This window comes from Peromyscus maniculatus, chromosome 13 (genome assembly GCF_049852395.1).
Source record: "Peromyscus maniculatus bairdii isolate BWxNUB_F1_BW_parent chromosome 13, HU_Pman_BW_mat_3.1, whole genome shotgun sequence".
Taxonomy (NCBI): domain Eukaryota; kingdom Metazoa; phylum Chordata; class Mammalia; order Rodentia; family Cricetidae; genus Peromyscus; species Peromyscus maniculatus.
This window is the reverse complement of record NC_134864.1, coordinates 3,353,327-3,497,505: the sequence shown is the minus strand read 5'-3', so window position 1 is coordinate 3,497,505 and position 144,179 is coordinate 3,353,327. Positions and strand designations below refer to the sequence as shown.

The 144,179-nt window shown below is 43.9% G+C and overlaps 1 protein-coding gene, 1 long non-coding RNA gene and 1 pseudogene across 10 annotated transcripts; 1 reads left to right on the top strand and 2 right to left on the bottom strand.

Annotated features, from left to right (window-relative positions):
- Positions 1 to 7,103: 7,103 nt before the first annotated feature.
- Positions 7,104 to 34,119, top strand: LOC102918178 (nuclear autoantigen Sp-100-like; annotated as a pseudogene). The gene is made up of 9 exons (XR_013043939.1): positions 7,104 to 7,325; positions 13,476 to 13,734; positions 22,163 to 22,319; positions 23,066 to 23,234; positions 25,059 to 25,136; positions 26,590 to 26,655; positions 27,151 to 27,270; positions 30,968 to 31,072; positions 31,731 to 34,119. The product of XR_013043939.1 is annotated as a nuclear autoantigen Sp-100-like (transcript).
- Positions 34,120 to 37,574: 3,455 nt separating this feature from the next.
- Positions 37,575 to 113,171, bottom strand: LOC102916734 (nuclear autoantigen Sp-100-like). 8 transcript variants are annotated; one of them, XM_076549475.1, is made up of 27 exons: positions 113,035 to 113,162; positions 109,561 to 109,663; positions 101,766 to 101,922; positions 98,994 to 99,162; positions 98,016 to 98,087; positions 95,622 to 95,687; positions 93,875 to 93,964; positions 92,179 to 92,313; positions 91,754 to 91,828; positions 85,772 to 85,912; positions 85,280 to 85,426; positions 83,998 to 84,069; positions 79,993 to 80,046; positions 76,550 to 76,603; positions 68,089 to 68,142; positions 63,742 to 63,816; positions 59,733 to 59,786; positions 57,186 to 57,290; positions 55,870 to 56,012; positions 54,076 to 54,114; positions 53,789 to 53,827; positions 43,896 to 43,993; positions 41,966 to 42,083; positions 41,627 to 41,698; positions 40,829 to 40,972; positions 38,407 to 38,509; positions 37,575 to 38,095 (listed from the first exon to the last, which is right to left on the bottom strand). In XM_076549475.1, coding segments are annotated over exons 2-27 (2,280 nt in total). In that variant the 5' UTR covers positions 109,563 to 109,663; positions 113,035 to 113,162; the 3' UTR covers positions 37,575 to 38,093. The 8 variants fall into 8 exon arrangements, with proteins under 8 accessions (XP_076405590.1, XP_076405595.1, XP_042115672.1 ...); XM_076549480.1 differs by lacking the exon at positions 109,561 to 109,663 and having other exon boundaries at positions 113,035 to 113,139; XM_042259738.2 differs by lacking the exon at positions 37,575 to 38,095 and having other exon boundaries at positions 38,238 to 38,509.
- Positions 113,172 to 122,279: 9,108 nt separating this feature from the next.
- Positions 122,280 to 130,488, bottom strand: LOC102917659 (uncharacterized). Its single transcript, XR_013043938.1, has 6 exons — positions 130,353 to 130,488; positions 129,993 to 130,152; positions 127,576 to 127,744; positions 126,613 to 126,684; positions 124,208 to 124,273; positions 122,280 to 122,519 (listed from the first exon to the last, which is right to left on the bottom strand). It is a non-coding gene; the product is annotated as an uncharacterized LOC102917659 (long non-coding RNA).
- Between the last annotated feature and the right edge of the window lie 13,691 nt (positions 130,489 to 144,179).

Here is a 144,179-nt window from a genome sequence, read left to right as displayed (position 1 = left end):
TGGCCTATGTAGACCAGGCTAGCCTCAGATTCTTTTGTTCTACTCCCTGAGTACTGGGACACCCAGTATGCACGACCCCACCTGCCCGGAAGGTGGGTCCGTGCTAATTGCCTTGAGTTCCTGGTCACTCTCCAAGACTCACTTCTCCTTCGGCATTCCTCCATTAACAGTGTCCAACTTTGAGGTCTTCTGACTCACACCAGCTTCCTTCTAGCAATTTCTTCCCAGTTGCCCTCCATCTCAGCCACCACTGCAATGACCCAGCAAAGCCAAGGCCACAGAAACAGGCATAACCCAGAGAGGAAGAGGGTCTTTTACTGGCCCCTTATTGGCTCTCTTTGACTTCCTTACCCCTAGCACCGGCAGGAAGGCAAGCCTTTGCTGATTATGAGACAGCTCATGGCTGTCAGTTCTGCTTGAATAAACTCCTTTGTCCTCGAGAATTTTCCCATGTCAAACATTCAGTCGGCTGAGCTCTGGGTCAGTGAACAAGGAGAGAAGGCTGAATTTTTAAACAGCTTTATAAATGCAAGACATCTGTCTACAAGGCAGTCATACAACATCTGTTGCACTGTCCCTAGCTTTCAAGACCCTTCCTTAAAAAGACCATTATTCTGTATCTTAGATGCTAAGAAATTATGATAAAAAGTAATATATAAATTCTTGGGAGATGGAAGTGTACCATAACTACCCTCCGCCATGGAGTGCTTGATTATTATTAATAGTTTGGTGTATATTTCTCAGATTTGTTTGTTTGTTTGTTTGTTTTTTCTTTTTGTTCTTTTTGAGACAGGGTTTCTCTGTGTAGCTTTGGCAGTCCTGGAACTCGATCTGTAGATTAGGCTGGACTTGAACTCACGGAGATCTGCCTGCTTCTGCCTCCCAAGTGCTGGGATTAAAGGGTGTGCCATCACTGTCCAGCTATTTCTCAGATTTTTACCTCTGAACACAGATATTACTATTTTTATCATTACTATCTTTATTATAGTAATTGACATGGCAGAAATGAGGATATTCTAAAGACAAGATAGTGTTTCTTGATCTATCAGATTATTGAAAAAATTGACATCAAGAAATGATTATTTTTCCCCCATGAATCTCATGTTGGGGGAAGGCAAAAGCATTGTCTTTCAGAAGAGACTTACAACTTGTCTGAACACCTTACAGGATGAGAGTGAAGTCCAGACAATGACTGTTCAGTGGTGGACAGGACCACATCTTGGTGGGGACTGCTTAGCTGTGCATATTCCTAGCTCTCTGAACTTTAATCTAACTTAAGGACCCCAAAGATGGACTTGAGGGGGCTTCATGGGATCTCTTTGTCTCTCCTCCCAATGCCACCTGGAATAAATCTCCCCCTTCTGCTTTTTTTTTTTTTTTTTAAATATTTATTTTTTACTCAGGCCAGAAGAGGGCACCAGATCTCATTACAGATGGTTGTGAGCCACCATGTGGTTGCTGGGAATTGAACTCAGGACCTCTGGAAGAGCAGCCAGTGCTCTTAACCGCTGAGCCATCTCTCCAGCCCCCCTTCTGCTTTTTAATATTGATTTGGCTGTTTTAATTGGACCCTCAAGGATGGGTGGCTGACCTTGACTTTTTCGGGTACAGGCTGTGGCCTCAAGTTTGGTAACATTATGTTACCATAGATACTAGTTGGCAATTGCCTTTTGATGTATATCAAATTTCTTTTAGTATCAGAGCCTCATTGTTTCTTCAGTTGTAAGATATTCTATCGTGTCTATGAATGATCACTTATTTAATGAGTTCCCTGGTGATATTTGGAATCCGATCCCCTCCTATTGTGGGATATTTGATCACACTGTGAACCCCGAGTTTGCATTAATTAAATAAAACCTTGGGTCGGGAGGTGGAGCTAGCAATTAGTTGACAGGAAGTAGTCATAGAGATTAGAGGCAGTCAGGAAGATGAATAGAGGAACACACAGGAAGTAGAGGGAGTTTGGTGGCCTTCTTTAGTTTGAGACAGCAGAAGAGAGTCCATTTTGCTTGGTCGCCAGCGAAGGAGGAAGGCCAGCTGGCACATTTTCACCCCAGCGTCTGACTTCCGAGTCTGTCTTGGTAAAATAGAACGACAGAGACTTAGTTACAAACTACGTTTGGCTGCAGAGGCAGAGGAGGTTCTGGAGGGACACAGAAGTCCTGCCAGGCTCAGGCTGAGCCGCTGGGCAGTGACTGTGGAGCCAGTCAGCGGCTGAAAGGGCAGTGGATTCCGGTGCCGCTGCTGCGCCGACAGCACCCTCCTTCCCAGTGCCTCCATTGTACAGACATCACTTCAGTGTACACCCTTGGCCATCGTTCACTTATGTGTTCTATGAACACAGGAAGCATTTCTAGATGTAGTTAGGCAGCCCCTGGGTACTATTCTTAAATACTAAAGCCAAACAATGGAATTAAAAGGAAGAAAAGATTTATTACTTAAAAGTTATTATTATTATTATTATGTCTGTGCACTGTGTGAGGGGGGACACCCATGGTGGTCAGAGGACAGCTTTGTAGAATTGGTTCTCTCCTTCACCTTTACCTGGGCTTCAGGGGTCTAACTTGGGTCAGGCTTGTGACCCACTGGACAATCTTTTCTCCCCCAAAAGATTTCTTTTCTTCACTCATGGCAAATTTCACAGCCGATCCTCCCACAACTAAGGCCAGCTTACTAAAGGAAAAGCACACACTATTATTAGCTAAAATTTTATGTGAAACAGGAGCCTTCAGAAATGAAGATGCACAGACTCAGGGAGAAGTGGACCTTTATGCTTAGACATGATGGATGGACAGCTGTGTGCAAGTATGAATGGACAGAGAGGAAGTCTAACCATTGATAACAAACTGGAGGGTGGGTGGGTTTAGCCAGGCCTCTTTGTGCAGATTCCTTTTGTCTTCCAGGTCTGAGACAGGTCACCTGTCACATGACCTTCTTTTTCAGGGACACACAGAGGCTTCTATCCACGGCCATGTGTCAGGAGAGGAAGGTTGGAGTAGATCAGAGAGAGTCCATTCTAGGATTTTCTTGATTTCCTTCACTGAAAGTTCTCAGATTGCCAAAGGGTCATGTTTTGAGTGGCTTTACCTGTACCTAATAAGGATCAATTCTTACCGGGCGGTGGTGGTGCACACCTTTGATCCCAGCACTTGGGAAACAGAGGCAGGCAGATCTCTGAGTCTATGGAACAAGTTCCAGGATATCAGAGCTGAACAGAGAAACCCTGTCTCAAAAAAACTATATATAGGGCTGGAGAGATGGATCAGCAGTAAAAACACTGGCTGCTCTTCTAGAGGTCCTGAGTGCAATTCCCAGAAACCACAATCATAATCATCTGTAATGAGATTTGGTGCCCTCTTCTGGCCTGCAGGCATACATGCGTACAGAACATTGTAAACATAATAAATGAATAAATCTTAAAATAAAACAAACAAACCAAAAAAACCCAATCTATCTATCTATCTATCTATCTATCTATCTATCTATCTATCTATCTATCTATCTATTACCTATCTTGATTGTACTGGTAGTTGTATGACTTATGATTTTTAAATTAAAAACAATCATTTATACTATACAATGAAAAGGTTAAAATCTCCCAAAACTTGTCTTTAAGATGCCCACACCCATGCTCTTGGGTATGTTTCTTTCTTCTGAGCACTTCTCTTTTGTACTTAAGGATATGTTACAATGTCTTCATTAAACCACACTTCCACATCATTAAAAAATAGTACCAGAGGGTGGTGGCGGCGGCGGCGGCGGCGGCGGCAGGGCGGCGGTGGTGGTGCACGCCTTTAATCCCAGCACTCGAGAGGAAGAGCCAGGAGGATCTCTGTGAGTTCAAGGCCAGCCTGGTCTACAGAGCGAGATCCAGGACAGACTGAAATTTAACCTCAGGCTACACTTCATTTGACAAATATTTATTATTCATTACTATATATGTGTGTTTGTGATGTGGGGTCACCTGTATGACCACTGGAGGACAACCTTGTGAGATGGCTCTCTTCTTCCACCTTTATGTGAGTTCTGGGAATCGAACTCAGTTTTCTAGGCTTGTATAGCAAGCACCTTTATCCCCTGAGCCATCTCACCAGTCCAGTGAGCTATACTTAAATTAAAACAAATAAAGTGGCTGGGCTTTTGGAAATTAGGTCAGCCACCAGCCCCACCTTTATGACCATTGCATTGTGTGAGCTCTGCCCCCATGTACGACTCACTGGTTCCTGGGGCATTATGGGAGGAAATGGAGCATTTCAGAGGCAGGAAGTCAGAAGAGATATGTGATGAAAATCTATCTTCTGCTTCAAGATGTGGTAAAACCCCTACTGCCTCCCATCCCCAGGTGTCAGGCAGGAAACTCACTTATGAGTAAAACCAGAACTCTGGTGTTTGGTTTATTGACTGGACAAGCAGCAAGATCTCCCTGACTTAACCCAGCCCTGACTCTGACTCAAACCTTTGCAATCATCCTGTCTTTTCTGGATGTCTTGGAAATTTTTATTTTGTTGTTTTATTATTATTATTTTTTTCCAAGACAGGGTTTCTCTGTGTAACAGTCCTGGCTGTCCTGGAACTTGCTTTGTAGACCAGGCTGGCCTCAAACTCACTGAGATCCGCTTGCCTCTGCCTACCAACTGCTGGGATTAAAGGCATGCATCACCACCACCTGGCAAAATTTTATTTATTTATTTATTTATTTATTTATTTATTTATTTATTTATTTATTTATTTATTGGTTTTTCAAGACAGGGTTTCTCTGTGTAGCTTTGCGCCTTTTTTGGAACTCGCTTTGTAGACCAGGCTGGCCTTGAACTCACAGAGATCCACCTGCCTCTGCCTCCTGAGTGCTGGGATTAAAGGCGTGCGCCGCCACCACCGTCCGGCCAGAATTTTTTTTAAAAGATGTATTCATTCTTCTTTTCAATGTATTAGTTTGTCCATATGTCTGTATCTCATACCCTTGAGTGCATATTTGTATGCCTCATGCTCTTGGAGGTTGAAAGGGGGGTTGGATTCTCTGGAATTGGAGTTACTGAGCCACCATGTGGGTGCTGGGAACTGAACCCAGGTCCTTTGCAAGAGCCACAAGTGTTCTTTCCTGCTAATCCACCTCTCCACTCCCTGGTGTCTTGGTTTTGATCTCCTCAAGAAACAGACACCAATATATGAATTTCATTGCAAAATTTTGGCAAGCAACCAGGACATGGCTCAGCAGATAGAAGTATTTGTCTGGTGACCTGAGTTTGATTCCCAGAACCCACATACAAAGCTGATGCAGTGGCCTGCATCTGTAATCCCAGCATTCCAATGCGAGATGGGAGACAGAGACAAGGGAATCAGCCAGAAGTTCAAGGGTTATCTAGCTTGCAGAAACTCAAGGGCCAGCTAGCCTCAAGCACTTGGTGGGTACAGAAACAAGAAAGACTACTTCAGTGACATGGAAGGTGAGAAGTGAACACTGAAAGTTGTCCTATGAGATCCACACGCAAACAGGGTGTCTTGGCTCATGCACACTTACACTCACATAGCACATATGCAAAAATAACTTTAATAAGATTTATTTATTTTTATTTTATGTGTATGAGTGTTTTGCCTGAATACATGCATGTGCACTGCCCACAGAAGCCAGAAGAGGGCATCAGATTCCCGCCCCCCCCCCCCCCCCCCCCCCCCCCCGCCCCACACTGGAGTTACAGATGCTTGTGAGCCATCACATGGTTTCTGGGAACCAAACCCGAGACTCCCACAAGAGCGACATGTGCCCTTAGCCACTGAGCAATTTTATCAGCCCTGTAAATAAGTTGTTTTAGAGTGAGGAAGTAATAGAGGGAAAGGAATGAGATAGTTTGGGAATTTTCAGGCCAGGGGTGGGAGTTATTTCTACAGTGCTCACCCAAGAACTTCCTGCTCCTCACGGATGAGCACACTTCTGGTTACTTGAAAACTCCAGCACACAGTTTGGGTTGCTTCAGGGTTCAGCATCCTGTCTGGCTAGATAAAGCCCCACAGCTGTAGGTATTTGCAAAGCACAGCCCTTCTGTGCAGGGTACCCCCGCAGATCTGATCACCTTAACATTGCTAGACCCGTTAAAATCCCTGGCAATACCCTAGTCTTCCCAGATTCATTTAGTGGTAAGAAGGGATTCCTTTTGATAACCCCGTGGGCCACAGAGGAAGCAGATTGACTGTTTTTCCTTCTTGCTCAGCGTCTTCTCCTTTGAGTCCTTTATTTCTTTTTGGTCTCTGCAGGACTCAAGGGGTCAAGAGAGGGCAGGTTAGGCTTATGAAAGGCTTTTTTTTCCCCTTGCACCATTGTTTTATTTTAGTGCTCTCTGGATGGGCAGATGGCCAATTGTGGGATCATTTACCAGGGGAACATTTTGGGGGCATCTCCAGGAAGTCTGACATTTCTGGGTCTGGTGATTTGAATAAAAACGCCTCCATCCCCATAGGCTCAGATAGTTGAGTGTGTGGTCTCCATTTTGAAGGTGCTGTTTGAGAGAGGGTTAGATGTGGCCTACCTTGAGGAAGTACATCCCTGAGGGTAGGTTTTGAGGTTTCAAAGTCACACACCATTTCCAGGCCCCTTTTTCTGTTTCCTGCTTGCAGTTAGAGATGTTGAGCTCTGTTCCTGCATGTTGTTCCTGCATCATGGCTGCCTCTGATGGCTATGATTCCCTGCCATGATGGAACTGTATGAAAGCCCAAATAAACTCTTTTTCTTTTTTCTTTTTTTCTTTTTGTTTTTCGAGGCAGGGTTTCTCTGTATAGCTTTGCGCCTTTCCTGGAACTCACTCTGTAGCCCAGGCTGGCCTTGAACTCACAGAGATCCACCTGGCTCTGCCTCCTGAGTGCTGGGATTAAAGGTGTGCGCCACCACCGCCCACCAAATAAACTCTTTTATAAGTTGCCTTGCTCATGGTGTTTTATCACAGCAACAGAAAAGTAACTACTATATATCCCTTCTCCAAGATATCTCATATGTAAAGCAAATATCACCAGAGCTCCAAAAGTCAGAAAGCTAAAAAATGCATAAGGTCCAAAAGGGGACTATGTAGTAACAAAGTGATGCCACCAGAGGGCAGGATAGACTTTGCAGAAACCCGTGGGCGGGAAAGGGGTAACCAAGTTCCTCTGGGAAAAAAGCCTTGTTAAGGTTAAATGCAAATTTCATTGACGTTTTTCCTCGCTTACCTACTAAAATCCACCCCAGCCAGCGGTCCCATCTTTTTCTCTACGTACTGTTCTCTGTACTTGCCGTTGACCAGAACCGACTCTTGCCTGGAGGAAGGCCGCAGCATTCTCCGAGGATCCCCAGACCCAAGGTGGCTAACGGAGGAGCTGGGAGGGGGCTGGGGCGGCGAAGGATGGAGGGAGAGCACGGAAGGGTGTAGGGAAAGGGAGGCCTTGATTCCCTGAGGACTCCTTAACTGAGTCTTTGAAATAGTCGGACAGTAGACAGGTTAATGTGAGAACAGGTGTTTGGTACCTGTAGGGTGCACCATAGGAAAGCAAAGAGGCTACCACAGAACAAGAAGGGCGCCTAAGCATCCTCCTGGGAGAGAGGGACGGGCTGTAGACAGCCTGCGAGGTGCACGGGGAAAATGAACAGACGGGAGGATCGAGTTCCTCTGGCGGTGAGCTGACTTTGAGTTTCCTCTCCTGGGACAAGTCTATCATTCTTCCCTGATGAAACTCCCAGGGAAGCATTGATGATGTAAGGGAATTCTCTCGAAAGCTCTTTCTCCCTGCTCATCTTAAAGGATTCCAAAGTGGTACACTTTGGGCCGCCGTGTCCTGTACCGTGCAAGGGGGTCAGGGCAGGAGATATTTACCAACCAGGTCTTTCCTAATGAGCAAGCCTTCAGAGGTCAGCTCCACCAGGGAAGGACAGGTACCGGAGGGGAGGAGTCTGCTCCCAAAGGGCGGCTGCTAATTTCCAGTTAGTGCCCCGCCTCCTCCTCCAGCGGCCTCGACGGTGGCGGGGTGGGGGTGGGGGTGGGGCACTGAAGGTGCCACTCCCCTGTATCTGTCTACATGTGTTTATTTTTATTGCACCAGCGGCTGTAGTTTCTGGTTCAGTAAAGGACTCCAGCAGTTTTTTCCTTCTAAGGGGAGAGCTAAGGGCACTTCCTCTTTACCCAATTTTAATTCTTTGTTTCATTTTCTGTTAAACTGTTAAGTTTCAAGTATACTCAGCCCCTGCCTTCTCACCCCACCCTCATGCCCAGTTGTGGCCTAATCCAGGGAGGAGGGCAGGGATCCCAGAAATCCTGCTTTGTCAACACCCAGCATTATTTTGGTGGCACTGCTTCTTTGTAGACCCTTTAACCCCCGCAGAGTAGAAAGCTGGACTTTTCTGATTTTTGTCCGTGGTCTGCAATACTTTGCTCTGACTGGGCCCGTTTTGCCCTTCTCCAGCTGGGCTCTCTGTCACCACTGCCCAAAGTGATTGCAGAGTCAACACAACCCCTACGGAAGTTCCAGCAGCCCTTCCCATCCTACCCGCCAACTGCTCATCATTTTTGTTTGTTAGTCTATAAAAACGGAAACGCTGACCCTCGGAGTCATCTGGTACCATAGGGGCCCCTGAAGAGACCGAACAATCTTGGAGAAGAATAAAGATGGATGACTCATATGCCCCATCTTTGAAACTCACTTCAAACCTACAGTTATCAAAGCAGTGGGGTTCTGGCATAGGGACTAACAGATAGATTGAAGAGATGGAAAGCCCAGTGAAACATTTACAGACATAGGTACATTTACAGCAGGGATGTTAAGACTAAACATTAATTAATTAATTTTTCTATTATCAGCTTGATACAGTATAAATTCTTTCCCTAATAGTGAAATGTTTCATTGAGGCTTGCCCAGTAATTGAGTAAACCCAAAACTTATTATAAACCACAGTCATCCTAGGGATCCCCCTGCTATGTAGCCTCCCTGGTTCTGTGGGTTGCAGTCTGATTGTCCTTTGCTTTATATCTAGAATCCACTTATGAGTGAGTACATACCATGTTTGTTCTTCTGGGTTTGAGTTATCACACTCAGGATGATATTTTTTAGTATATGTGCTGCTGAAGCGAGCACTCAGGATGATATTTTTTAGTTCCATCCATTTGCCTGCAAATTTCATGCTGTCATTGTTTTTCTCTGCTGAGTAGTACTCCATTGTGTATATGTACCTCATTTTTTTGATCCATTCTTCAGTTGACGAGCATCTAGGTTGTTTCTAGGTTCTGGCTATTACGAATAATGCTGCTATGAACATAGCTGAGCATGTATCTTTGTGAATGATTGAGCATTCCTTGGGTATATGCCCAAGAGTGAGATGGCTTGGTCTTGAGGTAGATTGATTCCCAATTTTCTGAGAAACCGCCATACTGATTTCCACAGTGGTTGTACAAGCTTGCATTCCCACCAACAGTGGAGGAGTGTTCCCTTTGCTCCGCATCTTCTCCAACACTGACTGTCATTAGTGTTTTTGATCATAGCCATTCTGACAGGTATAAGGTGGTATCTTAGAGTCTTTTGATTCGCATTTCTCTGATGAGTAAGGATGTTGAGCATTTTTTTTTTGAGCTGAGGATCGAACCCAGGGCCTTGTGCTTGCTAGGCAAGTGCTCTACCACTGAGCTAAATCCCCAACCCCGAGCATTTCTTTAAATGTCTTTCAGTCATTTGTGATTCTTGTTTTGTGAATTCTCTGTTTAGCTCTTTAGTCCATTTTTTTTTTAAATTGGATTGTTCAGTATTTTGATGTCTAGTTTCTTGAGTTCTTTATATACTGTGGAGATCAGTCCTCTGTCAGATGTGGGGTTGGTGAAGGTCTTTTCCCACTCTGTAGGCTGTCTTTTTGTCTTATTGACCGTGTCTTTTGCCCTGCAAAAGCTTCTCAGTTTCAAGAGGTCCCATTTATTAATTGTGCTCAGGGTCTGTGCTGTTGGTGTTATATTTAAGAAGTGATCTCCTGTGTCAATGCCTTCAAGATTACTTCCTGCTTTCTCTTGTATTAAGTTTAGTGTAACTGGATTTATGTTGAGGTCTTTTATCCACTTGGACTTGAGTTTTGTGCATAGTGACAGATATGGATCTATTTGTAACCTTTTACATATTGACATCCAGTTACGCCAGCACCATTTGTTGAAGATACTTTCTTTTTTCCATTGTATAGTTTTGGCTCCTTTGTCAAAAACCAGGTCTTCATATGTGCATGGATTAATGTCAGGGTCTTCAATTCGATTCCATTGGTCCATATGTCAGTTTTTATACCAGTACCAAGCTGTTTTTATTAGTATAGCTCTATCATAGAGTTTGAGGTCAGGAATGGTGATGCCTCCAAAGGTTGCTTTATTATATAGGATTCTTTTAGCTATCCTGGGTCTTTTGTTTTTCCATATGAAGTTGAGTATTTTTCTTTCCAAGTCTGTGAAGAATTGTGTTGGGATTTTGATGGGGATTGCATTGAATCTGTAGATTGCTTTTGGTAAGATTGACATTTTTACTATATTAATCCTACCTATCCATAAGCATGGGATCCCTCCATTTTCTGATATTTTCTTCAATTTCTTTCTTTAGAGATTTAAAGTTCTTGTCAAAAAGGTCCTTCACTTGTTTAGTTAGTGTTACCCCAAGGTATTTTATATTATTTGTGGCTATTGTAAAGGGTGATGTTTCTCTGACTTCTTTCTCAGCCCTTTTATCATTTGTGTATAGGAGGGCTACTGATTTTTTTGAGTTGATTTTGTATCCTGCCACTTTACTGAAGGAGTTTATCAGCTGTAGGAGTTCCCTGGTAGAGTTTTTGAGGTCACTTATGTATACTATCATATCATCTGCAAATAGTGAAAGTTTGACTTCTTCCTTTCCGATTTGTATCCCTTTGATCTCCTTTTGTTGTTTTATTGCTCTAGCTAGAACTTCTAGTACTATATTGAATAAATATGGGGAGAGTGGACAGCCTTGTCTTGTTCCTGATTTTAGTGGTATTGCTTTGAGTTTCTCTCCATTTAATTTGATGGTGGCTGTTGGCTTGCTGTAAATTGCCTTTATTGTGTTTAGGAATGTTCCTTGCATTCCTGATCTCTCTGAGACCTTTATCATGAAGGGGTTAAACATGAATTTTTAATGTTATTGAATTTCATACATAAGCACTGTATTTACGTCATTTCTATCCTAACCTCTCTCCTGTTCCTCTCACTCCCTTCCAAAGCATTGGCCTCTTCCTCTTTCTTTATTATTGTTACACCTCTCTCTCTCTCTCTCTCTCCTCTCTCTCTCTCTCTCTCTCTCTCTCTCTCTCTCTCTCTCTCTCTCTTCTCTCTCTCTCTTCTCTCTCTCTCTCTCTCTCTCTCTCTCTCTCTCTCTCTCTCTCTCTCTCTCCCCACCCACCTACCTACCTACCCACCTACCTACCTATCTTAAAGGAACTGAAATTGGCACAGGACACACCAAGACCAAGTTCTTAGCACACAGGAAATTTATTTACCCTAGAGAGACAGTGGACAAGGAATAAGAGACCAAGGAGAGTGGAGAAAAGGGGCAAGGGAGATGGGAAGGGATCTTTTCCCCGAGGGACAAAGGACTGTGTTGGGGAATATTATTTTAAGGTGTGTTACTTTTGCTTGTGTTGCATTTGTTTAACTCTGTGAAGCTGTGTTACTGTGCCTGTCTAAAACACCTGATGGTCTAGTAAAGAACTGAGTGGCTAATAGCAAGGCAGGAGAAAGGATAGGCGGGGCTGGCAGGCAGAGAGAATATATAGAAGGAGAAATCTGGGAGGAAGCAGCCAGAGAAGGAGGAGAACTCCAGGGGCCAGCCACCCAGGTACACAGCAAGCCACAGAGTAAGAGTAAGATTTACTAAGATTTATGGAAGTAAGAGAATGGGAAAAGCCCAGAGGCAAAAGGAAGATGGGATAATAAGTTAAGTAAAGCTGGCTAGAAACTAAGCCAAGCTAAGGCCGGGCATTCATAAGTAAGAATAAGCGCCAGGCGGTGGCGGCGCATGCCTTTAATCCCAGCACTCAGGAGGCAGGGCCAGGCAGATTTCTGAGTTTGAGGCCAGCCTGGTCTACAGAGTGAGATCCAGGACAGGCACCAAAACTACACAGAGAAACCCTGTCTCAAAAAACCAGAAAAAAAAAAAATAAGCCTTCATGCATGATTTATTTTTATTTGGGAGCTGGGTGTCGGCCTCCCCCAAAAGAATAAAAGAGTTTAATACCTGATAGCTGGACCTTGGTGGTTAGCCTCTGGAGGAGGAAGTGGCCAAATAAGGGAATAGACCTTGGGGGCTAGCTTTAGAAATGTAATCTATGGTTTAGTAAGGAGGGGGGAATGGGGAAGGGCAAGGCCTGCCAGAGCCATGTTTGCCATGCTCCAGCCTACTAAAGCCCTTTGTATGTATGTATGTATGTATGTATGTATGTATGTATGTGTGTGTATGTATGTGTGTATGTGTGTGTATGTGTGTATGTATATATGTGTATGTGTATGTATGCGTGTATGTGTGTATGCATGTATGTGTGTATGTATGTATGTGTATGTATGTATGTATGTATGTGTGTATGTATATATGTATGTATGTGTGTATGTATATATATGTGTATGTATGTATGTATATATGTATGTATGTGTGTATGTATGTATGTATGTATGTATGTGTGTATGTATGTGTGTATCTATGTATGTGTGTTTGTGTGTATATGCATATACACACACAGCAGCTGAGTCCATTTGGTGTTGTTCTTCTGTGCTTAGGGCTGATCTTGGGATCAGATGACCTATCGGGGCTAATCCTGGGAGAAGACTGATTCAACCTCTCTCAGCAGCTCTTAATTGCAATTCTTGATCCAGGGTGGGGCTCTTGTGTGACAGAGTGTTTCCTGGGGAGATACAACACACACATCTACTCACCCTAGACAAGGAGTCCGTGGTAGGTCTGGGGTCATTCAGAGATTGACCAGTCTGACTCAAGTTTTGGTTTTAGTAAAGTAGAGGGTTTTTTGTTTGTTTGTTTGTTTGTTTTAAATTAAGAAACTGGCCAGGCAGTGGTGGTGCACACCTTTAATCCCAGCACTCAGGAGGCAGAGGCAGGTGGATCTCTGTGAGTCTGAGGCCAGCCCGGGCTACAGAGCGAGATCCAGGACAGGCTCCAAAGCTACACAGAGAAACCCTGCCTCGAAAAAGCAAAAACAAAAACAAAACAAAACAACAACAACAACAACAACAAAAAAGAAACTGGCCGGGACCCAACCAGAATAAGGCCTTGGTTATTGTTAGTCTGGGGATCGTAAAGGCAAAAAACCGTGAAGCTGTAATTTTGGGGAGCCAAATCAACTCATAACCTATCTGGGTGTGGGCAAGGTTTGATTTTGTAACAGACATCCAAGGAGGTGCGTCAACCGTGGAAACAAGTGTTTCACACAGAAGTAGAACTTAGCCTATTTAATCTTGTGACATATTACCTTGTAGGAATAGCTGAGGCTGTGAAATACTTTGCAACAATCTGGGAGGTGGTGGCGCACGCCTTTAATCCCAGCACTTGGGAGGCAGAGGCAGGCAGAAGCCTGAGTTCGAGGCCAACCTGGTCTACAGAGTGAGTTCCAGGAAAGGCGCCAAAGCTACACAGAGAAACCCTGTCTGCAAAAACAAAACAAATCGAAACAAAACAAAAAGAACAGCCCAACCAGGAAGTCTCCCGTCCTCGGCCAGCTGACAGATTACATTCAAGGTAGGAGAAACTTCATCATGGCTTATAAAAGCTAAAAACAATTTTGTTTTTTGCAAGCCTAGCACTGTAAGTTTAGCCTCTAAACATAATGTTCACCATCACAGAATCCATGACAGACCAAAGTATGTGGACACCACCAAAGTCCAGCTTGGTGAATCACTGAGTTTTATTGGGGTTACTTACAGGAACGTGAGTAAGGAGTTACAGGAGCAGAAATGACTCAAACACAGTTGTATCACCAAATCCCACCCCAAGAAGGCTAACAGCTCACAAAGCCAGGAACCTGGAGCACACTGCACAGCCTGCAGGCAGCTCAACATGGAAGAGTGTCCTTTCCAGGTGCCTCAGTTGGTCTAAACCTCTTCCAGGCGGCTCAGCTGGTTTCTGTTTCTTCCAGGAAGCTGTTCTGGTCTCAGGGTCCATTCTTTGCAGCTTTTCTATTCTCAGGGTCTTCTTTGCAGCTCAGCTTCACTTCTTCTGAGACGGACTCTCAGCTTTTATTGCTGACTCTGGCGGGGAGGGGCCTAGAGAATCCAGTCAGTTTCAGGGACTTCCTGAAGCTATTTTGAGCTGTTTACCTTCCTGCTTAAGTAGCTTCAATGCAGGATGGAATGTTTCAATCTCCGAGGAAACTGTTACACAACATTCCACCCCTCCCTTAGCTCTTCCGTTACATCCTTTCCACCCCTCTCTTGCAATGATCCCTGAGCATTAGAGGACGTGACTACAGATGTCCATCTGGGGCTGAGAAACAGGCCACCATGCCACAGTAACACTTCTTCTCTGGAGCTTCACCCGTAGTTATCAGTTGAAGTTGATAACAACAGTGATCTATGGGTGTCAACACACGTTTAGAAGGCAGTTGGCTGTCCACATCCATCTAGAAAAATCACAGTAGTTGCTTCCCCATTGGGGCTTATGACTTCCTCAGCTGCAGCTTTTTGTCCTGCCTTACAGTACCAGATGTGAACTCCTTTTTGTGGAATGGGCCTTAACTCCAATTGGAAGGCTGTTGGTCTTATCCATGATAACTGGGCCACTATTGTACAATCAGGTACACCCTGCTGCAAAGTCAGTATTTCAACAAGCAGGAATGTTGGTGACAGGTCTCCACTAGCAGCCTGCCTGGCCCCTCTGGCACTGTGAAAGCTAGCTAGCAGGGTGGGGGTTTCCATTTCAGTCACAGCTTAATTTCTCATGCCTTATAGTGAAGCATGCACATGTGGTGTCTTCGACAACAGGGTCTTACTATTTAGTTCTGCTATACAGCCAACAGCAACAGCAATAGCCTATATGAACTGAGGATCCTCAGAGACTCTCCTAGTCAATAACTCACAGGGATGTAGCTCATCCTTGGCACTAGGATTTTTATTCCTTTTCCACCCATGTAGGGTGCCTTTTGTATATAAACTCTTTAGCCATTAGTTCAGTCACTGGGGGATGCTCAATGGCTTTAAAAGACACTGGTCCTAGGACAGCCTGAAGGGCCTATGACCTTAACTACCACAAGCTTTAAAGAAACTTTAAAACAAAGCTGGTCATGGTAGCACACGTCTTTAATCCTAGCACTCAAGAGGCAGAGGCAGATGGAACTCTGAGTTCTAGGCCAGCCTGGCCTATAGAGCAAGTTCCAGGACAGCCAGTGCTATACAGAGAAATCCTGTCTCAAAACAAAACAAAAAAAAATTTTTTTTTTTAATTTATAGTGGTGGGGGGCACACATAATGCTGAGATGTGAATGTGGGGGTCAGATGATAACTTTACGGGAGTCAGCTCTCCCACCACGTCGGTTCCAGGGATCACTCAGGTGGCCACGTCTTTACCCACTGAGCCATCCCACTGGCCCTCTGCCTTAGGGTCTCTACTGCTGTGAAGAGACACCACGACCATGGCAACTCTTATAAAGGAAACATTTAATTGCGTGGCTTACAGTTCAGAAGTTCAGTCCATTTTAATCATGGCAGGACATGGCAGCACACAGGCAGACATGGTGCTGGAGAAGGAGCTGAGAGTTCTACATCTTGATCCGCAGGCAACAGGAGGCAACTGTGTCACACTGAGCATAGCTTGAGCAAAGGAGACCTCAAGCCCACCCCCACAGTGACACACTTCTTCTAACAAGGCCACATTCCTAGCAGTGCCACTTCCTATGAGGTTATGGGGGCCAATTACATTTAAACTACCATACCCACTATCAGCTTTTGACTGAGTCTCCAATGCTAGATGTAAATTCCCTCCTGTGGAGTGGGCATCGAGTCCAATCCGAAAGTGGTTAGTGACCCTTTCTGCTAGTTAGCTTCCTCTCTCAATTTAACTCAGTTCAGAGCTGTCTGAGGGAGCCTCAACTGGGGGATTGCCTCAATCTGATTGGTTTGTGGGCTTGTCTTTGGGGTCATTTTCTTGGTTGCTGATTGATGTAGAAGGGCTGAGTCCACTGTGGGCGGGGCTACTCCTAGGCAGGTGGGCCTGGGCTGTATAAGAATGCTGATGAGCAGTAGGCAGAGGGAGCAAGCCAATTCGCAGCATCCCTCCATAGTTTCTGTTTCAAGTTTCTTCCTTGCTGGAGTTCCTATCCTGATGGAATTCTTGTTCTGACTTTCCTCAATGATGTATTGTGACCTGACGTGTAAACTAAACAAACTCTTCCCTCCTCTGACTTGGTTTTGGTCATGACATGTATCACAGCAACAGAAAATGAACTAGGGCACTCTTACAACAGACTTTCTACTACCAAACCAGTGTGCTCGTCTAGCCTGGCGGGTCGTTATTGTTGCACACAGCGCCTACCGCTAGCTGTTGACGGCAATTCTCCCTCAATGACCTGCATAGCACCTTCCTGCACTGTGAATGTTAGCCAACAGGGAGGAAGCTTCTGGCCCAGGTTCAGTTTGGATTCTCTAAGACCCTTCAGTAGGAAGATCTTACCATCTAGTTCTGATGGGAAAACAACGAGATTGGCAATTCCCTGCATTGTTTTGAAGGTCTCAGAGGCCTCCCTGATTAACGAGTCATAGGAAGGTAGCCAATCAGCACTGAGATTTTTGTTTAATAACCCATGGCTTCTGAAAGTACCTGATCCACCCACACAGATTGCTCTATTCAAACTTTCGTTTTAATTTAATCTTCATTAGCTTAACAAGGATTAGATTTCCTTATTGTTCTTCCACACATAGTATTAGTTGATTCTCCCTCTACCCTTCTCCTCTCTCCATCCCCCACCACCGCTCCACTTATACTTTTCCAACCCTAGGATTCCCCCTTCCACTTTTTTTTTTTTTTTGGTTTTTCAAGACAGGGTTTCTCTATGTAGCTTTGCGCCTTTCCTGGAACTCACTTGGTAGCCCAGGCTGGCCTCGAACTCACAGAGATCTGCCTGCCTCTGCCTCCCAAGTGCTGGGATTAAAGGCATGCGCCGTCGTCGTCGTCGTCGTCGTCGTCGCCGCCGCCGCCACCACCACCCAGCCTCCCTTCCACTTTTAATTTACATTGTTCTACTACACACAAAGACACCCAACACACCATAAGCTTATTTCCCTCTCCCCCAGGTTCTACACTTTCCTGGGCACATAGTCACTCCCACATAAAAGCACACATAAATGGTAGAAACCAGGATCCAATCTGAATGAGAACATGTGGCATTTGTCTTTCCAAGCCTGAGTTACCTCACTTCATATATTATTTTCCATTTCCATCCACTTCCCCGCAAATCTTATAGTTCCATCTTTCTTTACACCTCAGTGAAATTTCATTGGAACATCTACTATATTTTCACTATCATTCATAAATTTTAAAAGTCTTAAAAACAGAATAAAACAAAACAAGACAGGGTCTTGTCGTGTAGCCCATGCTGGCCTTGAACTCCTGGTTCCTCTGCCTCAGGCTCCCAACACAGGGATTACATGTGTGTCCCACCCTGCTTGGCTTGTGATTTTCATTTCATATTATCACTAGTTTTTTGATAGATTTATCTTCTTTGGTGATGGCTTTTTTTAAAATTTATTTTTATTTATTTTATTTTTTATTTTATAATTTGATTTAATTTTACATATCAGCCATGGATTCCCCTGTCCTCCCTCCTTCTGCCCCCCTCCCTGCAGCCTACCTCCCCCCATTCCCATCTCCTTCAGGGCAAGGACTCCCTGGGGATTCAGCTCAACCTGGTGCTGGCTTTCTTATACTGCTGGAAATGGCTTTTCTATTTTATTTCAACTTTTTATTTGCTAGTATTTAGAGATGCAATGGACCTTAGCATATTGACATTGAATCCAGATACTGTGCTGAAGTTACTAATTAAGTCTAATAGTTTGTTTACAAATTATTTTAGCTTTTCTAAGTATACAATCACCTGCAAATAATGGTAGATATAGTTCTTCCTCTTTTCCTTCTTCCTTTCTTTCTCTTTCTTCTCCTTATCTTCTTCCTGTAACACGAATTGCTAAACAGTCTTATTAATGAAAAACTGGAGCCAGATATTGGGGTAAATTCTGAAAGATCAGAGGAATAGGACAAGCCAAAGCCAACCTCACCTTACCAACCTCCAGCTTCCAAAGAGACCTACTTCCTGTATACCCACACCTATATTCCTTTCTGTTCTGCTAACTCATTTCTTCTCTCTGCCCAGCTACATCACTTCCTCTTCCTGCCCAGCTGTCACTTCCTGTCTGTCTTACAGACCTCTAACCTTTATGATTAACTAGTATTGGAATTTAAGGCATGTGCCGCCGCATCTGACTCTATTCCCAGTGTGGCCTTGAACTCACAGAGATCCAGACAGACCCCTATCTCCTGAGTGATAGGATTAAAGGTGTGTGCTACCATTGCCTGACTTCTATGTCCAATATACTGGCTGGCTTTTTCCTTTGATCCTCAGATAAACTTTATTGGGGGACACAGATAAAATATCACCACATCTTCCTCCTCATTTTCTTTTGAGATAGGTTTTCTCTATGCAGTCAGTCCTGGTACCCTGGAACTGGCCTCAAACTCACAGAGATCCACCTGCTTCTGCCTCCTGAGTGCTGGGATTATAGGTGTGCACTGACACTACTGGAAACTCATTTCTTTTTAAGTTTTTTAAAATTAATTAATTAATTTTTAAATTACACTCATGATATTAATCACATTTGTGGTATTCATAGATTACATTCGCAGTATTCATTCAATTATGTATATATAATTTTAAACGTTGAATGTCATTTCTTGAAGGGGGTAGGAGGTCTTAATTACAGGCTTACAGCACAATGGGAGGACCCCGGAGGGCAGAAGTTCGCTACTGATGTTTTACAATCTTGCATCTAAGCTGTTAACGCCCATTATTCAGGATACACAGACAAGGAACTTCCCTTAAAGCATTCAGGAGGGTGGAACCTGGCAGGGAATTAGCATTGGGAGGATATCAAGGTCAAGGTCCACAAGCAAGGCAACAGTTACCCAAAACGGAGGCCAGGGACCTGCAGGTCCCCCTTTTATTAAAAAATGAGCTTCTGACTTGGGTTGCGTGGGACGTCAGCAGGTCACCTTACCCATCATGGAGACACCTGCCCAGGCTACACAGGTGCTCTGTCTTAGGTTGGTGAGTGCCCCCAGGCATTACCCGTCTCTGAAAACTCATTATCATACCGGCTCAATCGTGTGTGAGCTGCATGGTTAATTGCTGCCAAAGATCTCAAAGTGGCACTGGGCTTGCAATCTGTGTGTTCGATACAGAAAAGACCAACAGAGGTCCTATCTCACCCATAGCCAGTAGGCTAAAGGCAACTGAGCCATTCCCTTCCTTATCAAGCCATACTGTATGTTGGAGTCCTTGTAAGATAGTATCCCCAGCTGGGCGGTGGTGGTGCACACCTTTAATCCCAGCACTCAGGCAGATCTCTGTGAGTTCGAGGCCAGCCTGGTCTCCAAAGCGAGTTCCAGGAAAGGCGCAAAGCTACACAGAGAAACCCTGTCTCGAAAAAAACCAAAAAAAAAAAAAAAAAAAAGTGACAAGATAGTATCCCCAAAGTAACTGGAACTTGAGTTTATAAATTTATAATTTTCAAAGCCAATCAAGATGTGTATAACTACTGAATTAAATTTATCATGCCCAATAGAATGAAAGATTAACTAACTGTAGTAGCTACTTTTGTTGCCAGGGTCTCCACTGTGCTAGCTGTAGTAAGCAATTATAAAATGGTAATCCCAGAAACAGTAGCAGCAATGTCAAATTCTCTTCTGGATTGTGTGGACATCCACTGGCATGGATACAACTCCAGGAACACGAACCACCAAGGCCCGTTTTTCTTGATCCCAGCATGACTTTGGCTGGCAGCTCTTCTGGAGAATCCAATCTCATGGCTACAGTTCCTAGGCTTACATTAATGCTTGCCAAAGCTGGCCATATTGGGCTCTCAATCTCCATTGGCATCAGAAGGGTAGATTTTTTTCATGATGACCCATTAGGTCTCTGTCATGTTGGGCTTCAGCAGCAGCCACAGGATGCATTCAATGCTCAGGAATCCAAAGAGGAACCTCATTGTCCTGAGGGAAGACATAAACCAAACTCCGGGGCCACACCAACACTAGATTGGGTCTCCTCCACGTGCTAGTAGAAAGAGCCTTCCATCGCTCCAGAGGGTGATTTGCAACAGGAGCCCTCCAGTGCTTATCTGCATCAGATCCTCCAGCAGAATCCACCGATAAAAAAATTTAAAATATATAAAACAAGGGAAAGAATAGAATGTGGAGAGGAATGATGAGTCCCTAGTACTCCCTTTTTTTAACTTTAGTAAAATACATGTCAGGTGGAAATGGTGACAGTGGATATCTTTGTCTTGTACTCAGCTTGAATGGGAAAATATTTAATAGCTTGTCTGCAAGTGTAATGTCTCGAATATTATTCAGGACCAGCCTTAAAAATCTTTTCCCCAGGGGCCCAGAAGAGAAGCTATGAATGGCTTGAATTATTTTCGGGAAAAGAATCTAAGTACACTGAGCTCTTTCATCTGTCTACTTAATTCCTCTGGGATAAAATTCTATCTACATAGCTTCAGTTCTGTTCTCATGCCTAGCTCCTTTTTTGCCTGATTTCTCTCTACATTTATCTGCTGACTCCTCTAAATTCTATCTTAATTCTCTCATCTTAGTTCTGCCCCATCTTGGTCTTTCTCATCTCATTCTTACCCATCTGGCTCTTCCTTATCTTCCATCCCATTCTTCTAGTTCTCTAGTCCAAATCCTCTCCATTCCAAATCCTCCTCAAATCTCTGAGGTTTACAGTTATATACCCATGCTCTAGCTACACAAGGTCACCAGGCTTGAGTTCTTACAGGGTCATAAAAACTCTTGTCTAAGAGTTTTCCTCAGGCAGTGACTGTTGGGCTTTCTTTTACAACTCAAAAGGGGAGTGACAAAGGAGGTCAACTAAGAGCTAAAATCAGTTAATATATTAGAAAAAGGGAATTTATGTGCTCAAACTACATTCCTAGAAGTGGTTAGGGAAATGTTAGGAGTCTATAAAGTTAGTATAAATACCACTAGGGTTGTATAAGAAAGGTAGGTCTGAACTTAATTTATCTTAATTCAGGAGATCATTTGGCTTGGATGCTTGATAGGTATTTCAGATAAAATACACTGTTAGTAGTTCTTGGAAGCATACATAGTATGCAAGAAAATCATTGCAGGAATCGGCTAATATATATACAAAAGCTAAAATATCACCAAGAATTCTTAAGCCATGACTTGATCTTTGGAAAAGTCCTTGACCTTTCCAAGTAGTAGCTTTTGTGATAGTAGCTGAATTCTATTACGTTTTCCTGCAGCTTGCAGAAGTACAGTTGTCACGGGGTTTTGTTTGTAGGCATGCCTACATACTTCCTTAAATTAATCAATATACTTTCTTTCTTCTTTTTTTTTTTTTAAAAGATTTATTTATTTATTATGTATACAACATGTATGACTGCAGGCCAGAAGAGGGCACCAGATCTCATTACAGATGGTTGTGAGCCACCATGTGGTTGCTGGGAATTGAACTCAGGACCTCTGGAAGAGCAGTCAGTGCTCTTAACCTCTGAGCCATCTCTCCAGCCCCATAGTCTTGACTGTTAAATGTTAAATAATTCTTGCATTGCTGGAAGATCTTCCTTGTGAACACTTGTGGTCTGGCTTCACTGTTTTGTTGGCGTGTCCTGGTTTGTGTCCTCAGAAGAGGCTGACTTGTAACCTTTCACTCTGTATATCTTTTTAAATTAGAGTGTCAAGATTTTTCTGTCCTTCTGTAGCAAGTTGACAAGTGTTTCTTTTTCTTTGTTCACTGGCAGCATTTATGTAAGTTTTTTGAAACTGTACATCAAAAGTCATTTGGGCCTGAATTTTGTTGGTGGGGGAGGCTGGGAAAGGTGCCGGGAAATCCTTGTTGTTATTTTCTCACTGTGTTCTCTCCTCCCTGCCTTAGCATGCTTGCCGTGATCCAGAAAGAGAAAAGTTTTAATGAGATATTTTCCAATTACTTCAAGGAAAATAAAACAGAGATAGCCCATGCAATCCCCAAGCTGTTTCCTTTCCTAGAAAGCCTAAAGGACCGTTCCTTCATCACCGACAAAATCTATGCTGTAAGTGACCTGTATTCATGACTCTGTGGAAACCCCGCCCCACATTAACCGGCGTTCTGCATCCTGAATGCTAGACTTCTCTAGCTGGCTAAAAAGCCTTGTGTGTTTTTATCTCTGTTAATTGTCCTATCATGTAGAAGGTAACAAGACGCTTCTGCTCCTAACTGGAAACCTTCTCTTCCCAGGCAATTGTGGGAATGGGTGAATGATAAGGCAGTGTGGCTGAACTGCAGCAGGGCTGGGGATGTAGACTGACTGCCTAGCATTTGCTCTCATAGCCACCCCCACATTTAGTACCCCTCTGTGCCACCCCCCGTACCACCCCCCATACACACAAAAAAAAGTGAAGGAAAGAAGAAATTGTGAAGGCCCACTGACGGATCGTGACTAGTGACTGACAGAGAAGCTAGATTAAGATAATGAAAGAACTAGCACGTGACCGTTGCCGGATCTAAGGTTTGTCAATTAATGCTTTTTAGGAAAACTGAGAGACAGGAATTGGTGGAGGAAAATAGGTTGATTTATAAGGAAACAGAAGCCAGGAAATATTCATATGTAGATTTAGTGGGGAGTGCAAGTTATGAGAACTGAAAAATAAGTCTTTTCTGGACTGGCCACAAGACTGCCAGCCTGGGATTTCCTGGAGAAACTGGAACCCATAGGTCCCAGGACAGTATTTCATTATGATGTCTACTGTGTCAGAGGAAACTGTGCTTTAATACTCTCTCTGTTGAACTTTTTAACAGCATTCTTACGAAGCCTACAGGAACTTGGTTCCTGTAGAGAACGTGGTGTACAATGTCCTTGATCACTTGGAGAAGTTACCTGACTGGTCATTTCTATGCACTCTGTTCAACAGAACAAACCTGGATGCATATCCTGGTTTAAGAGAGATTCATAAAAGCTTGGAAACTGGTAATTCCTTCTCTCACCTCCCTTTTGCAGTGACATTCTATCTTTAAAAAAGTATTTTGCTTATCCTTTGACAACCTCATACATGTACACAGAGTATCCAGATCTTATTGAGCCAGACCCCATTGAGTACCCCACAACCCTCCCAACATGTCCCCCACACTTTCACGTTCTTTGTTGTCATCTTTGTCTCCATCTTTTTTCTATTCCTTCTCCTCCTTATAACCTACTGAATCCAATTAGTGCTGCCCATGTGTGCGTAGGTGTGGGGCATCCAGTGAAGTATGAACAACTTGTCAGTAGCCACACCCCCAAAGGAAAATGATGCTCCCAGCAACCATGAGCAGCCAGTAGTAGCTCAGCTGTGGGTGGAGCCTCATGAGTCCCTCCCCATCAGTGCTGAAGTGCTGATTGGCTTGTTCTTGTGCAGACCTTGTACAGGTATCACAGCTGCTATGTGTTCATGATTTCGGCAGTTACATCATGTCCAGAAGACAGAGGTTCACCACACTCCTCTCCATCCTCCAGCTCTTGCATTGTTTCTGGCCTCCTTCTTCAATGTTCCCTGAGCCTTAGGGTAACGGATTGAGATAAATGTCGATACGACAACTTTATTTCCATTCATTTATTCAGTACAGCTAAATTGCTTTCTGTGTCCCATTGTCTAAACTGGGCAGTGTGCTTTGTCTCATCTGTGGGCAGCCTCTCAGGGTCTTCTTGTGAAATCTTGGAGTTTCCTTCAGGGCAGTTGTCTTCCTCCCGATTAGCTTTCAGAGCCCTTAGTGCTTGGGCCTGGGCTGCCCCTGGGGATTCCTTTGCTCTCTGCTCATCTTTCTTCTCCCAATGAAGCTCAGACTCTCCTCTTTGCTAGCCCCGTCTTTGAAGCTCTTGGGATTATATATGTAATATGTATATGGGTCTTTCTATGACCTTATTCACGCTACTCCAGAGGGAACCCCTGTTCTTCCCTGAGGTCTGTCTAGCCCACAGGAGCACTCCTTCTGTTGGAACTGAAGTAAGCTTCCACTACACTTAATTAAGCAATTAATTACTTAATTTTTTAAATGATTTTTCCCTTGTGCCATCATCCTTAGAACCTGAGAGAGGAGTTGGAGAGATGGCTCAGCAATTAAGCACATCTGCTATTCTTGCAGAGGACCTGAGTTTGGTTCCCAGCACCTACATTGGGTGGCTCACAACCACCTGTAACTCTAGCTTCAAGGGATCCAACGCCCTCTTCTGGTCTCTGCAGCTCCTGTACTCACACGCACACACTGACAAGAAGATGCACAGACATGCGCATAACTTGAAAACAAAATAAATCTAAAAATATCAAAAACAAAACTGCATGAGGTTCATTGTCTATAGCAGTGGTTCTCAATCTTCCTAATGCTTCGACCTTTTAATACAGTTTCTCATGCTGTGGTGACCCCCAACCATAAAGTTTTTTCACTGCTACTTCTTGACTGTAATTTTGCTATTGTTGGGAGTAGTGATGTAAATACCTGTGGTTTCCAATGGCCTTAGGCGATTCCTGCAAAAGGGTCATTCCACCTCCTGCGGGGGTCATGACCCACAGGTTGAGAACCACTGGTCTATAGGGTTTCATTTTTCTTTCTTCTCTTGGTTGCCTTGTAGGAAGGGAAAAACAATATCTAGACATAAGCCATTGATATCCAGAGCGACCCAAGTGCTAGAAGTTCCCACTGACATACGATAACTCACAGATGTTTCATCTGTGTGATTGTTCCCACTCAACCCCACTGCCCACGAGGTTGAGATTTGTCACTTGTCTACAGGGACTAATGATTTTCTCCCTCTGCTCAGAGCTACAGGACAAATATTTATCCCAGAGAAGTAAACACGACCAGAAACTTGCCACCATACAGCCACGCTATGAGCAAGGTACTTAGAACCGAGTGGAATTTTGGTTAGCTAAGAGGAAAAGGAGATATGGAACTGAGCTTCTTGGGTGGTGGGGTTAGTAGTGAGAGTGGGGGATGGATGGGTGGTGCTCTGCAAAGAACTCCCAAGGAATAGAAAAGGTAGATGAGTGCTACTTAAAAAAAAAAAGAAGAAGAAGAAGAAGAAGAAGCCAGGTGGTGGTGGCACACATCTTTAATCCCAGCACTCGGGAGGCAGAGGCAGGTGGATCTTTGTGAGTTTAAGGCCAGCCTGAGATCCAGGAAAGGCACAAAGCTACACAGAGAAACCCTGTCTCGAAAAACAAAACAAAACAAAAGACTTATTTATTTTATTTCATGCATATGAGTGTTTTTGCCTGGCGCCCACAGAGGTCAGCTGGGAGCCAAACCTGGGCCCCCTACAAGAGCAGCAAGTTCTTCTAACCTCTGAGCCATCACTCCAGCCCAGTGCAGCTTTGTGTGAAGTTACAAATGACCTGACCCTAACATGGTTAGGATGTGGTTGAGACACATTCTGCTCAGTCATATTGAATGCATCTGATGTTACTAGGCACCTGAAGTGGATTCTAAGAAAGAGTTCTTTGGTGGAGAGCTGTGAGGGGCTCAGAACTGTGGGTCTACACTGAACAGCATTGAAGAAGAGACATTTGCTGATAGCAAAAGCGATCAGTACATATGAATCTGGGACTAGTGCTCAAGAGTAGGGAAATATAGACATGGAGGTAGTAGAGATACAAGAACAGTGCACGGACACTTGGAGAGTCAGAAACAGGAAGAGGGAAGTGGGAATGAGAGGCGGAACAGGAAGGACAAAAGACATATAAATAAAAGGTACCAGTTGCTGACAGCTCACTTGGACTAGTGTCTGTCTTTGACTGCTGTGGATTCAGCATTTGAGTTACTACCCAAGATTGGTGTCACTTGGGTGCACGGTTTGAAGGTGAGGACACAGACCTCTGGAGAGAACACATATGTAGTTTTCATGGGTGAGGCACCCAGAACCCAGAGCCTGCATTATTAACCCTGTGCGGCTACCCAGAGGGTTACTGGACAAGGCAGAAACAGACAACTTTAAAAGCAGGGGGCACGTGGAGAGAGATCCTGGAACCAAAGAACAGCAAGAGCTGAGGTGGTTGGGAATGACACTGAATACTCATGAAAAGGCCAGTGGGCTGTGCCTTCGGGCGCCCCATAGCCATGGATATGAAGGCAAGTCACCACCAGGTGCTAGAGTGGCCCAGGGAAGACTCTACTCAGCCAGGGGTGAGCCTTGCACCCTACTCTCATGACCTGAGTCTGACCTCACGAATCGGGGGGAACTTGTCATCTCCAGATGAGCTCTGAATTGATGCTTCAAGGGGCCTTTGCATCATAAAGACAGAAGAGAACCCCTACTTCACTTCTGAAATAAACATCTACTTTTTGCTTCATAGGAGCTGGTGATGGTTGTTCTCAAGGAAGACTGACCCGGACACCCTCAGATCCCTCCTCATCTAATGGTCTGTTCTTGTTGACTCTGACTGCTGAGGTCTTGTCTCATTTCATCATGTGCTTTGGACCATCTGCTTGTGTTACTGACTGTCCAGAATGCACCTGTCATATCTCCAAGTTCAGGGTTTAAACGCCAGAGTCTGTCCTCTGGATTGCTTGGGAGGGTTTCTGTACCTGTCTGTTTAATTCATTAATGCACTTAACTAAAAACTGCAGCTTATTTTATTTATTTATTCATGTTTATTTGTATTGGTGTTTTGCTTGCATATATGTTTGTGCATCATGTGCACGCAGAATCCTTAAGGCCAGAAGGTAGCTTCAAATCTCTGTAACTGGAGTTACAGGTGGTTGTTAGCTACTATGTGGGTGCTCAGAACTGAACCCAGGTCTTCTGGAAGAGCAGTCAATGCTCTTAACTCCTGGGTCATCTCTCTACCACCACATTTCAGGTTCTTATTCATAATGTCACAGTGTCATGTTAATGAAAGTACATTGTTGTCTAGGGGCCATCCAATCTGGAAGTAGAAAAAGACTGTCAGAGTCTGCATGGGACACGAATACAGACCATTCGGTTTTCCGTCTATGTGAGTCTCATCGAATCAACTGTGAACGCGCCCAAGCAGGTGAGGCTGGGACAGTCTGGTATCTGCATGGGTGAAGGGTGGCAGGTGTCTGCACATATCCAAGAGCAGTGGAGGTGTCTTTGCTGTTCCACATGATCAGTGTTTAAAGACAAAGCTCCAATCACAGCAGAATGGACCAGTGTCCGCAGCAAGGGGACAGTGACATAAGTGAATGTCGTATCTGATGGTTTCTCTGGCGAGGACAATCATAGAAACAGAGGCTGGGATACAGCAGTGAAGGAGAAACAGAGACAGTGATGAATGAACTGGAGAGTCCCACTGGCGGGGAAGGAGAGGCAGAAATGGGGGTGACTCTAGAAGCTGATGGAGCCAAAATGCACCACCACCTCCTTGTGGGAGAAGCCACAGTACCTGTAGATGGAACCCCAGAGGAAGCTGGGGAGACAGAAAGAGCGCCAAGACAGGGAGGTGAGCAGGGCTTACTGGGGGAGAGTGGTGTGTGTGTGTGTGGTCCTTGGAGGGCAGAATTTTCTCACTGTGTCTTCAAACACCCGAGCTCAGGATGGTCACATTTTCCCAGCCATGGCTCCTGGGACCCCTCTCTTTTTCTGCCTCTTCAGTTCCCAGTAAACCTAATGCTCCCCCAACTCTAAAAGGAGGGAAGGTCAGACAAACCCCCTTCCTGCATCCACATGAGGGACACGGCTTGGATTGGGTTGATTATCATTTTTAAAAATTACTTGGTTATTTTTATTATTGTCTGTGTGGACAATGCATGTGTGCGTGTGTGTGTGTGTGTGTGTGTGTGTGTGTGTGTGTGTGTGTGTACATGTTAGTACAGCACGTGTGTGGAGGTCAGATGACAGTTTGCAGAGATCAGTTCTCTTTTCCAGTGGGTTCCAGGGATTTGACTCAACTCACAAGCAGGCTTGTGCAGCAAGTGATTCACTCCCTGGGCAATCATACAAGCCCAAATCTCACATTCTAGATGACTTGTGTATTAGACCATTATGTGGAGGGGGGAGATACTTGTTTTCCCCTCACTCACCCCTTGCCTGTTTCACACACCTGAGCCAGCTTCTGGCCGCATCCTAAGATATGAGGGAGGCAAGTTAGCTGAGGCCGGGGAGATGCTAGAAGCCCTGAAATCTGGTCCCTCGTAGGCTCTTGCTTGCTGTTGTCTGCTTGCCGCTCTCATCCTGCCTGGAGGGAAGGGACAGAGGGACCCACATAGAGGATGAGGATAGAAAACATAGATGAACCATCAAGTAGTGAGTTACAGAGGTGAGTCCGGCCTTGCTTTTCCAGCTTGGCAGGCGTTGGTATGGAGGTTCTCTCTATCCTGGGTGACTGAAGTCACCACTGAAGCGTGAAAGTCTGGATGATCCTCAGACTCACAAGTAAGAAAGATCACAGTAGAAGACGGGAGGGGTGGGACTCTGTGGGTGTGACAGAACAGGAAGAGCCCAGCCTTTCCTGTGTGTGTGTGTGTGTCCCCGTCCTGATTACCTCTGTTTCTTGAATACAGGATGTTTTTAGGTGTGATACTGAAACTGCTTGGGGTGGGGAAGCTGGAGCCATAACTTTGACCGACAGCAACCAGCACCACCCTGCCGAAGGCCTAAACAGCCATGATAGCCCAGCCTATGAGTAGGATTCAGAACCAGGCATCATCACTGCTGCCCCTGTACCTGGCAGGGCCATCATCCTGGCAGCTGCGTCTGCTCCAGCCTCTGTGGCTGCTGGGGCAACCCTGTTGCCATAACAACCATTAACTTCCGTCCTCGGAGTCTACCACTCCAGCTGCCACTCTGGATGTCCTGCTTCAGCCCAGATTGAGTGGCCAGCTGCTGTAGCCACTTGAGCAGCTGCCTTCACAACTTCTCAGCTTAGACAACTTATTCAGTTGCCAAGGCAACCCCTGCAACCAGCTGCTGGCATGGCCCTGTGGCGTGAGGACAGGTGGCCAGCCTCCTTTCTGACTTGAGGTGGATTTTCCTATAGCCTCTTTCGGGGAGCACAGACCTGCCTTCTCAGCTCAGGAATCTCAAGTGTAGTGCATCAAACTGAGCACAGCCTCTTCTTCACAAACTTCCCTCCCTTCAACTCCTCTTCCTTCTTTGCTGAAGATCCTTCTTGCTAAGGTGGACACGTGCCCAGGGCTTCAGCAGGAGCCCCAGGAGTCCTTTTAGCCCTGCTCTGTGAACATGACCTGACCTGAATGTAACATAAGGTCTGCCACATAATAGCACTATTTCTGTACCCGGAACTTGGACATGCATTTTGGTGCCATGATAATCCTGGTGTTTAAATCCTGGTGGAAAACTTCAGGGCCAGCAAGATGGCACACCAGGAAAGGCACCTGCCATCATGCCTGGTGACCTGGGTTCAATCCTTGAAACCCACATGGTGAAAATTGAGAACTGGCTCCTGAGGGTTGTCCTCTGACCTCCACATGCGCTCACACAAGCACTCAAGCACACAGGCATGCATTCAAGCATGCAAGCAAGCATGCATGCATGCAAGCATGCACCCGCACACACATGAAATACAAAATTAACAAAAGTTGAAAACAACAAAAACAGAACTACATTTATGCAGATAGGTACCCAAACCCACAGATGTTCAAATCTTTAATGTAACCTACACACATTCTCTTATTTATTTTCATCATTTCTAGATTGCTGACACTATATAATACAAATATAATATGAATAGTTGCCTTGTTCCATTGTTTAGGGGACAGTGACAAGAAGTAAATGTGTTCATGCTCAGTACAGATGTAATACATTTTTCCAAGTGTTTCTGATGGTGGTTGGTTGAGTCTTTGGATACAGAACCTGAGGTTGGGACAGTCCTAAGAATTAAGTTGAGAGCATCAGGTCTTTTGTTTTCTTTCTTTCTTTCTTTCTTTCTTTCTTTCTTTCTTTCTTTCTTTCTTTCTTTCTTTCTTTCTTTCTTTCTTTCTTTCTTTCTTTCTTTCTTTCTTTCTTTCCTTAGACAGGGTTTCTCTGTGTAGCTTTGTGCCTTTCCTGGAGCTCACTTGGTAGCCCAGGCTGGCCTCGAACTCACAGAGATCCGCCTGGCTCTGCCTCCTGAGTGCTGGGATTAAAGGCGTGCGCCACCAACGCCCGGCGTTTGTTTGTTTGTTTTCAAGACAGGGTTTCTCTGTGTAGCCTTGGCTGTCCTGGAACTCACTCTGTAGACCAGGCTGGCCTCGAACTCAGAGTTCTGCCTGCCTCTGCTCCCTGAGTGCTGGGATTAAAGACATGCACCACCACACCAGGCAGGAGAACTTCAGGTCTTAATAGAGTTAAAAATTAAATTAATTATGTTAGGAATACAAACTGTAGCTGAGAAGTTATTGGTTGGTAAATGATAGTAATAGGGAAAAGAGAAAACAGAAAAAGATGGCACCGGAAAGAACCTGAGGACTGAAGAAAGGTGTACTGTAGGGTCAGGTAGAAAACTAAGTGAAGGTCCCTCCCTCCCTCCCTCCTCCTGCCCCCACCAGGTCCTAATGTAGCCATGTTGACCTTGAACTCACGATTGGCCCTCCTGTCTCAGCCTCCCGGTGCTGTGATGAGCGGTGTGAGTCACACGCGGCTAGGGTGGTAAGAGTTCAGCCCTATGCTTGTGCTCCGCAGTCAAGTGTCGGGAGAGAGGACAGCATTCCATGGAGCTTTTTCAGGGGAGTGGATGAGAATTCTTCAAGTAATACTCCCTTCTTTTTCAGGGACAAACCTACACACACATGAAAACTGGACAGGACCTTGTTTTGTGAAACAAGAAAACCTACAGAAGCCTGGGACAGTGAAGAACCAAGAAGATGAAGTCATTGGTAAGGAGAACTTAAGATGCCTGTGCTGATGGGTGACCCTTCTAAGCCACAGTGGAGATGACTGGCTGACGTGTGATCAGAGGCCAGCTCGGTAGCTCTGGGAGCCCCAGATAGATGCAGGGAGCCATGGGCTTTGGCATTCCTTTAACTAGGAAATTAGGCAGGAAATGGGGAATTTTTAAGAGATATGGGAGGTAATAGTCACAAGGGATATGTTAGACAAGGAAGCCAGGAGGGTTGGGTAGTAAGGGTCGGGGAGGAGACAAAACAGGCAGAAGCAGAAAGCGCTGGAGATCCACAGAGTGAGAGACGGCAGAGGGAGGAGCCAGCAGGGGCGGAGAAAGGGGCGGAGCCAACAGGGGCGGAGAAAGGGGCGGAGCCAGCAGGGCGGAGAAAGGGGCGGAGACAGCAGGAAGCGGGACAGGAGAGTAAGGAGATGGAGATGACAGGCAAGGCTTTGAGACACCACAGCCAGGGAGGTGTCCCTCAAAGTCAGCACCGAGTAAAGCACTCCGGAGGGACCAGCTACGGCAGGGCATTGCTACCGAAGCAGTACCCAAGCTTCTGGGTCTTCCTGCTGTCTGCATTCTGGGCTTCCAGTGAGTCAGCTTTGAGGTAGTTCTCTGAGAGCCCCAAGGAGTTTTTTATTGCTGTGCAGTGATCAGCAGTGAGGGCTCAGAATGCAGTGATGAGGACGACGAGAAGGAACTCCTGGAAGTCTTCGCCTTGACACCAGGAATCAGGAGGCAGATAGAAGAGGAGGGTGAGGATCATGTACCCTGGGCTCCAGAACTCAGAACTTCCCTCAGGAACTCACGCCTCCTGTTTCCTGACTCACCACCCTTGGGGGACATCGAAGAGCCCAGCCGTCCATTCTCTGCACCTTACTTTTTCTGATGCTGTGAGGATGTGGAGGGTTTAACAGGGTTCCAGACCTTAGTAAGCCTCAAGTCCTTAGCACAACTGACTCCATGATGGAAGCACCATTCAAATGTAAAACTCAGCATGTGGACAGCACCACCCACCAAAATGAAAACAAAGAACTACTCCATCAAAGCCCACAGTTCTGGAAAAGTCTCTAAATGTACTAACCTCACTTTTTGGCTTCTGTAGTTCTGCTTCTGGCCAACTGTTCTTGTAACCGAAATATGTCAACCTAGGACATGGTTTCTTGTGCTTAAAAGCTCACCTTGGGCCTACACTGGGATCTGGAACACCTAGTGTAATAATTGGTTGGCTAATGGAGATTTTCATTGGCTTAAATACATGTCCAAGCAGTCTTGTCTGGTGGATACCTCACAACAGGCAATGTTCTCTGACTTTGTTGATGTATTGATAGTACAGTCAAAAGAAAATTATGTACTTACAAGTTTTATTTTGATTTTTCCCTTTCACATAACCATGCCTATCTGAAGCATAATAAAACATATATTTGGCCTTTATCCCCATTTCTTTGCATAGAGCTCTTGGAACTTCCTGGGTGCTCACTAGCTGCCTATATTTGTGAGTATCTAAGAGGATGAGGCAGGAGGCTAGCTTGGACTACAAAGTGATGTTGCTGGGAGTCTCTGTCTGGAGCAGGTGTTTTTTCAGGCATGCTGTTCAAAGAATTGAAGAAGCACAAACAAATAGAAAAGTAGAAAAGGGATTTTATTTAGAAACAAAGTTGTAAGTTCCCAAGACCTCCCTGGGCAACTGACATCCTGGGTGGCAAGTTGAGGCATGAATGGTGGGTAAGCCGCCCTGCCAGGCATGAGTGAACCAACCAATGAGAACAAGGTAAGTGGACCACAGGACAGTGTTCCTAGGAAAGTCCCTAACCTTTGAACCTTGATTGGTGGGAAAAGACAACTGCAGCCTGGTGCAGATGTTTGTGGTTTTTGTGCTTAAATGTTTGCTGACATGAACATCTGGGGATGCAGTCAGCTCCCAAGTCTGTGCTGCTTTCCCTGACGGGTCTTCTGTTGTGCTGCCCAGTAATACAATCTTGCTTTGCGTGACCTCTTGTGTGTGCTTGGGTTGTTCCAGAGCCTCAGACCCACAAATATATATATTTGTATGATAGTTTTGTTTCCCTGGTTTTGAATGAGTGGGTTTATAGCAAGCCAAAGTAAAAGAATAAACAGTAAGTGATAGACAGACAAACAGATTGGATAGATAGATAGATAGATAGATAGATAGCAAAAATCATCTGATTGGATGCTCAAACAGCCAGCTGACATAGACTGAGACAGTCATTTGGAGTTCCACATAGACAGAGTCCAGGCCAGAGCAGGATTTCTTCAGGTGAGGCTTCCAAGCAAAAGAACAGAGAGCAGCAGTGTAGGATATAATGTTTCAGGAATAATTTGATAAATTATGGGAAAAACCAACCTGCTTATCCATCAATAGAGTCAGGGAATGTTCAAGAAAACCTTTGCCTGATGGGCCCAAGTTTTGTTTTGTTTTGAGACAAGGTCTTTTTAAATAGCCCTGGCTGTCCTGGAACTTTCTCTGTAAACCAGGCTGGTCTTGAACTCACAGAGATCCACCTGCCTCTGCCTCTGACTGCTGGAATTAAGGTGTGCACTACGTCCAGTTTTTACCTGAGGCTAACCTTTGGGGTTCATTTTGAAGACAAAGTATATGTCCCCAGTTGGTTTATTGTTCTAGTCTCCCTTTTTTATATATTTTTATTTTAAATGCTTCCTAGAAAATAGGGTTTAATCTTGAACAGGTGAACTCAGTAACTTTATAGAATTTAACAGAGTGTCTTTTTTTGTTTGTGGGGGGGTGTTTCAAGACAGGGTTTCTCTGAGTAGCTTTGGTGCCTTTTCCTGGAACTCACTCTGTAGCCCAGGCTGGCCTCAAACTCACAGAGATCCTCCTCCCTCTGCCTCCAGAATGCTGAGATTAAAGGCGTGCGCCAACACCGCCCAGCCCAGAGTGTCCTTTTAAAACTGGCTGAAGTTTGGCTATGGGAAAGACAGTTGTTTTGACTATTCTTTCCTTTTGGGTATTTAAGATCATGTAGGTGGCCAAAAATAAATCTTCCTGTTTGTAAAGTCTGTCGAGACTCTTGTATGTGTTCTTCTTGGGGATTTAGAATTGACCCATCGACGCCCTTCGCTTTCCTCTATCAGCCATGTCATCTGCAGGGCCAGGTCAGAGTCCCGATGGCCATGTGCCCTCCTTTGGAAGCATAGGGAACATGTCTCTCTCCATTGATTCTCCTCCCTGTGGAATGTACATGGATCAGAATTTAACTGTTAGAGACTCTGTGGTCTGTCTGATCAAGAGGCCAGGAGACTTAGCAGGGCTCCCTGTCCATGAGGTACTGGCTGGCCTTGGAGTGTAAGGGTTTAAAAATTGGCTTTCTTTTTGAGCCCCTTACCTCCACAGAAGGACAACCTTACCTGTTTCATGATTCTAAATCGTGTGTAACATTTCGAGAGAGTTTAGACAAATAAACAAACAAAAACTCACAAAAACAAAACATGTCTTGGTTAGGGTTTCTATTGCTGTGCTAAACACCATGAGCAAAACTGACTTGGGGAGAAAAGGGTTCATTTCAATGTTTAGCTTGGAGACTATCATTCAAGGAAGTCAGGGTGGGGACTCAAGGCAGGAACCTGGAAGCCGGAACTATTGTAGACCCAGGGAGGGGAGCTGCTGACTGGCTTGCTTCCATGACTTGCTTTCTTACAGCACCCAGGGCCACCAGCCCCGGGGGTGGCTCTGTCTATAATAAGCTAGGATCTCCCACATTATTCCTCAATCAAAAATAGGCCCTGCAGGCCATTCTGGTGCTGGCACTCTCTCTGCTGATGATCTCTCTTTCCAAATAAATCTGGCTTGTGTCAAGTTGACATAAAACCAGCCACCACAAAGCAGTTTTTAACTAAGTCCTAATTTTGCTATGACTCACTTTCAGAAGTGATTAAAAGTCTAACAAAGTTGGAAAAACCCAAGCAACCATCTTGATTAGACACACATTTTTGTTGTTTAAGCTGGTTATTCCAAATGTTGCTATAAGCAGATCAATATCTTCAGGAATTTTAATAACCTTCAAAACAAGAACTGAATCCAAAATACATACATGACACAGCATAGCAAACCGAGGTTTTGTGCCGGTACATGTTGTTGAAAATCTCAGACAAAGCTGCTGAGCACTTGGATTTTTATCTTCTTCTCCCTGTGATCTCACAGTTTGGGAGTTACAGAAAGTTTTACATTCACCAATGAGTCTGTCTGCATATCAATGACTTTGAGCAGCGAACACTCTTTGTAAAGAAAAAGCAGAGGAGAAAAAGGTTAGCATCCAGGCCCTTACACACCTTAATAACGTGCATTTGCACACCTTAAAACACCTTCTTAGGCGGGTGGTGGTGGCGCATGCCTTTAATCCCAGCACTCGGGAGTCAGAGGCAGACAGATCTTTGTGAGTTCGAGGCCAACCTGGTGGTCTACAGAGTGAGATCCAGGAAAGGTGCAAAGCTACAGAGAAACCCTGTCTAGAAAAACAAACAAACAAAACAAAAACAAAAACAAAAAAACCCCAAAACAAAACTAAACAAACAAACAAACAAATAAAAAACACCTTCCTAGACCCTAAAACGTTTTCGTGGATCCTCAGGCTTTCATATCTTCACATAAACGCTACACCTTAAAATACCTTCTTTCTATCTCATTCTCCAGGAGATACGGGTGGTTGATTACTGAGGGCAGTCATTGTAGAGGGAGGTCCTTTAAATAAAATGAAGAGTAAAAAGTTACATTGAAATCTGTTCTGTGAGTTTATCTCTTGTCTGAGTGTGGTAACAAGGTTAGTTGTGTCTAGACTTGGTCGTAGCTCTAGGAGAGAGAGGCCTGTGGCCCGAATTTGACATACAGAGAACTGAGAAGGCCTCTGAAGCCTTGGTTGCTGCCTAGTCATCAACACCATCAGAGCTCTGAGATGGATGAATTTTACCTGAGTAAGTACAAGTGCAGACCAAGCAGCTTCTAAATCTATTAGAAATGACAGAGACTTACTGGCTACTGAGCTGGTATTTTACAGGTCCACTCTTTCTTCAAGAAGTATGCCAAGGCTAACCTGCAGGGGCCTCCAGATACACCAGTCCCTGCACCAGCTCAGAGAACACCAACTGGGTGAGTACTGGCAGGTTGACTTCACCCACATGCCCACTTACAAAACGCTCTGCTATCTCTTATCTCTTATTGACACCTTTATAGGATGGATAGAGGCACTCCCGTCTCCAGGGAAATAGCAGATGTGATGACTCAGGTACTCCTGGAACTCATCATCCCCAAATTTGGCAAGCCATCCCCCCAAGCTCCTGGGATATCAATGCTGGTACCACCTCTCCAGGCTCAAGTGGGCGCCTTTCCAGGATGGATGGTCTGTCCAGCAACTGGGACCCTCTACCCTCTGGTTTTCCAGATTGTCCCAATGAAGGGCCTATCTGCTTTTCTGCCCTGCTCATTCATCTTTGTCAGTACAACCAGGGCACATCTCTTACTGGCAATCTTACTGGCAATCTCCACTCTCCCCATGACTAGTCCCATTCATAGGGCCGGTGATAACAACCTATTTTTTTCTCCTAGCAACTTGCCTTTTCTGTTTCCTCAAGAAACAGATCCCTGAGGCCTCCAGGATGGCAGTTAACAGAATGCTTCTTCACCCACAGCTCTCTTTGAGCATGAGCTCACTGACTCCCGGCTCCTCCTCCCCACAGCATCCCATGCCAACAGAAAGTAGCCAGACTTGAACTAGCACCCATACATCCAGGAAGGTTGGGATATTCCAATGGAAGCTCCACCTCCGCTTTCCTTCTTTCTGGCCAAACACTGACCTTCAGAAAGCCTGGTAAACCACAGCTCCTCCCCCAGAGCCGCTCAAGACCACGCCTACAGGGTATTTCAGCTCTGGTCCATAGACCTGCCATGTGCTGGGTGGGGGATGAGGGGAGTGGGGGTGGGGGGGTGGAGGTGGGTGGGTGGGGGGGTGGGGGGTGGGTTGTGGGGGCCCACCTCACTTCTTGGGGGACTTGCGAGTCACCGCAGAGAGCTTTGCTCATTAAATCTGGACTATTAATTCCGCTTAGTCTGGCTTATTGCTTCAGCAGAGAAACCTACTGCCAGGGATACAAAAATACTTATCAAGCTACAGTGTCACATCTTGGCTGCTGCTGCTGCTGCGTCCTGCTAGGTCCTTGAGAGCAGGCCAGTGTAAATGCCTGAATGTTAACACTGAAAGTCCCTGGAGTGCTTCTCTCCTGACATGCTCACCCTGTAAGCTGCAGTTTCAGACACAGAAGATGTTTGTTCCTTTATCTAGCAGTCTGAGCAGAGGCCAGATGTCTGTGGGGTGAATCATCATTCCACCCATTGTCTCGTCCTCCTCCCTCTTTCACTTTTTATAAGAGCCACTACTTTCAAATAGAAATAGCACCTTGTAGAGATCGTTGACCCACCCTATTATGTTCTTCACAGTCCTGAGAATCGACAATGACAGCCATACTTTCAGTTTTGAATGGGTGAGTTTATTAAGTATGTAACAAGCCAAAGTACAAGAGTAAATATAAAAACAAGAAAGTATCATTAACCATGTGCTTGAAATATCCAGGGGGAATTGACTGGGGGCGTCCTCGGGTGAGGAGGGGGATGGCAGAGCTCCCAGTGGAGTTCAGGGCAGAACAGAATTAGCCTTTGGTGAGGCTTCCAGGTTGAAGAATAAATAGCAACAGAGAGATAACATCATCAAATTGGATGCTCACAACAGCCAGTGGAAACTGTCTATGGGAGCCAAGCAGTCAGCCACAGTTCCTGATTGAGTTTTCTCTCCATGGCTGAGCTCCCAGGGCTGAACTTCTGGCTACTCATTCTCATTTTATATCACAGGAAAAACAGTTGCTATGTCTGTTGGAATGGCTCACCTTCCAGCTGTTCCCAAGCACAGTGTTTTCACTCTGGGCCTGTTTTGCTAGTTTCTCTGCTCAGTCACTGGGTTAGAGGGGCCAGGCCATCCTTAGAAAAGATGCTCTGGAGGACATTTGGAGACAAACAAACTTGGGTTTAAAATGAGGAAAGGGTACAATCTTGCTTCCAGAGTCATCTTCTCAGTGGGCTCCCTCAGCACCTGACAGTTCACCATTATGGTTAAGTTTTATTTAGGAAGATAATTGAACAGGACGGGCACTATAGAAAGTCAGAGGCTGAAGTGTGGCAGGGTGTTTACAGAGAAGGGTGGAATGGACGGTGGGCTCTCTGAGCACTGTGCTGTTGATGGCTGGAGGGATGGGTAGTGGAGAGAACAGAAAGAAAAGCCTATGTTAACAAAACAGTGTGCTTACACGGCTGAGGCTGTTTGCTTGTATCATTGATAGAAAAAATTATTTTGAAATTCTTCTCAAATAGGCTTCCTACTGTGACTCCAAGGTTGTTGAACTTGCTGTTCTGAAAGAGAAGTAGGAAATCAGTGATAGCCATCGCTTGGTAAGCGTGGCCAGCTAGTCCCCGGGTAACCCAGAACCTTGCTTAGACTGTTCCAAGTGGGGAGGTTTAACCCAGTTAAGAGGAGGTGAGGTGGTGGTGGGGGGTGGCTTCCAGATGGCTTAGTGGGTAAAGGCACCTACTGCTAGGCAGACTGAGTTCAATCCCTGGGACCCACATGGTGGAAAGAGAACTGACTCCAGCAACTGGTCCCCTGACCTCTACCCATGCACCTGCGCCATGACATGCACTGATCCACAAAGTAAATCAATAAAGTGTAACCATTTTTTTTTTTTAAAGGAAGAGGTCATAGTCCATGATAGTTTGGTTTTTGTCTTTTTCTTGGAAAGACAGAAATAAAACTAGTATTGCAGGCTGAATATCCCTTGCTCTAGATGCCTGAGATCAGCAGTGGTTTGGGTTTTAGATACAGGATATTTGCCTATACAGAATGAGATACCACAGGAGTGGGACTGAATTTGAAATCCAAAAATTCACTTGGTTTGCATAAATATTTCACAGATAGCTCAAATGCAGTTTTATACAGTATATTCCATATATTTTGCATGAAGCAAAGCTTTCGTGGTATGAGATTTTCCACTCCTACTGTGTTGGTGCTAGGTGAGGTATGACAGCATACAAATGCTTAGAGAAATTGACGGGGTCATCCTTTGCCCTGCACTTTTAAGCCCTTGGAAGGATACAGAAGGAGCTGTGAAATTTGGAGAAGAGGCAGATGCTCAAAGCAGCAACTTAAAACTCTGAAATGCTAGCAGGGCAGTGGGGCGCGGCCTTTTGTCCCCAGCCTGGGGAAGTGGGGGCAGGTGGAGCCCTGTGAGTTCAAGACTGTCCGCAGCTACATAGCAGGGCCTTCCAACTGTGTCCTTCCAGCAAGCCACTTGTCCCTGCCTCATTAAAAATCAACTGAAAGGGCTCAAACTAGCCACAAAAGCTAAACTGACAGGAGGTTGTTCTTGTTAGGCCGAACACTAACAAGGAGTAGGAGGTAAACTCAGCGACAGTGAATTCACTTAGCTGTATCTTATCTCATACACTCACCCTGAATTTGGGCGCAAAGAACAGTCTTGACTACAGAGCTAAAATAAAAAGTAACGGAGTGACATTAATTGTTCTTTCTAGGTTGATCAGAGACAATGGAGTAGAGTTTCTACACCCCAAACTCACGTCACCCTGGACAAAATGAAGTTTTCATGCCCACTTCATGCCATATCAGTTTTCTCCAATGGAGTGTCACTGGGTATATCAACATTTCCAGGACAGGCCCCATGCCTGGGAGTAGTTGGTCAACATAAAACAGACCCTGTGGGTTTTTGTTCTTGTGTGTGTGTGTGTGTGTGTGTGTGTGTGTGTGCGCGCGCGTGCACATGCACTTTTTGTATTGTTTTGCTATCTTTTGTCTTGGTTTATCTGTCTGACTTTTAGTTTGTTTTTATTTTTATTTATTTGTTTTTTTTTGCTTTTTCCTTTTTTTGAGAGGGAGAGAATCTGAAGTCAAGTGGATTGGGAGGTGGGGATGATCTGGGAAGAGTTGGGGGAAGGGAAAGAATATGGTGAAAATGTATGAAAACAAAATTTTAAAATAGAAATTTAATTAATTAAAATATACTTACTATCATTGTCGTTACTAATGTTTGTTTGTTTGAGACAGGGTCTCATTGTGTAGCCCTGATTAGCTTAGAACTTGCTTCTTCTTCTTCTTCTTTTTTTTTTTCAAACTAGAACTTGCTTTGTAGACCAGGCTGGCCTTAAATTCACAGAGATCTGCCTATCTCTGCCTTTGGTGTCTTTATTATTTTTAAGCATGTGTACTGATGTGTGGTGTGTACTTGTGAGTGCAGGTGCCTGAGGAGTTAAGAAGAAGGTGATGAGTTTCCTGGTGAGCCCCCTGAGGTGGGTGCTGGGAACCGTACTCTGTTCCTTTCTGAGAGCAGTCAGTGCTCTTAACTACTGAGCCATCTCTCCACCCGTGGGGCACGAATGTTTTGCCCCAGCACTAGGACATTTAGATACTAAAAAATTTGAGGTTTTGCAATGTGAGAAGTCTGATTTTCTCTCTATAGATGAAAAATGCTGGCTGCCTTTAAAATACACTTCTGTTCCCTGCAACACGGAGCAGCTCTGTAGCCTGTTTCTCTGCACGGGTGAAAGTCGACTGTTGAGCGTGAGCTTTCGGAGGTCCCATGTGAGTCACAGCTAATTTCCCCTCCTGCAGCATGGGCCTTTCCGAATCCCTGCTCAGATTTGACATGCAGAGGCTCTTACTTTATAGATGACGCTGTGGTTCTGAAAGATGCGGCGCATGTCCTCCACAAAATGTTGTACTGAAGGGTATGCCTTCTTGTTCAGCCTGTACTTGATTTTGCCTAGCCACATGTGCTCCCGGAGCTCTGGAAAGTTCTCTCTCCTCTGTTGAGGAAAACACCAAAGGGAGGGCTGTCAGCATAGTCCTGAGTCGGCCTCCCTTCCACACACTCTCATGGTTATGGATTCTGAATGTGTATCTCTACTGCCTCTAACTCACAGGGTGAAATCCTAACCCCTGGTACACTGGAACTAAGAAGTAAAGCCTTTGCCATTAGGTTATGAAGGTGCAGCCCCTGGGAGTGGGATCAGTGCATTATTAAGACTCCGGGAAGCTCTTTCCATCTCTTTTCACCATATGAGAGAGCAGTCAGAAGTGAGCCGTCTGCATCCCCGAAGACTTTTAGCCAGTTGTGTTGGCACACACCTTTATCCCAGCATTTGGGAGGCAGAGGCAAGTGAATCTCTGGGAGTTTGAGGCCAGTCTGGTTACATAGTGAGTTCCAGGCCAGACAGAGATATACAGTGAGACTCTGTCTCAAACAAAGAAGTCAAAAGCCCTCACCACAACCCAGTTTTTTTTCCTGTACCTTGGCCTTAGACTGTCAGTCTCCAGAACCATAAGAAACAAATTTATATAGTATGTACTGCCTCAGTCTATGGTGATTTGCTTTGCATGCCACCTGCACAAAGATACCCATCAACAGGCAAAGAGGAAGAATAAGAATCACAAGATTTCAGTTTGGTGCTGTTACTCACTTTCTTTGGTTTGGGGATAAAAAAGCGACTTTTTGAGTTGCAGTAGATACTCAAGAGAAGCAGCTCACATTTCTGCAAAAGATGAAAGACAATTTTAAATGGAAGGTAACTTAGAGAGAAAAGGCCTGCTTAAATTCCAAGGTGCAACAAATGACTCACAGACCTTTACCTCCTTGAGACAAATACGAAATGCAGCTACTCTCTGGAGTATTAATTTTACCATTGGTCACATGATCAAAAGCACATCACGATTTACATTGGGGTTTTGTTCCTCACCATCTGTGAGACTGTTCTTTCTGCCAAGCAAAAAGAGGGGCCTTCAACTTCACACTGACTCACCAGCTGCTCCTCAGGCAACATCTTCCTCTTCAGGACCTCTGATTCCTTATAACGTGCTTGATTTTCTTGGCACCTTAACTGATTCTTTATCTTGCAGAAGACACAACTCCACAGGTCACTGAGAGGTCAAGCATAAAGTGAGCAAGGGCAGAGTCTGTGAACCAGCCTCCATTCCTGTGGCTGATAAAGACCTCTGTTCAAGAATGGCAAGTGGTTTCCACTTTGCATTCAACTTCACTCTTGGAGGACACTGGAACTCCATGTGGGTTTGATATGCAAAGATAACCCCTTCTATCAATAGTGAGTATGTTGAATGAGGTGGTACCCAAGGAAGTGATGAATTCCTATTGATCTCAAAACTAGAAATTTCCATCTGAGTACTGGGAGCTTGACAACAAGCCATATTTGGTCATAACAGTGAACTTGGTGCCTTAAGCACAGGAGTCTTGAACCTTGATGAGCTAATTAGATGAAAGTTACAATCAGGAGATCAAAAAGCAACTCTTGCTTCTCAGTCTTGCTGAATAAGCATAGCAAAAGCTACAAGTGTCCTTTCATTTGACATTGCTGGGTCTGCAGCTAGAATCTGGGTTATGGAAACTTATTGGAAAGGAAATTTACTGATGGTGTCAATATTTTCCATTTTACCCCACATGCTGGCTAATTTTATATCAACTTGAGTCCATGGAAGAGGAGACCTCATTTGGGGAAAATGCCCCGACCAGATTGGCCTTGTGGAAAAGTTATGGTGCATTTTCTTGGTTGATGATTGATGAGGGAGTGTCACCCCTGGGCAGGTGGTCCTGGGTGCTATCAGGAAACAGGCTGAACAAGCCATGGGATACCAGTCAGTGAGCAGCACATCTCCATGCCTCTGCATCTGTCCCTGCCTCCAGGTTCCTGCCTGGACTTCTCTGGATGGTGGATTACAAACTGTTAGTTAAAAAAGTCTTTCTTTCCAAAGTTGTTCTTGGTTGTGGTGTTTTATCACAGCGATAAAAACTTGACTAAGACACCCTAAGTTTCATTCATTTCAATGACCATTCTTAACAATACTGGCTCTTCTTGTCCATTCAGTTTTTTCAAGGTACCCATTACGAAATGCTCCTGGTGGGGTGTTAGGAGCTGCATGTGGGCAGAGTGAAAGGGCTGATTCATTTTGTGCCTTGGTGCCTTGTCTAACTAGTCAGAAGAAAATCCTCTGAGATGGTGTCCTGGGAGCAGTGGGTGGTCTTATGACTCCTCCTGTCATCAGAGGGCAGTGCTCTCTTAGAGGATATCAGGTAGAGATTAGTCCATGGGGCACGGTAGTTCCATCCATACCATTTACAGAACTCATCCAATCCCTTCTCAACCTGTTGGAATCTCTGCATACTATCTGCATACTAATACACACATACTATCTCTGTCCAGAGTCACAGATAAAGCAAAGGAGTGCTCTGGTGGGGTGGGGGTGGGGTGCTGACACACAGAACTTACAGATCTCATGCAGGGCTCTGCAACCCAGAATCAACTAGTTTGGTAGAATGCTGAGGTGGATTGCTAATGGCTCCACACAGCCCAGCTTTAGCAACTTTGCAATTCAGTAGCGGGGGAAGAGGAATACATGGTTAAAGCCAACAACCATGACATGGTGCTATTTTCCCAGTGGAACACATAGGTGAGATGGAGGGATACTTCTCTCGGTTAACCGCTTTCAAGGTCTTTATTTCCATTCATCTGCTATGAGTGCTGAGAAACAGCTCTGGATACTTTGGGTTTTGACACTAACTTTCTTGTTCACATTGTATCAAGACACTCCAACTGGAGACAGCAACCCAGCAGTGTGTGTGTGTGTGTGTGTGTGTGTGTGTGTGTGTGTGTGTGTGGTGTGTAGGAAGGAAGTGTGCCCTGAGGAGGAAGGGCCAGGGGGCAGGACTGTCTTACTAACCTCTTGTCTTCCACAGGCGGGATGTGGCATTTCTTATGATAGAATTTTCCACAAGTAGCACAGTGGCACAATCTCCATCCTCGGCAGCACACTGTACACTGTTTTGAAATTTTCAGTTACAAGAAGAAATGTTGCAGACATCATCAAGAGCAGTCTGAGCCCAGAATGCTAGAACATGTTGACTTTGCCTAAACCAAGGTGACCCAGAAATCTCTTTGCTCCAAAGTATATTTCAAATATTTATTTTATGTGTGTGTTCCTGAGTGTATATACATGCACCACATATATGCAGTTGCCTGCAGAGGCCAGAAGTGGGAATCATACGCCTGGCCTTGAATTTGCAGGTGGTTGTAAGCTGCCATGTGGGTGCTGGGAATCAAACCTGGGTCCTCTGGGAGAGCAGTGTAGTACTCTTAACTATTTATGTGTCTCTCCAGCCCCTCTCCTCAAAATATTAAGGACTAGTATTAAACAGATATTTTAGAAGAAGGAATTCTGGTATGAAATGAAGTTCAGGGAATTGCTGGGGTATGTCAGACTAGAAAGGTTTACATTGTGAAAACAGTGATTCTGACATGGAAATACAAACCCCATTGTAGTAACAACAGTAACAAAAGAGGTGAACTAAAGATAACCTGACAAATTTATTACCCAGGTAAGCCTAACTCCAATATAATGTCTTATTTGGCTTAATTAATTATTAGTTAATTTCATCATTATCATTTTTTTGAGAGGGGGATCATGTAGCCAGGGCTAGCTTGGGTTCTGATTCTCCTGACTCAGTTTCCAAGGTGACATTTCTAATATTCAAGGAATGTGGTCAGGGGAGCCTCCTAGGGTTGAAGAGCTGGTTCTGCTTTAGAATGTGGGGTTCCTTGGGTTCTGCCCTGTACCCTCCACTCACTGCATTTGCCTCAATATCCACAGCCCTTCCCATGACCACTCCTCTTCTAGTCTTTCAGATCTGCACTCTGGTCTTGTTTTGAGCCTCCAGCATTCACTCTCTGCTTCTCTAGGGAGGTCTGTATTGTTCTGTAATAATGCCCATGTTCCTCCTTTACAATGATCCTTTAACCTCCCATCAGATGAAGCCGGGATATGAACCCTGACTCATCTCTGCCCCTCCCTGCTGTGGATATCGTTCTATATAAATAAAACACTGATGGCCAGTGACCAGGCAGGAAGTAGGTGGCCAGGCAGGAAGTAGGTGGGACAAGGAGAGAGGAGAATTCTGGGAAGCAGAAGGCTGAGGAGGGAGACACTGCAGCCACCGCCAGGACAAGCAGCATGTAAAGACTCTGGTAAGCCACCAGCCATGTGGCAAGGTATAGATTTATAAAAATGGGTTAATTTAAGATAAAAGAACAGTTAGCAAGAAGCCTGTCATGGCCATACAGTTTATAAGTGATATAAGCGTCTGAGTGATTATTTTATAAGTGGATTGTGGGACTGCGGGGCTTGGGGAACCTGGAGAGAAGCCCTCCAGCAACAAATGGCGCCCAACGGCTCGAGTTTCCACCTTAAACCTGAGAATATTTAATAACCAATTCTAAACAGAGCCAAAACCAGGTTCCTGCTTCTTGTCTCATACGGGCAGCTAGACGCCACGAAACTCAAGTTTGAACACTGGCGTGTTCCTGGCGTGTGCGTTTGACTGGCAGTATGGCGGGAATGAGGCATCTGCCAGCGGCACATTACGCTGTGTGGTAGATTTAGTCTTTACTAGTATTTAAAAAAAAAAAGAAAAAAAAAAAGAGGTTTCTGGGCTACACGCTGCTTTGATAAAAGCTTAGACCCACTATTTCTGAGACTTGATGACTCCCAGAGCTGGGGAAAACATACCACTACCATGTTGGAAAGCTGAAGTGGACGGAGCCAGCAGCCACAGCACCATTTCAGTCTTAGAATGGTGCAGTTTAAAGCAATAGGCTCAAGGTAATATAAAAAATAAGCCATGTAAAGATGGCTACCACACAGAGAATCTGGATTATGTTGTCTTTGATATTCGTAACTGAAGAAAAACATTTGATTGCAAAAGCTGTTGAGTTATGCCAAAATGTATATTTTAAAGGTACCTTGACTTCAAAATTTGGATTTAAGGATATGTTGCTTTGGAAAAGAGGGTCTGCTTTTGTTTCCACAGAAAGCCAGAGGCTGTGGATTTGTTCCAGATTAAGATACATCAGGTTTCACCAGCCAAGACCCCCTGAAAGGTCTCCGATGACACCATGGCCCAGATGATCCAACATCCAGAGCGGTTTCAAGGCAACTGGTTCACACAATACAGCTTCACGGACTACCCCATAGGCCTAAAATTTTCTTTGCGTCCCCATAAGATACAGCGTCCCCCTCCAGCAGGAAGTAGTAAGAGATGCTATGCCCAAATTCCCAAATATACCAAGCTGGCTTTAGAGGTGGAATTGGCTCACTCCCCCTCTAAACCCAGACATGTTGCTTTAAAAAAAAATGGTTAAGAGATTCTTGTGTCCCAAATCAGAAGAGCCCTCTGGTGTGGGACAGAGAAAAACCAATATTTTTATTTAAAACAGGTTGATTATAAATGTGATCTCTTTCTAAAAAAGAAAAGGGGATATGATATAGATAGATAGGAGGATATGGAGATGTTAAGATAAAAGGGTAGATTAATGAACCTACTTTTAAAGAACAACTTGTTTAAAAGGTTTTACATTGGTATAGATTTTAGTTTATGTTTAAAATGTTTTACATTGGTATAAATTTTAGTTTATTGATACAAACTTGAAGTTAATTTTGTTATACTGTATATATATATATATATATATATATATATATATATATATATATTTCTATTCTTGTTTGAGGTATTATGTTTATGTAACTCATTTAAAATTGTAATGGATAGTTAAAAATAGATTAATAATTAGTCATCTATGATAATCATATTTGTAGCCATGTTAGTTAAGTCTTCTAGGTATACATAGATATATTTCAGATAGATAGGTAATCTTCAAACACTTCATAGACCTAGAGAATATGGCATTTAAATAACTTAAAATTCTGTTGACGTGAGACACAATTGCTCCTGGCTGCACCAATTGATCCCGAGAGAATGTTGGGCTTCTAAGACATTTCCATTTGGAAGTTTGTCTTTTTGGCACAAAATGGCCTACTGGGCAAAGAATTGCCCTTGCCTTGACGGCTGACAGTACAAATATAATGCTGTCCTTTCTGGACAAGAGGGACACAAGGAAAGCGACTACTGTACTCTGCCAAGACAGGGAAAGATGGTCTTTCAGAATTCCTGCTTCCAAAAATGGTCTGTCAGATACTCTAGGCCTGTAGCCAATTTGAATGCACCAACAATGCTGAGAAACATTAGGTGACTGTCCAGGATGCCAGCTGTCTTGGTCTACTTTTGCAAGATTCCCGAAAGTTGCTTGCATCCATCTACCATTTCTCAGGTACCATTATATTCCTTCTCAGGTCTTTGATGTGGTTGAAAACTAGATAGCTGAAGTTTCCTCAGTTATGATAAAAGATAAGTTAGATATAAAACCTTAAATTCACAAATATAAGATAGATAGGACATCTTCTTTAATATTGTAACTGTAATTCTTGCTCTATAATTGTTTTGTTATATGTAATTTTACCATGTTAAAGTTAAAACCTCACTTTTTAAAAAAAGAAGAAAAGGGGAAATGCTGTGGATATTGTTCTATATAAATAAAACACTGATGGCCAGTGACCAGGCAGGAAGTAGGTGGCCAGGCAGGAAGTAGGTGGGACAAGGAGAGAGGAGAATTCTGGGAAGCAGAAGGCTGAGGGGATAGACACTGCAGCCACCGCCAGGACAAGCAGCATGTAAAGACTCTGGTAAGCCACCAGCCATGTGGCAAGGTATAGATTTATAAAAATGGGTTAATTTAAGATAAAAGAACAGTTAGCAAGAAGCCTGTCATGGCCATACAGTTTATAAGTGATATAAGCGTCTGAGTGATTATTTTATAAGTGGATTGTGGGACTGCGGGGCTTGGGGGACCTGGAGAGAAGCCCTCCAGCAACACCTCCCTGTCTCAGATACCCAGCTCTACACCAGTCATGCTCACCCTAAGTTTTAAGTCTCACCTCATGCTTGTGCTTGTCTAGGGCCTGATGCTATTGGGGTGCAGAATTCCTTACTCATGACATCACTAGCTTAGGAAAACCTCTAACAAGTCAGGGCTGAAGTGAATAAAATAATTTGTGGTTTCTCTCTTCACCCAGACCATTTACTATGACACAAGAGCTACACACATTGTTCAAATTCTAGGCTTCAAACATGAAGCTGGTCCATGGGATCTCTTTCTATAGGAACCCTGAATGGCCCATGAGGGACATTTTTGGAGGCATCTGTCTCCAACAGGGTCCCATGGCAGGTGAGACTATGTTTGCTGAACACTATTTTCAGGCTTCTGGGTCAAGATTTCTGAGTCATTTATTAAAAACTCTGCAAGTGGGGCTGGCAAGATGGCTCAGAGGTTAAGAGCACTGGCTGCTCTTCCAGAGGCCCTGAGTTCAATTCCCAGCAACCACATGGTGGCTCACAGCCATTTGTAATGAGATCTGGTGCCCTCTTCTGGCGTTCTGCATGTACAATGGGAGAACACTGTATACATAATAAATACATCTTTGAAAAAAAAAAAACACCTCTGCAAGTGAGTATTGAGAAAGAGCATTTCAAAGGCAAATCTACAGAGTATCCCATTGTCTAGAAACCTGGAAGCCTGGGATTTATCTTTTTAATGTGGGTGTAGAACCCAGGCCCAGGCAATCACTGTACCACTGAGGTCAATCTCCATACACCTCTAGCCCACTTTTAGTGGCCTTCCCTCCATGGTGCTGGAGTTTGAACCCAGGGGACCTGGAGTGTGATGGACAAGCGCTCTACCACTAGGCAAACACTTTACCACTGAGCCATGCCCTCGCCCCTTTGGTTTTTTGTTTTTCTTTTAATTTTATGTGTATGGATGTTTTGCTTGCATGTATGTCTATGCATCTCTTGTGAGCCTGGAGTCCACAGAGGACAGAAAAAGAAGTCAGATTCCCTGGAATTAGAATTAGAGATACTTGCAGGCCACCATGTGGATGCTGGGTTTTGAACCCAGGTCCTTGGAAGGACAGCAAGTGTTCTTAACCACTGAGCCTTTCTCCAACCCCCCCTTTTTTAAAACAAGGAATTTGTTCTCTTATTTAGTTGTGGTGATATCTGTAATCTAAGAAATAAAGTTTGCCTGAAGATCAGAGGACAGAGCCAGCCATAGAATTAGCCACAGAGGTCAGGCAGTGGTGGCATACACCTTTAACCCCAGTACTAGGAAGGTTGAGACAGGAAGTGATATGGCTGGGCAGAGAAAGGAATATAAGGAGGAGACAGGAATTCATTCCCTTGCAGAGGCTCTGTCAGACTGAGGAGTTGGTGAGGTAAGATCTTTCAGCTTTCACCCTGATATGTGGCTCCAGGTTTTTATTATAAGACCATTTAGGATTTGTGCAATATTTAGTAGTAATTGTCTACATATTACAGACTAAAATATGTAGCTGGAGAATTTCTCTCCAGCTCCTGCTGCCAAGTCCCACCAGTCCCGGAACCCACTTATAAAATAAACACACAGACTTTTACATTATTTAAACTGCTTGGCCATTAGCTCAGGCCTATCATTGTCTAGCTCTCACTCTTATATTTAGCCCATTTCTATTAATCTTTACTTTGCCACGTGGCTCGTGGCTTACCGGTACTTTACATCTTCTTTGTCCTGGTGGCCGCTCCAGGCAGTCTTCCCTCTCCTTCCTCCTTTCTCCATTCTCCTCTCTGTTCGTCCCGCCTATACTTCCTGTCTGTCTATTGGCCAGTCAGGGTTTATTTACATATAGCGATATCCACAGCACTTCCCCTTTTTTCTTTTTTAAAAAGGAAGGTTTTAACTTTAACATAGTAAAATTACATATAACAAAATAATTATCAAGCAAGAATTACAGTTACAATATTAAAGAAGATATCCTATCTATCTTATATTTGTGAGTTTAAGGTTTTATATCTAACTTATCTTTTATCATAACTAAGGAAAATTGTAAGTATCTAGTCTTTAACCACATCAAAGACCTCAGAAGGATATAATACTACCTGAGAAATGGGAGAAGGATGCAAGCAACTTTCGGGAGTCTTGCAGGGTAGACAGAGACAGCTGACAGCCTGGACAGTTATCCAAAGTTCTCTTGTAAAGTTGGGGCATTTGTCTTCAGCCCACAGGCCTAGAGTCTCTCATTCACTTTTCTTTGTGTCCTGTAGAATGTCTGGCAGTTTCCTCTGTGAAGCAGGAATCTGAAGGACTATTTTATCAAGCAAAGTTCAGTGGTCACCTTCCTATGGGTCCTGCATGTCCAGTTGATCAAGCAGTCCAGGCAAGAACAGTTTCTTGCCCAAATGGCTATTTTTGCCAAGGTGAAGATAAACTCCATATGGAGTGCCTTCGATGCCCATACTCGTCTCTGAAGTAAATCAGTGCTGTCAGGAGCAGACATGTCTCACTGTCCAGAAGGTCTAAATTTTTAAAACATTTTAAATGCCATATTCTGTAGGTCTTTGAAGTGTTTGAAGACTACCTATTTATCTGAAATATATCTATGTATACCTAGAAGACTTAACTAACATGGCTACAAATATGATTATCATAGATGACTAATTATTAATCTATTTTTAATTATCAATTACAATTTTAGATGAGTTACATAAACATAATACCTCAAACAAGAATAGAAATTATAATATATATTTATATTATATATATATATATATATATACATATATATATATACAGCATAACAAAATTAAGTTTAAGTTTGTATCAATAAACTAAAATCTATAGCAATGTAAAACATTTTAAACAAGTTGTTACTCTTTAAAAGTAGGTTCATTAATCTCCTCTTTTATCTTATCATATCTAAACTATCCCCTTTTTTTCTTTAGAAAGAGATTGTATTTATAGTCAACCTGCTTTAAATAAAAATATTGGTTTTTCTCTGTCCCACACACCAGAGGGCTCTTCTGATTTGGGACACAAGAATCTCTTAACCTTTTTATTTTAGGAATATGTCTGGGTTTAGAGAGTGAGTGAGCCCATTCCATCTCCAAAGCCAGCTTGGTATATTTGGGAATTTGGGTGTAGATTCTCTTACTACTTCCTGCTGGAGGGGGGCGCTGTATCTTATGGGGACACAAAGAAAATTTTAGGATTATGGAATAGTCCATGAGGGTGTATCGTCTGAGCCAGTTGCCTGAAACCGTTCTGGATGTTGGATCATCTGGGCCATGGTGTCATTGGAAACCTTTCAGGGGGTCTTGGCTGGTCAAACCTAATGTATCTTTTTTTTTCTTTTTTTTTTTTTCTTTTTTTTTGGTTTTTCAAGACAGGGTTTCTCTGTGTAGCTTTGCGCATTTCCTGGGACTCACTTGGTAGCCCAGGCTGGCCTTGAACTCACAGAGATCCGCCTGGCTCTGCCTCCCGAGTGCTGGGATTAAAGGCGTGCGCCACCACCGCCCGGCAAACCTGATGAATCTTAATCTGGAACAAATCCATAGCCTCTGGCTTTCTGTGGAAACAAGAGCAGAGACTCTTTTCCAAAGCAACATATCCTTATATCCAAATTTTGAAGTCAAGGTACCTTTAAAATTTACATTTTGGCATAACTCAACAGCTTTTACAATCAAATGTTTTTCTTCAGTTATGAATATCAAAGACAACATAATCCAGATTTTCTGTGTGATAGCCATCTTTATGTGGCTTATTACCTTTATTGTTTTTTTTTAAGATTTTATTTTTAAAAACTATTTGTTTATATAATGGTATATATTTCTTTTTTCTCTACGTACACTTTTATACACACTATAAACTATTCTATCTGAATCAGTCTTATTGTGAACCTATTGCTTTAAACTGTAGCCTTTTAAGACTGAAGCAGCGCTGTGGCTCCTGGCTCCGCCCACTTTAGCTTTCCAACATGGCGGTGGTACGTTTTCCGCCAGCTCTGGGAGCCAAGAAGTCTCAGAAATAGTGGGTCTATGCCTCTATCAAAGCAGCATGCAGCCCAGAAACCTCTCTCTCTCTCTCTCTCTCTCTCTCTCTCTCTCTCTCTCTCTCTCTCTCTCTCTCTCTCTTAATACTAGTAAAGACTAAATCTACCACACAGCGTAATGTGCCGCTGGCAGATGCCTCATTCCTGCCATACTGCCGGTCACAAACACGTATGCCAGGAACCCGCCAGTGTTCAAACCCGTGTTTTGCGGTGTCTAGCTGCCTGTATGAGACATGAAGCAGGAACCTGGTTTTGGCTCTGTTCAGAATTGGTTATTAAATATTGTTAGGTTTAAGGTGGAAACTCGAGCTGTTGGGTGCCATTTGTAGCTGGAGAATTTCTCTCTAGCTCCCGCCGCCAAGTCCCGCCAGTCCCGGAACCCACTTATAAAATAAACATATAGACTCTTACATTATTTAAACTGCTTGGCCATTAGCTCAGGCCTGTCATTGTCTAGCTCTCACTCTTATAGTCAGCCCATTTCTATTAATCTTTACTTTGCCACGTGGCTCGTGGCTTACTGGTACTTTGCATCTTCCTTGTCCTGGTGGCCGCTCCAGGCAGTCTTCCCTCTCCTTCCTCCTTTCTCCATTCTCCTCTCTGTTAGTCCCGCTTATGCTTCCTGTCTGTCTATTGGCCAGTCAGGGTTTATTTACATATAGCAATATCCATAGCAAAAATCACTCATGGGATTAAAAAAATTTCCAAGCTTGAGAATGTAGTTTAATGTTCAATCTAGCACAAACAAGGCCCTAGGTTTGTCCTTAACACCGAGGAAGAAAAACAAAACAAGTGTCTAGGATCCCATCAACATCAATTTCAATTCACGGAGTCTGGGCTGGAGCCAAGCACTGGATGCTTAAACATTCTGAGGGGTTCTAATGCATAGTCATCAGGTGAGATCTCTGCATCCTAAGCAGTGGTCCATGGACCAGAAAGCTCAGCATCAGCCTCAGTCATTCAATGAGTTATCTAGACTCTAGAGATGAGAGCTGAACATGTTGTCTTAGGAGAGGAATAAAAGAAGTGTGGTCGTATCTAAATCTGGTACCTTCGGAGGTCAGAAGAAGGCATTGGTAGTCCTGGGACTGGAGTTACAGATGGATGTGAGCTACCATGTGGATGCTGGGAATAAACCTGGGTCTTTTGAAAGAACAGCTAGTTCTCTTAATCATTGAGCTGTCTTTTCAGCTCCTAGGTTTTTAAAAATTACATTTTATTTATGTATTTGTGTAGATGCTCATGTGACACTCAGGTAGAGAGCAAAGACACATTTTGGGAACTTGTTTTCTCTTTCCAGCACATGATTCCTGGGGGACTGAACTCAGATCATCAGGTTTGGCAGTAAGTACCTTTACCTCCTGAGCCATATTGTCAGTCTGTTGTTTTACTTTTTTTTTTTTTTTGTTTATTTTTTGTTTTTTCAAGACAGGGTTTCTCTGTGTAGCTTTGCGCCTTTCCTGGAACTTCTTTGGAGACCAGGCTGGTCTCAAACTCACAGAGATCCGCCTGGCTCTGCCTCCCGAGTGCTGGGATTAAAGGTGTGCGCCACCACTGCCCGGCTTGTTTTACTATTTTTAAAGATTGTTCCCACCTCAGTCTCAAATGTTTTAACGTTAAATGGAGCACTGACCTTTTATAAATTGTATAATATTTTAAAATATCAACCACAACAATATCATATTATAAATTCCATTTTTATCATCATCAGTGAATTTAACAACTATAATGTGACAGAGATGGACAACTAACAATTTGTGGTTGATGACCTCAGACATCATAGCAGAAGGTCATGAGGCAGTTACCTTTTTCTTTGTTCGCTGTGGATTTTGTGGGTTTTCCTTCTGAAAGACAGAAAAGATCACTCATGTGATGGCTCCCAAGGTTTGTTCCCATCTCTATCTCAAATACTTTGATGTTCAAAGAAGCCTTGACTTCTTTCTTACACTGGTTAAAACAACAACTATGTGAGCACCATAGAATAAATTCAAATTTGGTCAATTTTAAAACTTAAAAGGCCATGGAGATGGAAAACAAATAATTTGTAGACAGTAGGCTCAGACATCATAACAGGAACTCCTGGGATAAATACCTTTCTCTTTTTCCTTGGTGGGTTTGGTAGATGCTTTTTCTGAAAGACAGAGAGGTTAATGATGGTGGGGTCTTTGTTTTTACTGTGTGAGCAAGGTATTTCTAACTGCCTTCTAGGTATTTCTGTCTGGATGTACCATTGTTAAATACAAGGTGTCTTCATGGAAATTACTCCCTATGTTCCCCATAGTGAGTCAAGGAGACATTTAGACTTCCTCTTTCTGGCCTGGTGGTTTTCATGGTGAGCTCAGACAAGGGATGCCACTTGAGCGCTCACAGCTTCCTGATACCCTGAGGGCTGGTTTTTCATGCTCTTCGTTCCCTATGCAGAAAGCCCCATTCTACACTTTGTCAGAACTGTCTTCCTTTATGACCCAGATCAGTGAAGACTGTTCCATGACATGTTTTAATCTGAAACCCAGAAATAGCCATCCCACCTCTTAGCTACAGCATCATTTCCTGCAGACACCTCTCCTCATAGTAGTAACTGCAGGTAGGGTATGACGGTTTGGCTTGCTCCTGGCCAGTACACCTGTACTCCCATGACTTTACCTGCAGCTTAGTCTATATTCCATGAGCAAACTTTTTGCTTTATTGTGAGGATGACACAGGGAAAGGCCATCTGAGATTCGTGACAGAAAGATCAGTGTACCTTAAGCCAAAAGAAATAGATTCAGCTACCAGGGAAACCTCCTGATTTTCCCAATTCAGGGGGTTGATATAAATGAAAAGCAAAGAACTTATTTCAAAATACACTTTGAAAATATTTTTCTTTTATGTGATGATATTTTGTGTATGCTTTAAGAAATAAAGCTTGCCTGAACCAGCTACTAGTTAGCCATAAGAGGCCACAAAGCGGTGGCACACGCACCTTTAATCCCAGCACTAGGGAGGTTGAGACAGGAAGTGATATGGCTGGGTCGGGAGAGGAATACAAGGCAGGAGGAGACAGAGTCAGTCCTTCAGGCTGAGGATTTCATAGAGGTAAGAGCTAGTGTCTGGCTGCTCTGCTTCTCTGATCTTTTGGCTTTCACCCTGATATCTGACTCTGGGTTTTTATTAATAAGACCAATTAGGGTTCGTGCTACACTTTTATTTTGGGGTAGATGGAGTTGAGTTACAGGTCTCACCCTGTAACCTGTCCTGGAACTCATTACAGAGTCTAGGCCAGCATCAAGCTCTGAACAATCTCCCTGCCTCAGTCTCCCAAGTGCCAGGATTACAGGTGTGGCTCACCCCGCTCAGCTGTTCAAGAGCAAGTGTGAGATGACCATCTGGAAGAAGTGCTGCTAGAACATTCTGTAACTCAGGCATCCACATGGGTGCATTATTTTCAGATATGTAATCATCTATTATTTTCATCACTGGCATTCCAAGTTTAAATTATATTTAAATTTAATTTAAATTATATCCATGCTACCAAATTTTATGCAACTAGTTAATGGTAAAGGTCAGTCTTTTCTTCTACCATCCAAAGGATCCAAGTTAATGCATTTAACAGGATTAAGCTGTAAAACAAGCCAGCCAAGGTGACACCTGAGTGGCATACTGGCAACAACCCATGCCCTGGGACCTGGCTGAGAAGAATGTAGTGGCATTGTGGACACAGACATTCTGCTAACATCTGGTACCAGTGAATTACGACAGTGAAATCCTTGCTTGAAGCTACCAGTTACAGAGAGAGGGCTTCTAATCAGTTGTTTTACCCCAGAATAATTGAAGGTACATGTCACATAGAAGCTTTTAATCCACCATCTTACCCAGGAACCAAGGAAGCTATCTGCCCCCAGAATACCTTTATCAGTTCTTTCAGAGTCCATCCATAGCAACGTATGCTTTGCCTCCAGTTCTTGGATTTTTCACGGCCTCCTTTGATTTCAAACTGCCTGAGGGTGAACCATTGGCCAGTCTCACTTTGTATACTCTTCTCATGGATACCTGTAAGACCAAGACAGACTGAGCCACCAGCTAGAGAAACACATGCTCTTAGCCCATCATCATCCTGAATGTGAGGCTCAGGTTTAGTCTCAGGAGGGGGTGCATTTTTCCCTCAGTCACCAGGGGCCACACATTCAACCTGATAGGCAAGGACAGAGAATGACGACCACTGACATTACTTTTTATTCTTTCTCTAAAAATAATTCATTTCTTTCAGGTGTATTGGTGTTTTGTCTGCATGTGTGTCTGTGCACAACATCTGTGCTTACCTCCCACAGAAGCCAGAAAAGGGCATTGGATCTCCTGAGACTGTAGTTACAGATGGTTGTGATCCACTAGGTGGTTGCTGGGAATTCAGCCTGAGTCCCCTGGAAGAGCAGCCAGTGCACTTGACCAGAGAGGCATCTCTCCAGCCTTTAACATTATCTTTAAAAATATTCTACTGTTGGGATGGAGAGATGGCTCAGAGGTTAAGAGCACTGACTGTACTTCCGGAGGTCTTGAGTTCAATTCCCAGCAACCACATGGTAGTTTGCAACCATCTATACTGAGATCTGGCGCCCTCTTCTGGCATGCAGGCAGAATACTGTATACATAAATAAATCTTTAAAAAAAATTCTACTGTAAGATTGAAAGATTAAAAAAAAAAAAAAAGGAATGGCCTTAAAACATGACCAGGATTCTTGCTCTTCCTTATACTGTGACCCAGTGTAGGACCAACTTGCATTTCAGAAAGGTGAGTGAGGGCAGAAAATTCCCTGCTGGGCTTGTGAATCCAGCCTTGAGGAAGCTGTCACCACAGCTACTTGTCCAACATTGCTCTTCCAGGTCATGAGAGCTAATTGTTATTTCTCATATTTTAGACTTGGTCCTGGGCTTGGGCAGCCCCTTAGAAGAAAACCTTCCACATTTCTGCTGCTGGGGTAATTAATTGCACTCTGCGTGTCCCACTTGGAAAGTAATATCAGGAGCTTCTGGCTCCTCTGGACTTGTCCTCTCATGCCCTCTTCTCATCATTTACACGGCCTCACACCTTTCACTTCAGTGACGGGTTAACATTGCCTATATCACGAATCCCGCAAACTAGAAATGGGATGAGATACCCACAACACAGGTGCCCACTCCCTACACAGTGCCACTGTCCAGGTGAAGCGCACAGATCTGGAAACTCACCTTGCTGATATTTCTCCTTATACAGAGTCCCTGTAGCACTACCACAGGTCACCGGAAGCTCAGGACGGTTAAAATCCACATTTCTTTGTCTGGGAATTCTCCGACCTGCATGGACACGTTTCACTTTATTCTAGAACTGTGCACGGCCTTTCCCCTACCCACTTTGGTATCTTGTTTCTGCAACTAAAAATGCACTGGGGTTTCCCATGGATTAGTTATACTTGAAGGTATTTCTTTTGTGAATGATTAGATGCCTATAGATAACAACACGCTCTGCTCCCAACCTCTGAACTCCTGCATAGTGACTGGAGCTGTGTGTGGCAGAATCCCAGCTCTCAAACTTGGCCATAGTGGCCACTGTATAGTGACTTTCCTACGAATATTTTGAAGAAATAGCTCTCATTATATAATGGCTCTGGAATTCTGTAGATGGGAAAAATAACTCTCAGATTTTGTTCTGCTGTTGGAGGCATCTACCTTAGAAGGGGATGGAAGGGGGCACCCAGTGAGTGGTGTTATCGTTCACCTTTCATCCGATTAGCTGTCTTTCTCCTTTCCTCAGCCTGCCTGAGGACTCAGCAGTACTCTAGAAGATTCTGCAGGTGCTAGAGGAGCCCTGCATAACACTTTAGTGGTGTGTGTGTTAGAAACAGAAAGCCATGAGAGCGTTTATACTCAAACAAGATGGTGCTGATGTGGACATCTGATGTAAGTCAGCTAACACACACGCAGCTGACGCTGGACATGGCGGGAAGGCTAGCGGGCAGGGGGCGACAATGAGTTAGCACAAAATGGCCGACACCAGATATCTGGAGACCCAAAATAATTAGTGATGCCATCTGTCAGATAATCAGATCTGGCAGAGTGTCACTTTTGCATGGTTCTGTATAAATATGGCCTTGAGGTCTCCTTTGCCAGCTTGCCTACCTGTGTGTGTCTATCTTCAGGCCTGTGTGCCTACCTCCACTCAGCCTGCCTGCCTGGATGCCAGCACATGCCTGGGTGCCTGCTGATGTCTGCCTGCCTAGCAGCCTCAGTGCTGGTGAATAAAGTATGTCTCATTTGCCTGCAGCTTGTCAAAAATCTCTCCAACCTCCCAGCCTTCCAAGATCATTCCCATTTCCTGGCATCAGAGCACAGATCTCAGAGTGTGTGGGATTCAATTCTATTGAATCAGACACTGAAGGCCTGAAGATGAACTTCTGCAGCAGTGGCTCTGCCTTTCCAGCTAGTTAAGGGATCCATCAAAGACACTGTGGAGCTGGGATGGGGTAGAGCATCCCACAATTGCTTCAGAGCAGTCTATCAAAACAATACTGGCCCCGGCAGAGCACTCAGCTGAACTCACCTGAAACCCCATGTCATATCCTTTTTTTTTTTTTTAAGGTGCATTGGTGTTTTGCCTGCATGTATGTCTGTGTGAGGGTGTCAGATCTTGGAGTTACACACAGTTATGAGCTGCCATGTGGGTGCTGGGAATTGAACCTGGGTCCTCTGGAAGAGCAGTCGGTGCTCTTAACCACTGTGCCATCTCTCCAGCCCCTCCTTTGTCACCTCTTTACAGATAAATAAATTGAGTTAGAAAGGACAAGTGACAGGCTAAAGTCACATAGGATTAGGAATTAGAACACAGGTCTCGTATTACCATTAAGGGTTGTGTGTTTCTGTGGCTTTCTGTGTGGGCAAGTAAAAGGCATGCTAAATATCACGTGGGTCACATACTTTATTTCCTCCCTCAAGAACCGTCAGCACATAGAGACACACACGGCTCTGGGTCCCTCCCAAATCAACTAACTAACCAATGGATTGGGAGTTATCAGCAATCTGTCGTGCTGCTGAAACTGACCAATGCTGATGATGCTCTTAAGATTTGGTACTGATTTCACTGCACGGAGTGCAGAATAGAATTCAGTTACTTCATCAACTTTTGTTGTAGCACTTCTGACAAGCTGTGGACCCACCCTAGGTGCCCACCAGCAGAGGAGTAGGTAAAGAAACTGATTTATGTACACAGTGGAATTTCTTTCAGCTGTAAAAAGAAAACCAAAATGATGCCATTTGCAGGAAAATGAATACAACCGAAGATCATAATTTTAGGCAAATTAAGTGAGCCTCAGAAAGACAAAGGCGTGTTGCTCTTATCTGTGGGTCTTAGGCATTCGTACAGAGAGATAGAGTTATATGTACAGATGACATGAATGTAGGAGCAAAACTGTCCAGGAGACAAGGGGACCAACAGGAACGGGGAGTGGAAGGCCATGCGTCCTGTGGAATATGCTCAAAGAACGCCTATTTATATGCATGGAAATGGCCTATGTGACCCAGTGTAATACATTAAAATGAAAAAAACATTAGGACCAGGCATGGTGGCATATGCCTTTAATCCCAGCACCCAGAAAGTAGAGCCAGGTGGATCTCTGTGAGTTCAAGACTGGTTTATATAGGGTATTCCAGGCCAGCCAGGGTTGCATAGTGAGACCTTGCCTCAAAAACATTTTTTAAAATATTCTTATTCATTAAAAGTTGATAAATCACATTTTTCTTTACCTCTTTTTCTGCTTCTTCGTGAAGATGAGTTGATACGTCTCCTTTTAAAAGCAGCTGAGAAGACAACATACATGTCTCTTATTTATACATCACATTGCAAGCAACATTTTACAAAAACACCATTTAAAAGTAACTTTCCTGAAGTCTGTTTAGTACTTTCTGAAAACTGTTGGAATCCAGATCAGAAGTCAGGAACATTTACTATAAAGGCCTAGACAGTAAACATCCAAGGTTTTGTGGTCCATAATTTCCTTTGTGATTCTTCAGTTTTTCAGTCATATTAGGAAGCATCCACAGACTATATGTAAATAAAAGGGTGTGTTCTAATAAAACTTTATTTATAAATAGCTGGCAAGTGAAGTTTTTTCCTCTGGGCTATAGTTTGCTGACTTCTGATCTAGATTTAATTACAAAGGTGATAATTAGTAGGGTTTATTTGTTGACTAGATATCACACACACACACACACACACACACACACACACACACACACACACACACACGTCATTTCATAAGCATTATTAAAACTATAATGGCCAAATCTGTTTAAGTGGTAAAGTTGGGGAACATAGATGGCTGTTTGTTCCTTCTCAGTCTGTGCCCACAAGGCATCACTACAAGGCCATACTTTAGGTAGTGCAAACCTGGGAAGGGGGACCTCCTCCATATACTCGGTCAGAAGTGCCCCTTCCTCTGAGCAGGTTGTATCTAGATTGGACTGGGAAAGAATCTTGCCTTAGTGAGATGTAAGGAAGTCTTGAGATCAATGCTATTTCATTTTTTGGGTCTTGATCATAACAGTTACTCATCCTTTAAAAAAATAATCCTATTGAGATATAAATGGCCCCAAGAAACATCTATTGATTGACTGATAACAAGCTTTCACTGTGTAGCCCAGGTTGGCCTCAAACTTGCAATCCTCCTGCCTCTGCCACTGCCACCTCAGTCCTGAGATTTGCATATGTGAGTCATACGCCCAGGCATGTTTTGATGAGTAACATCTCAAGAGCTGGAGTGTTATGCCTCACAACTTGTTACCCTTATAAATAAGATAAATAAGACACTGTGGAGATACAAGGAATGAGAGCTTCCTAGCCTTGCACAAAAGAAGAATCACCTTGGTTTTTTTCATACTAAAGGTTTCAAGAAGCAGGTAAAATAGGAGGAAATGGACATGTCAAGGACACAAGTAAACCTTTCTTACCACCTTGTTTGTCCCCCAGAACAAATTGCTCTGAACTGATCAGTGATTGGACCAAGTTTGGTGATAGCTGTGTGGTGGGTGGGGGTGATTGGTTATCCACACTGGGGTGGGGGGGGGAGTGCTCAGTGTGAGACACCATCATTCATGATGCTGAAGTCCTAGATATGCCCAGGGAAAACTCCGCACTCCCTCCTCCCTTCCCTCCACCCTGTGGTCTCACTCAGAGCCACCTGTGCCCTGTCCGCTCTTTCCATTCAGACAAAGCGACCAAACTGGAGCCTGGGCTCGCTGGGCTGCAGCCTCAGTGTGCTCCACAACAGCCACTGCTGAGCGGGACGGGTTCTGTCTCAGCTCCTCTCTGTGTAGACATTCTTGGACTTGTGGGCTAGCTGGTCCTTCTATCAATCAAAACCAATTGAAGACAAATAAAGAAACAAAACAGTGTTTTACTCTCTCCCAGATCACATGTGTTAAATAAAGCGCTGGTGGTCTGGCTCCTGCTCCCCACTGTTACACTGCATTTGGGAAATGCCTGGGTAAAGCAGGACTTGACTATTCTTGGCTCTTTTTTTTTTTTCTTAAAAGCTTTGAATATCCACTTTAAAAAATGATTTATTTATTTTATATACATGGGTATTTTGCCTGCATGTATGTCTGTGTAAGGGTGCTGGGTCTCCTGGAGGCAGAGTTACAGATAGTTGTGAGCTGCCATGTGGGTGCTGGGAATTGAACAGCCAGTGTTCTTAACTGCTGAGCCATCTCTCCAGCCCAGCTCGTCTAGTCTTAATAGCCACTTAATAATACTAAAACTGTACACCCATCATTTAAAATAATAATGCAGCTACAATTACCACATGCTATTTAAAACAATTTTGGTAATACTATTAATCATTCTAAGGGAGAGAGGTTGTCAGGGTATGAGTCCTGGGCTTTCTCAGAGTATCAGCAGGTGTCTGGATGTCTATGAACAATGTAATAGGATCCCAAATCCTGGATCAGGGCTCTTGTCTAAGCATGCTGCACAGAGCACAGAGTGGACAGGGGGTGTGGTCCTGCCAGCATCAACCTCCCCTACTCCAGGCCTCCGGAGAGGGCCTGCATTTCTTTTCTGTCTCCTTTTGCTGTTGCTGTTTATTTATTTACTTGTTTGCTTGTTTTTTTTTTTGTTTTTTTTTTGTTTTTTTTTTTTTTTTTTTTTTTTTTTGAGACAGGGTTTCTCTGTGTAACTTTTTGCCTTTCCTGGAACTCACTTTGTAGACCAGGCTGGCCTTGAACTCACAGAGATCCACCTGCCTCTGCCTCCTGAGTGCTGGGATTAAAGGCCTACACCACCACTGCCCAGCTATTTATTTATTTGTTGAGATAGGCTCTCACTTTATAGCCCTGCTGGCTTGGGGCTCAGTATGCAGCCCAGGAGAGAGAGTGCATTTCTCCTGAACATAATTGTCAGGTATTTCCTTCAAGTCAAAGCGAAGGTTTGATATGATCAACACAGAAGACAGGTCTCTGGGTAAATCAGAAAATGAGAGACTTCCAGACTCATTCGTGTGTCATATAAAGATGACAGTTATGCTAGAGGGGTCAGTGGTGGCTGGAGAGTGGGCTGAGTGAGCAAGGGAATTTATGAAGGAACGTGATTCCTGTAGCTTGGAAGGAGCTCTGTAGATGGGAACTTCATGGGTGTATCTGGCAGCTCTGCTGCCCGAGGTGACAGTACTAGGCTGTTGATCTTCTAGAGGGACCATTTGATAAGTCTTAATTTCAAAGCAAGCCAGTCACTATCGACCTTGAGCTCTGCTTCTGCTGTACTGGTAGGAAATTTATGACCACACATGTACATGCATACATACACACATACACACACACACACACACACACACACACACACACACACACACACACACACACTGGAGGGAGAGGGGGCAGGAGATGGAGGGAGAGGCGGGAAGGAAGGGAGGGAGAGAGAATGAACACTTATTCTAGAACAACCATTCAATAATTTGTCGTATTTGGGCCAGAGACTGGCTAAGGGGAGACTGTGGTCTCAGTGGGGGCAGACTCCTCTCTCCTCTGTGCTCAATTCACTTCTTCATAGCAGTTTTCTGTGGCTAAAAGGGAAGCCCAGGCAAGCTGCAGAATCACTTGTGCAGGTGACGTGCAGCTTAGGGGACACATGCAATGGGGCCGAAGTGGGGTCTAGGGAGCTGCCCTGTACGGCGTGGGGCCTTGCAGTGGATGACAACAGGACTAGCCTCTCTGCTACCCTTCCAGTCAGTTACACCCAGGAGCCATGGCAGAGGCTCCCCAGGCTGGAGAGGTGGCTACCCGTGGTGCTTACCAGGTTGCAGGGACAGTTATAGACTGTGAAGTCACCCAAAGAGCTGGGTTGACCTTGACAGGAGCCAATCTAGCATGTTATTTAAGTTTACAGATGAGTCCAGCTGAGGCAGAAGGGAAAAGGTGCCAGGCTCACGTCTGCACAGTGACCTCATCGGGTTGATCCAGAGGCGGGGCAGCTGTATCATTTGTCACCCACAATTGTTTGTCCTGTTTTGCTTTATGGCTATTTCTGCCATTGAAAGTTCAGCGACCTTGTCTGACCACAGACACATCAAGTCACTTGTTTGTAGGGCTGCCATCTTTTATCCCTTTCCCAACATACTTTGGAAACTGACTAAACTGGGTGTATTTCTCAACAGTTACCATGGCTACAACGAGCAGTCACGGAAGTAGATTTGTTATCAGAAGTATGTAATAAAAAGAATGAAAACTTAGTATTGAAAATGTATTGTGTTTTGTTTTTAACCTTTTATCCAGTTTATTTTCAGTGGCATTTTGATGTTCCGAATTGAGTACTTTCCGTGTCTGTCTCTCTTTCTCCCTGAGAAAATAGAAGACAAAAACAAAACCAGATACTTCTAAAAGGTTACAATGTACATAATAGTGTTTTCAGACTTCCCGTGTTACTATAACTTGTAAAAAGTCTGGTACATAGTAAAAACCATACAGACCTTAGCTTTGTAATTGCCATCTCTGTTATTTAACCCGCTGTGCTGGCTAGTTTTATGTCAGCTTGATGCAAGCTGGAGTCGTCAGGGAGGAGAGAACCTCAAGTGAGAAAATGCCTCCATAAGATCAGGCTGTAGACAAGCCCACGGGGCATTTTCTTAATTAGTGATTAATGTGGGAGGGCCCAGCCCATTATGGGTGGGGCCACCCCTGGGTTCTATAAGAACCCTGGTTCTATAAGAAAGTAGACAAATCAAGCTACGACGAACAAGCCAGAAAGCAGCACCCTCCATGGCCTCTGCATCAGCTCCTGCCTCCAGGTTCCTGCCCTCACTGCTTTTGTTGATGAACTGTCACATGGAAGTGTGAGTTAATAAACCTAGTCCTTCCCAAGTTGCTTTTGGTCATGGTATTTCATCACAGCTATAGTAACCCAAACTAAGACCCCTGGGTTTACCCTAGATGTCATTTTCTTGGCCTTGACGTTGATTCAATTAATTCACTCTCACATTAGTACAGAAAACAACTTCAGGCAGTTTTGTTTGTATCCCAAGGGACACTGTGAAAACAATGAGAATTGACACTTCAGTGCTTGCTGAGTGCAGGGTATCAGTGCGAGACTGTTATGGTTTGGATTTTAAATGTCCCCAAAGGCTCGTGTGCTGGAAGCTTGGTCTCTAGTTGGTGTAATTGCTGAGAGTGGTAGAAACTTGAGGAGGCAGGATGAGCAGAAGGAAGCTACGTCTCTGGGTAGGGGAGTCTTTGCGGGGGAAACTGACCTCACCCCAATCTCCATATGCAGTTTCCAGTTTTAAGATCTCATCAGCTCAGGCTTTTTCATATCAAATGGCATTCGAATGCTGCTCTGAGGGCCAAGCACAGTTCTAGGGCTTACCTATGGTTTCACCTGTGCAAGAACAGAGCTTCGAGAGAACCAAGTTTGGAAAGGAACAAGTGTGATTTCTGCTTATTTACTCATCTCAGTGACTTTAATAAGGCACATCCTCTTGCCTCAGCCTCCAAGAGGGAGTGGGTGTGGTAGTTTGAATGTAATTGGGCCCCATAAGCTCATAGGGAGTGGCACTGTTAGGAGGTGTGCCCCTGTTAAAGCATGGTCTTATTGGAGGAAGTGTGTCACTGGTGGGGCAGGCTTTGAGATTTCCTACATTCAAGCTACATCTAGTTCAGAACACTTCCTGTTGTCTATGGGTCAAAATGTAGGAATCTCAGCTCCTTCTCCAGCACCATGTCTGCCTGCACACTACTGTGTCCCACCATGACAATAATGAACTGAACCTCTGAACTGTAAGCTGCCCAATTAAATGTTTTTTCCTTTATAAGAGTTGCTGTGGTCATGGTGTCTCTGTACCATCCCATCTAGTTTGACATCTGTTTTTAGAAAATATAACTCATATGTTGATAAACATCATTTCTGCTTATAGGATTATTATCATTCCTACCATCATCAAAATACTTTTTCCCTGCAGGAATTGGCGACCTTCTTTTTATGCCTATTTACCAGTCCTTATCTTTATGAATTTCATCATCTTTCTTTGGTAAAAAAATGTCCTGGCAATCTCAGATTAGGCCACGGCTTCTTAAAGAAGTTTGAAAAGCAAGACCATAGGGCAATACAGACAAATCACAGGAAGATGAAATCGACCCCTCGGAAGTGTGATTGAGTTGGTGAAGATACAAGCGAAAGGAGGATCACAAGTTTGAGGCCAACCTGGGCTACACAGGCAGGCTTGTCTGAAGGGGAGCAAAGAACAACATGAAAATTCTCACTTAGCTATCAAGAGACTTGTTCATGTTTTGTAATGAGCTTAAGATATGAAAAAAAGTGTGAGGTATCTTAGGCTTAAAAAGCATGTATGAGAGACTGTCATAGAAAAATAAATCTATCATCTATCTGTCTGTATATATTTATCAATCAATCATCTATCTACCTCTCTCTCTCTCTCTCTCTCTCTCTCTCTCTCTCTCTCTCTCTCTCTCTCCCTCCCCCTCTCTCCCTATCTATCATCTGTCATCTATTTCACTGTTTTTAGGTGAAATCTTTTTTGGGCCTTTTTCTATTTCTGTCAATAAAATCAAGCTTTTCTTGTAAGGCTATATAATGTAATTCCACAGATTAGATTTTTAAATGTAAGCCTTCATACAACAAAAGTAACAAAAAGAGAGAAAGAGAAAGTCCTCAATGATGGTTGAAAGAGAGAGTACTCTGCACCATAAATCTACTATAGAGATCTGATCTGATAAAATGTTAAAACAGATTCTGTGAGGAGGTTAGGTCTTACTCTGGTAAAGCATGGGACCTTGCCTACTCATAACCAAATCAATTGGTTCTGTCCACCAATATGAATTTGTCATTGAAAGAGTTGTTTGAAAGGATTTTGCAATTAGAAATTAATGCTACTTCTCATGAAGCTAATTTCCAAAGAGACTCATTATTTCTGGTGATTATCTTTCTTGATAATTTTTGGCCATGATATATTGTTAGTTCAGGTCCCTAACCTATATAAACACTTGTAAGATTCTATACTGAATCAGTGGCAGTGTGACTGACTCCCTCTCATGCAGGCAGGTAATAAAATGGCTTCAAATTTTCTATGCAAATAAAGTTTCTGAGAGTCTTCTCTCAAGTAAATTCATCCCAGCTATCAGGTTACTAGAAAAATATTAATAGAAGCATAGTTATCCAACATATACTTGTTAAATGTATAGAAACCATATAAGGAAAATTCACTACAGAAGAACACTGAGTAAAACATTAGTAAATGGGTAAGTCTCTATTCTTCTCAAATTCATTTGCAAGAAGAACGCGACTCTAATCAGAGATTTCAATGGACTAAGTGGTAAGGGGAATGTTCTTGAATTTGTTCTAAAACCCACCCCAGCAGGTTATCAGGCATCTAGCTTTGAGCTCTCTTTTCTGCAGCTCCATCAGGTGCCAAAGGTGGACAGGGTGGGGGACTAAGACATGAACAAGTACAGAGCTGAGGGCCAAGTGGCATCTCCAGATACTGCATGACAGCACAGGGCACGTTTTTTCAGATGCTTTGTGTTTTTTTTGAGGCCATGTTTCTCTGTGTAGCCCTGGCTGTCCTGGAACTCACTCTGTAGACCAGGCTGGCCTTAAACTCACGGAGATCTGCCTGCTTCTGCTACTCCAGTACTGGGATTAAAAGCATGCGCCACCATGCCTGGCTCATTTTCAGATTCTTGTTTCACAAAGAGGCAAATCCAATGGGGACTATAGATGTAAACATTAAAAATGGTCAGGTTCCTTGTGGAAATGGCCACAACTACCAAATGAAACCAAGAAGCCAACGTGATAACCAAGGGGATAACAACAGATTTAAGTAATAGGTTTCAGATCTCTCTTGGACAAATGATTCTGTTAATAAGCTCACTAGGAAACTAAGAAGGGGGACAAAAATCCTAGTGATACGTGTGCTCAAGGTTTACCACTAGGTAACAATGGAGAGACCTCCATCATCGTTCAGCTACGTGAGAAAGAGGTGCCATGCAGCAGCAAAGACTTCCAGGAAGAAGAGCAACGTGTGACCAGCAGTGAGTGAAAACTTTCTGCTACACTCAAACGAAGGCTATGACTATTGATAGGGTCCTCAAACAGTATTTCTTAAGGCAGTTCATCTAAGGGTGGATATGATCAACGTTCTCTACCTACACGCAGGAAACGGTCCTAAAGGAACCTATTATTATGTCAAATTAGTGCACAGTAGCAAAAAGTATTCAATCAACATTATTAATATTAAAACAAATAGTATGTAAAAATGTTTAACGTGTTTACTGACTATATTGATATTTTAGTCTACAAAGCAAGAGAAGGAAAGCATATATGGAATTATCAAGTTTATGCAAATAATATGTCATTTCATGCTATGCTAATATATACATTGGTATGTTCTTGAAAGATATAAACCAGTCTGTAAGAAACATATAAAAGCAGAATAAAATGATGAAAATATGATATTTTGAAAAAATTAAATTGTCATTTTAAAAGACATTCATTTTTATCTTAGTAAAGGTATAGTAAATAATATAGTAATAATAACATTTAACATAAAAAATGAATTCATTTGTAACATGAAGATAGGCAAATTTCATTTGTCCTTACTTATTTTTCCACCATCCTCTCTTGAAGCAGAATTGTTCTCAACATCTTGGGTATCTGCAAAGCAAAGATGGTAGTCAGAGGACTGTAAACTGTAAATAAAAGTCACAAGCATTATGACAGTTTTCATCATCACTTGGAAAGCCTGAGCACGCCTGAGTGTGTGTGTGTGTGTGTGTGTGTGTGTGTGTGTGTGTGTGTGAGAGAGAGAGAGAGAGAGAGAGAGAGAGAGAGAGAGAGAGAGAGAGAGAGTGAGTGTATGGATTGTATGGACTGTATGTGTGTACATGCTCATATATGTATGTGTTTGTGTAGAGACCTGGGGTCTTCCTCCATTGCTTTTCACACTATTTTCTGTGACAAGGTCTCTCATCTGAACTTGGAGCTTGCAATCGCATCGATGAGCTGGAGAGCAGCCCCAGGGACTGGCGGTCTCTGCTTCTTCGTCACTAGCTTTGCAGGTGTGAGCCGTCATCCTCGGCTTTTTACATTGACTTCGGGATCTGAACTCACTGGACCTGGTCCTCAGTTCGACCTGCTCGCAGCCAGGTGAAGAAGGGAGTGGGAACTGGTTTCAGGATTCGAATAATCTGTAGCTGGGTGGCTCTCATCTCACATTCTGTGCATGAGTCAGTCTCATGTCCTCCTTGAACTATGGTCACAGGTGTCTGTTATTTCTAAGCCACCGTTCTAAGGCCCCGGGGCAGACTTGTCCGCCCTTTTAGATGCTTGGAGCTTTCCATTCTTGCTTCCTAACCTCTCAGCACACGCTTTTGGAAACACATGTCACAAAACACGTATCCTTTCTAGTTCTGCTTCTAACTGTGGTTTGTAAAGGATTTTCATTTTGCCCTCTCCAAAGACCTTACCCCCAACATTAGTGACTTTCTACAGTGAACGCCACATTTCTCTTTTGTTGTTCCTCTCTGGATATCTGTCACTCCTAGATGATTGTGAGAGCCTCCAATTTACAGTTGTAGTTAATCAACAGTGATATAGAAACAATGCTGGCCCAGACGATGTACTTGGTTTTGGAAATGCTAAGTTTGTAGTTTGAAGTTCATCTGAGCAGAGAAAGCTAAAAAAATGTCAGTACTTTGGACAGAGGCCCCTGGCACTAAGTTTTGAAAACATACCTTGTATTTAAAGATAGCTAGGCTGTGGCTGGTGACTGAAGCTCCAGGGGTGGATGAAATGCCCAGGTGAGGTTTATTGTAATCTGGGTGAGTCACAGGGGCTGCTCTGGTGCCTCCAAACTTGACTCTGAAACTACAGGGCAACTGCAAGCCACACCTTCGTACCAAGACGCCTTGTGTCGCTTCTTCTTGTCTCCCTCATTTCTTCTCCTCTTTCCTGTTTAAACCACCCCCACACCACACCTTTCTCACCTTTTAACCTGTTATCTAATTTGGTTGGCCCACATTTCTCTGGCTGGTCCTTTATTTTCCCCCATGTGCACCTTCCTCTCCCTGCTCCTCTCTGCTCACAGCTCTGGATCTTTTGCTGATGAGGTGATTCCCCTTCCTTCTCTGTCTCATTAGGGTTACTATTGCTGTGATGAAACACCATGACCAAAGGAACTCGGGAGCAAAGGGTTTACTTGGCTTACACTTCCACATCACTGTTCATCATGGAAGGAAGTCAAGACAGGAACTCAAACAGGGCTGGAATCTGGAGGCAGGAGCTGTTGCAGAGGCCATGGAAAAGTGCTGCTTACTATCTTGCTTCTCATGGCTTGCTTGGTCTGTTTTCCTAAAGAACCTAGGACCACCAGACCAAGGATGGTACCACCGACAATGGCCTCTCCCTCATCTATCACTAATTAAAAATAAATGCCCTATAGGCTTGCCTACAGCCCGATCTTAAGGAGGTACTTTTAAATTGAGGTTCCCTCCTCTTGGATGACTTTAGCTTGTGTCTAGTTAACATAAAACTACCCAGTACAATTGACTTCTTGTCAACTTGATACACAAAAACATCACTATTAAGCCACAACCTTTCCTTTCTCATTTATCCCCAAGATATCACATTAAAAACATAAATAACTTTAAAAGTTCTATAGTCTTTACAAATTCAAACACATTAAATGTTCAGTCCCTTTATCATACCCAGTCTCTTTAAATATCTAAAACCTCTCAAGCCCTCTGTGGGCTTCTGTAAAAATCAAAATTAAGTTAAATACTTTCTTACTTCAAGAGGGAAGAACCAGGGCACAGTCACAATCAGATCAAAGAAAAACCAAACTCCAACTGTAAATAACTCAATATCCAATGTCAGGGATCCACTTCGATCTCTGGGTTCCCCCAAGGGGCTTGGGTCACTTCCCTGGCTCCACTCTGCAGCACACACAGCTTGTCTTCTAGGCTCCAGCTGGCTCCACCCCTCTACTGCTGCTGATCTTGGTAGTCATCCATGGTACTTGCATCTCCAAAATGCTGGGGTCTTCTGCTGTAAATGGGCTATACTTTCATAAATAGCCTCTCCTGGGGTATCTTCATGGTGTCAAGCCTCAACTTCTCTACATGACCCATTCATTCTGGGGTTTTCAACTGCTTCTGAGACTGTGCCTTTACCAGTGGCCTCTCCTGGTCTCCCACAGTGCCAAGCCTCAGCTGCTCTCCATGACCAGGGCACAGTCACAATCAGATCAAAGTACCACTTCAAAACACTACCAAGTTCAGCTTCCAGTGGGAGGTACAACCTTGGCCACCTCTGGGACACAGCTTCTGTGTGCTGACTCTCAGGAAACACTTCCCAGATTTCACCTCAATAATGCTGGTCTCTTCTTAATCACCTCTAATTCTCAGATCCATCGATCCAACATCAATTGTCCCAGTAAAATAAAAGTTTTACTATAGAGGTTCTGGCCTCTTGCTAATCACAGCTGATTTTTAAGCTCCAACTAACCAGAACCCACAGAAGCTCCACACAAAAGGCCTGGTAAAGTTTTCCTTTCCCTCTGAAACTTCACAAGCCAGGCTTTCATCCTTTGCACTGCTCTCAACATTCTTATCTTCAAAGTTCTCACAGAACGTCCCACAGAGCTCTTAACGCTCTTCTAACCCAAAGTTCCAAAGTCCTTCCACAATCCTCCCCAAAGCACAGTCAGCAATACCCCACTCCTGGTACCAACTTGTCTTAGTTAGGGTTACTATCGCTGTGATGAAACAGCATGAACAAAAGGAGCTTGAGGAGGAAGGGTTTATTTGGCTTACCCTTCCAGATCACTGCTCATCATGGAAGGAAGGCAGGACAGGAACTCACACAGGGCAGGACCTGGAGACAGGAGCTGATGCAGAGGCCATGGAGGGTGCTGCTTACTGGCTTGCTGCCCTCAGGTTCTTAGCCTGGTTTTCTATAGAACCCAGGACCACCAACCAGCCCAGGGATAGCACCACCTACAATGGTCTGGGCCCTCCCACATCAATCATTAACTAAGAAAATGCCCTCTAGGCTTGCCTACAGTCCAATCTCTGTCTCTGTCTCTGCTTCTCTCTCTCTCTCTCTCTCTCTCTCTCTCTCTCTCTCTCTCTCTCTCTCTCTCTCTGGGATCTTGATTTAGAGGCTATCTTTACATCAGTCTTTGTCTTTATCTCCATCTCCATCACATATGTTGTTTCCCTTCACAGATCACTAACGTGGTAACCAAATGCCAGCTCTTCTGACACCAAACACAATCATCTCTGCCACTTTTACCAGCTCCCTGTGCTAATTCTGTGCTGCACACTTATCAGTCTCAGACTTTATCTCCATGTTTTCAGTACAACTAAGAGGCACATCTTTCCTGTTCTTTCCCCTTACATCACCTACCAAATAGTCCCTGCCTCCATCAAGGAGCCTAGCAAGGTCTTTTTTGGCTCTCTCAATTTGTTAAAGACAGAGTTTGTGCAGGTATCTTTGGGAGTATTTTTGTGTGCACATGTTTAGGGAGAGAAGTAAGAAAATAAAGGAAAAGCCACCTCCCACCTCGCAACCACATCACAGGAAAACAAAGTTCAAGGCACTATAGTTAGCTTCTCCATCATATTATATCTAATAGGCTGCATCCCTCTGACTCCCTTCCTGTATTCATCTAAGACGTTTGGACTCATCAGGTGTGACAAAAATGAGTGGAGGTGAGACCAAGGAATGCCCTGAACATGGTCCTGCAGAGCATTTGCTCTCAAATGAGCTGAGAAAAAAAATACAGGTTCTCAATGACTATATCCGCATCCAAGCCAGGTCAGTCTTTTTTTTTTTTTCGGGCCATACCTCATTCTCTTGCACTTCTGCCTGTGGTTCTGCCTCTGTGTGTATCAACCTGGCTTTCTCATGTCTCCCCTCTCCTGTGTTGCTTTTCATCAGTGATGCTCTGATTTACTGCTCCCCTTTATTCTCCGTCAATCATTCCTGGACATCTAGTTACAAATAGTTGCCTCTGTTCCTTCTTTTTGACGGTCTTCTTTCTTTCTTCTGTCTTCCTTCCTTCCTTCCTTCCTTCCTTCCTTCCTTCCTTCCTTCCTTCCTCCCTCCCTCCCTCCCTCCCTCCCTCCCTCCTTTCCTTCCTTCCTTCCTTCCTTCCTTCCTTCCTTCCTTCCTTCCTTCCTTCCTTCCTTCCTTCCTTCCTTCTTTCCTTCATAGAATGACCATTATGGTTGAGCCTCACAGTGAACATTACAACTGATCACCACAGTGATGACTACAACTGACCACCATAGTAACCACTATGGCTGACCCTCACAGTAAACACTACAGCTGATCACCATAGTAACTACTGTGGCTGATCATTACAGTGAAAACTATAGCTAACTTCATCAATGACTATGACAGTAACCAGTATGACTAAGCATCATGATGAATACTGTAACTGACTGTCACAGTGACCACTACACTGACCACATCGATGACCACCAAAGTGACCACTATGACAGACAATCACAGTGACCACTGTGGTTATTGAGGTGGTCACTCATAGTGTTCATGGAGATGGTCAGCTATAGTGATAATTGAGGTGGTCAGTTGTAATGTTCACTGTGATGGTCAGTCATTCTCTCTTTCTCTCTCTGTAAATATATATATCACATACATGTACATGCACACTGTATTTGCATATGTTACAATATTTTATATAATAGATGTCTTAGGATCTGTGTGAGTGCATGTCCATATATGCAGGTGCATATGTGCAGGGGGATAAGCATGCGATTGCATGTTGAGGCCAGGGGACAACCTTGGGTGCCACTCTGCGTTCATACTCCTCTTTTGGAACAGGATCATTCACTTGCCTTGGACTTATCATGTAGGTAAACCTGGCTGGCCAGTGAGCCCCGGGGATCCTCCTGTCTCCCCCTCCTCTGAGCTGGGATTACAAGCATATGGCACGCTTTTTTTTTTTTAAAAAAAACAAACAAACAAACAAGGTTTTGGGGAATCAAATTCAGTTCCTTGCAAACATTTTATCAACTGAACTTTGTCTCAAGCCGTGTGTGTGTGTGTGTGTGTGTGTGTGTGTGTGTGTGTGTGTATGTGTGTGCTGTCCATGTATGTGTACATGTATAAGGAGGTCAGAAGTTGACATTAGTGTGTTCCACCATTCTCCACATTATTTATGGAGGCAGGGTGTCTCAGTGAACGCAGGAGCTTGCCTGATTTGGCTAGTCTAGCTAGCCATCTTGTCCAAGGGATCCCCTCTCTGTCTCCCCTACAGTGGGGTTACAGGTGGGCTGCCACACCTGCTTGGCTTTTATAGTGGTGATAATAATCTGAACACTAGTTCTCACAGTTGGGCAGCACACACTTCAATCCACTGAGCCATCTCCCTGTCTCCTTACATGTTTTTAATGTTATTAAATATGCTTTTTTGGTTATATAAGGTTCTGATACACTCAACTGAATATTCTGAGTTCCTGACCACCATGGTCAGGATTGGATTCTGACCATGGAAACACAGCTTTCCTCCTCCTGCTACACACAACAGCCACTGACTGTGAAACACATGGGCTGCTAGATCTCAGTCTTCGTTTTTTTTGAAACTCTTACACATTTTTTTTTTCTTTTGGTTTTTTGAGACAGGGTTTCTCTGTATAGCTTTGCGCCTTTCCTGGAACTCGCTTTGTAGACCAGGCTGGCCTCGAACTCACAGAGATCCGCCTGGCTCTTCCTCCCAAGTGCTGGGATTAAAGGCGTGTGCCACCACCGCCCGGCCTCTTACACATTTGTACAATACTTTCCTATACTCAAAATGAGAACAGCAGGAGTTAGCCTGCCTAAATCTCAAGGCTGTCATGATCTCGCCAAAAAACATTGAGATAACATAATACAATCTAACTAGGTGGTCAAGGACAGCTGTCAAAAACTATGCTAAATTTGACAATGGTTGGTCTGAAACCAGTGCTTGGTTAGTTGTATTTTGAGTCTTTTACACTTATAAATGACTCTAGGAATATACGGTCTTTGTGTGAGTAGGTATCTTAGTCAATGTTCTATTGCTGTGAAGAGACACCATGACCACAGCAACTTTTATAATGAAAAACATTTTACCGGGGCTGGCTTACAGTTTCAGAGGTTTAGTCCATTATCGTCATAGCAGAAAGCATGGCAGCATGGAGGCAGATATGGTGCTGAAGAGGTAGCTGAGAGTTCTACATCTGGATCAGCAGGCAGCATGAAGAGAGAGAGAGAGACTGGGCCTGGCTTGAGCATTTTTTTTTTTAAAGATTTATTTATTTATTATGTATACAGAAGAGGGCACCAGATCTCATTACAGATGGTTGTGAGCCACCATGTGGGTGCTGGGAATTGAACTCAAGACCTCTGGAAGAGCAGTTGGTACTCTTAACCTCTGAGCCATCTCTCCAGCCCCATGGCTTGAACATTTGAAACACCAAAGTCCACCCCCAGTGATGTACTTCCTCCAACAAGGCCACACCCACTCCAACAAGGCCAAACCTCCTAATCTCTGTCAAGCAGGCAATATCCAAGCATTCAAATAAATGAGCCTATGGAGGCCATTTCCTATTGAAACCACCACAGCAGGCATGACAGTGGGTGTAAAAATATACCATTATTTTGCTATTTATTTCTCCTACATTAACAATATATAAATATGTACTTTGAGTTGAAAATGAGTTAAACTGTTAAACATGAGTTTATAGTCATTTACTGCCTCCTACACTCTCTAAAATTAAAAAGAAGCTCCCAGGATAGCCAGATATACAGCCGTCATGGTGCTTAGAATAAAATGCATCTAGTCACAGTGGCTTTCAGTCATCAGATTCCTGACATTCTGCAGGCCAAGGCTGGGCATCCTAATCTTCTGCACCAGATTCACTTCTTAGGTATTCCTGAGATTCCTCCCCAGCACTCAGTTCAGAAGAGGAGCTACTGTATACTCCTGCAGGAAGAAGGAAAAGTCCTGAACAGTTCTAGTCTATGTCTGAGGAGCCAATCCAGAAAAGACTCTGGAAGAAGGAAAAGTCCTGAACAGTTCTAGTCTATGTCTGAGGAGGCAATCCAGAAAAGACTCTGGATGAGAAAAACTGAAAAAGAGGCCCGGGGAAATGTCTCAGTTGGCAGAGTGTTTGCTACTAAGCATGAGGACCCAAGTCAGATCCCCAGTACTTGTGTAAAGAACTGGGCACAGCAATGAGCATCTATGATCCCAGAGCTGAGGAGAAATAGACAAGGGGGTCCCTGTATCAGTGAGTTCCAGGTTCAGTGAGATACCCTTGTCTCAAATAAATGAGGTAGAGAGACCAAAGACTATTTAACATCAACTTCTGGCCTCTACACATATGCACAGGAACACACACATGGAAACAGCAACCTGTATGGTGCATAGGAAGGCACAATCCTGCCAACCTCACAGGCTGCAGGACTGTCCCTCCCCACCTGCCAGCCTGTGAGGGAGGAGGATGGGTAGGGGTTGGGGCAATCCTGTAGCCTATGTGAGAAGGGATGGACAGACCTGCAGTTTATTTGGGAGGCATAGAGACAATCCTGTCAGCAGGCCAACCTTGCCTTTATATGAGCTGTTGGCCAAACTTACTCCAGAAACTGTCCCCAATGCTGAGGCTGGGGCCAACTTTGCTATGGTGGTCATTCTCTCCCGTGACCATTTCATATACCCCATGCCCCTTCTGAGATTTATTTGTGCACTGTCTGCTTCTATTTCTGAGTATTATGGAGTCTTGGGCATGGCGGTGACAAAACCAGTCTTTAAGATCTCAGGGCCCTAGGTGATTATGTGAAATAAAGTGAACTCTCCACCTGGGATCCACTTCATCCTCTTGGGTGAAAAGTAAGTGTGTTCTGTTGAATATTGTGAGACCTGTGTGGCATAGCAAATAACTCAAACTTACCTGAATAAAAAAGCATCATCTAAATGATCTAAAATCCCAGCTAATGCTTCTTACTTTTAAGGATGTCTAAGCTTTAGTTACACAGAGAAGTATTTGCTACATCTAGAATTTTAGAATGTTCTTACTTCTTATCCGTCTGTATCTTTTGCTGGTGCTCGAGCTATCAGTATCAGAAGTACCTGGAAAGAAAACCAACAATGTGAACTAAAATGGTCATAGGAATTCTCTGACTACGTAAATCATGAACTATTGGACTACAAAGATGCTTTCATGATATTTCCTGTTTCTTTCCTTCCAAATAGTATAGAGATCCATAGTCATTTAGTTATCACTGCAAACCATCCCATGAATTCAATATTTGGGGGCTGAGGGATCTGGCTGTATGTAATAATAAGAGCCCTGCCTCAACTACAATGATCTCATTAAGCCCCAATTCATAATGATTTTGAATGAAAGAAAAAGAGGACATGGCTGCTCTGGGTATGGTTGAGGAGGAGGTTTATTATAAATATGAGGAAGATGCTATGGAACAAGATTTTTGAACACTGTGAGGATGTGTCTTTGCCAAGGCACCTTCTGATTGGTTTAATAAAAGAGCTGGAGCTGGGCGGTGGTGGTCACGCCTTTGGTGATGGTACAACCACGTGGCAGAGGGTAGATAAGAAATATGACTGGGAGCTGGAAAGATGGCTCAGCGGTTAAGAGCACTGGCTGCTCTTCCAGAGGTCCTGAGTTCAATTTCTAGCAACCACATGGTGGCTCACAACCATCTGTAATGAGATCTGGTGCACTCTTCTGGCTTGCAGGGATATATGCAGGCAGAACACTGTATATGTAATAAATAAATCTTAAAAAAAAGAAAAAAAAAGAAAAGAAAAGAAATATGGCCAGGCAGTGGTGGCACACGCCTTTAATCCCAGCACTTGGGAGGAAGAGCCAGGCGGATCTCTGTGAGTTTGAGGCCAGCTTGTAGACCAAGATCCAGGGCAGGTACCAAAACTACAGAGAAACCCTGTCTCAAAAGACAAAAACAAAAACAAAACAAAACAAAACAAAATCCAAAAAGATTTATGGGCTGGAGAGATGACTCAGTGGTTAAGAGAACTGATTGCTCTTCTGGAGCTCCTGAGTTCAATTCCCAGTGACCACATAGTGACTCACAACCATCGTAGTGAGATCTGGTGCCCTCTTCTGGCCTGCAAGGGCACATGCAGGCAGAATACTGGATATATAATAAATATATATATATATTTTTTCCCCAGACAGGGTTTCTCTGTGTAGCTTTGGAGCCTGTCCTGGAACTCACTCTGTAGCCCAGGCTGGCCTTGAACTCAGAGATTCACCTGCCTCTGCCTCTCAGTGCTGGGATTAAAGGCATGAGCCACCACCGCCCAGCTAATTAATAAATCTTTAAAAAAATATGGCTTAATTTAAAATGTAAGAATTGGGTAATAACCAGCCTGAGCTATTGGCTGAGCACTTATAAATAATAATAAGTCTCTGAATGGTTATTTGGGAGCTGCTGCCAAGACACAGAGAAACTCAGCCTGCAGGAAGAGAACAGACAGAAGCATCTGGAAGGGTCCAGACTGAATCAGGTAGTGACATGGGACGGTAAGATCCAGGAGGGGAGACAGCCAGTGGCCAAAAGGCCAAGAGAGCAAGAGACCACGTGTCCAAAATGGCTGAGTTAATTTATAGGATCAGAAGCTGGCGGAAGAGGAGTGAGGCCCGGCCCCTTGGAGGGAGAGGTTTAGTGTAGGGGACGAGGTGAGAAGTGTTGGGAGGATCCACATGTACTGGGAGAGATTTGTCCCAGGTTTCTTTGAGACATTAAAGATTTCTTTTTATTTAATAAAAAAATCCAGAGGAGAGAATGGTCTCCCAGGTGGCCTGTGGTATGCTGTGCTGTGTGGTCAGAATAAACCACAGCAGAGAGCAGAAGTTCTGAGCTCAGACTCTGATGTCCCGGAGTGGAGACAAGCCAGCTTTATGTTTCACCAGCTCACTGCTCAGTACTGAGCTCCAGGCTTCTGTAAGAATCATCTCCTTCCTTCCTTCCTTCCTTCCTTCCTTCCTTCCTTCCTTCCTTCCTTCCTTCCTTCCTTCCTTCCTTCCTTCCTTCCTTCCTTCCTTCCTTCTTCTTTCTTTCTTTCTTTCTTTCTTTCTTTCTTTCTTTCTTTCTTTCTCTTTCCTTCTTTCCTTCCTTCCTTCCTTCCTTCCTCCCTTCCTTCCTTCCTTCTTTCTTTTTTTGTTGTTGTTTTGTTTTCATTTGTTTGTTTGTTTCTGAGACAGAGTTTCTCTGTGTAGCTTTGGCTGCCCTGGAACTCAGCCTATAGAGCAGGCTGGCCTCAAACACACAGAGATCCTCCTGCTTCTGCCTCCAGTGCTGGGATTAAAGGTGTGCCATACGCCACCACTACCTGGTTTACTTTCTGGATTCAGAACAGTTGTGATCACAGAGCTGAGGAGATGACCCAGATGACTCAGTGACTTTGATTGAGAATCCATGTTTTTTTTTTTTTTTTTTTTTTTTTTTTTTTTTTTTTTTTTTTTAAAGCTAGCGATGGAGGCATGCACTTGTAACCCCAGTGCTGGGAGGTGGAGACAGACAGTTCCCTGGGGCTCACTGACCAGCCAGCCCACCCTGCTTGATGAGCTCTAGGCCAGTGAGAGACTCAGTCTCATAAATTACCTGTAGTACACACACACACACACACACACACACACACACACACACACACACACACACAGAGAGAGAGACAGAGAGACAGAGAGAGAGACAGAGAGACAGAGAGAGACAGACAGAGAGAGAGAGAGACAGAGACAGAGAGAGACAAAGAAACAAAGAGAGCCCGAGAGACTGAGACAGAGACAGACAGAGAGACAGAGATAGGTGGAGACAGAGACAGAGAGAATGTGGATGCTCAGATCCTCACTGCAGAAATGTGGCTAAGGGACAATGTCAATTGGGGAACCAAGAAAGAAGAAAATTCTAGAAAGAAGAAACTAGAAAAAATTTGCAGAGTTCTGAAATGCCAGGGCAAGCAGGTCCCTACCCTTGGAACCCACGTGACCTCTGGGTTACTATTTCATCTCATCACCTAAGCCTGAAGCTGAGGAAATTCTCACACCACACTTTGCTTTTACTTGTTCTGTTGGGGTCTGCTGTGGCTTTTGTGTCCTGGTCAATCTGTTTTGACAGCTTTGCTTTCCTCTGGGGGTGATTATGGGAGTGTGAAATAAAGATGGCCACCCTTCCACTTCTATTTCCTGATGGCCACTGGGAATAGGGCCAGGCAACTCTTCCACCTAGAAATCCACACAATATTTACTGAGGAAAAAAACTGAGCTTCTATGAAACATTAAAGACCTTTACTATGTGAAACCATTAACTTCTTTGGATTCATCCATTACAGCAGTTAGTCACCTGATCAATTTAGAGGTTAAAGCAGGAATTACCTAAAATTAAAAGCAAAAATGTGCTTTGAATAGGTCCTAGAAAAGTGAATCTCTTGTTGAACACACAGTTCATTAACGGCCTTGAAGAATCCTCATTTTCTCTTACCTCTTCTCTTGTTTGTTATTCTGGATGTGTGAGGTTCCCTGGAATCCAAAGGCTCTGTAAGATAAAAGTAAGAAAAACCATTATTTGTACGCGAAGTCAAGTTCTGTGGTCTTAGGACAGTCTGAAAGAATTCTCCTCTTCTACCAAACCTGTTCTGGACACCCTGTGTTGTAGGACTGGGATCTACCCTGCGTTGCTCTCTAGTTCTTCGTGGGCATCTGTACACGGCTCTTGAGCACTACAAGCTCTGGTTTTCTCACGTATAAATGAGCAATAACCTAGTTACCATGCCTCCCTGCTAAGGGTCTGTGATGACCAGGTACTACCTTCTTCACCAAAATCCTATATAAAAAAAAAACCCTTAACATATGCCAGCATCTTAACCATAACATAGACAGGGATATCCGGAGTTGCTCTTTTAAAAAAAGATTGAAAACTTCTTTATTTTGTACATGATTTTTGCATGTATGTGCATCACGTGCACACTTGGTGCCCTTGGAGATCAAAAGGGGGTGTCAGCCCTGGAAAGAGAGTTACAGTTTGAGTCACCTGGTGTGAGTGCTGGTAGCCAAACCTGAATTCTCTGCAAAAGCAGCAAGTGCTTTTAGCTGCTGAGCATCTCTCCAGCCCTTAGGTCAATTTTATCTGCTTAATATGTAAATAGAACAAATTACTCTTTGTAGACTTCCTAATCTAATGATGAATAACAACATTTTCAACAGATAGAGGAATTCTATGCTTACTATGCTCCAGCAGAAACTAAATGCACTATTTCAACTCTTTAGTGTGTCAATAGATACGATCTCATGGAGTAAAGAGAGTCCTTTTACTAGTGTATTTCTTGCTATATTTCATTTTATCTCTCAGTTGGGCTTGTCCAGATAAGCCATTCTGTGGTGAGTTTTGGTTTCCCAATCAGACCAGAGAAAAAAGTGCAAAAAATGGTGCCCTAGAGTTGCTGAATCAAGGCTTATGGAGAATGCTTGGATTATAATTCAAGACATTACAATTCAATTCCAGATGTCGCATTTCTAATCATCTTAACTGGTACAATCCAGTGCCATGAGCAAGTGGATTCTCAGGCCCCCTTCCATCATTTGATTCTAACATGTCATGGGTATTGATCACTGATTCTTTGGAATACCCTGGTTGTGAGCAAGAAACCAATTTAGCAGAAAATTCCCTAATAAGAAATTTTAGAGATACCCTGAAACCCTTTAAAAAGCCTGGCCTCCATCCAGACCATGGGTCTGCCTTTCTAAATTACCAAAACAGTAGGATAGTGAAACTCCATTTTGATCCCCAAGGCAGATGCAAGTTACCAGCCAAGTGTCACCTGACATTACTCGGCCCTTTCTTTCCTAAGACTTTGACTTCTTACCCCTCCCACTCATCTTTCTGAATTCCCATCATCTCTGCTTTTGTGTTTCTTGTAGGAAAACCTTGAAAGTCTTATGTTGAAAAGCCTGAGGCATATGAGCATGAGGACCTGGGTTGGATATCCACAACCCATGCAAGGAGCTGAGCATGGTGACTCACACCTGTAACCCCAGAGCTAGAGAGAGGGGCTGAGGATCTCTGAGGCTCACTGGCCAGATGGTGTAGCCTAATCAGTGAGTTCTAGCCCCCCATGAGAGACTCTCTCTCAAAAAACACCAAGTAAATGTCTCTTTAAGAGCAACATCTGATACTGACCACTGGCCTCTACAAGTACATACACACATGAATGTACACACACACACACACACACACACACACACACACACACACACACCTTGAAAATCTTATGTTGAACATTCCCCATCAATCTGGTACCTCTTACATTTCTATGAAAAATAATATTTTGCTTTTGAACCATAGACACATTTGAGAACTCAGGGGATGGGGCTGTTTGTTCACACTTACAGAGTGTGTTCACGGTCTGAAACCTGAAACACATTTCTACTTCCCTTCAAAGACACATGAGTGACTAGAGTGAGGTCACTGTTTCCAAGTCTGCTTTTTCGTGATCTTAAGACCAAGAAGCATTTTCATTTGATCTCAGATCTTGCCCTAGTGTATTTTCTCTGAGGAAGCACATTCTGAAAATCTTCTGGATCTAGGAAAGGAATGACTAAGAGGCACACTATAGAATCTTAAATCTTCCAACAACCCAGATAGGGCTGGGGTAATCCAACATTTTGATTCTCTCTCTTGCTATGGGATGTTCTCTATGTTGTGAATGTGTTGCTCTGATTGATTGGTAAATAAAATGCTGATTGGCCAGTAGCCAGGCAGAAAGTATAGGATAGGTGGACAAAGAGAGAAGAGAATTCTGGGGAGTGGAAGGTTGAGGCAGGGAGACGCTGCCAGCCGCCATGATGAAAAGCAACATGTAAAGATACCGATAAGCCACAAGCCACGTGGCAACTTATAGATTAATAAAAATAGGTTAATTTAAGATATAAGAACAGCTAGCAAGAACCCTGAGCCATTAGGCCATACAGTTTATAAGTAATATAAGTCTCTGTGTGTTTACTTGGCTGCGGGACTGGCAGGTGTGAGAGAGATTTGTCCTGACCATGGGCCAGGCAGGACCAGGAAAACTTCAGCCACACTCTCTCTCATCCTCGCCTCCCTGTGTTTCTGTTTGTTTTGAGAGAGTCATGTGCAGCCAGGAGTGACCTTGAGCGCCTGATCCTCCAGGCTCTACCCCCAAACACCGGGATTGCACTCATGACATCACACCTGGAAACCTTCTTATCCTACAGGTTATGAAAGGAGCGACTTAGAACCCAGGATATCCTGCCAGTCTAATACTCCATTTTAGAGACTTTGGAGAAGATATAGACACATGTTGTCTATGATTGGGTTTTTTCAACTAGGAAAAAAAGGATGTCAATGTCTGTTCTATTTGTTCTTTAAGGATGTTCTAAAGAAAGAAGTGCACATTACCTGTAAAGTCTTTCGAAAAATTGCTCCATAAGCCATGACTTGATGAAGAAATTTGTTAGAAATAGTAGTTTGAGTTTCAGAATGTTTTACCTTGAGCCTCTATTTCTGCCTACGTAAGATTTAGCTGGATGAGTTGTTCTGGAATTCTAGTCTAAATTTCTGCTCAGATGAAATTATGATCTTACAATAAAAGAGTGAAAAACTTTCTGCTCTCTCTAGAAACCATTGAATGAGTCTAACACTTAATAAACACAATTGTTAGTTTAGAAAACAAACTCCCGAGGCCGGAGGGATGGCGACTCAGTGGTTAAAGCCAGAGGGATGGCTCAGTGGTTAAAGTTCCTGTTGCACAAGCATGAGGGCCTGACTTCAGATCCCAGCACCCATGATATGAAGTCAGACACAGTACATGGGTCTATAATCCTAGGGTTCATACAGCAGGACCGGCGGCAGAGAGAGCACCCCTGGAAGCCTGTAGTCCAACTAGTCTGGCAAACACATCAATGAACAAGACACTGAGACTCCGACAAAGTGGAAGGTGAGGACAGACACCTGGGATTGTCTTCTGACCTCCATGAACATGCACACCAGTACTTGTACATACGAACACATGCCTGGATGTGTGTGCGTGTGCGCGCGTGCGCACGCGAGTGCAAACACACACACACACACACACACACACATACACACACACACACACACACACACACACACACACACACACTTGTGCCTGTTTTGGTCATGTTAACAATGGATGACTATATTTACTAATAGGATCCATTGATTGACAAGCTTAATACCCAAAAACATATGCAATGATTTCCCTGCATTTCTCAAAAGAATCAAGTACAGGTTGGGGATTTAGCTCAGTGGTAGAGAGCTTGCCTAGCAAGCCCAAGGCCCTGGGTTCAGTCCTCAGCTCTGGAAAAAAAAAGAGTCAATTAAAATTCAACGCACAGAACAAGTCCCAAGGATTTGTTGTACAGAACAGACTCAGAACAAAACCCATCATAAAACAGTGGCTTGACATTAAGATGCCCACAGCCTGTCTTGCTCTCTGGGCTTCCTTACTTGATTGGCAGATGATTGAGGTGGATTCTTCTTCTGAGTTGTTTCCATCATCAGAATCGTCGCTGCTGAGGACTGTACAAAGGAAAGAAAATTCCCTTAAGCATCTTAGTGTAGTTGGATTTTCTTTGGACCTCTAGCTCCCAAATAATGACACAGAGACTAATTAATTATGGTCTTAGATTAGGCTTGTTGCCAACTAGCTCTTAAAACTTAAATTAGCTGGGCATTGGTGGCGCACGCCTTTAATCCCAGCACTCGGGAGGCAGAGGCAGGCGGATCTCTGTGAGTTCGAGGCCAGCCTGGGCTACCAAGTGAGCTCCAGGAGAGGCGCAAAGCTACACAGAGAAACCCTGTCTCGAAAAACAAACAAACAAACAAAAAAAAAACTTAAATTAACCCATTTATATTAATCTTCATTCTGCCACGTGACTTGTTACCTCTCCTCAGTCAGCACATCTAACTTCTTCTGCATCTGGCTGGCAAATCCCCACCTCTCAGATTCTTCCCAGAGTCTCTGCCTGAAGTCCTGCCTATCCTCTCCTGCCTAGCTATTGGTCATTCAGCTCTTTATTAAACCAATCAGAAGGTGCCTTAGGCAGGTGAGGTAAAACAGTGACATCTTCACACAGTGTGATCAAATATCCCACAACATCTTCGGGCTGGCAGCAGTGCACATGGTAGGGAACACCTAACACGAGGAAGACCTGAACAGCTAACTCAAGGTTGTACCCCATTCTTTGCAAGGCTGTTAACTCAAGGTGGGACCAATAACTGACCCAATTGTCACAGAGGTGGTCCCTCCCAGCCCCTGACATGCATCTTGTCTGCAGCCTCATTCTGGTTCTCACTTCCTCACATCCTCACCTGCCTCTTTTCTTTACTCCTGTTTTACTCTTTAGCTTTCTCCTTGGCTCTGTCCATCACTCCTGTTCATCTGTATTCAGTGCTGGACCTCTTCATACCTCTGTCTTGGCATGTTTCCCTCTTCATCTCTTCTCATACATAGTTTGGTTCCCTGTTTTTATCCTCTCTTCTCCTTAACTCCTACTGCCTCCTCTCCCCACACATCTACCTTCTCTTTCTTTAGGAAAAAAAAACTTTCAGCATTTATTAAACTCCATTTCTGCCTTTAATTTTTTCAAGTTCCTTCTGCTAAGCTGAAGGTTGGCTTTGGTGGGCCTCCTTCCGGTCCTGCCTCCGCCTGGCTATATGATTGCCCCGAAGGACCCTGATGACACATCGAAGCTTGGGAGCCTGTAACAATTATTCCAGTCATCCTTACCTATGATCTCAGATGCCTGATTGTGGTTGGTCCTTGCTTGGGTCTGTTGTTCACCATCCAAGGAAAATGATGAATTTTCCTTTTTTATATCTACCAGATGCACAGAACAGGGCTGTGTTTGGCTTCCATGGCTGAGTAGCACTGCTCCTGGGCCAAATTACAATGGATAAATTACAGCTTTGACTTGGAAGTACTACTCCCATTGAGGCTTCCGGTAACTGTCATGCCTACCTATGGCCTGCCCCTGAGGTGGGCCTGAGATGGGAGCCTTTAAGACCAAAGATCCGGATGTGCCGGCTCTCTTGGTTCCAGGTAATCCTGGATGTTGGATGGTAGACCGAGCAGAGTTCTCCAGAGAACACCACTGGACTGCACTTCACCTCTCCCAGACCCTGTAACCTATCCCTTTATTTGTTGTAAGTGAAACCCCCAAATGAACATCCCTTTTAACTATGTGGAGTTGCTTTAATACTTCCACCAATACATCCTTACCTATTATCTCCGATGCCTGGTTGTGGTTGGTCCTTGCCTGGGTCTGTTGTTTACCATCCAAGGAAAATGATGAATTTTCCTTTTTTATATCTAGACACACACTGGGCTGTGTTTGGCTTCCACGGCTGAGTAGCACTGCTCCTGGGCCAAATTACAATGGATAAATTATTTTCAGGGACTGAGGAGACAGCTGAGGCTGTAAAATGTAAAGATATCTAAGGTGGCATCCATTTGCAACTCCAGCACTCAGGAGACAGAGACAGGTGGATCCCAGGGCGTCACTGGCCAGACAGCCTGTCTAGCCTAGTTAGTCAGCAAGGTCCAGCTGGTGGATGGTAACTGCAAAGCACAGCACAACCAGAGGTTGACCTCTGGCCTCTGCACACACATGCACATGCAGAGCAGTATACACGTGTATACACACAAACACACACATATACACACAAAGAATTTCCATTGAACTCCCTAGAATTCATTTTGAATGCAATGAATGACCCTCTCCCTGTAATCCCACTCCCACTCTGTTCTCCTTCCCTTCTACCCACAGAATCTTTGGATAGATAGTTGGTTTTGATATTTTAAAGGTAAAAAAAATAACTCAGCAAGGCAGTGCACACCTGCAATCCCAGCACTTGGAAGGCTAAGATGGGAGGAACGTTAAATTAAATTCAAGGGCAGCCTGGGCTACATAGCAAGACCCCGTTTCCAAAGAACGAATGAAGAAAAAAATTGAAATTTTAACTGCAGTATAACATTCATATATAAAAGTGGGATTTAAATGATTGTAAAGAGAAACTATCACTTGGAAACAAAAATCATATGACCAATGCTCTGGGGCCTCTGGGTGACATGTTCCACTGTCCCCAAGGTCATTCTCAAAGTCAACCACCATCTCCAGTTTCAAGACCTAGATTAATTTTGCTACTTATATAACTAATATAAAAGAAATCATAACCATGTTATCTTTTCTCTGTTCTCAAAGAAGCCAAACACTCCCAGATTTATATACGTACATATGTGTGTGTATATATAAGTAATATGCATTTATTAATATGTTTGTGAGAGTCTTCTATATTATTATTTTTGTTGTTCTAGAAATATGCTGACTAAGCCAGGCAGCAGTTGCACACGCCTTTAATCCCAGCGGTTGGGAGGCAGAGGCAGGTGGATCTCTGAGTTTGAGGTCAGCCTGATCTACAAAGCAAGTTCCAGGACAGCCAGCCAGGGATACACAGATAAACCCTGTCTCAAAAAACAAAAGACAAGAAACAATAAACAAACAAACAAGAAATGTGCTGACTTACTCTGCTTCAATTGTTTAGTTTTTAAGAAAAGTGCTGCTAGGAGCAGTCTTTCTTATGTGTATTTTGAGTCACTTGTTTTGAGACAGGGTTGCATGTAGCCCAGGCTTGCCTCAAACTATGTAGCTTGAGGAAGAACTAGAACGCCTGATCTTCTATCTCTCCTCCTCCTCCTGAATTCTGGGACTGAGGTATATCTTTTACGCCCAGCCTTTCCTCTGTCTTCTGATTAACATCCGTTTCTCCTCTTCTCTGCTGAGGAATTGATTGTTAAGCTCTGGGACATGTATGTTTTCAAATTTAAGAGCTTACATCCAACTGTCTCCCCAAATCACACGGTTTCCAGAAACAGCAGAAGCTGAAGAGATGGGGCAGAGCCAATGCAAGAACCTAACGAGAGAAGGTGTGGTGGGATGTGGTGTTAGGGAAAGAGGCAAGCGATGGAGCAGGAACATGGCTGCCAGCCTTTCTTGTCACTCTGACAGTGCAGGCAGGGGCCGACAGCTGCGGAAGGCATTGGGCTCCAAAGCCTTAGGAAGTGGTTTGCACTTATTTTATTTTTGTTTTATGTAGGTAAGTGTTTTCCCTGTGTGGTAGTTTGTGCACGCAGTGTCTGAGGAGGTCAGAAAAGGGTGTCAGATTCCCTGGAACTGGAGTTAGAGATGGTTATGGATGCTAGGAACCGAACCTGGGTCCTCTGCGAGAGCAGCCAATCTTCATAATCACCAAGCCATCTCTGCAGCCCAATTCAGTTTTGGAAGATCTTTCTTTGGCAGAAGATAAGAGATTTGAAGGGAGGGGCAAAGCCAAACAAAAGCCTTTGCTCTAGTGTAAGTGAGTGTGACAGGGTTCCACATGGGGTGACTGGGTCAGGCATGCACACACAGGGGCAGGCTGAGCACACAGGGGCAGGCTGAGCACACAGGGGCAGGCATGCACACACAGGGGCAGGCATGTACACACAGGGGCAGGCTGAGCACACGGGGCAGGCATGCACACACAAGGCCAGGCATGCACACACAGGGGCAGGCTGAGCACACACAGGGGCAGGCTGAGCACACAGGGGCAGGCATGCACACACAGGGCCAGGCATGCACACACAGGGGCAGGCTGAGCACACACAGGGGCAGGCTGAGCACACAGGGGCAGGCATGCACACACAGGGGCAGGCATGCACACACAGGGGCAGGTATGCACACACAGGGCAGGCATGCACACACAGGGGCAGGCATGCACACACAGGGCCAGGCATGCACACACAGGGCCAGGCATGCACACACAGGGCCAGGCATGCACACACAAGGGCAGGCTGAGCACACAGGGGCAGGCATGCACACACAGGGGCAGGCTGAGCACACAGGGGCAGGCATGCACACACAGGGGCAGGCTGAACACACAGGGGCAGGCTGGAGATGGGTGGAAGTTGTAATTAAAGCCATGTCAAATAAGGTGAGAGAAGCTTTAAGCCACTAAGTTGGGGGGCATCTGTTATATCATTGAGCAGAAGATGCCAAAACAACCTCTACATAGAGACATTCTATGGGTCTTTGGAAGGTCTCCAAGGCACTTGGAAAAATGAGGCAGGAGGGCAGGCCTGGGCCAGAGATGCATGTTTAGGAAGCAGCAGATCTGATACAGTGATTAAGCACAAGAAAAGAGAAGCCTCTTGCAGTCTGAGGGGATTTCAGGGTCATTATGCCACAGGGACATCCTACCGTTATCAGTGGAAGTGAACGTCAGTTTCCCCCATTTTCATGGCCCATTCTGCCAGTTTTCCAGATCTCAGTCTCTGTGCCTTGCCTATCTCCCCCTACGTCTTTGCTTTTCTATTTTTCTGCTCATACTTTGCTTCCTCTGTATTTTTTACATTGATTGGTTGATTGATTATACATTTACTTATTTAGCACGTGGGCACGTAGCACGTGTGTGGTGGTCAGGAAACAGCTGTAGGGTGGCTTCTCTCTTTTCACCAAGTGGGCCTGGAGCTCGAACTCAGGTCTTCAGTGTTGAGGACTACCTCACTGGCCCCCTCTGTATTTTAAAAGTCACTTTATTTCAGGGCCAGGACCAAGGTGAGGCAGAGGTAGTACTTTGAGCATTCAACTAAGGAGGTGAAGAGTAGAGAGACAGAGACAGAGAGAGAGATCCTCCTCATCACACTCTCTGCCCTGGGGAGTCTCCTCGCCACACCTAGTGTCTGCTCTGTTGCCCCCTCCTGGATGTCTCAGGTCATCCTTCTCATTTATGTTTCTCTCCAGCTCCCCAGCATCACCAATGTCCTCCGATCAGCAGCACTGCCAGGCTTGTATCAGAAGGGCTTCCCTGACCTTCCTTCCTTGACACACTGATCAGAAATGTCCTACAGGCTTTCTGTTTCCCGTGAACTTCTAAGAAGAACGGGACTAGTCATTTCATCAGCCAACATGGGAATGCTTGGGCTCCATGCAATTCTAAAATGGCCTGCCCATCCACCATTGCCATTTATTCTTCTCTAGTTGATACCTCCCTTCCCTCTTTCCTTGCTTTCTCTTCCCAGGGCACCCTCTATTAAAGAGAACAACAACAATTTTCCCTCTCACAAGTGCTGAAGTCACCCAGAGGCTCTGGTATGAAGCCCATATGTCTGGGTGGGTGTAGACAGCATAGAAGAAAACAAAAAAGAAACGGTTTGCTATTCTAGAAAAGCAGAGAATAATTTAAAAATGTAGAGGGACAGAGAAAGCTGGTTTGAAAGCAATCTCATAATCATCCGCCCATCCAGTCCTCCCTGACAGTAGACATCTGTCTGCATGAAAACAACTTCCTAATGGCTAAGGGAACTGAGTGAGCACCTAGATGAGGCAAGAAAATAAGAAAAGATATATTGGGGTTGGTAGAGACAGCAACTTTAAATAATCCCCAGCATGGAGAGCGACACCTTCCGGCTGGGGGCAGAACAGAGCAGCCGAGAACCAGGTTTTCCTTGGCCCTCAACACTGGTGCTTCTGCAGTGAATTCAGCACTAAACAGACCCCGATGAGGTCCAGGCCAGTACCTGTGACATAAGTCTCCAAGCCTGATACACCCTATAGTCCCAGGCTCTTGACCCCTGGCTCACCTCAGAATCTAGGCCTAGTTCCTTTGTAAAGGAACAGGAAAAGAAAAACCTTAAATAGACAACAGAAAACTTTCCAAATTTATGGAAAGATGTCCAGGTAGAAGGCAGAAGGTCTCCTGTCTGACTTAAGACATGTCACAACAAATGAGGTTGAAATATAATTAAAAATATAATAAAAAATATATTTAAAAAAGGGCCAGGATCAGATGTCTTCCTAATTTGAAAGTCAGAAATTACATTGCAATTATAACTCAAAGTCACATACAGGAATTCATAGCAAACATTGGTTCTCAATGGTGAAAAGCTTTCCACTTATTTATTTATTTGAGACAGAGTTTCCCTGTGTAGCCTTGGCTATCCTGGAACTCACTTTGTAGACCAGGCTGGCCTCGAACTCACAGAGATCCACCTGCCTCTGCCTCCTGGTGCTGGGATCAAAGGCGTGCACCACCACCGCCCAGCTAAGCTTTCCCTTTATAAAAGGATGCCCAAGCTCAATGCTTCAATAGGACAGTGAAGGATCAACAGGAACACAAAGGTGCCCAGCACCATGGTCAGGGAAGCACAATGAGATGCCTCCTCACACTGGTTAGAATGGCCACCACCAGAAAGACAAGCGAGAGTAAGTGTTGGTGTTGCTGTGGAGAAAGGGAGACCCTGTAGGCTGTGAGTGGGGATGTAAATGCCTACAGCCATAGAAAAAAACAGTATGGAGTTTCCTCAAAAAACAAACAAACAAAAAAGAACCTGAAAATAGAACCATCATGTGATTAGACAATCCTCTCTACTGCACACATAACTTGGAGAATTAAATTCGGTCTGTTAAAGAGGTGTCTGAACTTGTCACAGCTTGACAAGCTCCACATATGGAGTCAGCCTAAACATCTGCCAGCAGCTGGAGAGAATGTGGTGTCCACACAGGATAGATGCCCAGTCGGCCTTCAAACAAAGGAGACCTCATCAGCGGAGACAATATGGATGAACATGATCATCACACGAGGTAAGCCAGGCATAGAACAGCAAAAGCTACACGATTTCACTGTAGGTGGCATGTGAAAGAGTCCGATTCAGGGGAGCAAAGTGGGCATGAGGAGGGGCTAAGGACACAGTGGACATAAAACTTCAGCCAGGAAGAAGAAGTTCAAGACATCCATTATACAACATAGTAAGACTAACAATATAGTGAGTTCTTAAGGAAACGCTGAGGTCATACATTTAAAGTATTCTTACCAAAAAAGTGTATGTGAGGTAATATACATACCTTGATGTAGCCATTTCACAGTGAATATTTAAAACAGCATGCTGCCTCTGAGGTGTGTGTGTGTGTGTGTGTGTGTGTGTGTGTGTGTGTGTGTGTGTGTGTGTATGTGTGTGTGTGTGGTGCTGGGATTGAACTAAGGACCTCACACATGCTAGACAAGTATTCCACCACTGAGCTGTACTCCCAGCCCCAAACATACATAATACTTCTTCAATAGTCAGTTTTGAAAATGGTTAAGATCTTTTTAAACAATCAAAAGAAAATTCTACCAAACACATACAGACCATCTGAGAAGCAAAGCCAGGAAGGTAAGCTATAATTACTTTCTTCGTTCCTGGGCAGTGGGCTGTGAGGCTCCAGGTGTGGGTGTCTGTCGTTCAGCTTTAGTTCACAGGACTCTGAAGGTAGAAAGGCCACAGGTGAGATCCCACAGAGCCTTGCTCTTTCCCAGTTTCCGTCTTTACCCCTCACCCTGCTTCTCATCTCTTGTTCCTACTTCTAGCTGCATCTGCACAGATGGCCGCCCCATCCCAGAAGGCATTCGTGCTTTGTGAGTCCCTGGCCAACCCCTGACTCTTGCCTTTTAGCCTCTCTTTTTCCCAGTAAGGCTTTTCCAACTTCCCCCTCCAGGTCTCAACAGTGCATCAAGTTTCATCTTTGCCTTTTGCTGGCTAAGTAGTTTTCTTCTTGTACCAGACACCAACCCATTCCTCTGCTCCCCTTCATGCTCATATTCAGTCCATCTTACCCTCCGGCTCAGAGCCTGAGCCTTGCACTCTGGCTGCTTGGTGCCTCTCCAGCCCATCAGGATCCTCACCAGTGGTCTCTCCTCTCACTCCGTTAATCTGTACTGTTTCATCGAGGTCTTCAACTAAACTGAAAACTAAAACAGATTTTGTTTCATAACCATTTTATTTGCCCATTGCACCAGGATCCAATAGGAAAAGAGGAATCCCTCTAAGGCTCTGAAGACAGACAGACAGACAGACAGAGAGGACTGAGAACTGGGGGAGGGGCTGAAGGAGCAGGTAATGACAGGGAGATTAGGTACTCAGAATCTGGAGCAGGGTTGGCCTGCAGGAGGGACGTGGAGCCACGGAGGGTGGTGGTGGAACATCTACTGCCAAACTGGGCCCCAAAATAGGGATGGAGGAATCCCTGGCTTTGCCGTTCTCCATAAGCTTTTGCAGATGCCGCTCTTGTCAGGAATACTGTAGGAAGCTGGCTAGAGAGGAACTTGTCAAGGAAGAAAGCAGGGTCCTGAGGCCAGAGGTCATGGTCAGAGGCAAGCATGAGCTGGGGAAGGAATGAATCTCAGAGAAAACAAATTCAGGATGGATGTTCTCTCTTCCCCTGCAGGGAACCTGCCTGGCCCATGGTGGAGTCTGTCTGGCCAGCCCACTCTACTCCAACAACCTCAACAGTATGTGAACAAATAATATGATTTGCAGTACAGCTTTATGTTTTTCATTTAATATTCTACAGAAAGTTAAGTTGCAGAGAAAAAATAGTTGAAAAATTAATTACAGAAGCCTTAACATGGGATGTGGATCTGGGTGCACACTTTGTTACAATCCGTAGTGGTTAGATCCCAGGCCTTTTGGGATCCTGGGCATGTTTACAGCTCTAGCCTTGTTTGTGTATATCACAGTCAGTGTCTCTGCTGGGTCAGACTATTTGACATGTACATTGATGTCTAATTGTTCACCTGTGACCCATCTGGATGTTGGTTTATATTTCTGTATATTCATCCATCCCTGTCACTGGCATCATTAGGGTGCCATTTCCAGATAGGGTTTCTCCAGACCACAGACTCACAAAGAACTCACCTATTTCTCCTGCATCCGTCCTCCCCACTGGGTCCCTTTCTACTGTTTAGCACTAACAATCCCACCCATTCACTGCTTCTCATCCTCACACTCTGCACCTGCAGAGGAACAATTAAGAATACAGACTCTTGTATATTGCTGTTTTCAAATGTTAAAATTTTTTGAATGAAAGATTTTAAGATGCATAACAATTATTTCAAAAGTCACTTGGAAAGATTTTTTTCCTGAGTTTGTGTGTGTGTGTGTGTGTGTGTGTGTGGTGGGCAGTTGGTGTCTGGAGAGCTGTCACAGTGCTTAAGAGCACTTACTGCTCATCTAGAGGACCTGGGTATGGTCCATATGGAGGTGTACAACTCTTTATAATTCCAGTTCTGGCCTCTGAGGGCACCAGGGACACACATGGTACATATACATAAATGCAGACAACATGTACACACATAAAACAAAAATAAATAAACCTTTGAAAGCATTTAAAAATATTGTGTCAATATTAAGAAATCTCTTCTTAAATGACATATCCCTTCTGAAAGTCACATAGTAACACTTCCAAAGTGCCAGGGATGTGTTTCCAAAGACGAGTCATGGAATAAAGAAATAAACATTATTGCGTTATACCATTGTCAATCTGGAAGCCGGAGGATTGATGGTTCTCAGTTTGATTTCCCTGGATGAGTGTGGTATTTCTTCTATCATTATTTCTCCAGCCTGAGGAATAATCGATTTCATCGTGAGTATCCATGTTAGATATCCAGAGAGAAGAAAATCCCCATTTAATGCAATGTGAGAAGCTTAGATTCTGGAAGCAGGTACAAATGACACTGGTCAGTGAATCAGTAACAAGAAATGCACACAACAGAGATGGAGTACCAAACACCAGTGTGAATGCTTCTCATGATGTCACTGACATCCATCTGGAGCATGTACCACTGTCACATCCCACCATATAGGAGATGACACCAGGGTCCAGAGAGGCTAGATAACCTGTCTAGGGTCACAGAGACAGAATTTCAACCCAGACATTCCTAATCTGCCAGGATCTTAAAGCACAATTGAATCCAAATACTTAGTTAGGTGAAAGATTGGATCCCCTGAAATGAACTGTATCTTCTGAATAGGATGATACATCATTATTTTAAAGTTATGGAGAAGAAAAATGCAAGAATACCTGTATCAATTTAGCAGAAAAGAAAATTATTATAATCAATGCCTCAAATTTAGAATATTCTAAATAAGTAATAGTTTAAACAATTATTAAATTAAGGAAGTTCAAGGGTTTGATTCAAACATCAAAGGGAGCCAGGCCATTGTAGTGCATGCCTTTTTAGTCCCAACACTCAGGAGGTAGAGGCAGGTGGGTCTCTGAGTTTTAGCCCAGCGTGGTCTACAGAGCAAATTCCAGGACAGCTAGACTTACACAGAGAAACCCTGTCTCAAAAAAATCCAATAAACAAGTAGATGGATAGACAGACAGACAGACAGATAGATAAAAAATAAATAAATAATCAAAGTTTTTTTTCAGTGATCTATCTTGTCTAGAGAGGGACTCTCAACCTGTTACCCTGGTGATGGCAAGTGGAGGTATCATTGGGAGGTTCAGTTGTGTCATGATCTTATGAGCTGAACCTGAAGGGGAAAATTCATTGCCTTACAGAAGGAATGTGTTCATTGCACCTCTGTAACCACCCACTGGACATAAGATCAGAGCATGTAGGCTATATCTAGTCAGTCAAGCAAGGCACAGACAGACAGACAACTGTAAATTCAGGAATATGGGCAAAACATTCAGAGGATGAAATCTTTCTAGGCAACCCGGAGGTCCAAGACCCTAATATTTAAACCCTGAACTTGGAGAAAATACAAATGCAGATAATGTTGTGGGCATCAGAAACACAAGGAAAGAGAAACCCACATGTGTGCTGTGCGGGGTAGCTTTTTTATTTTTGTCAAGGAAACAAGATCATCTAAGAAGAGGGACTTTCAATTGAGAAAAATTCCTCCCTCTGATTGGCTTGTAGGCAAGTCTGTGGGTGCATTTTCTTGATTAATGATTGACATGGGAGGGCCCAGGCCACTGTGGGTGGTGTCACCCTTTTATAGGTGATTTTTGGATATATAAGAAAGCAGGCTGAGCAAACCACAAGGGGCAAGCCAGTAAGCAGCATTCCTCCATGGACTCTGCTTCGGTTCCTGCCTCCTATTTCCTGTCATGATGTCCCTTCATGGTGGGCTATAAACTGTAAGCTAAACTAAACTTTTTCCTCCCCAAATTGTCTTAGGTCATGGTGTTTCATCACATCAACAGAAAATAAAGTAGGTCACAAAGGATGAGACAGCAACATTTATAGAGTCAATAAGAACAGACCATCAGATGAGGAGGAGGCAGAGGGTGACAAGGTCAGGCTTTCTTCAGAACAGCTGTCACCAGGTCCTAAAGAGCAAAAATTAGATGTTTATTTCAGGAGTTGAAGCAGGATATTCTATTCTGTCTCTATGATGCAAAAGATGAAGGGCCCCTTGAAGCATCAATCCAGAGCCCATCTGGAGACGACAAACTCCCCCTGATTCTTGATGTTAGACTCGGTCATGAGTGTAGGTTGTAAGGGTCATCTCTGACTGAGTAAAGTCCTGCCTGGGCCACTCTAGCAGTGGGTGGTTGACCCGTCTTCATATCCCTGCCTAAAGGATGCCTGCATGTGTCCCCAGAGCTTCCTTGCCCAGTGGCCTTACCTGAGATTCTAGTGGTCTTTGGACTATATCTCCTTTCACAAAACAGCCTCCCCTTACGTATCTGATGGCTAATTCCTGCTGGCCTTCTCATGAGGACTCACTAACAGCTTGCCTCCATTTCATCCCATTCTTGCTATTCCTTCCTGTATTTCCCCCCCCCACATCTTTGTCTCATGTTTTCCAACAGATTATCAGTACATGGTCAAGAACATAGACTCTGCCTCCTGGTGTACCTGGATTCTTGCTTGTTCATATGACCCCATGAACACAGGGTCTCTCTCAATTTTAGCTTCCTCACCTATCAACTGGGCATCTAAATGATACCAACAATTGATACCAGCTGGGGTAGATACTAACAAGAGTAGATGCTAACCGGAGCAAGAAACTAACAACATGGCTCCTTTTGCCATTGTCCTTGATTCTTTCTGCTCTCTTCATGTCCGTTCCTCTTCCTTTCTCCGTTTCTCAAAGAATCTGTGTGCTCTTCCCACACCTCTACCACCTCTGATGTGTGTCTTCCTCTATATACCTTTCTTCTGGAATATTTTTTTGCTCTCAACAACATTTCTCATGTTTGAATCCATCTAGTATGACACTGTGAGATACTAAGAAATGCTAGTTTTGGTCTTCACCTCCTGCTTCTGTCCAGTGCTCCCAAATCCTGGGTGAGTTCCCAAGTCCCAAGTGATAAATGGGAGAAGAGAGTCAATATATCATTGGGCATAGCCAGCCTTCTTCAGTAACACCGCAGTGTGCATTAAAGAGGTAAGGTTTGGAAAACCCTTAGGAATGAGGGCTGGTTGCCAGGGGAACAAAACATGATGACAGCATTGGAATGCTGACCCTCCAAGGTGAGACGAGATAGAAGTTGACTTGATCACATGGCTAGTGATTTTTTTTCGATCATGCCAGTATGAGGGAACTTTTATTAAAAATCTTAAGTAACTCTGTTAGATGGATTTGGGGTTGACAAACTTCATAGTGCTGGAAGGGTGGATATCCAGGGGTGGGAAGAGAGTGTTGTGTTCTCTCCCCATTATTCCTTGAGGTGTCTGCCTCCCATGTGGTTATTGTTTGTGTGAATTGATTACATCATAAGACACCCTGCTGGTGTCTGGAGAGTTGGTTGGTATGGGGAAAACTCACCCACCGAAAATCCTATTTGGGAGACCAGTGCATGTGAGGGCTGACACAAATTAGGAACATTCCCTTAAAAAGCGTTCACTCTTTGATGCTACCATGGGCCCTACTGCTTCAAATTTCATGGTTCCATATTGGTCATCTCCTTCAGGGGCTTTTCTAAATTACAATTATTTCTAAATTACAATTATTTCAGAGTAGTTAGTCTGTTTTAGTCTGGCTCACAGACACTGAGCTCAGGTTCCTTCGTCATGGGTATCAGGCTGACCGTCTGTTGTCATGGTTGCTCTGCCAGGATCCTACATCCCATTACAAGCTGCTCAGTTTGGATCTCCAGTGCCCCCTTCTTCCAGACTCATGTAATAGAAGCCTGCCCTTCAGAATGGCACTAATAGGTGTGAGTGGTGCCTTTACTAGGCAGAGCCTGGTGGAAGGAATTAGATCACTGCAGGTGTATCCTTGAAGGACACAGGCACATCCTCTCCCTCCTTGCTTCCAGGTCACCATGAAGCAAACAGCTTTGTCCCCCTTGATCCCCTGCTTTGATGCTGTGCCCCACCACAGGTCTTAAGTAGTGAGGTCAAACCATCTGGGCTGAAGTATCTAAAATCATGAGCCCAAATCAATTGATTTCCCAGGTATCTGTTTTGTTTTTGAGAGAGTTTTACTATGCAAAATTGCTGGCCCCAAACTCACAATCCTCCTGCTTCAGAGTTTTGAGTGTCCTGCTTCTCAGGGATGATTTGTCCCAGGACAGGAAAGCTAACACCAGGCTCATACCAACTCCCCCTCTGCATTCTCTGTTTCTTCCCGGAGTCACACTCTGCTAAGGATCCCCTTCATTGCCTATTCTCTGCAGCAAGAAGAAACTTTCTCCAGTTGTAATTACCTTGTTCAAGACATAGCTGGGAATTCGGGTACCCTCTATCACTTCCATGGAAACACAATTTGTTCTGTGAGACTGAAGTGGAAGGGAGAGGGAAGAAGAGGAGGAAGCCATTAGAGATCTCCAGTAGGGATAAGGGACAGCATTTCCAAATTACACATTTAGGAATGTCCAATCCTTCAGTCACCCTAAGTTTAATCAGTCCCACATGACAAAGTTCATCCATCATGTTCTGGGAGAAAGAAGACTCCCCCAAGGGAGACTTTATGCTTTCCATACAGAAAGGAGACACCCAAGGTCAAGAATAAAAACGTAGAAGACACACTATGAACTGTATTTCTCTTCCAGTGCTCAGAGGGCAGGGAAGGTATATGTCCAAAGAGAAGAAAACAGAAGCAAAACATGGCTTCCAGGCTGTCACAAGTATAATAAGAAAGAGGGGACTTTCCTGGATAGAAAGGCTGAAATCTGGCACATACCAGAGGGAAGCTTTATGATGGGCAGGCTTAAAGATGGACAAGATGGGGTTGGAGAACTGGCTCACACATTGTTGATTTCTATGAGCATGTGGTACTAAATTAAGATGGATCCTGCAACCCAGAGCTGAGCTGTCACTCAAGATGGGTGGTAGTCACCAGCGGGACCGTTATGTATATCATTATAAGGGCTCCACTGTAGAGAGACAGCAGTGATCCGCAAGTGGGACTCAGTGCTTCCTGTCCTATTCTTCCTGTCCTGATGCTGGTGGGGCTCTCATGGTCTTGTTGGTCTAAATACCCAGCCTAGCAGACCTCTGGAGGGTGTCGACTATAGCCATGAGATATAAGTTTTGTGATGATACATAACAGCGTTAGTTTTTTAAACTAGTACATCTCTGATTTCACTGGGCAATACATGATACATGGTAGATGCTTAATACATGGTTGTTGAGGATGGGAAGAAAGGACGATGATCTCAAAGGGTGATGCCAAACCCAATTACCATTTTCAAAACTTCTGGCAATGAATTTCAAATCCGGGTATGCCTTCATGTTTTCTTCACTGAACAGTACCCTCAGAACCTCTAGGTCAAATTTATTCTCCAGTATTTCCAGGGCTCTGTAGGCCACTCTTTTTACAGGGACCCGGTTCATACAGGAATCTCTAAAATTCTTAAAAGATATTAAATGGAGATAATTGAAGTGCAGGCTTCCAAGTCACAGAAGAGCCCTAGGAAACAATTACAGTTAGTATACCTCCATCCCTACCTACATAGCCTCTAATAAAAAGCTTTATATGTGTATGGCTACCTCATGAAACAATAAATATTTTCTCTTAGAAAATACTCACTAGTGACTTTGTGTTCCCACCGTCATTTTATGACATGTAATAAGGACCGCTTTTTGTAAGGGTTAACAATGGCGAGATGACTCAGTGGGTCATAGGCACTTGCCACCAATCCTGATGGTCTGTGTTCAGTCACTGGGATTCAGATGGTGAAAGGGGAGAACCAACTGGTCATAAGCTGTGCTCTGATTTGCACCTATGCACAGCAGTAGGCTCATACATATATGCCCATACACTAGAAACACACACACACACACACACACACACACACACACACACACACACACACAACACTCACAAGTAAATAAATAATAAATGCAATATTTTTTAGGTATGGAGGGACTGGAGAGATGGTTCATGGTTGAGCGTATTTGCTGCTCTTGCAGAGAATCCTAGTTTTGTTCCTAGCACCCACAGAACAACTCACAAACACCGGTAACATCATTTCCAAGGGATTTGGTGCTCTTTTCTGGCCAATATGGGCATCAGGCAAACAAGTGGTTTGCACACATACATGTAGGCAAAATACTTGTACACAGAAATAAAAATAGATGCATTCTTTTTTGTTTGTTTGTTTGTTTTTGTTTTTTGAGACAGGGTTTCTTTGTGTAGTTTTGGTGCCTGTCCTGGATCTTGCTCTGTAGGCCAGGCTGGCCTCGAACTCACAGAAATTCACTTGGCTCTGCCTCCCGTGTGTTAGGATTAAAGGTGTGCGCCACCACTGTCCAGCAAATAGATGAATTCAAAAAAGAAAAAAAAAAGGTGAACTCTCTTGGTAGATGGTCAATCTGTTCTGTTAACTGGAAAACTCCTCTCTTCCCAGTAGTACTGATTGGCCTGTAGGAAATCAGATGTCTGTTCCCTGTGACTGTAACTCTACTGGACAGCAGCATATTAATAAGGCAAAAAACAAAACAAAACAAACAAACAAAAACCTAGAGAGGCCGGAGAGATGGTTAAGTGGTTGAGTTCACTTGCTGAGGTCCCGGGTTTGATTCCCAGCAACCTCATGGTGGTTCATGACCATCTGTAACTCCAGTCCCAGAGGATCTGGTGACCTCTCTTCTGACCTCCAAAGGCACCACGGACATAAGTGGTGCACATATATACACAAACACAAAACACTCATACACACAAAATGAAAATAAAGACATTTTACAGACTTGTTCTAAAAAGACACTCTGTAGGGATTAATGTTCTATATCTAGGGTTTTAAATTAAACATTTTTTTTTGAGACAGGGTTTCTTTGCAGCTTTGGAGTCTGTACTGAAACTCACTCTGTAGACCAGGCTGGCCTTGAACTCACAGACATCCACCTATCTCTGCCTCCCAAGTGGTGGGATTAAAGGAGTCCACCACCACTGCCCTGCTAAAAAAATAGACATTTATTAACTTAAAATGTGCTCACTGAAATATCCCTAAGTCAGTTCAGTGATAATTCAACAGGAAATTAAAGTCGCTTTTGATTTTTAGTTTGTTTATTTGTTTTAAATTTAGTTTACTTTTTTTTTTTTTTTTTTTTTTTTTTTTTTTGGTTTTTCGAGACAGGGTTTCTCTGTGTAGCTTTGCGCCTTTCCTGGAGCTCACTTGGTAGCCCAGGCTGGCCTCGAACTCACAGAGATCCGCCTGGCTCTGCCTCCCGAGTGCTGGGATTAAAGGCGTGCGCCACCACCGCCCGGCTTTAGTTTACTTTTTAATTGCATGAATTACATGGTGTAAAATGCATAAGACACTGAACGTCTATGGAGAACCCCTGTTCTGATCTGGCTTATCTTCAACAATACTCACCCTGATTCCAGAAGGGACCATAGAACACCTTTCCCTCAGATAGAAGCAGGACCATATCCTGAGGCCTCTGCTTCTCCTCTCCCTTAATACCTGGAGAGAACACTTCCAGAAATAATGACATGGTAAGTATCACTCACAGGAAACCCAGATAGTAAACCTGAGTTCAGAATTCTGATTCATAATTGATGCGTTTATTATTGTGACTATATCTATACCCACTACTATGAAAACTTTGTCAATAATCCTTTGTCAAATATTAAGTCCAGGGGCTAGAGAGATGCCTAAGATGGTAAGAATGCATGTAGCTCTTATGGAGGATCCAAGTTGAATCTCAGCACTCACATCAGATGGCTCACAACTGCCTGTAACTCCAGTTCCAAGGAATCTGGAACTCTTTTCTGAACACTGTCGGTACCAGCACCTATGTGAACACACACACACACACACACACACACACACACACACACACACACACACACACACACGAGCACATGTACCCATGTAACAAATGACATCTTTCTGTAAAAATTAAGTGCAACCTTGAAAACCTGCCAGTCATCCAGTTTAGTTCTAAGATATCAAAGTGTAACTTCATCTGGAGCTTGTTTACCAGGTAAAGACGTAACAAACTTCACTTACATCATACATTTCCTCAGTGATGAGCTCGGTGTCACGGAGGATCTCAAAAAAAGGAAATGGCGTTTTTATTGCAAATGAAATCTTCACTCTATGTGCTTTGAAGTGCAGTAATATATCTTTAAAGAAATTCCCTGGGTCCTGCTGTTCTGTGGACATCCTGGAGGGGGAGGAAATACCATGGGAAAATGATCATCAGGACTATTGGATTACATGCTTCTGGAAAATATAGTTTTTATATATGAAAGAAAGACTGTAAAGAACTAACCTACATAGATATGTGGTTTTGAGTTAACCCCAACGTAAAATGAGTTAACTCCAATAAATTGGCAAGCTCTGTGTAAAGTGAGAGAGACCCTGCCTCATTATATATGAGAGAGATTGATGGAGGAAGACTCTGAGCATCAATCTCTGACTTCCACACACATGTGCACACACATACATGTGCATCTGCACACATAAGCCCTCACACATGTGATCATTTGCACATACATGCATTATGCTGCACATCTACACACTTACAAAAAATAAAGTTAAACATAATGTTATTATGATTCAAAATATCCACGATTATCTCTTTTCATACAGGAGAAAGGGAATATTCTCACCAACTTATATGCAAATATTTCTGGTGGCATTATTGATAGCCAAAAGATAGGGAACAGTAAAAATGGCCTTTAGTTGGAGGGTAGAAAAATAAAAATGGACAATCCATACAATGAAATATTATTTCTCAATAAATAGGAGCAAAATGCTAGTACATTCTGCAACGTGAATAAATCTCAAAGATATATTTTCTTAACAAAAGAAGCCAAACACAGAAGGCCACACAATGTATAGTTCCATTTCTATGAAGTGCCCAGAGATGTAATCTATAGAGACAGATGTATAAGTGGTTGCGTGGACTAAGGAGACCCAGAATGGACTGCACACATCCGGGAAGGGCTCTTCTGGGCATGGGTAATCCAAAGTTCCAAACCTGGACTGTGGTGCTGGTTGCATGGCTCTGTGAAGTGTCATTGGATTGTATATTCAAATGGGTAAATTTTATTGCAAATAAATTATACTCCAAACACTGTCAAAAAATGAAAATGGATATCCAAAAAGATGAGCAGCTTGATAAAGTGTCGGGCTGCATTTTTCCTCTGGAGTGGGAAAAGGTAGATACTGTGAATGACAAACACACATTGTGTCCTGGTTGGTTTGGGTTTTTAAAAGTTGTTTGTTTGTTTTGTCAACTTTTCACAAGCTAAAGTTATTTGAAAAGAAGAACCTTAATTGGAAAAAAGAATGCCTCCATCTGTATTGCCTATAAGCAAGTCTGTGGAGCATTTTCTTGATTGGTGATTGATGTGGGAGGGTCCAGTTCACCATGGGATTGTCTCCCCTGGACAGGTGGTCCTGGGGTATTTAAGAAAGCAAACTGATCCAGCCAGGAAGCAGTGCTAATCCATAGTTTCTGCTTCAGTTCCTCCCTTTAGGTTCCTGACTTCCTTTGATGATGGACTGTGATGTGGATGTGTAAGCCAAAAAAACCCTTTCCACACCAAATTGGTTTTGGTCATGGTGTTTTATCAATGCAATAGAAACCCTAAACAAGACACTGTATGATTGGATGTTTCCACGGTCTGAACAGGAATGTCAGGAGGTGACAGATAGCCCTTAGGTTAAAAGACATCTTGCTGATGTCAGGATGTCTATGACTTTAATCCCCACACAGAAGAATTGACCAGCAACTATCCTCACACACACAATAACTGGAGGATGAGACTGAACCTTACCCATGGGCCACAAAACCCACATCAGAAGGGCAAGAGAAGCAGTTCCACTTTGACTGCATTGCCCCTTCCTCAGGCTGGAACAGGCCTTAGCAAGATGGTGACCCTGAATCTAAGGTTTCTCTCTAGTAGGGAAACAGAGGCAAATGGGAACATACAGCTCCCGAGAACTCCATCTGTTTTGCTCAGTGAGGAACACTGAATGACTCAGCAGTGGACCACTGAAAAACAAAGAATGGGGCAGGGATGTGACGCTGGGGATGGAGCTGTGGCTCCTCTATCAGTGGCACCCATGGGAGAGCCCAGTCAGCTGCTCTCATCTGCAGAGCTAGGCTTCTGCCTCCGTCTGTCCAGGCACCACGCTGACCAGCCTTTCCTAGCCAGCATTCCAGTGTGGCCCCAGAGCCAGCCTACTCCCCAGGACAATATATTGGCTCTGCCTCACTGGCAGAGCACAGCCTTGGCTCCACCCATCTTAGCAGCCCAATACCAAGCGGCCACATCTGGCTCAGAGCCTAGCCTATGGCCTCACCTAGGCCAACAGCCACCCTGGCAGCCTGCCTAACTTCAGAGCATAGCTTCTAGCCCTGACAGACCAAGGGTCCCAAACAGTGTCTCTGTCCAGGCTCAGAAGAAGCCAGCCTGTGTCACAGACACAACATGTAACCAAACTGACACTTTCCTAACTGCGGAGAATGGCTTTGGTACTCATGGCTAAGGAAAGTAAACTGTCCACTTGTCTGTCCTCTGACACTTGTCTGTCCTCAGAACCTAGTTTATAAAATCCATGGACAGGAGACCAACCCAGAAACCCTTCCACAAACGTCAGGCATTTCACGTCACCCCACTTGGATGAAGCAAAACAAGAAAGCGTCAACATTTGCACATGGGTAAATGGGCTACATCACATTAATAGAGGGCAAAAAGTAAACTGTATCCCATCAACAGATGCCGAAAAGGCACTGGGCGAAACTCAGCATGCTCTCATGATAAAAGATAAACCTCTCAAAAATTCAGCCTAGAAGAACTGTACCCCAGTATAATAAAGATCATATATGAGGAAGCCATAATACTATTCTCAGGAGCAAAAAGCTGAGAGATTTTTCCCTTTGAGGTCAGGGACAAGGAAAGGGACAAGAAAAGGGTGTCACTCCCAAACTCTCTCTTTATACTACACTGGAAGGAAGGAGAGAAGAAGAAAGGGAAGGAGGGAGGGAGAATAAGTAAAACTGTTTGAAAATCACGTTATTATTTATAGAAAATCCTAAATTTTATACACACACATTAGTACTAATTAATAGATTCAGTAAAATCACAGGATACAAAAATCAACATATGCCAGGCAGTGGTGGTGCACGCCTTTAATCCCAGCACTCGGGAGGCAGATCCAGGCAGATCTCTGAGTTTGAGACCAGTCTGATCTACAGAGCAAGATCTAGGACGGCCAGGGCTATACAGAGAAACCCTGTCTTGAAAAGAATAACAACAACAACAACAACAAAAACAATGTACAAGATGATATATTTTGAAATGAAATTAAAAAATTCCTTTTCTTTTAAAAGAGACAGAGAGAGACTAACTCACTATGTAGCCCACATTAGCCTGTTATCTACTCTGTAGACTAGGATGGTCTCAGACTGATAGGAACCCCCTGTCAGCCTCTCAAGTGCTGGGATTGCAGGCAGGAACCACCACTTTCAAATTTAAACAGTTTACATCATGTTCTGTTGTTCCTAGAGTGTTGTAAGGTCTTCATTTGTGCCGATGACTGCAAGATGAGTTGCTAAATGGTCTTATTAATTTAAAAAAAAAAAACCCTGGAGCCAGATATTGGGGTGAACGCTGAAAGATCAGAGGAATATAACAAGCCACAGCCAACCTCACCTCGCCATTCCTCAGCTGATCCTGTTTTTTCAGACTGAATGCCTCTGAGTCTGCACCTGAATGAATCTCAGCTGAACTGCTTAAAAGCCTTCTAGGAAATTCTCAGCCCAAGAGCCTCTGAGTCCTCACTCTAAAGGGTCTTAGTTGAACTGCTTAAAAGGTCTAGTTCTTGGTCCTCACACCTATATGTTTCTGCTTCCTGCCATTACTTCCTGGAATTAAAAGTGTGTGTCTTTCCCAAGCAAGACATGAGATCTCAAATCCTGGGATTAAAGGCAAATGTTCTGCCCAAGCAAAGACAAGAGATCTCAAGTGCTGGGATTAAAGGTGTGTGCCACTATGCCTGGCTCTGTTCCTAGTGTGGCCTTGAACTCACAGAGATTGGGATGGATCTCTGCCTCTGGAATGCTAGGATTAAAGGCGTGTGCCACCACTGTCAGGCCTTTTATATCTAATCTAGTGGCTGTTCTGTTCTCTGACCCCAGGTAAGTTTTATTAGGGTACACAATATATTGGGGTACATAATATATTAACCACAGATGACTTCTAGAGGATGGCAAAAGTGTTTTTTGTTTTGTTTTTATAAGTTTAGCTAAAAAATTTACACCTCCAAAGTAAATAAACATAATTTTACAGGCATTGGGAAAAAGCATGTCTCAGGAAGTTCAGAGGCACCGCAAAATTTCTAACGTATTGTTTTTATTTTCTGTGTATTTAGTTTATTTTCTGTGTATTTATTTTATTTTCTGTATATTTATTTTATTTTCTGTGTATTTATTTTATTTTCTGTGTATTTATTTTATTTTCTGTGTATTTATTTTATTTTCTGTATATTTATTTTATTTTCTGTGTATTTATTTTTCCTGTGTATTTATTTTATTTTCTGTGTATTTATTTTATTTTCTGTGTATTTATTTTATTTTCTGTGTATTTATTTTACTTTCTGTGTGTAGGTATTTTGTCTGTGTATAGGTATATCTGTGCATCACATGTCTTCCTAATGCTCTAACAGGTTGGAAGAGGGTGTCAAATTGGGAACTGGAGTTACAGACAATTGTGAACCACTAGATTGGTGCTGGGAATTGAACCCAGGTCCTCTGGAAGAGCAGCCAGTGCTCTTAACTGCTGAACCATCTGTCCAGCTCTTAGGTTCCTTGAACTTGATAGAAGGTTTTAAGAGAAGAATAGGAAAACTAAACAACACACTATTGGTGAAGGGGCAATCCAGAAGACAGAGCAATAGAAAACATCCAACTAACACAGAATAAACAATTTAAATGAGAATAATTCAGGAAAAACCATAAGAGACAGTCTGGACATGGAACCTCCCTCGTACCTTCAATCCTAGAGAGTTAAACACTGATACACTTTCATGAAATGTCAGAATGAAACCCATTACTCTCTGGGCTGGAGAGAGGCTCAGCGGTTAAGAGTACTTACTGCTCTTTCAGAGGATATGAGTTCAATTCCAGTGCCCACACGGTGGCTCGCAGCCATCTGTAACTCGTTTCAAGGGACCTGACACCCTGTTGTGCCCTCCGTGAACACCAAGCGCACATGTGGCGCACTTATGTACGTGCAGATGAAACATTCACATACATAAAATATAAATAAGACATCTTTTTTCAAAAGAAAAGAAACCTAATACTCTGTAAGACAATGGAATGAAGGAAAAAGGGAGGAAAGGAGAAAGAAAGATATAGAAATAGAAGGAATAAAATGTGTGTGTGTGTGTGTGTGTGTGTGTGTGTGTGTGTGTGTGTGTGTGTGTCTGGAGAGATGGCTCAGGCATTAAAGGCTAGGCTCACAACCAAAAATACAGGAATGTAATACACGCAGAAATAATGACTGGGGAGTTTTCCAAATGGATACATGACATCAACTTATAAACTCAGGCAAGTCTAAATGGGGATTCATAAAAGTAAAACAACAATAAAATAAAGACAGATTGTAATAAAGATGTAGGAGAAAAATCTTAGGGAGGAAAAAGAACCGCACAGGTTGTTTCGAGAACTCAAGCTATAAACTACGGCTTCAATCAGTTGACGGCCATGAGGACTGTAGTGAGGGCGGGATCCAGACACCTCTGCTTCCTCTCATTACTGAGGAAACATGACACAGGTGGCATGAGCATTAGAAGAACGTGTTTAAATCATTGTAGAAGGGAACGTAGCCAGGCCGGCAGTGGTGGCGCACGCCTTTAATCCTGGCATCGGGAAGCAGAGGAGGGCAGATCTCTGAGTTCGTAGGCCAGCCTGGTCTACAGAGCAAGTTCCAGGACAGCCAGGGCTACACAGAGAAACCCTTTTTCAAAAAATCACAGAAAACAAAACAAAAAGCACAAGAGAGAGGAGGCGGGAGATTGTGAGACTTAAAAGTCAGAAGACTTGAGCCAGGGGCTGGAGAGAAAGCTCAGTGGTTAGTCACTTTTTGCTCTTGCATAGGACCTGGGTTCAATTTCTCACACCCACGTGGTGGTTTATAACCACCCATAATTTCAGTTCAAGGGGATCTGATGCCCTCTTCTGACATCTATGTGGTATAGGGTAACAAGCACATATGTGTGTATCACACAGAAATACAGGCAAAACACTCTGAATACACATAAAGAATAAAATGAAAAATCTAATTTTAGAAAAACCACTTTATACTTAAAAAATAAAAGAAAAAACGACAAGCCATTTTTATATTATCAGGGCTGGAAACTTGAGTCTAACTATATATAGGTGTTTGGGACAGAAATAGGAACCGAAAGTCACACAGGGTGGCAGTGTACAGGAATCCAGCCCTGCCACTGTCAGAGACTACATGCGATTTTCACCGTCAACATGAGGAGGGGCCGGCCCAAGCTGGAACTGCTTCTTGGTAAGTTCTGTGGTTTCCCCAGGTTATGTCAACCATGAATGCATTTCAAAGTGTTCTGTGCTGTGTGGCTTGGAAGCTTGACAGCAAAGGAAGTCCCACAAACACAGGACGTCTCAGTCAGTGTTCTATTGCTCTGAAGAGACACCATGGTCATAGCAGCTCTTTCAAAAGGAAAGCATTTAATTGTGGCTTGATTACAGTTTCAGAGGTTTAATCCATTGTCATCGGGTAACAGAGTGCCTGAGAAGGAGCAGAGAGCTCTACATGTGGATCGCAGGCGGCAGGAAGAGACAGACTTTGGGCTCGGAATGGCTTTTGGAAACCTCAAAGCCCACACCCAGTGACACTCTAACTCCAACATGACCACACCTCCTAGTCCTTTCAAATTGTGCCACTCCCTGATTAGCAAGTATTCACATCTATGAGCCCATGGGGATCATCCTCATAAAGTATCCACAGTGCATTCACTGGGTAGGACACACTGTGATGGCACCTTCTGCTTTATGACAGAGGGGTCACCATAGTCAATGGCAGAGGAGAAGAATCCAGAAACACAAAGGCCTGTAGAGGCCCTTGGGGATCAACCAATGATGTCCTCAGAAACCAATAGGAATCAAAACAAAACCTCAGATAGAAAACAAAAACACATCCCCAGATTACATCTGTGGAAAGCTAAGTGTGGTGTGAGCTGCCCAGGTCCGACCATAAGTGAGATGGACTGCAAACCACAGGAAGCACACAGTAAATAAAGGACAGTAGACTGGAAGCCTCAGGAAGACCCCATCTGGAAAAATGACCGACGTTAGGAAACTGTCCTCAAAGCACTTTGTGGAGATCAAGAGCTGAAGTCAACGGGGATGAAGATGGGCAGGAAGTTAACACACAGAGCCTTCAGAAGAACTCACAAAGTGTGTTGATAACCTAAGACCCCTCATCCCAATCTAGTTCTTCAAAAGCTAGAAATTTAGGGGATGGAGAGGTGGCTCAGTGGTTAAGAGCACTGACTGCTTTTCCAGGGGATCCAGGTTCAGTTTCCAGCACCCACATGGTGACTCATAAGTGTCTGGAACCCCTGGGAATCTGACACCCTCTTATAGCTTTCTGGGGCACCAGTCATGGTATGTTGCATGGACACACATGCAGGCAAAGCACCCATACACATAAAATAATAAAATAATTTTTAAAATTAAATTAGAAGTCAGGACTAGGGAGGTGGTTCAATGGCTTGAACCATATGTGTAAAGACATGAGTTGAAATCCCCAGAACTCACATAAAAGCCAGATATTTCAGGGCTGTCTGCAGTTCCAGCACATCTGCAACTCAATAGGAGAGGGAGACAGGAGAATCCATGTAAGATTCACCATCCAGCCAGCCTAGTGGGAACAGGCAAATGAGAGAACCTTCCTCAAACGAGGTGGGAGGTGAGAACCAACACCCCACACTGACTTCTGATCTCCGCACATGTGCCATGACACACACACACACACACACACACACACACACACACACACACACACACTGCATCCACACACACATACACGCTGTATTCACACTCACATAACACTGCATTCACACACATGCACACTGCATTTGCACACACATACACACTGCATTCACACACACATGCACACTGCACTGACAAACACACACAAAAAAAACCACAAAATTATTTAATTTTAGAAGTGACAAGAAACAAACATACTAAAAATCAAGTCCATGTCATGGAGGAAGAGTTGGAGACAGCCCTTAAGGATGGAAAGTTACAAATCAGAAAGAGGGAAGCATGGGGTGGTGAGAACCGGGGAGGCTGAGGTGGCTCCAGTAGAGAGTACTTTTGCCTAAAAGTGGAGACAGATACAAGAAAAGAAACCTTCTCTGAAGGAAGATAGACTAAGCTCTGTTTCTAGAAGACTGTAGAACTGTGGCCAAAACAAACCAAACAAGAACTCATGCCAGGCCTGGAGGGGCAGGCCTATAAGCTGACCTATTCAGAAAGCTGTGGCAGGAGAATTACAGTCTCAAGGTCAACTGATTGAGATGCTATCTCAAAATTAAAAAGTGAAAAGAGGTCTTGAGTATAGCTCAGTGGTAGAGAAGTTGCCTGGTAAGCAGAAAGGTTCAAAAATTCTAGGTTCAAACCCAGGCTCTGCAAGCAGAAATGTAAAACCCAAGAGGTGTTTGATTTTGTCAGTGGCTTCTGGTATCACTTTATTTGAGGATGCTTTTTTCTTACAAGGTCAAGACTGAAACTCAAATTTTAACTTTGTAGAAGAGAGAACTCAGCAAATACACAAAATATCAACACCGGATGGATCATCTCCACAGTCTCCCCGGATATTTAGCAAACATGTGGAGGAAGGACCAACATCTGATTAAGGGTGGTGAAAAATAAAGCAGTGGAAGGAGAGGGAATTGACCAGGGTGCACAGGAGAAGCAGCCCGTTCCCACTTACTAGGGAGAATGCAAACACACATCTCTGCTGCGCCACACTCTGGCTGAGGGAGCGAGGACTCCTCATCTCCTTTGCTGTTGACAGGGAAGCACACTGACCCTGCCTCCTCCGCACAGGCCATGAGCAGCATCTAAAGACAAGCGGTCACTGCTGCCCTTTGACTCAGGAACTCTACTCTTATTTGTTTTAGACCCAAGACAAGTGAAAGCAAGCAACATGCACTATATGGCCATTGTTCTCACAGCTTGCTGGCGACAGTGAACTGTGGTAGTGACCTAAATGTCCATCAAAAGAAGACTGGTTTAAACTCAGGGTAAGGACTGGCAAGATGGCTCAGTTAATAAAGGAGCCAGCAACCAAGGTGGATGACTCCGGTTAGATCCCCAGAAACCACAAGGTAGAAGGAAAGAACCAACTCCTCTACGTTGTCTCCTGACTCCATGACACATTCATGGCTGCACACACATGCACACCTAAGTAAACACAATAAAAATTATGAATCTCTCGGTTCATATACCAGTCATCTGAATAGCAGCAGATAACCAGTAAAAAGAACCAAGTGAATGTACATGCATTATGGTGAGGACTTCACAAAGGTTCCTACTTTTTAAATAATCTAAGGCTCAAAACACAGAACATTATAAAATGAAAATACACATTACACATTATGAAAACAAGCTTTACACAGAAAAGCATAGGAAAAGCTGAAGAGGCTGGAGAGATAGGTCAGCGGTTTAGAGCACTGGCTGCTCCTCCCAAGGACCGGTGTTCAGTTCCCAGCACCCATGTTTGGCAGCTCATAGCCATCTGTAACTTCAACTACAGGGGATCTGACACCTTCTAGCCTCCAAAGGCACCTGACCTAATGGCTCTCTCTCTGTGTATTTCTCTGTATTTCTCTGTGTCTCTGTCTCTCTCTCTCTCTCACACACACACACAGATTGAGAGAGAGGAGGGACTGTCTCTGTCTCTGTCTCTCTCTCTCTCACACACACACACAGATTGAGAGAGGTGGGGGGGGGAGTGTAAATATATTTCAGAATATAAGGAAGATCCAGGTTCACACCTTTAGTGCCAGTACTTGGGAGGCAGAAACAGATTTGTATTGTGAGTCTCAGGCCAACCTGTTCTACATAAACAAGTTTAGGACAGCCTAGACTACATAATAAAAAGATCAAGAGACTCTGTCTTAAATTTAAAAAGAAAAGAAAAAAAGGAAACTTGAACTCAAGACTAGGAGCTATGGGAGTGTGTGGGGGGGCACAGTGGTTTTATTCATTCTGTATTTCCACAAGATTTGACAGCTTATTAACCACATTCTATTATGAAATGGGCCTGATGGTGCAGGCCTGAAACCCCAGTCTCTCAAAAGACCCAGACAACAGGATCCTGTACAGGTTCAAGGCCAGCCTGAGTAACTTAGCAAAACCTTGGTTCTACAATCTTTAAAACAGAGATAGAGAGTCACGCATATTGAAGGCCCCGGTTCCCACTGCAGTATCGGAACAACTGCACGGCTTCCTTGGCCGTGGCAGACACACTAACACTGTTTCTGAGCAGCACATATGAGCCACCACTGCTGGAGCACAGAGCTCTACCGTCCCCTGTCAGAGGTGTCATTGGCCCAGGACAGACACGATAGGGAAATAAACCTGCATCTGGCCCTGGCCTTTGCTATCGAGGGCCTTTTATGTCTTCCTCGGATCAAAATCTGACAGTGAGAGCTCAGACCAGGAGTGGCCCTGGGGACAGCTTCCTAGGTGACAAGTCCTTCCAGACAGGTAGGAGACCAGGATGGGGGCGGGGCAGCTGTTTACCCTGAGCCTCGGCTATTTCACCTTCTTCCTGAGGTGACTTAGGAAAAGAGAGAGAGGCAGAGGGACTGACAGCACTCAGAGTTCAGGAGGAACTCAGAAGCATGCCACAGAGGTCCCCAGGAGTCCCTGACAGGTGTGACCAGAGTCTCCTTTTGACAGCGGAGCAGTGGTCACAAAGAAAGCTATGACTGTGCATCGGGACAAGCCGGCCTTATATCTTACCCAGTGTTGAAAACTCCAGGTGTTCTCTGTCTACCTGTCTCTGTCTCTGTCTGTCTTTCTCTGTCTCTGTCTGTCTCTCCCTCTGTTCCTCTGTGTCTCTCTGTCTCTTCCACCCACCCCTCTGGCCTCTCCTCTTCTCCAGGGCAAAAGTTCTTCATGTCCCAGGTTTGGACTGAAGCTGCAGCCACTTAATCAACACATGAAATCACCCACGTTGTCAGAGCGCCAAGGTAGAGAGGGAGAAAGACCCACCTGCTGCTGAAGCTGTTCCTCTTGCCTGGGACCTAGGAGAGTGAGCTCTGGTCCCTCCGTCTCCACATAGGACTCCAGACTGTCAGTTGTGGCCCACAGCTGAGAGCAGGAAGTCAGCCTGACTACTAACTCACCAGGGAGGACTCCGCCCTGATGGGGAAAAGAAAAACGAAAGTATTTTTCTAATCTCAAATGTGCTGTTGCGAAATACTGTCCCTTCCTTCTTTCCTGAAATGTGGTGGCAGGGAGGAGGAGAAAGGGGGGGGGGGAACCTAGTGGATTACCAAGGGGCCCACCAGTGACAAGCAGGGCCAGTTCCTAGGAGTGACCTTCTTTATGCACAGATGGGAAAAAAAAAACTCAAAAGCAACAACAACAAAACCCCTCCACTGAAACCCAAACTGTCCTCAGTCACCCCTGTCTAGGGGAGCAGAGTTTACCCGGGGTTGACTGTGATCCCACTCTTTGTCTGGTCCTTGGCTGAAGTGGCGTGGGTGGGAGAGATGGGGAAGGAAGGCCAAACACTTCCAAGTTATCTCTCCGACTAGCAGGAGAAGCCAGAGCCGGATCCTGACCAAGAGAAGACTTCCTTCAGACCCCGAGGGAAGAGGGGATGGAGGGGGAGATCCTCCAACTTGATAGACACTTTGGTCAGAGCATTGTCTCTGAGGACTTGTCATCCCAGCCTAGAAGTCAAGGGTGGGAGGAAGCTGCCACAGTGGCCACCAGGGCATAAGGACAAAGAACTTGTCCACCCTTCTGAGATGTGGACGTGGAGAGAGATGGACAGACAGACACCTCCAGGGAGTCCTAGGAAGCCCCTCAGTGATCATCAGGATACTTCAGGTTCCTCTCTGTTCCTCCTTCTGGAAAGACTTTCTCTGAGGAACTAGGTGGACTGGGGTGAGCCTGCACCCTGTCAGGTCTCTCACAGTCTTCTCATCTGCACAGACCATGGCTCTGCTCTCATCCCCTAGCTCAAATGCACAAGGACAGGCTGGTGTGGGGCTGGAGTGGGTATGACTGACAGCACCAGCCTGAGGCCAGGCCTGGGTTAGATTTCAGGGCTCCTTCCATTGTCTCAGATTTTAGCCATGTCTCCAACTCTACTTCTATCAGGACTAAACATTTTGAAATGATTTTATTTTATTTTAAGTTATGTGTATGTTTCCGTATGGGGGTATGTACCCATGAGGCCATGTGGCTGATGATACAAGAAGACAGTTTGGGATCCCTGGAGCTGGAGTTATAGGCAGTTGTGAGTCACCAGATGTGGGTGCTGGGAACCAGAACCAGGTCCTCTGTAAGAGCAGAATGCACTCAACCACTGAGCCATCTCTAGCCCCAAACAGTGTTTTGATCCTCATCCTGTCTCTTCATTTTCCCTATCTGTCAGATGGATTATGACCAAGGTTGGGGAAAATGATAAACCTGGAGCTATGAGGCCCTAAACTTGTTAAGCCTATGCTGTCTCTCCCTAAGTTCCCTTCTACCTGCGAACCAGGTGATTGCAGAGGCTGGAAGCTCTGGCATTTCCATGATCTTGAAGCAATTATCCCCAGGGTCTGGTGGGCTTTGAGTTGCAACATTTGGGCTCTGAGAGACTCTGCTGAGACTGAGACAAAAACACTAACAGCCAGACCTCTGCCTAGAACCTCCCAGAGTCAGGTCAGGGATGTGAAGCTTTGGGTGTCACAGCTTCGAAGTGTATGAGCTGCTGGGAGATAGAGGAGGAAACATGAATGTTTCTACTGGGAGGTGTGAATGGGAAGAGATTCCAATGCAGAGAAGGAAGAGGTCAAGGACAGGGGCACACAGGAAGTCCACCTGGCCATCTTCTGAAGATCTGAGGACTATCCATGAGAAAGACCTTTGAAGAAGCCCAGGGTCCTGATAATGCAGCAGGAGGAGGCAATTTGCTGGTCCAGGGCCTCATGTCTGGGGAGGCCCTATCTCTTGTCTACATCAATACCCATAGCACTTCAGTTTAGCGTCTGTGTCATCAAGTAGACAAGGACGGAGATTCCATGGTTCCTGGATCCAGGGGGGAGACCCAGAGACTCTTCAGCCCACTGATGTGATGCCTTTCTTCCACAGTCCCCTGCCGCTGTGGCTGGCCGTGTGCACATCACACAGCAAGGAAAGAGCTAGTGACCTTTCTCCTCCTTCTCCTTCTCCTTCTTCTTCTTTTCTTCTTCTCATTATTATTATTATTATTATTATTATCATTATTATTTTATTAATCTTTTTCTTTTATGTGCATTGGTGGTTTCTGGTACTAATGTCTGTATGACGGTGTCTGATCCACTGGAACTGGATTTACACTCAGGTGTTAACTACCATGTGAGTGCTGCGTATGGAGCCCCAGTCGTCTGGAAGAGCAGTTATTGTTCCTAACTACTTACCAAGTCGTCATCACTATCAGAAGGAGTAGCTAGCCACTTTCTGACCAGAGTTGGCTCCAGCTAGAGCTGCACCTCCCCCTAGTGGTTGTTACAAGTAGTACTCTACTTAGGCCTGGATTCTACTCCCTTTGATGGGAACAGGAAATGCTTTTCAGGAGCTGTGGAAACACTTGGGACTGCCAGTAAAAGTTCTCAGTAATGACATCATCTTAATATTTCACAATCCATGAGCATAAATAAGCTTTTGGCCTAAACAGAGACTCTTGGTTCAAATTGTCAGGGAGACACTGTAGAGATGGCTCATCAATACCTCCTGGAAAAGCCCATCTTTCTCCCCAGAAGCTACATTCACCTCGTGAGCGCCAGGAAGATCCTATCCCACTGGAAGTCAAATCATTGTGTCCCTCAGCCTGAAGTCTTGTATGGTGACCTGGAGTGTCCTTCAAGCACATAGGTTCTCACTGGATCTGATTTAAAACATTTCAGAGGCGTAAACGGTTTCAAAAATAGATAAATGGCATTTAAAAGAAACAATGGGCCTTGAAGAAGTGTTTCATGTGAGACCATCAGAAAGTACCCTGGACCCTGACTTCATACAATCCAGTCTCCCATGGGGTGATCTACCATCCTCTACATTAGGGTTCTCTTGAGTCCACACAGTTCTCTCAAAATGGAATGGAAATGCCCCTGGATTCCATAGACATTTTATCTATAGCCTATGGCTCTCTCATCCATGAATCCTCTTAGTGGATGTTCACCCCATTAAGTGTGGAGCCTTGCTGAATGAAGGGCATTGGGTATCCCTGGTAGCTTCCAGTCCAAGCTATAGTGACACCAGTGGTATCTCTCAACCTTGCCAGAAAGAATCAAGTATTGGAGGTTTGGTCCTTACCAATTGAGTTAATTTGTTAGGTATAGCCTGAATTTACCACGTGTCTGTCCCTCAGGTCTTGGTATAGGGTGAGAGCTTAGGGACAATTTTTATAATTCCCCAGTAAACACAAAGGAAAATCAATCAGCCTGCTTCCATACAGGGCTCTAGGCAATGCAAGATTTGCCAAAGTTTCTCCAAGCTAATCATTCCATGGGAATCCAACGCATATGTGTCCCTGTTTCAGCCCCATTCTTGGAGACCCAGAGCAGTGGCCCCAGGGAGAGCCAGAAGCCATCACTGTGTCATCCTGTGGCTGGGCCTGGTACTCCTAGACCTCAAGGTTGAGCTTTGTATGCCCCCTGCTCCTAGTCTGTCAGGTGTAACTCCTGGGAGGTGAGGAGCACAGGGAACAGCATATGGCCCCGCCTACTTACCCCAAGGCAGCTCTGGAAGGATGCCATGAAAAGGTCACCCCCTTCCCTGATCTCGTCACATCCTAGTTTCTGTCTACAATATTGGCAAGATTGTAGATAGAGGAATCTAGAGTACTCTAGCCTTGTGTTAATCCACCCAGGTGAGAATAAGACCACTACCATAATTTTGAGCCAAATTTGAAGCAAGCTTTAATTTAATGAGGGCCAGGATGATGGGCTCTGGTCAGCATCATTCCTGAATTCTCAGAAAATGGCAATGATTCACATTTTTCAGAGCCTTAAAAAGGCAACCTCATAAGGCCATTAAATTTCCCATCACATCCAATCAGAGGCAAGCATTCATCCTGCAGTATTTTCTGCCCACATTCCTCCATGTACCTCCATGTGATCAAGCACATCCAGTACAGTTGGGTCAAACAAACTTGTTTCGGGGAGTCACAGCCTGTGGCTTGTTTTCTCCCGTAACAATAGCCTCTAGCATTTCAGAAAATATCTGTCTTTGGGTAAAAGTTAGAGGCAGTTTTGTTTCATGGATCTCTTTGGCACAGTAATTAAAACTGAAAACATAATTTTGGCTGTCACACTGGCCCAAAACGGCCAATACTTCTTCAAACACGCAGTGGGGCTTAGAGAGAAGCTGGCATGAACGGTTCAGGAGAGGGAACTCTAGCTGAAGGCAGTCTTGAAAGAGGGTGCATGTCAGATGGGAGACTAAAGATAAGGAGATCTGAACAGAGGCACCATGGAACAATCTGGAAGGCAATGGATAAAAGGGTTCTTAGGTTCTGGGTCAAGACTGATTAGGCTGGCAGTTACCTACCAACTCCTGCTTAAGCCAGAACTGGAAGGCTTTTTTTTTTTAACAGTAGAGGGTGCACATGATTATAATGGATCAGATGGCAAACAGTCTGTGTCCAAAGGACACGGTTTAGTTCTCAGTACAGATAGAGTTCTGTTTACCTGGCTCTTGGCTTTCTCTTTTCTGAAATTTCCTCTTCACTCTCAAGAAATCCTGATGGTTCTGGGTTTTTTTGTTTGTTTGTTTGTTTGCTTTATGCCTTTTTCCCCCCATGACTCTACCCACAAAAAAGTCTCCTACCCAAGTTTAGTCTTCTCTGAACAAGACTGTGGCTGCTCTCAAGGTCAGGCTATAGGAAGCAGGAAATTGATTCAGGGCTAGCTGCCTCACAAGTTATGACTTCTCTGCCAAATCCAGTCCGAGGTCTTTCCTCTGCAGAGGCCTCAGGCTATTTGGGTTTTTGCATAGCATCCAGAATCACTACCCAAGTAACAACCCAGCCCTCAGGTGCTTCTTCAGGAACACTAAACCAAGCTTCCTGATTCCTCACTGAATTGTGGCACAGGAGTCCTGGTCATTCCCACAGCTAGCCTGGTTCTGGGGCATGAGAGGATCCGGACAAAGCCCTCTGAGCTTCTTTCCACTTTCAGGGGACAGATGTGCCACTGCCCAGCAGCAGGAGACAAGAAGAGTGCCTTTAAGAGGAAAGACAGGGCTCAGAGTCACAGGCCTTTGTGCTTCCATGGCCACAGTTAATGAGCCAATTTCAGCAAAGTAAATAACACCCCTGTGGAAAATGATGGGTTGTTCTAGACTTTCAGTTGGAGTTAGTGCAGGCCATCTTGACAGAATTGATGTTGATGGTCCATGAAGCCTGAGAATTGCTCTTCTTTGCTGAAGGAGATGGAGTGACAGCATCAGGTCTGGTCCTTGTTTCAGACACTTACTAAGTGTTTTAACACTTACTCTTTCCCAGGGATTCAGGCCAGAGCCTTCCCTCTGCCTCCTGCTGTGTATTCCTGAGCACACAACTGGGTAAGAGATGGCAGTTTACCAAGAAGACTAGAGAGCTTGACCTAATAGTTCTTGGACTCCAGGGTATTGGGAAGCCTCACAAGGCCATCCCCACAACTGTGTTCCATGGGAACAATTAGATGAGCAGTTGACAACTTTCCTAATGCTGTGACACTTCAATACAGTTCCTTGTATTGTGGTGACCATGAACCGTAACATTATTTTGTTGCTACTTCATAGATGTAATTTAATACTGTTATGAATTGTAATGTAAAATGTCTGATATGCAGGATATCTGCCGTGTGACCCCTGTAAAAGGGTTGCTTGACCCCTGGCAAAGGGGACATGACCCACAGGCTGAGAACCAGTGAGTTACAGAGTCCCATCTTCTCTGCTCCTGATGTAAAGTGCTTATTTACAGTGCAGTGAATACTGAGGAGTGATAATGGGAAATTCAGGCTGAGGACCATTCCTGAGAGTCCTTGACCTCTCAGCTCAGGACAGGCAGGCCCTCCAGCAGCTCCAAGGACCTCACAATCAGCAGAGTAAGAGTAGAGCTGGGTTCTGCAACCTTGCTGTAAACACCTGCACCCTGAATTCAGGAAGGATGACTGACAGCTTTAGTCTCCTTCATTGCTGTTGACTGTCCAGTAGGGTGGAGCAGCCATCTTCCCTTCTAGAACAATGACCAACTCAGCCTTTGCCTCCACAGCACAGGGCCATGGAAACATGACTCTGTTCCAGCAGACTTAAAGAGCTTAGCTGCTAGCTCTTCACCCTTCAGACTGGCTTGAAGTTGCCCCATCATGCCACTGGGCAGCAGTGGTCCACCCTGGATGTTCCTCTGGTTGGTTCCATCCTATCCAACCTTGCATGTCTGCATTTTCTAGTGGTACCCTTGAGTGAACAACCTCTACTTTGGTATATGTGTAGAGGGTCATTGGCCAACACATTTGAGCAATTCCAGTTAATTCTACTGTCTCTTGTGAGTTGGGAGGAGTTCCTGGATACTGGAGTCAAGATTTAGAAAGAGGTATTTGGTTGTTGTTGTCTTTTTTTTTAAACAGCTTGGCCATTTAACAGGAAATCCAAAATGTTTCTGCTTCTCTGTTCCCTGACATTCCTGGTTCCTGGGCTGTTTACCAGCTTATTGTCTCAGGTTTCCTGCCCCTTTTCTGCACCACTATGAATTTCATCAGTGATGTCCCCTTTTGTCTGTCTATATAAATTTAGTTGCTCCAGGTGCTCATGAATCTTGTCTTGTCAAAGGTTGCTTGTGTCAGTTTTGCAAGTTTGTGTTTATTATTTGTGTGGATTACATACAGGGCCATGTACTTTATAAATGCATGATTAATATGAAGCCAACCATCCCATGAGCTACACACATCTAGCATCTTCATGGTACAGATAAGACAAGGGCAAGAACAAGCACCGTACCCAAGGACACATATCCAGCCAAGGAGAGCCGGGGTTTCCATCCACATGGGCTGACTTCAGGGTCTTTGCTTGTCTTTGCCTGTCAGCATAAGCAACTCATGCTCATACCACCAAAAATAACTAAGAAGGGCCAGCTGCCAATAAGATATTGAAAGGCAAAAGCCCTGACATGCATAATGTTGCTCTGTTTACTAGGGATAATTTCCATTATCCATTATTAGGTAGAAAGCATTGATCAGCACATTTTATAAAGATAGTATTGGTAGAAGTTTCTGTCTTGCCAGAAGCTCCCAAATAAATACACAGAGGCTTAATATTAATTATAAATGCCTGGCTGATAAGTCAGGCTTGTTACTAGCTAACTCTTACATGTCAATTACCCCAGTTCTATTCCTTTACTTGCTGCCATGTGGCTCATGGCTTGTTACCTCATTTTGTATACGTCCTGCTTCCTCTGCATCTGGCTGGTGACTCCTCACTCCACCCTTCTTCTTCCCAGCATTCTCCTTGTCTGACTCTCCTGCCCAATCTCTTCCTACCCATCAACAAACCCATGAGAGTTATACAGTGTATTACTAAAAATACTCAAAATACTCAAAATAAGGTACTCAAAATACACAGAATTCTTGCTCATCAGATTCAAAGAACACATGATTACCAATACTGAGGACTGCAATAATGTCTGGCAGTAATACATTCAGGCTGTGTGTGTGTGTGTCTGTGTGTGAGTGTATGTGTGTGTGTGTGTGTGTGTGTGTGTGTGTGTGTGTGTGTTTGAGACAGTGCTATCTCTTCCAACTCCGTTAATCTGTACTATTTCATAGATGTCTTCTAAGAGTCCATTTTCAGGTAAACTCACAACTAAAACAGATTTTGTATCATAACCTTTTTATTTGCCCATTGCACCAGGATCCAATAGGAAAAGAGGAATCGCTCTAAAGCTCTAGGACAGACAGACAGACAGAGAGGATTGAGAACTGGGGGAGGGACTGAAGGAGCAGGTAATGACAGGGAGATTAGGTACTCAGAATCTGGAGCAGGGTTGGCCTGCAGGAGGGACGTGGAGCCACGGAGGGTGGTGGTGGAACATCTACTGCCAAACTGAGGCCCTAAATAGGGATGGAAGAATCCCTGGCTTTGCTTTCTCTATTCTATATAAGCTTTTGCAAATGCCTCTCTTGTCAAGAATACTGTAGGAAGCTGGCTAGAGAGGAACTTGTCAAGGAAGAAAGCAGGGTCCTGAGGCCAGAGGTCATGGTCAGAGGCAAGCATGAGCTGGGTAGGGAACAAGTCTAAGAGCAAGCAAATCTGAAATTGATGTCCTCTCTTTGACTACAGGGAACATACTTGGCGCATGGTGGATTCTGTCTGCCCAGTCCACTCTACTCCAACAACCTCAACAGTATGTGAACAAATAATATGATTTGCAGTACAGTTTCATGCTTTTCATTTAATATTTTCTATACAGAGTTAAGTTCCAATAATTGAAAAATTAATTATAGAACCTTTAACATGGGATGTGGATCTGGGTGCACACTTTGTTACAATCCGTAGTGGTTAGATCCCAGGCCTTTTGGGGTCCTGGGCATGTTTACAGCTCTAGCCTCGTTTGTGTGCATCACAGTCAGTGTCTCTGCTGGGTCAGACTATTTGACATGTACATTGATGTCTAATTGTTCACCTGTGACCCATCTGGATGTTGGTTTATATTTCTGTATATTCATCCATCCCTGTCACTGACATCATTAGGGTGCCATTTCCAGATAGGGTTTCTCCAGACCACAGACACACAAAGAACTCACCTATTTCTCCTGCATCCCTCCTCCCCACTGGGTCCCTTTCTACTGTTTATCACTAACAATCCCACCCATTCACTGCTTCTCATCCTCACACTCTGCACCTGCAGAGGAACAATTAAGAATACAGACTCTTGTATATTGCTGTTTTCAAATGTTAAAATTTTTGAATGAAAGATTTTAAGATGCATAACAATTATTTCAAAAGTCACTCTGGAAAGATTTTTTTTCCCTGAGTTTGTGTGTGTGTGTGTGTGTGTGTGTGTGTGTAGTGGGCAGTTGGTGTCTGGAGAGCTGTCACAGTGCTTAAGAGCACTTACTGCTCATCTAGAGGACCTGGGTATGGTTTCTAGAATCCATATGGAGGTGTACAACTCTTTATAATTCCAGTTCTGGCCTCTGAGGGCACCAGGGACACACATGGTGCATATACATAAGTGCAGACAACATGTACACACATAAAACAAAAATAAATAAACCTTTGAAAGCATTTAAAAATATTGTGTTAATATTAAGAAATCTCTTCTTAAATGACATATCCCTTCTGAAAGTCACATAGTAACACTTCCAAAGTGCCAGGGATGTGTTTCCAAAGATGAGTCATGGAATAAAGAAATAAACATTATTGCGTTATACCATTGTTAATCTGGAGGCCAGAGGATTGATGATTCTCAGTTTGATTTCCCTGGATGAGTGTGGTATTTCTTCTATCATTATTTCTCCAGCCTGAGGAATAATCGATTTCATAGTGACTATCCATGTTAGATATCCAGAGAGGAGAAAATCCCCATTTAATGCAATGTGAGAAGCTTAGATTCTGGAAGCAGGTACAAATGACACTGGTCAGTGAATCAGTAACAACAAGAAATGCACACAACAGAGATGGAGTACCAAACACCAGTGTGAATGCTTCTCATTATGTCACTGACATCCATCTGGAGCATGTACCACTGTCACATCCCACCATATAGGAGATGACACCAGGGTCCAGAGAGGCTGGATAACCTGTCTAGGGTCACAGAGACAGAATTTCAACCCAGACATTCCTAATCTGCCAGGATCTTAAAGCACAATTGAATCCAAATACTTAGTTAGGTGAAAGATTGGATCCCCTGAAATGAACTGTATCTTCTGAAAAATGGGATGATACATCATCATTTTAAAGTTATGGAGAAGAGAAATGCAAGAATACCTATATTAATTTATCAGAAAAGAAAATTATTATAATCAATGTCTCAAATTTAGAATAGTTTAAATAAGAAATATTTTAAACTTTGATTAAATTAAGGAAGTTCAAGGGTTTGATTCAAACATCGAAGGGAGTCAGGCCATTGTAGTGCAGGCCTTTAATCCCAGCACTCAGAAGGTAGAGGCAGGTGGATCTCTGAGTTCAAAGCCAGCCTGATCTACAGAGCAAATTCCAGGACAGCCAGGCCAACACAGAGAAACCCTGTCTTAAAAAAATCAAACAAACAAATTAATAAGACATCAAGTTTTTTTTTTTTCAGTGATCTATCTTGTCTAGAGAGGAACTCTCAACCTGTTACCCTGGTGATGGCAAGTGGAGGTATCATTTGGAGGTCCAGTTGTCTCATGGTCTATGAGCTGAACCCGAAGGGGAAAATTCATTGCCTTACAGAAGGAATGTGCTCATCGCACCTCTGCAATGACCACTGGACATAAGATCAGAGCATGTAGGCTATATCTAGTCAGTCAAGCAATGCACAGACAGACAACTGTGAATTCAGGAATATTGGCAAGATATCCAGAAGATGAAATATTTCTAGACAACCCAGAGGACAAAGATCCTAATATTTAAATCCTGAACATGGAGAAACTACAAATGCAGATAATGTTGTGAGCATCAGAAACACAAGAAAAGAGAAACCCACTTGTGTGCTGTGCGGATTAGTTTTGCTTTATTTCGTTTTCTTTTGTTTTTTTTTTTTTTGTTTTTTTTGGGTTTTTTTTGTGTGTGTGTGTGTGTATTTTTGGTCAACAAAACAAGATAAGATCATCTAGGAAGAGGGACTCTCAAGAGAAATTCTTCCATCTGATTGGCTTGTAGGCAAGTCTGTGGGTACATTTTCTTGGTTAATGATTGACATGGGAGGGCCCAGCCCACTGTGGGTGGTGTCACCCTTTTATAGGTGATCTTTAGATATATATGAAAGCAGGCTGAGCAAGCCACAAGGAGCAAGCCAGTAAGCAGCGTTCCTCCATGGACTCTGCTTCGGTTCCTGCCTCTAGTTCCTATCATGATGTCCCTTCATGGTGGACTATAAGCTGTTAGATAAAATAAACCTTTTCCTCCCCAAATTGCCTTTGGTCATGTTGTTTCATCACATCAACAGAAAATAAACTAAATCACATAGGATGAGAGAGCAACATTAATAAAGTCAATCAGAATAGACCATCAGATGAGGAGGGATCTGAGGGTGACTAAGTCAGGCTTTCTTCAGAACAGCTGTCACCAGTTCCTAAGGAGCAAAAATTAGATGTTTATTTCAGGAGTTGAAGCAGGATATTCTGTTCTGTCTCTATGATGTAAAAGATGAAGGGCCCCTTGAAGCATCAATCCAGAGCCCATCTGGAGATGACAACCCCACCCCGCCTGATTCTTGATATTAGACTCAGTCATGAGAGTAGGTTGTAAGGGTCAGCTCTGACTGAGTAAAGTCCTGCCTGGGCCACTCTAGCAGTGGGTGGTTGACCCATCTTCATATCCCTGCCTAAAGGATGCCTGCATGTGTCCCCAGAGCTTCCTTGCCCAGTGGCCTTGCCTGAGTTTCTAGTGGTCTTTGGACTATATCTCCTTTCACAAAACAGCCTCCCCTTATGTATCTGATGGCTAATCCCTGCTGGCCTTCTCATGAGGACTCACTAACAGCTTGCCTCCATTTCATCCCATTCTTGCTATTCCTTCCTGTATTTTCTCTCTTTATTTCCCCCACTTTTGTCTCATGTTTTACAACAGATTATCAATATATGGCGAAGAACACAGACTCTGCCTCCAGAGTACCTGGATTCTTGCTTGTTCATTTGACCCCATGAACACAGGGTCTCTCTCCATTTTAGATTCCTCACCTACAAACTGGGCATCTAAATGATATCAACAATTGATACCAGCTGGGGTAGATACTAACAAGAGTAGATGCTAACCGGAGCAAGAAACTAACAACATGGCTCCTTTTGCCATTGTCCTTGATTCTTTCTGCTCTCTTCATGTCCATTCCTCTTCCTTTCTCTGTCTCTCAAAGAATCTTGTGCTCTTCCCACAACCACTTTCTGTTGTGCGTCTTCCTCTCTATATCTTTTTTCTGGAATATTTTTGCTCTTGAACAACATTTGTCATGTTTGAATCCATATCTTCTATCATCAAGTATGACACTGTGAAAACTAAGAAATGCTAGTTTTGGTCTTCATCTCCTGTTTCTCAGCAGTGCTCCTCAAATCCTGGGTGAATTCCCAAGTGATAAATGGGAGAAGAGAGTCACTATATCATTGGGCATAGCCAGCCTTCTTCAGTAACACTGCAGTGTGCATTAAAGAGGTAAGGTTTGGAAAACCCTTAGGAATGAGGGCTGGTTGCCAGGGGAACAAAACATGATGACAGCATTGGAATGCTGACCCTTCAAGGTGAGAAGAGATAGAAGTTGACTTGATCACATGGCTAATGATTTTTATCGATCATGCCGGTATGAGGGAACTTTTATTAAAAATCTTAAGTAACTCTGTTAGATGGATTTGGGGTTGACAAACTTCATAGTGGTAGAAGGGTGGATATGCAGGGGTGGGAAGAGAGTGCTGTGTTCTCTCCCCATTATTCCTTGGGGTGTCTGCCTCCCATGTGGTTATTGTTTGTGTGAATTGATTACATCATAAGACACCCTGCTGGTGTCTGGAGAGTTGGTTGTTGTGGGGAAAACTCACCCACCATAAATCCTATGTGGGAGACCAGTGCATGTGAGGGCTGACACAAATTAGGAACATTCCCTTAAAAAGCGTTCACTCTTTGATGCTACCATGGGCCCTACTGCTTCAAATTTCATGGTTCCATATTGTTCATCTCCTTCAGGGGCTTTTCTAAATTACAATTATTTCTAAATTACAATTATTTCAGAGTAGTTAGTCTGTTTTAGTCTGGCTCACAGACACTCTGAGCTCAGGTTCCTTCGTCATGGGTATCAGGCTGACCGTCTGTTGTCATGGTTGCTCTGCCAGGATCCTACATCCCATTACAAGCTGCTCAGTTTGGATCTCCAGTGCCCCCTTCTTCCAGGACTCATGTAATAGAAGCCTGCCCTTCAGAATGGCACTAATAGGTGTGAGTGGTGCCTTTACTAGGCAGAGCCTGGTGGAAGGAATTAGATCACTGCACGTGTATCCTTGAAGGACCACAGCACATCCTCTCCCTCCTTGCTTCCAGGTCACCATGAAGCAAACAGCTTTGCTCCCCTCCATCCCCTGCTTTGATGCTGTGCCCCACCACAGGTCTTAAGTAGTGAGGTCAAACCATCTGGGCTGCAGTATCTAAAATCATGAGCCCAAATCAATTGACTTCCCAGGTATCTGTTTTGTTTTTGAGAGAGTTTTACTATGCAAAATTGCTGACCTCAAACTCACAATCCTCCTGCCTCAGAGTTTTGAGTGTCCTGCTTCTCCGGGATGATTTGTCCCAGGACAGGAAAGCTAACACCAGGCTTACACCAACTCCCCCCCTGCATTCTCTGTTTCTTCCCGGAGTCACACTCTGCTAAGGATCCCCTTCATTGCCTATTCTCTGCAGCAAGAAGAAACTTTCTCCAGTTGTAATTACCTTGTTCAAGACATAGCTGGGAATTCGGGTACCCTCTATCACTTCCATGGAAACACAATTTGTTCTGTGAGACTGAAGTGGGAGGGAGAGGGAAGAAGAGGAGGAAGCCATTAGAGATCTCCAGCAGGGATAAGGGACAGCATTTCCAAATTACACATTTAGGAATGTCCAATCCTTCAATCACCCTAAGTTCAATCGGTCCCACATAACAAAGTTCATCCATCATGTTCTGGGAGAGAGAAGACTCCCACAAGGGAGACTTTATGCTTTCCATACAGAAAGGAGACACCCAAGGTCAAGAATAAAAATGTAGAAGACACACTATGAACTGTGTTCCTCTTCCAGTGCTCAGAGGGCAGGGAAGGTATATGTCCAAAGAGAAGAAAACAGAAGCAAAACATGGCTTCCAGGCTGTCACAAGTATAATAAGAAAGAGGGGACTTTCCTGGATAGAAAGCTAGAATCTGGCACATACCAGAGGGAAGCTTTATGATGGGCAGGCTTTAGAGATGGACAAGATGGGGTTGGAGAACTGGCTCACACATTGTTGATTTCTATGAGCACGTGGTACTAAACTAAGATGGATTCTGCAACCCAGAGCTGAGCTGTCACTCAAGATGGGTGGTAGTCACCAGCAGGACCGTTATGTATATCATTATAAGGGCTCCACTGTAGAGAGACAGCAGTGATCCGCTAGTGGGACTCAGTGCTTCCTGTCCTGATGCTGGTGGGGCTCTCATGGTCTTGTTGGTCTAAATACCCAGCCTAGCAGACCTCTGGAGGGTGTCGACTATAGCCATTAGATATAAGTTTTGTGATGATACATAACGTGTTAGTTTTTTAAACTAGTACATCCCCAATTTCTCTGGGTAATACGTGATACATGGTAGATGCTTAATATATGGTTGTTGAGGATGGGAAGAAAGGACTGTGATCTCAAAGGGTGATGCCAAACCCAATTACCATTTTCAAAACTTCTGGCAAAGAATTCCAAATCAGGGTATGCCTTCATGTTTTCTTCACTGAACAGTACCCTCAGAACCTCTAGGTCAAATCTCTTCTCCAGTACTTCCAGGGCTCTGTAGACCACTCTTTTTACAGGGACCCGGTTCATACAGGAATCTGTAAAATCCTTAAAAGATATTAAATGGAGATAATTGAAGTGCAGGCTTCCAAGTCACAGAAGAGCCCTAGGAAACAATTACAGTTAGTGTACCTCCATCCCTACCTACATAGCCTCTAATAAAAAGCTTTATATGTGCATGGCTACCTCGTGGAACAATAAATACTTTCTCTTAGAAAATACTCACTAGTGACTTTGTGTTCCCACCGTCATTTTATGACATGTAATAAGGACCGCTTTTTGTAAGGGTTAACAAAGGCGAGATGACTCAGTGGGTCATAGGCACTTGCCACCAATCCTGATGGTCTGTGTTCAGTCACTGGGATTCAGATGGTGAAAGGGGAGAACCAGATGGTCATAAGCTGTGCTCTGATTTGCACCTATGCACAGCAGTAGGCTCATACATATATGCCCATACACTAGAAACACACACACACACACACACACACACACACACACACACACACACAACACTCACAAGTAAATAAATAATAAATGCAATATTTTTTAAGTATGGAGGTCCTGGAGAGATGGTTCATGGTAGAGAGTACTTGCTGCTCTTGCAGAGAATCCTAGTTCTGTTCCTAGCACCCACAGGACAACTCACAAACACCTGTAGCATCACTTCCAAGGGATTTGGTGCTCTTTTCTGGCCAATACGGGCATCAGGCAAACAAGTGGTTTGCACACATACATGTAGGCAAAATACTTGTACACATTGAAATAAAAATAGACGCATTCATTAAAAAAAGAGTTAACATTTTGCCAGGTGGTCAAGCTGTTTTGTTAACTGGACAACTCCTCTCTTCCCACTAGTACTGATAGGCCTGTAGGAAGTCAGATGTCTGTTCCCTATGACTCTAAACTCTACGAATGGCACCATATTAATAAGGCAAAAAAACAAAACAAAAGCAAAACCAAAACAAACAAACAAAAACCTAGAGGGGCCGGAGAGATGGCTCAGTGGTTTAGTGCACTTGCAGCTCTTGCTGAGGTCCTGGGTTTGATTCTCAGCAACCTCATGGTGGCTCACCACCATCTGTAACTCCAGTCCCAGGGGATCTGGCGACCTCTCTTCTGACCTCCAAAGGCACCACGGACATAAGTGGTGCACATATATATATATACACACACACACACACAAAACACTCATACAGACAAAATGAAAATAAAAAGTTTAAAAAACTTGTTCTAATAAGACACTCTGTCGGGATTAATGTTCTCAGATCTAGGGTTTTAAATTAAATTTTTTTTTTCCGAGACAGGGTTTCTCTGTAGCTTTGGAGTCTGTCCTGGAACTCACTCTGTAGACCAGGCTGGCCTTGAACTCACAGACATCCATCTATCTCTGCCTCCCAAGCGGTGGGATTAAAGGAGTCCACCACCACTGCCCTGCTTAAAAAATAGACATTTATTAACTTAAAATGTGCTCACAGAAATATCCCTAAGTCAGTTCAGTGATAATTCAACGGGAAATTAAAGTCCCTTTTGATTTTTAGTTTGTTTATTTGTTTTAAATTTAGTTTACTTTTTAATTGCATGAATTACATGGTGTAAAATGCATAAGACATTGAACATCTATGGAGAACCCCTGTTCTGATCTGGCTTATCTTCAACAATACTCACCCTGATTCCAGAAGGGACCATAGAACACCTTTCCTTCAGATAGAAGCAGGACCATATCTTGAGGCCTCTGCTTCTCCTCTCCCTTAATACCTGGAGAGAACACTTCCAGAAATAATGACATGGTAAGTATCACTCACGGGAAACCCAGATTTTAAACCTGAGTCCAGAATTCTGATTCATAATTGATGTGTTTATTATGGTAACTCATACCTCTAGCAAGTACTATGAAAACTTTGTCAATAGTTCTTTGTCAAAAATTAAATTCAGGGGCTACAGAGATGGTCTAATAGGTAAGAACGTGTGTAGCTCTTATAGAGGACCCAGGTTGATTCCCAGAACCCACATCAGATGGCTCACAACTGCCTGCAACTCCAGTTCCGAGGAATCTGAAACTTTTTCCTGTGGGCACAAGCACCTATGTGAAAACACACACACACACACACACACACACACACACACACACACACACACACACACGAGCACATGCACCCATGTAAGAAATGACACCTTTCTGTAAAAATTAAATGCAACCTTGAAAACCTGTCAGTCATCCAGTTTAGTTCCAAGATATCAAAGTGTAACTTCATCTGGAGCTTGTTTACCAGGTAAAGACGTAACAAACTTCACTTACATCATACATTTTCTCAGTGATGAGCTCGGTGTCACGGAGGATCTCAAGAAAAGGAAATGGCCTTTGTATTGCATAAGAAATTTTCACTTTTTGTGTTTTGAAGTACAGGAATGTAAGTTCAAAGGGAGTCTTCTCTGGGTCCTGCTGTTCTGTGGACATCCTGCAGGGAGAGGAAATGCCATGGGAAAATGAAGTATTATTTCTCAATAAATAGAAACAAAATGCTAATATATTCTGCAATGTGAATGAATCTCAAAGATATATTTTCCTTAATAAGAGAATCCAAACACAGAAAGACACTTAAGACATGAAATCCTCCATGTTGACAGAGCACCAAGGTAGAGAGGGAGAAAGACCCACCTGCTGCTGAAGCTGTTCCTCTTGCCTGGGACCTAGGAGAGTGAGCTCTGGTCCCTCCGTCTCCACATAGGACTCCAGACTGTCAGTTGTGGCCCACAGCTAAGAGCAGGAAGTCAGCCTGACCACTAACTCACCAGGGAGGACTCCACCCTGTTTGGGGAAAGAGAAACTAAAGTATTTCTCTAATCTCAAATGTGCTGTTGCGAAATACTGTCCCTTCCTTCTTTCCTGAAATGTGGTGGCAGGGAGGAGGAGAAAGGGGGGGGGATCCTAGTGGATTACCAAGGGGCCCACCAGTGACAAGCAGGGCCAGTTCCTAAGAGTGACCTTCTTTATGCAAAGATGAAAAAAAAAAAACTCAAAAGCAACAACAGCAAAACCCCTCCACTGAAACCCAAACTGTCCTCAGTCACCCCTGTCTAGGGGAGCAGAGTTTACCCGGGGTTGACTGTGATCCCACTCTTTGTCTGGTCCTTGGCTGAAGTGGCTTGGGTGGGAGAGATGGGGAAGGAAGGCCAAACACTTCCAAGTTATCTCTCCAACTATCAGGAGAAGCCAGAGCTGGATCCTGACCAAGAGAAGACTTCCTTCAGACCCCGAGGGAAGAGGGGATGGAGGGGGAGATCCTCCAACTTGATAGACACTTTGGTCAGAGCATTGTCTCTGAGGACTTGTCATCCCAGCCTAGAAGTCAAGGGTGGGAGGAAGCTGCCACAGTGGCCACCAGGGCATAAGGACAAAGAACTTGTCCACCCTTCTGAGATGTGGACGTGGAGAGAGATGGACAGACAGACACCTCCAGGGAGTCCTAGGAAGCCCCTCAGTGATCATCAGGATACTTCAGGTTCCTCTCTGTTCCTCCTTCTGGAAAGACTTTCTCTGAGGAACTAGGTGGACTGGGGTGAGCCTGCACCCTGTCAGGTCTCTCACAGTCTTCTCATCTGCACAGACCATGGTTCTGCTCTCATCCCCTAGCTCAAATGCACAAGGACAGGCTGGTGTGGGGCTGGAGTGGGTATGACTGACAGCACCAGCCTGAGGCCAGGCCTGGGTTAGATTTCAGGGCTCCTTCCATTGTCTCAGATTTTAGCCATGTCTCCAACTCTACTTCTATCAGGACTAAACATTTTGAAATGATTTTATTTTATTTTAAGTTATGTGTATGTTTCCGTATGGGGGTATGTACCCATGAGGCCATGTGGCTGATGATACAAGAAGACAGTGTGGGATCCCTGGAGCTGGAGTTATAGGCAGTTGTGAGTCACCAGATGTGGGTGCTGGGAACCAGAACCAGGTCCTCTGTAAGAGCAGAATGCACTCAACCACTGAGCCATCTCTAGCCCCAAACAGTGTTTTGATCCTCATCCTGTCTCTTCATTTTCCCTATCTGTCAGATGGATTATGACCAAGGTTGGGGAAAATGATAAACCTGGAGCTATGAGGCCCTAAACTTGTTAAGCCTATGCTGTCTCTCTCCTAAGTTCCCTTCTACCTGCGAACCAGGTGATTGCAGAGGCTGGAAGCTCTGGCATTTCCATGATCTTGAAGCAATTATCCCCAGGGTCTGGTGGGCTTTGAGTTGCAACATTTGGGCTCTGAGAGACTCTGCTGAGACTGAGACAAAAACACTAACAGCCAGACCTCTGCCTAGAACCTCCCAGAGTCAGGTCAGGGATGTGAAGCTTTGGGTGTCACAGCTTCGAAGTGTATGAGCTGCTGGGAGATAGAGGAGGAAACATGAATGTTTCTACTGGGAGGTGTGAATGGGAAGAGATTCCAATGCAGAGAAGGAAGAGGTCAAGGACAGGGGCACACAGGAGGTCCACCTGGCCATCTTCTGAAGATCTGAGGACTATCCATGAGAAAGACCTTTGAAGAAGCCCAGGGTCCTGATAATGCAGCAGGAGGAGGCAGTTTGCTGGTCCAGGGCCTCATGTCTGGGGAGGCCCTACCTCTGGTCTGCATGATCACACATATGTAGATGTAAGTAAATAAGTAAATAAGAAACACAGAGCCAAATGCAGAGTTAAAAGCCCAAGAGGTCAGAGTAGTAGCTGAGAGCTGATACTAAAAACCTTTCTTACCCTTCCCTGCCGCTGCCGTTTTTCCCCTCTGAAAGAGAGCTACTTCCTGTCTGTCTGTCTTTTTTTTTGATTTTCTGTTCTGCCTTCTCATTGGTTGTAAAAGCAACTATATGACTTCCTCGTCACTGCCTATCTATACAGACTTCCAGGTCTTCTATGATTGGTATTGAGATTTAAGGCGTGTGTCTCCATGGTGGCTGTATCCTTGAACACACCTGTCATGTGATTGGGATTAAAGGTGTGCACCACCACTGCCCAGCTTCTGCTATGGCTTGCTGTTAGCTCTGACCCCTAGGCAACTTAATTTAATAACATACAAATAAAATAAATTTTCAGTACAAATAAAATATCACCATACTCATAGACCTTCAGTATAACTTCTGTGTCAACAAGTAGACAAGGACAGAGGTTCCCTGTGTCCTGGATCCAGGGGGGAGACCCAGAGACTCTGCAGCCCACTGATGTGATGCCTTTCTTCCACAGTCCCCTGCTGCTGAGGGTGGCCATGTGCACACCACACAGCAAGGAAAGAGCTAGTGACCTCCTCCTCCTCCTTTATCTTATTATTATTCATTTTTTATTAATTATGATTATTATTAATGTTTTTCTTTTATGTGCATTGATGTTTTCCAGCATTAACACCTGTATGATGGTGTCTGATCCACTGGAACTGGAGTTACAGTCAGATGTTAGCTATTATGTGGGTGCTGGGTATTGAACCGCTGTCCTCTGGAAGAGCAGTTAATGCTCCTAACTATTGAGTTAGCTATCAAAACTATCAGAAAGAGTAGCTAGCCACTTTCTGACCAGAGTAGGCTCCAGTTAGAGCTGCACCTCCCCCTACTGGTTGTTACAAGTAGTACTCTCCTTAGACCTGAATTCAATTCCCTTTGATGGGAACTGAAAATGCTTTTCAGGAGCTGTGGAAACACTTGGGACTGCCAGTAAAAGTTCTCAGTAATGACATCATCTTAATATTTCACAATCCATGAGCATAAATAAGCTTTTGGCCTAAACAGAGACTCTTGGTTCAAATTGTCAGGGAGACACTGTAGAGATGGCTCATCAATACCTCCTGGAAAAGCCTATCTTTCTCCCCAGAAGCCATGTTCACCTTGTGAGCGCCAGGAAGATCCTATCCCACTGGAAGTCAAATCATTGTGTCCCTCAGCCTGAAGTCTTGTATGGTGACCTGGAGTGTCCTCCAAGCACATAGGTTCTCACTGGATCTGATTTAAAACATTTCAGAGGCTTAAACAGTTTCAAAAATAGATAAATGGCATTTAAAAGAAGCAATGGGCCTTGAAGAAGTGTTTCATGTGAGACCATCAGAAAGTACCCTGGACCCCGACTTCATACACTCCAGTCTCCCATGGGGTGATCTACCATCCTCTACATTAGGGTTCTCTTGAGTCCACACAGTTCTCTCCAAATGGAATGAAAATGCCCCTGGATTCCGTAGACATTTTATCTATAGCCTATGACTCTCTCATCCATGAATCCTCTTAGTGGATGTTCACCCCATTAAGTGTGGAGCCTTGCTGAATGAAGGGCATTGGGTACCCCTGGTAGCTTCCAGTCCAAGCTATAGTGACACCAGTGGTATCTCTCAACCTTGCCTGCAAGAATCAATCAAGTATTGGAGGTTTGGTCCTTACCAATTGAGTTAATTTGTCAGGTATAGCCTGAATTTACCATGTATCTGTCCCTCAGATATTTGTGTAGGTTGAGAGCTTAGGGGCAATTTTTATAATTCCCCAGTAAACACAAAGGAAAATCAATCAGCCTGCTTCCATACAGGGCTCTAGGCAATGCAAGATTTTGCCAAAGTTTCTCCAAGCTAATGATGCCATGGGAATCCAATGCATATGTGTCCCTGTTTCAGTCCCATTCTTGGAGACCCAGAGCAGTGGCCCCAGGGACATCCAGAAGCTATCACTGTGTCATCCTGTGGCTGGCACTGGTACTCCTAGACCTCAAGGTTGAGCTTTGTGTGCCCCCTGCTCCTAGTCTGTCAGGTGTAACTCCTGGGAGGTGAGGAGCACAGGGAACAGCATATGGCCCCGCCTACTTACCCCAAGGCAGCTCTGGAAGGATGCCATGAAAAGGTCACCCCCTTCCCTGATCTCGTCACATCCTAGTTTCTGTCTACAATATTGGCAAGATTGTAGATAGAGGAATCTAGAGTACTTGTGTTAATCCACCCAGGTGAGAATAAGACCACTACCATAATTTTGAGCCAAATTTGAAGCAAGCTTTAATTTAATAAGGGCCAGGATGATGGGCTCTGGCCAGCATCATTCCTGAATTCTCAGAAAATGGCAATGATTCACATTTTTCAGAGCCTTAAAAAAGCAACTTCATAAGGCCACCATATTTCCCATCATGTCCCATCAGTCGCAAGAGTACATCCTAACGTATTTTCTGCCTACATACTCCAGTCTACATATGATCAAGCATATTCGGTATAGTTGAGTTAAACAAATTTGTTTAGAAGATTGACTGTTATGATCCTGTACATGCGCAGCTCGGGGATCTTGCATCTTGCATCTTACATCATCAGCAGGCGCTGGTGGCTATGCACATGCCTTAAAAAGCCGGACGCAGACCCCCATTCTCTCTCTCTGTGTTCTGTCTGTTTTCTCTATACTCTGCTCTGCTCCCTCCCATCGGGCTTGGCTTCCCTCATTCCCTTTCCCTGCTAATAAAGTTCTAAAAGTACCACTGGGTTCTGTTGTGACCGTGACCTTTCCACGTGGTAAGCAGTACCGCCACCAGCACCGTTCATCCTTTCAGTGACAACCTGTGGCTTTTTATCTCCCATAAAGAATAGCCTCCAACATTTCAGGGACTATCTGTCCTTGGGTAAGGGTCATAGGCACTTTTATTTCATGGATCTCTTTGGCACAGTAATTAAAACTGAAAACATAATTTTGGCTGTCACACTGGCCCAAACCAGCAAATACTTCTTCAAACACGCAGTGGGGCTTAGAGAGAAGCTGGCATGAACGGTTCAGGAGAGGGAACTCTAGCTGAAGGCAGTCTTGAAAGAGGGTGCATGTCAGATGGGAGACTAAAGATAAGGAGATCTGAACTGAAGCACCATGGAACAATCTGGAAGGAAATGGATAAAAGGGTTCTTAGGTTCTGGGTCAAGACTGATTAGGCTGGCAGTTACCTACCAACTCCTGCTTAAGCCAGAACTGGAAGGCTTTTTTTTAACAGTAGAGGGTGCACGTGATTATAATGGATCAGATGGCAAACAGTCTGTGTCCAAAGGACACGGTTTACTTCTCAGTACAGACAGAGTTCTGTTTACCTGGCTCTTGGCTTTCTCTTTTCTGAAATTTCCTCTTCACTCTCAAGAAATCCTGGTTGTTCTGGGGTTTTTTTGTTTTTTGCTTTATGCCTTTTTTCCCCCATGACTCTACCCACAAAAAAGCCTCCTACCCAAGTTTAGTCTTCTCTGAACAAGACTGTGGCTGCTCTCAAGGTCAGGCTATAGGAAGCAGGAAATTGATTCAGGGCTAGCTGCCTCACAAGTTATGACTTCTCTGCCAAATCCAGTCCAAGGTCTTTCCTCTGCAGAGGCCTCAGGCTATTTGGGTTTTTGCATAGCATCCAGAATCACTACCCAAGTAACAACCCAGCCCTCAGGTGCTTCTTCAGGAACACTAAACCAAGCTTCCTGATTCCTCACCGAACAGTGGCACAGGAGTCCTGGTCATTCCCACAGCTAGCCTGGTCTGGGGCATGAGAGGATCCAGACAAAGCCCTCTGAGCTTCTTTCCACACTCAGGGGACAGATGTGCCCCTGCCCAGCAGCAGGAGACAAGAAGCATGCCTTTAAGAGGAGAGACAGGGCTCAGAGCCACAGGCCTTTGTGCTTCCATGGCCACAGTTAATGAGCCAATTTCAGCAAAGTAAATAACACCCCTGTGGAAAATGATGGGTTGTTCTAGACTTTCAGTTGGAGTTAGTGCAGGCCATCTTGACAGAATTGATGTCGATGGTCCATGAAGCCTGAGAATTGCTCTTCTTTGCTGAAGGAGATGGAGTGACAGCATCAGGTCTGGTCCTTGTTTCAGACACTTACTAAGTGTTTTAACACTTACTCTTTCCCAGGGATTCAGGCCAGAGCCTTCCCTCTGCCTCCTGCTGTGTATCCCTGAACACACAACTGGGTAAGAGATGACAGTTTACCAAGAAGACTAGAGAGCTTGACCTAATAGTTCTTGGACTCCAGGGTATTGGGAAGCCTCACAAGGCCATCCCCACAACTGTGTTCCATGGGAACAATTAGATGAGCAGTTGACAACTTTCTTAATGCTGTGACACTTCAATATTGTGGTGACCATGAACTGTAACATTATTTTGTTGCTGCTTCATAGATATAATTTTACTACTGTTATGAAATTGTAATGTAAAATGTCTGATATGCAGGGTATCTGCTATGTGACTCCCATGAAAGGGTTGCTTGACCCCTGGCAAAGGGGACATGACCCACAGGTTGAGAACCAGTGAATTACAGAGTCCCATCTCCTCTGCTCCTGATGTAAAGTGCTTATTTATAGTGCAGTGAATACTGAGGAGTGATAATGGGAAATTCAGGCTGAGGATCATTCCTGAGAGTCCTTGACCTCTCAGCTCCGGACAGGCAGGCCCTCCAGCAGCTCCAAGGACCTCACAATCAGCAGAGTAAGAGTAGAGCTGGGTTCTGCAACCTTGCTGTAAACACCTGCACCCTGAATTCAGGAAGGATGACTGACAGCTTTAGTCTCCTTCATTGCTGTTGACTGTCCAGTAGGGTGGAGCAGCCATCTTCCCTTCTAGAACAATGACCAACTCAGCCTTTGCCTCCACAGCACAGGGCCATGGAAACATGACTCTGTTCCAGCAGACTTAAAGAGCTTAGCTGCTGACTCTTCACCCTTCAGACTGGCTTGAAGTTGCCCCATCATGCCACTGGGCAGCAGTGGTCCACCCTGGATGTTCCTCTGGTTGGTTCCACCCTATCCAGCCTTGCATGTCTGCATTTTCTAGTGGTACCCTTGAGTGAACAACTTCTGCTTTGGTATATGTGTAGAGGGGTCATTAACTGACACATTTGAGCAGTCCCAGCTAATTCTCCTGTCTTTTGTGTATGGCGCGGGGTGGGGTGGGGGTGCATTCCTGGATACTGCAGTGAAGAGTTAGAAAGTGGTTTGTTGTCTTTTTTTTTTTTTTTTTTTAAGAGCTTGTAGGTGATCACCAGGCCCTTTAACAGGAAATCCAAGGTGTTTCTGATGTCAGTGCCCTGACATTCCTGGTTCCTGGGCTGTCTCAGGTTTCCTGCCCCTTTTCTGCACCACTATGAATTTCATCAGTGATGTCCCCTTTTATCTATTCTATATAAATGAAATCTCTTTGGGTGCTAATGAATCTTGATTCATTGAAGGATGCCTTGTGTCAATTTTGCAAGTTTGTATTTATTATTTGTGTGGATTACATTCAGGGCCAAGCACTTTATAAATGCATGATTAATATGAAGCCAACCATCTCATGAACTACACTCATCTTGCATCTTTATGGTACAGATAAGACAAGGGCAAGAACAAGCAACATACCCAAGGACACACAGCCAGCCCGACAGAACGTGGGTTTCCATCCACATGGGCTTACTTCATGATCTTTGCTTTTCTTTGCCTGTCGGTATAAGCAACTCATGCTCCCACCACGAAAAGTAACTAAAAAGTGCCAACTACCAACAAGAAAATTAAAGGCAAAATCCCTGACATGCATAACCTTGCTCTGTTTACTGGTGATAATTTCCAGTATCCCTTATTAGGTAGAAATCATTGATTAGCAAATTTCATTAATATAATTGGTGGAAGTTTCTATCTCTTTAGTGGCTCCCAAATAGACACACAGAGGCTTAATATTAAGTATAAATGCTTAGCTGATAGCTCAGGTTTGTTACTAGCTAACTTTTACATTTAAATTAACGCATTCCTTTACTTGCTATCATGTGTCTTATGGCTTGTTATCTCATTTTGTACAGGTCCTGCTTCCTCTGCATCAACCTGGCCACTCCTCGCTCTGCCCTTCTTCTCCCCAGCATCCTCCTAGTCTGGGTCTCCCACCTAATTTCTTCCTGCCCAGCTATAGGCCAGTCAGTTCTTTATTAAACCCTGAGAGCAATATATATTCACAGTGTACAGAGGATTATTCCACAGCATTTCCCCCTTTGTGTCTAACTCAAAAGGAAGGTTTTAACCTTAACATAGTAAAACCTTATATGACAAAATAGTTATTAAGTAAGAATTACAGTTACAATATCCAGTCCAACTTATATTTGGCAAATTTATAGAAAATACTCTATTATTTATTTTTGTTACTCTAAATTTTATAACTATTTTGCCCTTTATCATAACTAAGGAAAACTTTAAGTATGACTAGCTAGGCTTTAACTCTGTAAAAAACTCCAAAAGGGTGAAATGTTACCTAAAGATAGGGACATCTAGCTGCCTGAACAGTCATTCTAGGTTACCTTGCATTGTTGGGACATCCATCTTTTGCCTATAGGCCAACAATGTATGGTAGACTTTTCTGTGATGCAGGGAATTTTGAAGGACTATTCTATCTGGTCTTGGCAAAGTCTAACAGTTGCTTTCTTTCTTGTCATACTAGTCCAGTTCTGACAATATACTGTTAACAACTGAGGCAAGGACAGTTTCTTTGCCCAAAAGGCTAGATTTTTCCATAAAGAAAACAAATTCCATTCAGAGTTTCTTCAATGCATATCTTCTTCTCTGAATTAGATTTGTCCTGCCAGAAGCAGGCATGTCTGACTGTCATGAAAAGCCTTAGGTTATTAAGCATATTAAATGCCATATTCTGTAGGTCTTTGAAGTGTTTGAAGATTATCTATCTATCTAAATATATCTCAGTATGATCTTCAAAACATAACTAACATGACTATAAGTTTGATAGTTATGGGTAACTATTTGCCTGTAGTCCTTAATTATGTTAAATATTTTGTAAAGATAACTTTCAAGGGGGCTGGAGAGATGGCTCAGAAGTTAAGAGGTCCTGAGTTCAATTCCCAGCAACCACATGGTGGCTTACAACCATCTGTAATGAGGTCTGGTGCCCTCTTCTGGCCTGAAGGGACACATGCAAGCAGAACACTGTATACATAAATAAATAAATCTTTAAAAAAAAAGATAACTTTCAAGGACTAGAAATTTACATTACATTGTTAAATGAGCTGCATAGGTACAATATCTTGAACAAGAGTAGAAACACATGTACAGTATGTTCTAACAAAAATAACCTGAAATTGGCATCAATATACAAAAATCCATACCAGTGTAAAATATTTAAGGCTAGTGGTTGCTTTTTCAGTTTAAAAGTAGATTCAATAATCTATCTGTTTATCCTATCATTTCTATATCATATCTCACCTTTTTCCTTTAGAAATAGATCTTTGAATTTAACTCCTTTGTTTAGCTTTTGTTCTGACTATGACCAATGACAACTTGTAACCAACCCCCATTAAATGATAATAAATATCCATAACCCATCTTTTGGCAATGTAGATATTATTCTCTAGCCTAATTTCTGTTATTTGATGGCTCTTGTAATCTTTGTGGTAACCTTGAGAAAATCAGGATAATTGCTACTTCTTGACTGGAGTATTCTCTAAAACTGGATCATCTCAGTCAGCGACCATAAAGATGTTCTGGATGCTGGATTGCCTGGGCCATCCTGTTTTTATTGGTGTCTTGTTCTGAAAATACATAAACTTTTATCCTTTTTTGTTTATTTGTTTGTTTGTTTGTTTGTTTGAGTCAGGGTTTCTCTGTACAGTTTTTGGAGCCTGTCCTTAAACTCACACTGTAGACCAGGATGGCTGAAAATATATTAACTTTTAGAGGTAATATACAAACATGGGATATATGGTGTGCACAAGTCAGTAAAAGATGATGTTTTTGTTTCATGTTTGAGCAGGTGAAATACAGATCACATGTCTTGTAGTTCATTTGGTTTGATTTTGTTTTTAATGTCTGTAGCCAGGATTTCAGGGGTTCTTCCCCAATCAAACCTGATTTTCTTTAACCTGGAATGAATCCATAGCTTCTTATCTCCTGTGGAAATAAAAGTAGAAGGAAGGAGGTACAAGGATTTCAAATGTTCCCTGTAATTGAGCATCAAGACACCAAGGGTAATATTGTGTGAGTGCATGTTCTGATTGCTGATACTGTAAAAGCTGGAATGAAACAGAGCCCAGAGCCACACAGCTTCTGGTTGTTAGCAGCAAACCAGTGTGTGGCTCTTTTAAGAGACGGTTCCAAATAGCTGAGCAGAAAGCTTTTCTAAGAGGTACAGCAGTTCAGTATGATAATTACACATTTGCCCTAGGGCGGCTCTCCTGGGGAAAGCTAACTGAAAGTCCCTCTGAGGTTGAAAGTGAAGCTTCAGAGATGCTTGTTTGAACTAACTTGAGTTGTTACATTCAGGGGAGCTGCAACAAATTTGGAACTCCTCATATTTGGAACTGTTTGTCTAAAAGTCATTATGACTTGGACTGCTAAAAGGGATTGAAGGGCAACTGACAATCCAGGATCTGATCTTGTGCTGTCAGTGGAACTTTTAAGACTCTTATTAGGACTGACTTTTTTGAGCTTTTGCAAACTTCAGAAATGAAATAGTTTTGAGTTCACCTATAATTTTAACTGTGATGACTCACGATTCATGTACTCTCTGTCTTGTTAAAAGAAAATGTAAATAGTTTTGTTAAGAGATCATTTTTGAGTGTTTGCTAAAGTTTATAAAATGTAAATAGTCCTATAGAGAGTTTGATTTTGAATTTAAGTTTGTAAGAATTGTAAATATGTATAGTACTATTCATGCTAGACTTATGTTAACCTGTTGATATTGATGAACCATGTTTTGGTGAAGCTAAGGGAGTCTTTAGGATTGATACAGTTGCATCAGAAGTTTTTTGTTTTATTTGATGTGTTTGCATTAAGGGTTTATTGATTTAAAAAAGGGCTTGGTGCAACTAAGGCTGTTTATACATCTTAGACCCATTTAAAAAGGACATTCCATCTTGGTCATCCTCTATTCCTTTACTGGGTTGTGTGACAGCCATAGGGATGTGGTTGTTCCAGCTACTTGTAAGCTCTTAGTAGGGACCTGAGTCAGAGCTAAGTTAAGCTCTGTACTTTCCCCTGCCAGAGGCTGGTAGTCAGAGATGGGTAAAGTCCTTGCTAGCTGCCAACCTAAGACAGAGTATGCTTGATGGAAAATGTATCTCCATGACGGGTAAGGCTGATTAAAGAAGGATGACCTAAGGCAGGCACAGTCTATCTGTGGGGTCTTAGGGTCCCTTTAAAATATTAAGAAGTGGGAGCTGTAGAGACTCACAGAGGTTTTCTAGTGAGAACTTACTCAGTGTCTGAGAATCTGAGCCTGCTTTACACAGCAGAGCTGCAGAAGGGGATGATTTGACCACAGGTATGGTTACCAGGTATTTGGAAGGCTATACACTTGACTGAGTGGTGTGCTTTGATCTAGCAAAGGGGAGTTCTTTTGTCCTACCCCTTGGCATTGTTATAAAAAGCCCCTTTGAAGAGGCAGAAGGGGGTGCTGGGTTTTGATCCAGGTCCCCCTAAAGCTATCCTGTGTTTCTGTCTTCTCTTTGCTATTTTCTATCTATCTTATCCCTTTCTCATCCTCATAGGAACCCTTTAATAGGTGGGAGCAGGCCTCCCACACATGTCCTGCTTCCTCTGAGTCTGGTTGGCAAGTCCTCACTCTGCTCTTCTCCTTCCCAGCATCTTCCTAGTCTGGCTCTCCCACCCAATCTCTTTCTGCCCAGCTATTGGCCAGTCAGTTCTTTATTAACTCTTGAGAGTAATACAATTTCAGTGTACAGAAGGATTATTCCACAGCAAGATAGAATACTTTCTACCCCAGTTCCCATCCAAACACACATGATTCACAGAGCATTGAACGGTTTTCATCAGATTGCCAACCATAGCCATAGTTGAGCTCCTGCCTCTTGACCTGACTGGCTGGAGCTGCCTCTATCCTCCTCTGGGCAGCAGCAATCTTTCAAAGTTTGTGTTTCTTAGTTGTGGGAGATGCACAGTACAAGGGTTTGGAACAGTGCGGGGAAGATCCTGGCAGGCTCCCAAACACTGCAACCCTGGATGCTTCCCTATATACTACACTTCTGAATCTTTGTAAGGTTTATCTCTTTTTTTAAAAGATTTATTTTTTTAATTATGTATACAGCATTCCACCTGCTTGTGTGCTTGCAGGACAGAAGAGGACATCAGATCTCATTATAGATGGTTGTGAGCCACCATGTGGGTGCTGGAAATTGAACAAAGGACCTCTGGAAGAACAGCCAGTGCTTTCAACCTATGAGCCCAAGGTTTATCTCTTAACAGCTGGAATACCTATGACTTACAAGGTACTCAAAATATACAGAATTCTTGTTCATCAGATTCAAAGAAAACATGGTTACCATACAGAGGACTGTAATAATCTGGCAGAATACAGACAGGCTGTGTGTGTGTGTGTGTGTGTGTGTGTGTGTGTGTGTGTGTGTGTGTGTGTTTGAGACAGGGTCCCCCTATGGTGATATTTTATTTGTACTGAAATATGATTTTATTTGTATGTTAATAAATAAAGTTCCCTGGGGGTCAGAGCTAATAGCAAGCCATAGCAGAGCTGGGCGTTGGTGGTGCATGCCTTTAATCCCAGCTCTTTAGAAGAACTAGTAGAAGAATAGTTAAATGCTCAGCATATTGAGAATCAACCATCCCCTGGAATTCTTCTGTATTTGTTATTAAAAAGAAATCTGAGGCCAAGCGGTGGTGGCACACACCTTTAATCCCAGCACTCAGGAGGCAGAGCCAGGTGGATCTCTGTGAGTTCGAGGCCAGCCTGGACTACCAAGTGAGTCCCAGGAGAGGCGCAAAGCTACACAGAGAAACCTTGTCTTGAAAAACCAAAAAAAAAAAAAAAAAAAAAGAAAGAAATATGGTAAATAAGGTAATTCAGCCAATATATTCTCTACAGTCTGGAATTCCTTTGCCTACTCTGTTACCAAAAGGATGGCTTCTCATAGTTATTGATTTAAAAGACTGTTTCTTTTCAATACCCTTACAAGAAAAAGACAGAGAAAGATTTGCTTTCACAGTGCCTACTTATAATAATTCTCAACCGATTAAAAGATTTCAATGGAGGGTCCTCCCACAGGGAATGTTGAATAGCCCAACTCTGTGCCAATATTTTGTACAACAGCCATTGGAAGTGATACGTAAAAAATTTCCTAAATCTATGATTTATCATTATATGGATGATATTTTACTAGCTGACTCAAATGCAGATACTTTAGAAAGAATGTTAGAAGAAGTAAAGAAAGTTTTGCCTTGCTGGGGATTACAAATTACTCCTGAAAAGATACAAAGAGGAGATTCTATTAATTATTTAGGATATAAAATAGAGCTACAAAAACTTAGACCCCAAAAGGTGCAAATTAGGAGAGATCGACTACAGACACTTAATGACTTTCAAAGATTATTTGGAGACATTTCTCATCTACGAACTATTGTTGGGGTAAAAAATTATGAACTGAATAATTTGTTCAAAACCTTAGAAGGTGACAAGGACTTAAATAGTCCAAGAGAATTATCACCTGAAGCTGAGAAAGAATTGGCCTTGGTAGAAAAGAAAGTACATGAAG

Excerpts from the sequence above, each read along its gene's own strand:
- LOC102916734 (XM_042259738.2), bottom strand. Across the intron at positions 98,088-98,993 it reads TGCCAGAAGTTTTGAAAATG|TCTCACAGAACAAATTGTGT; the intron begins GTAATTGGGTTT and ends CTTCCACTTCAG. Across the intron at positions 54,115-55,869 it reads CTCTGAAAGAACTGATAAAG|AAAAAGCATCTACCAAACCC; the intron begins GTATTCTGGGGG and ends TCTGTCTTTCAG.